Here is a 121896-nt window from a genome sequence, read left to right as displayed (position 1 = left end):
AACACCGCTGGAGCTGTAACATTGCCTCTTTGATAAAGCTATTTTCTTCTACCTCCAGCTTGCTCTTGAATTCTTTCGTGGGCAAAGCCAAGAATCCTCGCAGGCTAAGCTCCACTTTGGGGCTCGCCTGCCCTGCATCAGCAGCTCAGACAGCAGATACGTGGTTCCTGTGATTGCATTTCAGCCTTTCATTTGCAAGCTATAACCCAAACCCAACAAAGCCTAGGTCCAATTTATTCCCATCAAAACAAAATGATCAAAGCTTGTTGTGATGAGTGAATGACATGCTTGATTCAAGCAACCAGTTAGAGTTTTAAAAAATGAGTAGAGTTTAAAAAAATGAGTGGAGTTAAAAAAAATGAGTGACAGACACTTATTTTATTTTACCTAAGACTCTTGGCAAGAGTTGAAAATAAATCCTCGTACCGTCAGAGGATAAAAATAGAGATCCACTTAATAGCATCTGATGATTAAACAGTCAACTTAAAAAGACAATCTTTAAATTGACAATGCGGTATAGAGAGATAACCCTGCTCTTTGTAACATTTTGTACACTTTAAGACAAGAATTAGGAAATGTAGCATTTGTGGCAGCAAAGAGAATAATTGCCTTAGAAGTTTAGTAATCAGAGAAGATTTGTTTAGTAACAAACCTCAGAGAAGCAATCCCCTCTGGCTGTTTCTTTGACCTGTCTCTATGCAGATAGCGTCTGATTGGTCAAACATTACTGAAGAGAAATAGACTTTGCTTTCTACAGATTCACATGAAAATTGCAGAAATCACTCAAGAGTCCTCCTCTGAGCAGTGACTTTGTGGATCTCCAGTGGCCCCACCATTTGGAAATGCTCAGTCTGCTTTTCCTTGGCCTCCATGGGGCCTGCACCTCTCCTACTCTGTCCTGTACAGCCCCGGGAGCAGAGAGAGGCATAATCCCCCACCTTGCACACTGCAACCTTACACTGCAGATATATCACATCATAGCTGTCAAGAAAGCTGAAGACATTGAACTTGAACTGAGCCATGTTCTTCTGGCGGGGATGGAGGTTGATGTAGGTATTGTCTTTGATGCACCTGATGGGGAGAAAAACCCCAGGACAAAAAGATTAACTTAAAGCACGATATGAGTTTACTGCAACCCAGATAATCAGGCATGGACCCAGATCTCTGATTTGCAAATAGAGTTCTTCCCACTACCCACTCTTTCTTTCATAAAGAAACTTTTTAACACTGCTATGAGTGGAAAAACCACTATTCCTGGACATAAATAGAAAGGAACTAGAAAATAAACACAATAAAACAAAAAAAAAAGTAATTAAATTCTAGGTAGAACTCTTGTTTTCAAAAGGCCTACTCTGTTCTGTCCAAAGAGAGATGAAAAGTGTTGGTGGTTTTATTTGAAGGCAAACTTGGATTATTTAAAAATGTACATCAGTAAACCCTAGGGAAACCACCAAAAAAAAAAAAATTAAGAAGTGATGCATTCAGAGGAGATAAAATGAGTCACATAAAATGCTCAATTAAAACTGGAGAAGGCAGCAAAAAGAGTGTGAGGAGAGAAACAAGGAACAAATGCAACTAATAGAAAACAGTTACTGAGATGGTAGATTTTAATCCAATGATATCAAGAATCACTTTAAATATAAATGGTCTAAATATAGCAATTTAGAGGCAGAGTAGATTAAAAAACAAGTCCCAACTATTTATTGTCTACAAGGAACCCACTTTAAATAGAAAGACACAGGTAAGTTAAAAGTAAAGAGATGAAGAAAGATATACCGTGCAAATACTAATCAAAAGAAAGGTGGAGTAGCTATATCAATTTCAGAAGAAAATAAACTTCAGAGCCAGGGTAATTATCAGGAAGCAAGAGGGGTATTATATGAAAACAAAGTGATCAGTCCTCCAAGAAGACACAATAATTTTTCTTATGTAAGCATGTAACACAGTTTTAGATAGAACTGCAAAGAAAATCAACAAATCCACTACAATAGCCAGATACTTCAAAACTCCTTCAACAGTAGTTGACAGATCCAGCATGAAGAAAAGCAGTGAGGATATAGATGACCTAAACAGCACTCCCAATCCACTAGATCAAATTGACACTTATAGAGCCCTCCATCCAGCAACAGCAGAACACACATTCTTCTCCAGCCCACATGGAATATTCATCAGGACAGACCACATTCTGGGCCATAAAAGACACCTTAACAAATTTAAAAGAACAAAAATCACACAAAATACATTATCAGAATCGTGGAATTAAACTCAAAATTGAATAAGAACAATTCCTGGAAAATTCCCAAATGTTTGGAAATTAAACAAAACATTTCTAAATAACCCATGGGTCAAATAAATCTCAAAAGAGAAATTAAAAAATATTTTGAGCTAAGTGATAATGAATATACAAGTAATCAAAAATTTGTGGAATGCAGCTAAAGCAGTGCTTAGAGGGAAATTTATAAAATACATATTTTAGAAAAGAAGAAATATCTAAAATCTATAGTCTAAGCTTTGAAAACTAGAGGAAGAAGCACAAATTAAGCCTGAAGAAAGCAGAAGAAAAAAATGTCCGTTGTTAAATTCTGGCACCAAACAGAGCCTCTTGCCTGATATATTTATAAAGGGGGTTGAAAGGGAAGAGCTTTCTCACTCTGTGGCTCAACGCAGTTTAGTGCCACCTCTGTGCACCTCTCACACCATGGCTCACACTGCCTATGGAAGGTGCTGTGTCCTGTCCATCCCCTGGCTTTTGGAAACAGGTACCACAGTGCTCTCCATGGACTTTAGGGTGCCGTGGTCCTCACCACTCTAAAACTGCCATTGAGTAGTAAGTGATGGATTTTTGTTGTTTTCAAACTTGTTGCGAACTGCCCATCTATAAGTACTTTGCCTCTGTTAGGGGACAAGAGAGCTATAAACGCAAACAACTGGCCAAAGTTCTAACTTGGCAAATCTTTTGGTTAACCAAAGGAGCCAGAATAAGTCTCACAAGTATAACTAAGATCTTAGCTTGGGATAACCTATTAGTTCATCAGTGTAGGCCAATGCCCCGAGGGCCTGCACCATGAATGGGGAGTCCAGTGAAGTCATACGGCTGGAAGGGGCTGGAAGGGGCTGGAAGGAAAGGAGGCATGGACATGAAAGGGTGAAGTGAGGCAGCAGAGCCCAGGGCAGCAAGAGCCCTCCCTAGGACTGTGGGGAGTTAAGGGAAGGTGTCTATAACTGCCTGCCTATAACTATTTGTCCCCACTTGTGATCAGATGATGTTGAGGGCCCCCACTGTGCCTCTGAGACACAGTGAGGAGTCTACACAAAGTTCTGATGTAGGAATACCACTTGAGAAGCCACAGGTTCCCTAAAGGCACGCCAGGTGAATATACAGTCCACCCCAGAGGGCCTTCCATCTTCCTTACCCCTGCCGGATCAAATCATACTTGATGGTTGTAAAATCATGGGGATCAGGAGAAGCCACACAAGTATCCACGAAGAGCATCAGGTTGGGATTGGGGCTGTGGAGGGTGGCTTGGAGGAAGACCTCTTTCCTCTGGCTGTCATAGTAGGGCACCATGCCTCCCACATGCTGGGACTCAGGGGACTGGAGGAAGGATATAGACACGGTGTAGCCAGCACCCTCCGTTGGGGCGTCATCCCTATGAATGATTTCAACTGTGGATGGGCCGTTTGCCCTACAGGTGAACTTCAACTTGGGCACCTTGTGCCGCACAATGACTTGGCCAGGGTGGCCCCGTTTCCGGCCTCTGATGGAGTTGGAGTAGCTGAGGGAGCCGAGGTGCTCCTGTGAGGATGAGAGAAGGGTTGCGGGCAGCACTCTTGGCTCCCTGACAAGCACCTGCCTCCATGAGCTGAGACCCCTCCTTCCCACCCCACTTGGCACCAGCTTACTGACCTGCAGGAGGGATGACCTCCCGGGGCCAGACCTCTGTGATACTTAACACCACAAAGGGGTGACATGACATGTGGGGTGCATGCAGGGAGCCCCCAGTGGGCAAGTCTGGACTGTCCCTTCCATCCTGTGAGGATTAAGCTGTTGTGCTAGCTGTGAGCTGGGCTGGCAGGTCCAGCTGCTCTGAGCTCCCCTTCTGCTGAATTCCCCCACAAGCTCAATTCCTGCAGGCTCCCAAAGGCCAACCCCACCTTCGTCCCCAGAGCTCTTGTCCTCTCTTTAGTCTCTTCCTTGCCCTTGACTCCAGACCAGTACTGGCTCCATGTGAGCTGTAGGCCTGGCCCTGCTGAACTTCACTCCCAGCCTTCAAATCCAACAGGACTTGCAGGAGGTAAGGTTGTGCTGGGGCCAACAGGCAGGGGTCCCTGCCTCTCATGCCCTGTGTAGATGCCTAGAGGCTTAGCCTGCCCGGGAACATTTGCTCAAAGAAGCCTCAGCTTGTGGGATTCAGATCCTGTGACATTCTGCTTGGAACCTCCAAGAACTGCCCTGTCAGCTTAGACCAAAGTTTGTCAACTTTCTTCCACCATGGCCCCATTAAGGAGCCTTTGTAGACATCTTACTCATCCTGGCCTCTCTCAAACCCTGACTATGAGTTGTAATACAAGTATACTGTTTATATACCAGATGTGTATCTGTGCTTGAGCTAGAAAGAAAGATATTATAATTTTTGCCTCTAAGAACCAATATCTAACTTCCCTGCTGCCAATAAGGGTAACATTACCCTCCTTAAGAATCTCTGACTTAGAATAAAAGTCAAACTCCTCACCCACATGGTCCTGCCCTCCTTCCACTCTGATCTTGGGCTTCCTGGCCTCCAGTCTCTTCTTGAAAGCCCCAAGGCTGCGGCTGCCTCAGGACCTCAGCCCTGGCTGATCCCCATATCCTCTGCCTGGTTGCCCCACCCCAGGGAAGGCTCAGCTTCCCAGCCACCAGCCTATTCAACATGGCTTCCCTTCCACCCCAAATGACTCTTCTACCCCTCCCTTGTTTTACTGTCTTCGTAACCTCTTTTGGTATAAAAAGGACCCTGGTTTGGGTGTTTGGTCTGATCCTGTCCCCCCTTTCATGAATGTAAGGGCCATGGAGCAGGGGCTCTGTCAGTCTTGCGGCTGCTGTGTCCCCAGCACCTAGAAGGTGACCCATCCACTGACTCTGAAAGCCGACATGGACCTCTGTGCAGCAGTGTTTTCCTTATCAGCGCTCTCTGACCCTGCTGACTGCTACCCCAGCACCCTGGTCAGCTCATGGGGTTTTCAGGGGAAGCTGAGCCAGCCAGGCAAAAGAGAACATTTGCAGGGTCTTCCCTGATGGCCCAGAGGCTTCCCTGGGGGTGCCCACTTCCCAGACACAGGGGGCATGGATCCTGGGGCAGAAACTTCTGAGGTTAAAAAGTAGAATTGTCAAAGCAAAAAGGATAGGAATGACTATGATCTGTACAATGAAATAGATAAAATGTGAATGACTTCAACCTCTAACAATGCCAAGGGTTTCCTGGCCTCATGTTTGTGTCTAATCAGGGGATGTATAAGAATAGAGGAGCAGTATGGGGATCTTGCTTGGGAACAGGTTATCCTGTTTAAATACTGAGAAAAAAATATTCTGTGGTTATACACTCTCCCTATATCTCTCGTGTACTTGTTTCCTTAATTTCAATACCATTGTTTTGTGAAATAAACCAGTAGTCAAGGAAAACTAAATAAACATATATATGTCATGATTTATAAATGTCCTAAAGGTTTGCTTTCTTGATCATGGAATGCAGTTACCTGCTTAGAAACCTAGCAGTCAGATGGGCAAGTGGACAATCTGTCTTCCCTCATGCCTGTCACCATAGCTTGCACATGGTAGGTGTACACCAATGCTCAATCAAGAGGCATGTGTGGAAAATACATTGCCTCTGGAGTGAAAAGACTATACCATCCATCCATCCATCCATCCATCCATCCATCCATCCACACATCCATCAGCCCATCAGCACTCAATACTTGTTATTGTGTATCCCAAATTCCCCAAAGGAAGGAAAGTTTCAGACAAACTAATGAGCTGCTCTCTGTCTTACCAAACTCAGAAATGAATTTATGGTTTGCACTTTTCCTCTGTCCTTACACAGATTTTTAATAGGTGGTTGAATTTCCCAAACTTTTCACCTGGGCCTCATCCACAGAAGGGTAGCACCACCTGGGAAGGGTCCTACCTGCTGGATAGTGCCACAGTGGCCATAGGGAATGTTGAAGATCAGGTAGCGTCCCATGACTTTGGGGCGACATAGCTCATCATTTAAGTGGATGTCCCAGGAGGAGTAGCCCAGCCTCCGGAGATAGCCTCGGTCAATGACGGCTTGGAAGAGGTGAGGCAAGCAGGATAGCTGGGCTGCAGGAGGGGAAGATGAAGAAATCCTCACAAAGAGAAACTGGTTCACTGGTCATGTAGGTCCTGGGTGCGTGTATATCTTTACTTCATTAAACTACCATGAACAACGCCCTGAGATGGAGCTGGCTCAGCTCTCCTCATATCCCACCCTTGACTTGACTTTCATTAATTTTACTTATACCAACCCTTTTCCAAGAAGGCTTTGAGGTCACGCCACACCCATGGGGAATCCTACCCATAGCCCACATTCCATGCATGGCTCATTTCTCATGTTGAGAACTGTGCGCCTGAACATGATCTATCTGGGTCTTTGTATGGAGGTAAGTTGGAGAAAGGGAGCCTGGGTGCAAAGGGGCTTTTTTCCCAACCTCCTAAAACCCAGCGAGTGGGTGGAAATCCAGAGATCTCAGTGTAAACACAGAAGTGGGTCCCCCTCACAGCCTATTCTTTCTCCCCTGCTTGGCTGTTCTCTCAGCTACCCCCGCATCAGCATCCTTAGCCTCAGACCCTAGAGGGAAGACTTTACCATTGTCCTTAGGTACAAGAGAGTCAGCCAGACCTGGTGAGAGAAGGATGAAAACAAATGTCAACTGTGTTGGAACACTGCAAGAGGATAATGTAGCTGGTAGTAGACATGAAGTGTAGGGGAATGGGCTCATTTGATTTCACTACTAAAGCTGGGGTACAGTGGCATGAGAATTTTCCAGAGCATGCAAAGGAAAGGAGGGCCCAGGGCCTCCTGAGGGAGCTGGAGCCTGGCATGTGTGAACTAGAATTGAGAATACATATATCATCAATTCCAAGATTTATTGGAGCAAGAGAATAGTAGACACATGGCTTCTAAGGTTATAACGCTATCCTGTGTATGAACACTGATTGGTGTCCTTTCCCAAGCACATGACACGCTTGGAGCCTCAAGCTGGGAAAGATGTAATTTGCAGATATCAAAGTCTTCTCCAGCTCAGAAGCAAGGCAGGACAGTATCCCAGAGCCAACACCCAGCCCAGGAAGCATGGCCAGCTAAGTTCACTTAACCCCTCAGTGAATGTCCAAAGGATCCACTTGGTATATAATCCAAGAATGGAAAATGGATTGTCATTTAGAATCGGTCCCCTGACAGCATCAGGAATAGCTGGAACCAGGAACTGACATAATCAAAACAAGGATCTGGAAGGTGAGGGCCCCATGACCCTAGCACACATTCATACTCCTTGGCTGGGTGTGATTCATGTCTGTCTTCAGGGGCCTCTGACAGCTTTTCTAGTTGGGTCCCATGTCTATGCAAAACAAGGCAACATCTACAAAGGCAAAAGCAATGGCAACAATTCCTTTGATTTACCCGTAAAAAACTAAGAATGGAATAGACAAGTTGAGCTCAGACTTGTGTTTCAAATCTTAGAATTCCATAACTCCTTGACGTTTAGGGTAAGTTTAGGGCACATATAAAGAAGCACTGCTCCATACAGAAGGTAGTCAACCTCTTGAAGTCAGAATGCCCAGACAGATATTGGGTGACAAAATACATTCCAGGAAAGGTATAGGCCAAATCTTGGATGAAAGGGACATCAGAGGAGCCAGGGACACCCTGGGGTGTCTTTCTGACTTCTGAGGGTTAGGGCCAGGTGAGGAGGAGTGTCTACCCAGGACTATGCTCTTGAAGCCCTCCTCCGAGATGGAAAGAGGGACTGGACAAATTGTAGACAAACAGCAGCAAGTTCGACGGCCTTAGTCATTTTGTTACACCGCCACTCCTTCCTTTGACCCCATCATCGTTTAACTGTATTTCAGAACCAATACTGCGCTGAACTGGAGTTGGACAAAAGTGACGAGTGCGCCCCCAAGCCTGGATGATTAAAAGGTTTACCACCAAGTGTACCTAACCAACATGCTCTCGGTAGCATAGGATCTGGGACCCTGGCCGCACCTGATATCCCCAGGATGGTGAATTTGGACCCCAGGAATGTGAGGAGAGGAAAGGCAGGGTGGGCAGAGGACGCGGTACCTGCGCACACCACGCCCGCGTCCTCGCGGTGCTGGCAGTTGTGCCGGGCCCAGCCCGAGTGGGTGCAGCGCTCCAGCGCGTCCTCGTGGCCGGTGCAGCGCACGTCGTCCAACAGGATGGGCCCAGTGCCCTGGCCAAAGCGGCCGCGGCCCGGGGCGCCCAGAGCACGGCCGCAACCCAGGAGGCGGCACACCACGCGGGCGTTCCTGATGTTCCAGTGGTCGTCGCACACCGTGCCCCACACGCCCTGGTGCCGCAGCTCTACCCGGCCCTCACAGCGGCTCCGCCCGCCCGCCAGGCGTAGGGGCGGCTCTGCATGGTGAGAGAAGCGGTCAGGTGGGAAGAAACTCGAGGTCAGGTTTCCATCCTGGACAGGATCGCAGGGTGCCACTTGCTATTTGCAATACGAACTGTTTCTGGTTTTGTTGTTCTCTAACACACACACACACACACACACACACACACACTTTCTCTCATACAGTAAAGCCTTAATTATCTGAAGCCCTCAAGGAATGGTCCTTGTGGGCAAGCCTAGTTTTCCAGGTACCTAAGAACTTAGGTAAAATATAAAAACCCAAAGAAAACAAAGCAAACAGGCAAAACAAAAAACCAAAACACTTCCAAATATTTAGGAGACAGTTGTTCTAAAACGAGGCACTGCCTTGACTCATCAAACATGTATCCAGTGAAATTACTTTTACTCTTGATGGCGAAGAGCTCATACGTTCGCTCTAAAAACCATATTGTACAACCCAGCTCTTCCACTTGGTATTTACTCAAGATGAACAAATGTGCATGTCCACAGAAAGATTTGGACACAGCAGAAGCCTCCACAACAGCCCAAATCCAGAAACCATCCAGGTGCCCATCTGCAGGAGAAGGGGTAAATCATGGTATAGGCACACAGTGGAATAACACTGCACAGTAAAAAAAAGTCACAAATGACCAATACATTTGTTCCTTTATGGATCTCAAAAACATTTGAAGTGAAAGGAGTTAGAAACATGACAGCACATGTTATTTGATTCCATTTATATGACATTCTAGAAAAACAAACCTATTCTATAGTGACAGAAGGCAGATCAGTGTTTGCCTGGGGAAGGTGGGAGAGATTTACTGAGAAAGGGCATGAGGGAACTTCCTGGGATGATGGAAATGCTCTCTATCCTGATAGTGGTGGTCGCTACACAGCTGTGTATGTTAGACAAAACTCATGGATGCATGCAGTTTATTGTATAGAAATTATACTTCAAAAAGGTTGATTTGAAAAATAAAAAGAATAAAAAATAAAATCTATATTCTGTTGGTGGTATCATGCCCACAGACATGTGTAGAATGATTTGCCTTTATATCGGCCTGTGGTGACTGCATCTTTCAATTTTCTGCTCTGTTTGACACATAGAAGATGCTTAGTGAATGTTAAACACCACAGGCTTCCGTTTCTCTGTGACTGTAGTATGCTGGTCTAGGCTGGTCACTCTCCTCATCATATTTATTGCTGTAATATTGGAAGCAAGATAACCATGCTTGTTTGAACTATGAATAAGGGTAAATATTTTCTGGGTAAGGTTTTGGAAAGTGAATTTTGGGATTTCAACCCACAAAGTGCATGTGTATCCACACACACACCTGTGTCTGCACATACACACCTACAAGCTCATAAAATTTTCCTGTAAAGAGTAAGGAAGTTAAATGAAAAATAAATATGATCCTAACAGTATTAATAGAGTTATGATCATTTTAGTGTTTAGAGACAAAAATTACCAAGTACAGGGACCATCTTTTCATCAACTGAAATTTTAACTGTAAATAAGAAAAAAAAAACTTCAAAAATGTGTGTTCATATTTATATTCAAACCTGAAAAAGAACCAAACATTTTCTGTAATTTCAGATAGCAATACATTGTTTAAGTTCCTACTTTAGTTTGGGTGCAGAAATATTATCCATTAAGTTTTACTTTTTTTGCCATCAAAATGTATTAAATGGCCAGGTGCCTGCGCTCACACCTGTAATCCCAGCACTTTGGGAGGTTGAGGTGGGAGAATCACTTGCATCCGGGAGCTCAAGACCAGCCTGGGCGATATGGCGAGATCCAGTATGTATTAAAAAATTTTAAAAAAATAGCTGCAGGGTGGTGCACACCTGTGTTCCTAGCTACTCGGGAGGCTGAGGTGGGAGGATCACTTGAGCACAACAGGTCAAGGCTGCAGTGATTGCACCACCGCACTCCAGCCTTGGCAACAGAGCAAGACCCTATCCCAAAATAAATAAATAAATAAATAAATAAATAAATAAATAAATAAATAAATGTAATAAGCAGTGCTGTATCCTGTTTATTCTCCAGATATAAAATAATGTATTCAATGGTCAGAAAAAAGCTTTATAAATATATTGAATTTTGAAAGGAAGAATTAAAAAAACATATTTTGTAGAAAACATTTTTATAGGGGCTGAAAATGAAGCCAAGAAAATCAAGTTAGTTTCCTCTGAAATATTTTTAGATAAGAAAAAGGTCATATCTGAGGGATGTAATTCCATAGTAACATATACAGAGGAAAGCCTGGTAGAAAAATTAGCAATGGATTTTATGAAAGAATATAGTAGTGCAAATAATAAAATGAAGCATTAATCTAGCAACAGACATAAGATCGTTACAGAGTGATGGTGTCACTTTGGTCGAAATTAGATCTGTGGCTGCAAAAAAAAAATTCTCTTGAAAAGAAAGCATTAAAATTTGGCTTCATTGAAATTTTACACTGTAGACTATAAGTGTATGAAAACGAGCCTATTTCATCTGTGATATGCAGTAGAAATCCACCCCGTGCACTGATCTTGTGGATTTACATATTCAGGCATAAACTGGAATATGAGAGGCTGGCATTTTGTGAGGGAGATTGACAATTCTTATTTTGAACATCTACAATGTGTCAGATAATTTGCATCTCTGGTCCTCATGACAATTATTTTAGAGATGAGGAAATGGAGACTCAGGGGTTTTATAGCATGCTCAGGTTATCCACAATTCAAGCCCGTGAGGCTCCAAAGCATGTATTCTAAGCACTTTGCCTTTCAGGAGTATAACATGTGGGAGTCGCATTCACCCGGGCTCCATGCGGTTAATCAGGGATGAAGGGGAAGGAAGGTAAGGGTTTAATGGCCACCACACCTTTTCTCCCTCTCCAAGGTGGCCCTTCCCGAGCAAACAGGAAGTGACTTCGCTGTCATGCCTTCACAAAGGAAGTAAAACCCTCTGAGTGTCACCTAATCTGTGACCAAAGCAACCCAATTACCGTCAACCAGATCCACAGAGAAAAGGTTGCCTCATGTGATGTCAAGAGCCAGTGAGAATTACAAGCAAAGGAATCTTCTGGCAAAAGTGGAGTCATGGTGTGGGTGAGAAGGAAGGAAGTGAGGAAATGAGGGATGGAGGTAGGAGGAAAGCGAAGGAGGGAGGGAGAAAGAAAGGAAGTAAAAGGAAGGAAGGAAGGAGGGAAGGAAGGAAGGAAGGAGGGAGGGAGGGAGGGAGGGAGGGCAGGCAGGCAGGCAAGAAGGCAGGCAGGCCATACTTAAACATAGGTGAAAAGAAAGTGCTGAACTTTGGTTTCATTGAATTTTACCCCCATATGTCTTCAAAGTACCCAGGACTTGGGGGAAAAAAGAAAATAAATAAAAGAGAAGAAAGCAGCAGAGCCTTGTTACTGAAGACGTCAATGTCATAGGGATTTGGGAGAATCACACAGATGGATTCATCCGCAGAGCATGAAAGCAGAAAGGACTTTGGATAGGAGTCAGGACACCTGGCTCTGCCTTGCCCTAGCTCTGTGACTTTAGGCAAATCTTTTCCTTCTTTGGGCCTCATTTTCCTCCAAAATGAGGGTGGTGGTTCAACACCTTACTCCCCCAACCGGGTCCATGACCAGCAGCAGTGGCATAACCTGGGAGCCTGTTAGAAAAGCTGCACCCAGAGCCACTGAATTTGCATTTCACAAGTTCCACATGAGGCTCACACACATATAAGCATTTGGGAATCCCTACTCTAGACTTGAGATTTTAAGCTATTTTATCCTATTTATCCTGTCCCCAGCATCCACCTTCACTGCGTGCAGTTTCATGACTAGTGATAGTGGAGTGGCCTGGAATCCTCTGGGGAGTTGAGTGGCCTCCCCTGACTTCTCCTCTCTTCTCCCCTGACCTCACCTGGAGAAACAGAAGTGTTTATTCTGGGTGTGTAAACTCTTGCTGGGCTGAGCATTCTCAGAAAGCCACTCATGAGGGCTGTTGCAAGGAGCAGAGAGCATACCTGGTGAAGAAGGGGCTTCAGCTGCAGTGGGAGTCGTATCTGCAAATGCAGAGGAATGTTTTGGTTTGACCAACTACATGGTGGAAAACAGAAGGGCAGATGGATAGAACTAACACTATCACAACCCAGTTTTTTCATGTGTGTGTTCAGGTGTGCTTGCTGGGTCAAAGCATCACCTGAAACATGACACATATGGCCAAGCAGGAGAGGTGCAGACCCCCAGCCCTGGCCTCCATGAGCACATCTGATCAAGACCAGTGCATGACACACAGGCCAAGCAGGAGAGATGGGGACCCCCGGCCCTGGCCTCCCATGGGCACATCTGATCAAGACCAGTGCATGACACACACAGGCCAAGCAGGAGAAGTGTGAACCCCTAGCCCTGGCCTCCCATGGGCACATCTGATCAAAACCAGTACAGCAAGCAGAAGGTGTGCCCTGGTGCGGGGGCCACTTTTGTGTCTATGGATGAAGAAAACATGAACCTCAGTTTCTGTGAAAAGGATGCTGGGGTTTCTGTTTACACTGAGGCTCATACCATAGACAGAATAGCCAGTACCTATATATGTTGATTTGCCACAGAGAAAGGGAAAAAGTTGATCATATTGAACTTTAGAAATATGACAGGCAGAAAACATTACCAGAGGGCGTGTCCGCTTCTGCTGAGGTTGAAGATGCATCTGTGTATTAACAAAGAGAGCAGGACACAAACATGAGTGGAAGAAGGCCAGCTGTGTCTTTTCACTGAGTTTTACTCTGCAGTAAAAATGATCATAACTGAGGCTTATTTTCTGAATAGAACATGACACATACGAAGCCAGTCTCATTAACTTAAACAGTACCACAAAGGAGACTTTACCAGGTGGAAAGGTCACTTCTGCTGAGGTTGAAGAGATCTCTAGAGATAAAAGGAAGAAGAGACATACACCAGTGGAGGGGACTCCTGGGTTTCTCTTTTTACTGAGGCTATATTGGGGACAAAATTTTTGAGTTTCATTTTGATAAACAGATCTCCAAGAAGAGGCACTGATGGGATAGCAGACAGAGTGTTCTACCTGGTGTAGAGGTCACGGGAGTGGAGATGGAAGCTGCAGGTGAACACAAAGGACAAGGGAGCAATAAGACCGTCTCGTCAGGCACACATGCCTCTACAAGATGCAGGAGACAGGAAGGTGGTGTCCTGGATCAGTGACTGCCAGGCTTGTCCTCCTGCTCTGCAGCCAGGAGCCATGGCAAGGCATCTCCAGACCCCCCACTGCCTCCAAGCCAGCCCTCCATTCCTTCCTGTGGGTCTCCATTCCTCTTGCCAACATGTTACTTCTTCCCATGGAGGTAGAGGTGACTGTCTGGGGGGGCCATAGCCATGGGCCAGGTTTCTCAGTGGCATGGAGTTAATCTAACAAAGATTCTGTGAGCGGGTACTTGCTTTCCCGGCCTTTCTCCTCCTTTCAAATGATTGGTGGCAGTGACCCAGGAAAGGGTCAGCTCTGCAGACTGGAACTTTCCCTAGTGGGCTGTCCTAAGATCTAGCTGAGAGTGGGGAGGGGTGGCAGGTCCATTCGTCTTTTGTACTGTTTCCCGCCAATCCAGCTTTATCAGTAATAAAGGCTTCATTTTGCTGCTGAATCTGATGTTTTATACCTCATTTGCTTCAACACCTAGAGCAGGGAAGACCACCCTCTTATTATCCCCCTTCCCTTACCAAAAAAAAAAAAAAAAACCCACAAATCCCTCTACACTCTACTTGTGAAGTTCTCGAACCCAGAGTCACATTAGAAACTCCTCAGATAATTCCAACCAGCATCACTCCAAATCTGTTGTATAAGAGGCAAGTTACTTGCTGTCTTGGTCAACTCTGCATCTCTTACTGCCTTGGCCATCCTCACTGAATGCTGGCAAATGTCAAGGAGGATCAGGGAAAACCATGGCTTGACTTCTTTCCATTCTGGAAACACCACTTGGTGGCTGGTCTCCAGGAGAAGTTCTCTCCACAGACTCAAGTAGGTGATTACCTTAGACCAGTGGTCCCCAACCTTTTTGACACCAGGGATTGTTTTGTGGAAGACAAATTTTCCACGGATGGCGGGGAGGATGGTGGATGGTTTCAAGATCAAACTGTTCTACCTCAGATCATCAGGCATTAGTCAGATTCTCATAAGGTACACTCAACCTAGATCCCTCACACGTGCAGTTCACAACAGGGTTGTGCTCCCGTGAGAATCTAATGCTGCCACTGATCTGGCAGGAGGCAGAGCTCAGGTGGTAATGCTCACTTGCTCATCATTCACCTCTTGCTGTGTGGCCCAGTTCCTAACAGGCTATAGAGCCCTACTGGTCTGTGACCTGGGGGTTGAGGATCCCTGCCTTAGACTACCAGTCAGTGAATGTCTTCATGGATTCAACTTGGCCTAATAGGTTGAACAAATTTTTCCCTTGGCTTATGCATTGAGCTGAGTTGCCCAGAATTCACTGATCATCATCAGGGGATCAGAGATGGCCTTTAAGAGTAAGGTTAATATAAACATATTTAAAAACTCAAAAGATGACTAAAAATGAAAGAATTTAACCAGGACATAAAAAGTTGTTTAATCAATTCACTGGAAAACCAAACAAAAAAAATTATAGCAAGCCAGATGGAACCCAAAATAACACTTAAATTACCTTTTGAGGTGGTTAGAGCAGTATTCAAAGACACTGGAAATGAGAAAAGGTAATTGGTCAAAACCTACCAAATGGCAAACAAATTTTGTTTCATAGTTAATTTGTTTTCTTCTCTGTGTCCCTAGAACACGGAAATCATGGTTTTCATTTATTTAATTAACAAATATTGACTGCCCACTCCTCTGTGCCAGGGACTGTGCCAGGGCTGGAGTAAAACAGCCAACAAAACTACATAGGTTCTTTCTGTCCTCAAAGACAGGACTGTGTCATGGGAAATTCAGATGAGGTCAAGTGATTATACAAATAAATGTAAAATTGCAATTGTAGCAAGTGCTATGAAGGAGAGAGGCACGATGGTACCAGAGCCCATGGCAGGTGATCGGACCTAGCCAGGAAAGTCCTCTCTCTATCTTACCATCCTCCAACCACCACCTCATGCCAGGCAGAGGGTCTGGCCTGGATGAGGCACCCTGCTCAAAGACGATGATAACTTGATACCACACTGCCCCCAAGCCTGCCTAGTCTTGGCCCCAGTGGTGGACAGAGGTGATCCTGGTGTCCCATTTGCATACATTTGTAGTGCAGTGGGCAGAGGGCATTACCAGGTGAAGGAGTTACTTCTTCTGAAGTGGAAATTATGCCTGAATATGAAACATGAGCAGAAATGTTAGTCAATTGATCAGAAAATTTTTATTCATTTTCTGATTATACACAGTTCTGCCTTTACTTTGGTCTCATTTACTAGGAGGCTTTGTTGTCGGAAAAATTCACCTATGATGACTAGTTGTTTTCCACCCTCTCAAATTCCCATCTTCCTGAATTAAAAACATATGCACATTATAAATTAAATCCTTCCTGAACTGAAACATGCTTTCCTGTTCTTTTAAATAAAAGATACTTTAGTTCTGCTCTGATTTTAGTTATTTCTTGCCTTCTGCTAGCTTTTGAATGTGTTTGCTCTTGCTTTTCTAGTTCTTTTAATTGTCATGTTAGGGTGTCAATTTTGGATCTTTCCTGCTTTCTCTTGTGGGCATTAAGTGCTGTAAATTTCCCTCTACACACTGCTTTGAATGTGTCCCAGAGATTCTGGTATGTTGTGTCTTTGTTCTCGTTGGTTTCAAAGAACATCTTTATTTCTGCCTTCATTTCATTATGTACCCAGTAGTCATTCAGGAGCAGGTTGTTCAGTTTCCATGTAGTCAAGCGGTTTTGAGTGAGTTTCTTAATCCTGAGTTCTAGTTTGATTGCACTGTGGTCTGAGAGACAGTTTGTTATAATTTCTGTTCTTTTACATTTGCTGAGGAGAGCTTTACTTCCAACTATGTTGTCAATTTTGGAATAGGTGTGGTGTGGTGCTGAAAAAAATGTATATTCTGTTGATTTGGGGTGGAGAGTTCTGCAGATGTCTATTAGGTTCACTTGGTGCAGAGCTGAGTTCAATTCCTGGGTATCCTTGTTAACTTTCTGTCTCATTGATCTGTCTAATGTTGACAGTGGGGTGTTAAAGTCTCCCATTATTATTGTGTGGGAGTCTAAGTCTCTTTGTAGGTCACTAAGGACTTGCTTTATGAATCTGGATGCTCCTGTATTGGGTGCATATATATTTAGGATAGTTAGCTCTTCTTGTTGAATTGATCCCTTTACCATTATGCAATGGCCTTCTTTGTCTCTTTTGATCTTTGTTGGTTTAAAGTCTGTTTTATCCGAGACTAGGATTGCAATCCCTGCCTTTTTTTGTTTTCCATTTGCTTGGTAGATCTTCCTCCATCCTTTTATTTTGAGCTTATGTGTGTCTCTGCACGTGAGATGTGTTTCCTGAATACAACACACTGATGGGTCTTGACTCTTTATCCAATTTGCCAGTCTGTGTCTTTTGATTGGAGCATTTAGTCCATTTACATTTAAAGTTAATATTGTTATGTGTGAATTTGATCCTGGGATTAGAGACACAAAAAACCCTTCAAAAAATTAATGAATTCAGGAGCTGGTTTTTTGAAAGGATCAACAAAATTGATAGACTGCTAGCAAGACTAATAAAGAAGAAAAGAGAGAAGAATCAAATAGACGCAATAAAAAATGATAAAGGGGATATCACCACCGATCCCACAGAAATACAAACTACCATCAGAGAATACTACAAACACCTCTATGCAAATAAACTAAAAAATCTAGAAGAAATGGATAAATTCCTCGACACATACATCCTCCCAAGACTAAACCAGGAAGAAGTTGAATCTCTGAATAGACCAATAACAGGCTCTGAAATTGTGGCAATAATCAATAGCTTACCAACAAAAAGAGTCCAGGACCAGATAGATTCACAGCCGAATTCTACCAGAGGTACAAGGAGGAACTGGTACCATTCCTTCTGAAACTATTCCAATCAATAGAAAAAGAGGGAATCCTCCCTAACTCATTTTATTAGGCCAGCATCATCCTGATACCAAAGCCGGGCAGAGACACAACCAAAAAAGAGAATTTTAGACCAATATCCTTGATGAACATTGATGCAAAAATCCTCAATAAAATACTGGCAAACCAAATCCAGCAGCACATCAAAAAGCTTATCCACCATGATCAAGTGGGCTTCATCCCTGGGATTCAAGGCTGGTTCAATATAAGCAAATCAATAAATGTAATCCAGCATATAAATAGAACCAATGACAAAAACCACATGATTATCTCCATAGATGCAGAAAAGGCCTTTGATAAAATTCAACAACCCTTCATGCTAAAAACTCTCAATAAATTATGTATTGATGGGATGTATCTCAAAATAATAAGAGCTATTTATGACAAACCCACAGCCAATATCATACTGAATGGGCAAAAACTAGAAGCATTCCCTTTGAAAACTGGCACAAGACAGGGATGCTCTCTCTCACCACTCCTATTCAACATAGTGTTGGAAGTTCTGGCCAGGGCAATCAGGCAGGAGAAGGAAATAAAGGGCATTCAATTAGGAAAAGAGGAAGTCAAATTGTCCCTGTTTGCAGATGACATGATTATATATCTAGAAAACCCCATTGTCTCAGCCCAAAATCTCCTGAAGCTGATAAACAACTTCAGCAAAGTCTCAGGATACCAAATCAATGTACAAAAATCACAAGCATTCTTATACACCAATAACAGACAAACAGAGAGCCAAATCATGAGTGAACTCCCATTCACAATTACTTCAAAGAGAATAAAATACCTAGGAATCCACCTTACAAGGGACTTGAAGGACCTCTTCAAGGAGAACTACAAACCACTGCTCAAGGAAATAAAAGAGGATACAAACAAATGGAAGAACATTCCATGCTCATGGGTAGGAAGAATCAATATCGTGAAAATGGCCATACTGCCCAAGGTAATTTACAGATTCAATGCCATCCCCATCAAGCTACCAATGACTTTCTTCACAGAATTGGAAAAAACTACTTTAAAGTTCATATGGAACCAGAAAAGATCCCTCATTGCCAAGTCAATCCTAAGCCAAAAGAACAAAGCTGGAGGCATCACACTACCTGACTTCAAACTATACTACAAGGCTACAGTAACCAAAACAGCATGGTACTGGTACCAAAACAGAAATACAGATCAATGGAACAGAACAGAGCCCTCAGAAATAATGCCACATATCTACAACTGTCTGATCTTTGACAAACCTGAGAAAAACAAGCAATGGGGAAAGAATTCCCTATTTAATAAATGGTGCTGGGAAAACTGGCTAGCCATATGTAGAAAGCTGAAACTGGATCCCTTCCTTACACCTTATACAAAAATCAATTCGAGATGGATTAAAGATTTAAACGTTAGACCTAAAACCATAAAAACCCTAGAAGAAAACCTAGGCATTACCATTCAGGACATAGGCATGGGCAAGGACTTCATGTCCAAAACACCAAAAGCAATGGCAACAAAAGACAAAATTGACAAATGGGATCTAATTAAACTAAAGATCTTCTGCACAGCAAAAGAAACTACCATCAGAGTGAACAGGCAACCTACAAAATGGGAGAAAAATTTTGCAACCTACTCATCTGACAAAGGGCTAATATCCAGAATCTACAATGAACTCAAACAAATTTACAAGAAAAAAACAAAGAACCCCATCAAAAAGTGGGTGAAGGACATGAACAGACACTTCTCAAAAGAAGACATTTATGCAGCCAAAAAACACAGGAAAAAATGCTCATCATCACTGGCCATCAGAGAAATGCAAATCAAAACCACAATGAGATACCACCTCACACCAGTTAGAATGGCAATCATTAAAAAGTCAGGAAACAACAGGTGCTGGAGAGGATGTGGAGAAATAGGAACACTTTTACACTGTTGGTGGGACTGTAAACTAGTTCAACCATTGTGGAAGTCAGTGTGGCGATTCCTCAGGGATCTAGAACTAGAAATACCATTTGACCCAGCCATCCCATTACTGGGTATATACCCAAATGACCATAGATCATGCTGCTCTAAAGACACATGCACACTTATGTTTATTGCGGCATTATTCACAATAGCAAAGACTTGGAACCAACCCAAATGTCCAACAATGATAGACTGGATTAAGAAAATGTGGCACATATACACCATGGAATACTATGCAGCCATAAAAAATGATGAGTTCATGTCCTTTGTAGGGACATGGATGAAATTGGAAATCATCATTCTCAGTAAACTATCGCAAGAACAAAAAACCAAACACCACATATTCTCACTCATAGGTGGGAATTGAACAATGAGATCACATGGTCACAGGAAGGGGAATATCACACTCTGGGGACTGTGGTGGGGTGGGGGGAGGGGGGAGGGATAGCATTGGGAGATATATCTAATGCTAGATGACGAGTTAGTGGGTGCAGCGCACCAGCATTGCACATGTATACATATGTAACTAACCTGCACAATGTGCATATGTACCCTAAAACTTAAAGTATAATAAAATAAATAAATAAATAAATAAATAAATAAATAAAAAAGAAAATGTGGCACATATACCCCATGGAATACTATGCAGCCATAAAAAATGATGAGTTCATGTCCTTTGTAGGGACATGGATGAAATTGGAAATCATCATTCTCAGTAAACTATCGCAAGGACAAAAAACCAAACACCGCATGTTCTCACTCATAGGTGGGAATTGAACAATGAGAACACATGGACACAGGAAGGGGAACATCACACTCTGGGGACTGTTGTGGGGTGGGGGGAGTGGGGAGGGATAGCATTAGGAGATATACCTAATGCTAAATGACAAGTTAACGGGTGCAGCACACCAGCATGGCACATGTATACATATGTAACTAACCAGCACATTGTGCACATGTACCCTAAAACTTAAAGTATAATAATAATAAAATAAAAATTAGAAAAAGAAAAAAAAAGATACTGATCATACTTGAACTTGCATGAACTTGGACTCATTAGGAAGAGTATCATTGTTGTTCCAGGATTCAATACAGAGCTCTCTCAAAGGATGCTGAGGTAAGTGGGCATTTTTGCTCCATTTAGAAAGTGACACTGAATTTTTTTTTTTTTGAACCCTTCTATGGCTATCAGAGCATCTGCTAGCATTTCCTGCCATTGCCAATGTAGCTTCTCTATTAGGTCTATACCTCCTAGCAGCCTGCACTCCCTCCCCAGCCTGTTGTCTCTACTAATATATAGTCAGCAGGGAGACCAGATAGCCAGCTGTTATGAGTGTGTAGAAAGTAAGAACAAGCTCTCAGTAACAGGCTCTGTGGTATACCTCTGTGGGTATTCAAACACTTGAGCTTGAATTCTAGGATCTCAGTTTGGGTGCATGAGGCACTCTTTGTCTGTTTCTGGGTTCTAGTCTATTTTCCAGAGGATTAATTTAGCCAAGTGACTCCTGGACAAATAGTGGTATAATTGTACTAGCTAGGTAAATTTCAACATAGCAATATCCCTAATATAGGTAATAAAGGACATACTAGGAAAAAACTTGTTACCAGGTGTAAGGGCCAAATCTGTGGCTGAAATTGAAGCAGGAACTGTCAAGACAAGCAAAAGTTAAGAGAAAATTATAGTTAAATGCCATCCTTGTCAATCAAGTTTATTGGTAAAGATTTTTTTTAAATTACACTGTTTACAAATTATGCCCCAGCCATGTTCCTGTTTCATTCTCCTATTCTCTGTTCATTAAGCTAAGGGGATTAATAATGGGGCAGGTGGGTCATGGGGCTAGGACTCAAGAGACTTGGGTTCTAGTCCCTAGTCTTTGTGGAACAGAGTATGTGACCTTGGACAAGCTCCTTTGCATCTCTGAGCTTCAGCTACTACATCTGAAGGGCTAGTCCGTGGAGGAGTAGCATCTGTATCACCTTGTTAGAAATATGGGCTCTCAGGATCCACTAGAACCAGAATCTGTATTTTGACAAGATCTCCATGACAGCTATGTACACATTAAGGTTTGAGAAGCACCAAGCGTGCAAATGGAGATGTCTATAGGCTTAGACATGCATGGCGGCCAGGAAGAAATGGGAGAAAGAGCATGTGCCATATAAAGGAGGCAGTCATTTCCTGCTCAGCCCCAACCAATTGGTGCCCTGCTGAAATTCACGTTGACCATTCTCAGATTTTTCAATCAAAGCTGGAAATCTGGATTTTTGTAGGATATATTCCATTATTAAGAGGTGGGATTAAAAATAATGTAAACATGCATAGGTAAAACTGAGTTGTCTGCATCCAAACACATGGCAGGCCAAAACTGCCCACTTGTGACTTCCAGTCTGAGCAATCTCTAAGCTTTCTTCCAACTTTTAGAAAAATGTTACACTGTGATGGTGCCATATGACTTGTTCTTGCCTAAAAGAACTGGTGAACAATTTTCACAGATCCAATCACCAAAAGAGCAGCATGTTTCCTTGTTTGATTTTCCTTAGAGGTTAGTGTGTACCAATCCTGGCAGAAGGCTTTGAGATTTTTGGAAATATGGACAGTTCAGAGAAAACTTGAGTTGAGCTGACTTGAATTGATGTGGTATTTCACTCACTTATTTAGCCAAACAGTGGTTAACTTAAGCCTTAGGATGATCCCCAAAGTGTCCAGAGGAAGGAATTTTATAAAAGGACACATGGGTTAATTACATTAGGGAGCCAAGCCAGAACTCAGCAGGCGGCAGCACACACATCCCTAAGGAGGTGACTATGAAGCTCCCATCACCGTGTTCTTACACAAGTGTGACCTGACCACTCAGTCCCCAGGACAAGCTTCCGAGGTGGCTGTTTTCATCCTCTTGTTCCATACATGAAGAAACTGAGGCTCTGAAAGGTGAGGAGATTTGACTGCTGTGACCTAATTGGTTAAGGCTGGAGCCAGAACGTAATCCCAGGTTCTCTGGCTCCAAATCCTGCGAGGAGGCTCCATTGCCACTCAAAAGGCTTCAGTGGTCAAAGAAGTTTGAGAATCATTGCATTAAACCAAGTTTTTTTTTTTAAAGATCCCTTACTACAGGGCTTGTCAGAGACTTTAATGTGTTAATAGGCTGTGAATCTTCAAGAGAGGGATATGGCATTTCCCTAACTTACTTAGCTGTGTGAATCCTTCTTTAAAATTTGCATATCAATAGATTAATATACTGTAATGTGGAACACACTTGAGAGATGTGGTACTCCATTATTTTCTGAAAATGCAGATTAAAGTAGTTTTGCCTGAGATATCTGAAGTCCTGTGGTTTGGGGGTTAAAAAAAACCCAGACTCACTGGACACCCAAACGTATGGACACTGATGAGGATGTAAGTGAAGCCAGTCACTAAAACTTGATTTCAAAGACCAGCTGTTGCACCAAAGAGGAAGGAAACAAACTAGACATATTGTGTGCTATGTATGGAAGGCACACAATCTCTGTCAATGTACTCCTTCATTTAATGAATATATAAGCACCTTATACATTGATATGAGCTGATATTTAATTTTTATGAGATATAAACTCCAACCCTAACCATATGCAAAGCAATCTACACATATCTGATTTATAGAAAACAAGAAAGAAACTAAAATTACCAGGTGAAGTGGTTATTTCTGTAGCTGATGCTGAAATTGCAAAACAAACAGGAATTTAGGTTTGTTTAATTTTAAAAATTTATATCTCAGATACATTAAAATTAGATACAGAACAACTTTTGAGATGTAAAATTAAAAATGACAAAGGTTTCTTTGTTAAGACTGAAAGAGTGACAGGGATGCAAAAGGCAGAAAGTGAGAAACACCTATTGGTTGTGAGAACCCCCTGGGATGGATCAGAGAGGCTGTTTCACTGAAGCACTGAAGAGGACATCATTTCTAGAATGGCAAAGTACTAGGAGCCTTCCTAATTCTGACTTTAGGTTTCTAATGTTGATTTCCCATTTTCACCAAATTATAACACAACACTAAGTTGTCTGAGCACTAAAGGAAAGTGATTCCTTAACATAATAAAGCATATTATGACCCTTGATTCAGTATTCATTTACTTTTGTTAATTATCCATTACAGTTTAAATGCACAAATGACTCTAACCCTCCCACTGGAATGCAAGCTCCATGAGGGCAGGATTGTCTGTTGTGTTCATTGCTACATCCTCAGCACCTAGAATTGTGCCTGGCACATATGAAGTGCTCAATAAATATTTGTTAAATAAATGGATGAATTCAATCCTTTTAGTGTAGTCTTTGTCCTATAAAATTAAGATAAGCTAAGCAATGAATATTACATTTCATTTCCTTTTCTATTCTACTTTTTTGGCAAGAGAAAGAAACATAGATAATGCACAAACTGGGCTGATTTTTTTTTTTAAGGAAACTATCTCAAACCACAGAGGCCAAAAGAAGATAGCGTTGAAGCTTTCACACAGTATGTAGATGAGAGGATCTGGGTTTTGTTCATGGAATTTCCTGGAGCAGCACTGCAAAGTCAGCTTTAAAGCTCAAAACAGACAACTTTGGGACAAAGTCTAGGAAGTGCCATTACCCCAGTGAATAGTTCACAGAAAGGATCTGGTAATTCCTTGAAGACTGCAGAGACAGAGGGCCCTAAGGTGAACTCATTAGGCCTTGAATCAAACACTGAGTAGATCAACAAATTAAGGAAAGCTGAGAATAGCCAAGAGGCCTCCGGAACCAAGATCAGGGCAGGATGTGGGGCTGAGGGACTTGGGGCTGACCCAGGGTTGTATTATATGTCATTATGTATCCGTTGCCCCAGGGAGCTCAGTGTTGAGAGTGGACCTTGGGCACTTGTTTAGAGGATGCCAGTGAGACACAAACTTCCTCACATTGGTTTCCAGGTCCCCCACTGAGAGTCATGGCTCTGGCGGCCTTAGGAGAAAGCTGGAAGTCAGTATCTGTGCAGATGAGCCCAGCATCCTCATAGTGGCCACAGCTGTGGATGGACAGACCCAGATAGCCACGCTGGCCTAGTGTGGTCTCCATGCCTTGACACTGCCCATCGTCCAGGAGGATGTGTCCCACGCCGCCACCCCCCACCCCTGCAACCAAGTGGCCATTCCCTGGGGTGGCCAACACCCTCCCCACAACCCAGCTGCTGGCACACCATGTGGGCAGCGTTGACGCCCCAGAGGTTGTCGCACACAGTCCCCCATGTGCCATTGTGGTAGACTTCAATGTGCCCTTTGCATTGGCTCCTCTCATCTGCCAACTTGACAATGGGCAAGGCTGGGGGAGACCCAGAGGTTATCACTGGAATGTGATCAGCTCTTCTGGCAGACACTAGTGGGACTTTTCTTTAGTTCTTAAAATAATACACACTCTAAATTCCAAAACTCTAGACACTCTTGCTTCCTGCTTCTGGGTCCCGTAGGACTAAGTCAAACTAGTGCTTGCAAATTCCGTAACTGACTTTTTGAGGCTATTTGTGATTTCCAATATTTCGTTCCCTCATTCTCATCTTTGGATTAGAAACATGGCAATTACACGGATAAGGATAAATATCTGTTTTGAAGCTGAGCCATCAAACTGATAGGCAATAGCATGGGGATATGTCAAACTCAACCTTTCATTATTTCATTATTACTGGGGCCCAGGTTCACAGTTAAAAACATTTTTCAGGATCCAGAGATTAGACAAGTGGCAGTCACCTCTGTAACCTCTCCCTCTGTATCAGCTCTGTATTTTCTCAGTCCTGGAGAGACATGAATCTGGGTGGGCACTGACATTACAGGGAGTCCCCTAGACAGATTCAATAATTAGGAAGTTTGAGGGAAGCAATCAAGGGATTACCAATGCTGGGGCCCATTTCTGTCAATGCTGGGGCAACTTCAACAGCTGAAAGGGAAAACCAAGGCATCATCACAAGCACATCAGCACTTTAAAAGATTAACCCCACACTACACAATGTCTCTGCACCACTTTTCCCTCCCATGGGGGTGACCCTCACTGTCTGACAGTAATTGGAAGCATCTGTCTGAACTTTGTCAGGGTAGCATCATTGATGGTCACCTGGGGGATTTGAAGCTACAAGGATGGATGATGAACATTTGATGCCACTTTAACTCAGAGTTGTTATGCTGACACACCATGACTTGTTTGAAACACTGAACACTAAGTCTTCAGATTTAAAAAAAAAAAAAAAAGCGTCATTTTCCAGGTGGTTTTTCTAAAAATTCCAAGAAATAGAGTTGAATGCTTGGAGCTCAGATTTTGCATTCCTAACTCAGGTCTCTCCAAGAACATTATGAAATTCTTGGTACAAAATTAATTTTGCTTTACTTGAATTTAGAAAATTGTAAAGTATGGATTGAGAAATGATGAAGGTGGTTGGGATTGGAAAATCAAGCAGCAGAAGACAGAACATCACTGTGACAAGCAAGTAAAAAATTGACCAAGTGAAACGGACCCCTGCGCCCAAAGCAGATGAAGCTGACTCTAAGGATCTGCATCCCCAGGAACTGGGGCTGGTTCCCGAGGCCCCTGTAGAAGGACCTGCAGGAGCAGTATCCTGCTGCTGCTGTTGCTGCAGAGGGCGGTGGCTGAGTGAGCTCTCTTCTTGGAAAGACACCCACTCCACGAGAATCCTCCATGTCACCAGCTTGCCTCTCATGAGAACAGCTCTTATTGCACACAGCACCAGGGCCAGGGAAATCGCATTTGCTACATTTCCATTAGTCACAAATGGTCAGACCCTCAGCCTCAGAAAAACTGTTACAAAATATAAGAATGGGGAAAGTACCTCTTAGATGAAAATCGCTTGGGTGCTCCCCAGGAGTTGAGGAAGCTATGGCGTAAAAAAGAAAAATAGTTAGCATAATTACATTCCAAACACACACAATGATATTTAATACTCTTCTCAAATATCATCTAAATCACATGTATGAGTCTGCCTTTAAACAACCCTATCCAGGCTCTTATCTAATAGCTACCACTTAAAATTTGATAGCACCCTGTACATGGGTGTGTATTATTCTGATTAAGAATAAGAAAATAAAAGAAATAAAATTCATGTTGGGATTGTGAACATTTGGCCCCATAGACAGGGGCGCCTTGTCAGAATCACAGAGTTCAGCAGCTGCTGCTGGGACCCAGGTGGGGCTGCAGGTAGAGGAGCAGCTCCTGTCCCCAGCCCTTCCTGCCCCCAGGCTCTCCTGCCCCCAGGCCTTCCTGCCCCCAGGCCCTCCTGCCCCCAGGGTCTCCTGCCCCCAGCCCTTCCTGCCCCCAGGCCCTCCTGCCCCCAGCCCTTCCTGCCCCCAGCCCTTCCTGCCCCCAGGCTCTCCTGCCCCCAGGGTCTCCTGCCCCCAGGCCTTCCTGCCCCCAGGCCCTCCTGCCCCCAGCCCTTTTGCCCCCAGGGTCTCCTGCCCCCAGGCCTTCCTGCCCCCAGGCTCTCCTGCCCCAGGCTCTCCTGCCCCCAGGCCCTTCTGCCCCAGGTCTCCTTCCCCTATGGCCGCCTGCCTTCTCTGGATTGTCATGGCCTCTGTTGCATGAACCAACCCTTTGGTTCAAGTATCTTAGAGTCCTGTTGAAATGCTCTCATCTGTGGAAGGGATGACATATCAACCTGCTGACATCCAGCCAAGGGAATGGGAAACAGCCCTGGGTCTTCACCTTCTGGGAGGGTGAAAGGGTCTGGAGCTCAGAGCATTGTCAAGGAAAGTTAAAGCTCATAAGGGAGACCCAGCATAGGCTGGGGTTGGGAGACCAAGTAGAGGTGATGGCTAGCCACCAGTCAGCAAATAAAATGGACACAAACTCATAGATACCTGGATGTCCAGAAGCTGCAGAATCTGCAGAGATAAAGGAAATGAGGGTGGTTTAATAATAGAAATTGGAATGGCAGAGTGGTTTAAAGATCATTGTTTCAGTTTAAATGTGACTCAAGGAAGCTGGGTATAAACAATCAGTCTTAAGCATCCAGGGCTCTCCCCTCTGGGTTTATACAGCCAGGTGTAGGTTGTGGGATGTTTAACCTGGCTACAAACCTTGAGGCAGTGATGCTGATAGAATTTGCCTTAGTAAATAAAACACCAACAAAATGGTAATATTTTTGTGTGTTTATGGTTTGTCTGATGCTTGACTAAATGTTCTACATGGGTTGCCTCAATTAATTCTCCCAATAACTCCGTGGAATAAATGCCATGATTTTCTTTCTTTTACAATTAATTGAACTTTGCAGGTACTCAAGTTGAATGGGACCCTCCCATGTATTGAACAGCTGGGCATAGTTTCCAGAGTCTGAGCAGAAATCCACTGTTCTGCACGTGGGGAAAGGTTTAAGGCACAGAGGCATTTTCAGACTCTATCTGAGGATCTCGGGCTTGGTCCAGGCAGCTGCAAGACTGGCCCAGGGCGGACCTTCACTCACCTAAGCAGATGATGCCAGCATCTTCATGGTGCCCACAGTTGTGGGTGTACCAACCGCTGTGAGGGCACTGCCCCAGGGAGGACTCCCTTCCCGTGCAGTTGATGTCATCGAGGAGGATGCTGCCTGATCCAGGGCTGAAGCTGGCTCCTGGGAGGGCAGACATGGCCAGGCCACAGCCCAGCTGCCTGCAGACCACGTGGGCATCCTCTATAGACCAGCTGTCATCACACACGGTGCCCCAGGCATTGGCATGGTAGACCTCGACTCGGCCCTCACATCTGCTGGACCCGTTCACCAGCCGCAGTCCCAGACCTTGTAGACATTCCAAAGAACGACCTCATGAAGTCACATCCACAAAGGCCACCAGAGAAGCCACAATTTCCTGGGAATTGTGCACTGATAATTGAGGATAATGAATCCACTCCCTCCTTTATTTCATTTTGTTCATGTTTGCCTTGGTACTACTCTGTGTATTTTTTGTGATTGGTTAAGAAATGGTTGTTCCTCGCCATTGGCTGGACCTGGCCTGCCCTAAGGCATAACTGTTCTTTCCCTGTGTGTGGTGAAGTCTTGGTTTCTGACATTCACAGGGTGTGCTGGATTTTTCACAAGAAGCTGTCATGCATACACTGTGTGTGTGTGTGTGTATGTGTGTATATGTGTGTGGGTGTGAGTTTCTGTGTGCCCTTGCATACGTTGATCAAGAGACAGTAACAATAGCTCCCATCTCTGTTATTCCTGGGATCAGGCATAACCTATGTGTGAAGACATTCCAGGGATTGGAAAGAGCCATCATTGCAGGCTGCCTCCTATGTTCAAAGGACAATGTTATAAAAGGGAGCAGAAGCTGGTTGTGCTTGCAACACAGATGAGGTGAGCCCACAGGTGGGGATGTGTGGAGATTTGGGGTGAGCAGGCAACCTGGCCTTCCTGGGGGCCTCTTCCAAACCAGCCCCCAAAAGCCATTCTCACATCTCATAGCCTCTTCTTTCCTGTCACTTTCCAATCACAGATTTTCCAGGTGAACCTGGACATTGCCAGCACTTCCTCCGGCAGCCTGAGGCCATGGAGGAGGGTGGAAGTCAGGACGCTTCCTCCCTGGTGCTGGGATGTTTGTGAATTCAAACTGCATAGAGGGAGGGCCAGAGAAGTGAGAAGAAACAGTTACCTGTCCATGTGGGCACCTCTGTTGGCTTTGGAAAAGATGCTGCAAAAGGGGACTATTATACAACATCTTAGGTAAACGTCAAACATCGAACTTTCAGTCCATTGTGGGTCGGCTGTCCGCTCTGTGGATTATCTACAGACACCTTCTGGTTCTGAATGGGATTTCCTTCTCATGGCCTTTCTCTGTGGGCATCACCCAACTGGCATGTTAGAAAATATAAGCTCGGGAAAACCGTGGCTTGGTGGCTGATCTTTTTTTTTTAATACATATATATTATTTATTTATTTATTTATTATTTATTTTGAGATGAAATCTTGCTCTGCTGCTCAGGCTGGAGTGCAGTGGCATGATCTCAGCTCACTGCAACCTCCGTCTCCTGGGTTCAAGCAATTTTCCTGCCTCAGCCTCCTGAGTAGCTGGGATTACAGACATGCCCCACCAAGCCCAGCTAATTTTTGTATTTTTAGTAGAGACGGGGTTTCACCATGTTGGCCAGGCTGGTCTCAAACTCCTGACCTCAGGTGATCAGCCCACCTCAGCCTCCAAAAGTGCTGAGATTACAGGTGTGAGTCACTGCACCTGGCCAACAGATATATTTTAAATTCAAGAAAACATCCTTTGGGGACCTGTGTTGTTCGGTATAAGCTACCCTGGTGCTACTTCTAAGTGCTTAGGGTCATTTCTCTCTTTCCTAGCTCCTCTCTGCATATTGTACTTTACTCTTCTAAGGGCCTGTCGTGGAAGAGCTGCTGGCTGAATTGAATTGGAAGTGTAAAGACCACTGGCCAAATAGAGCTGGGAGCAAACTATAACTTGATGTTTTTAGCTTCTCCATTCTTAACAATTCTGTCAAGAAGAAGGCAGTACCCAGAGATAAACCCCTGCCAGGCTTTGACATTGGATGAGGTGAGGGTCAGAGATAGTGGCTGACTCTGCGAGTAGTATGCCCCGCCCACTACTGGGCAAGGGCTGGCCTGGATATTCACACAGTGAAACCCCCTGGATTTCCTCATCCTCATCCAGGGGAGAAAATGTAGGCAGGAAGCAGCTCAGAGATTTGCTAGAGGCCTCACAGACAGTAAATGAAGAGGCTGGGAAGATAAGCCCAGGGCATCTGGACACTAAATAACTACCCTACTGCCTAGGGGGCTTTGCTGGGGCAAGTTATAGCTCATCAATTCAAAACAACACAAATTACCTGAGGTTGGGTAACTCACAGCAGCAGATGCTCCTAGGTAAGGCAGAGAGGCAGTGGAAGACATAGACGGTGTGGGTAGCTCACCTCTCTTCAGTTCTCCTAAACCTGAGAGAGAGGTAGGCTTGCTTACTTCAGTCAGAAAGGTACCATGTCTTGTTTGGCGGAGAACCTGCACACAATCTGGCATCTAAAAATGGCCCTGAGTTACTTTGGTTACAACTACTAGATGTCCTAGATCACCATGCTTGTGTCTGTTCTGTTGCCAGACATGTGATGTCATCTCTTTTCTCTTCTTCCTTCTTATTCTTTCTTCTTCCTTCTCTCTCCTCCTTCTCTTTTCTTTCTCTCTCTCTTCCTCTCCCTCTCTCTCCTTCCTTCCTCTCCTTCTCTCTCCTTCCTTCCTCTCCCTCACTCTCCTTCCTTCTTTCCCTTCCTTCCTTCCTTCCCTTCCCTCCCTTTCCCTCCCCTTCCCTCCTTCCTATCTTTTTTGTTTTTGGCAAACTGTGGCTCCAGGGACGGCCCCTGGCATGGAGCAGTTGGTTTGGTTTTCTAATTCTTCCTGGGTGTATGTGTGAGTCTCGCCTCTGAGTAAGTGTCAGCTCATAAAGGGCAGAACCGCATTTATCTCAAGGACATACACCAGTCACCTCAGTGCAAGGAGGGAGCCAAAAGGCCCCTGAATGGGCCATGGAGCTGGGACAGGAGCTGAGGGCCAGGATGAAGAAAAGCTCAGAGCTTCTGCTTGGTGGTCCATCTGGGCACCTATGACCCACTCCCATGCTCTGCCCAGGGCCCTGGTTCCAAACCTCATGGCCCTTATAGCCCCCAGCCCTGTCCTCTGATGTCACTCGGCATGTAGCACACAGCTTCTAAGTGTTATAGGTGGTTTTTGTATTAAATTCAGCTTGAAGCAGGTGGCTAGTTGAGATAGTTTTGTCCCAGAATGATTTTTCTATTGCATTTTCCTTTACTTCTTTGGAGAAGAAGGGGGCTCTCTTTTGGATCCATCTACACACACAGTCAATGCAAACTATGAGATTTCAGGCCATCTGTTTCTTCAGCCAGGATGCTTTGGTGGAGAAAAGTGACAGGGAGTGGCAGAGCAGGGTTAGAGTGAGGTGGGGAGCTTTTAGTGTCTGCATGGATGTCACTCCAGATGTCATTAATGAGGGCCAGATTTAGAAAGCATCTTCTCTCTTAAAAGGAAAGATCATATATCAGATCTAACTTCCTCCCAAGGTATGTGTTAGGGTACCTACCGTTCTCCCTTTCATCTTGCTGAACGGTGTTGTACAGAGCATAAAACCCTGTGTTGGTGATCATGGCGTTGCTTCTGAACACTGCGGTCATGATGTTTGAAGAAGAAAGGAACGTGAGCTCTGTCCCAGCACAAAACCTGCCCATGGAGAGTGAGGCAGCCTGTTGTCCATCGAACACTTCGATAAAGTCGTAAGGACACCCATAGATGTCCTCTAATCTGAGGACATGAAGACAAAATTAATATCTCCAAGGAAATCTGCAAGATGTTTTAGAGTCATCTTTTGCATAGCATCCCGCCAAAAACTGCAGTCATCACTGCTACACCCCCTACTCATCATTTGACCTACTGAATCTGCCCTTCTGTCCTTTCCTACTGGGACTGCCCAGGTCTGTTGGGTTCTCATCTTCTACCCAGTCTATTTCAGTAACTTCTGGTATTCTGGCCTTCAGTCTCTCCTATCCTCTTCCTCTCTACCTCGAGTGTCTCCTCAAGTGTCCCCCAACTCTTTAATTCAACTCTTGCCACTCTCTGGGGTGGTGGCAAATATCTAACAGTGCCTCATTGAGTTAAACTCTCCAGGAGACCCAGAGCAGGCAGAAATGGTGACAGTTGTAAGAGCTCCAAGGGTCTGTTGACTCCTCCCACCAATGCTCCGACCTGCCCTGTTCAAACCAAGTGTTTCATGAATGTTTCATCCAACCTGAATGATCAGAGAAGCTGACCCTGGCTGTCCTACCTGTTGCTGTGTTCTCCTTCTTTATTTTCTATCCTATTATCATGTATGTATATTTTTTTCTTCATAGCATTTTTCAATTTATCACTAGTTGAAATTGTCCACTGAGTCATTGGTTTATCTGAGTACCATTTGTCTCATCATCTAGAATATAAACTCTGTGAGGGTAGAGATCTCGTCTTTCTTGGTTGGCACTATGAGTCTGATTCTAGTCCAGGGCCTGCTCAATAAATTGAGTGGAGGCTTAATAAATACATGTTGAAAGAACATCAACATTGATCTAACATGATACAAGTATGAGATATACATATTTGGATTTAAACAATAGTAAGCAGCCTTTGATGCCTGTATGATACATTCTCATTGCATAATATATACAAGATAGACATAATTACAGTTGTACACAAACTAAATACTGCATTTGAAAACCTGCTTATTGCAGAACACATCTGTTCCAGTGAAGTAAAAGCCAAGTACCTTAAAATAACCCATTTTTATTTTTGTTTTCTTAAAGTAAGTGATCACATTTATGTGTAAGGTGACAACAGTGTGGCAGTAACAGGTGACACTGCAACCTGAGAAATCATTTCATCAGAAAACAGGACATGCTTTAATTAGCAAGAATAAAACAGCATTAAGAGTAACATCAAAACCTGCAGTTACTTTTGCCCCTACCTAATAGTTTAAATATGGATATAATTTTTACAAATTGAGCGTGAAGCAAGGTCCTGTAGGTGCTGAACTATTTCAAAAAATGAAAGTAAGAGTCAGGGTAAATCGGGGTTTTTCAATCTCAGCAGTATTGATATTTGGTGCTGGATAATTCTTTTCTGGACAAGGAGTTGGGGGAGCTGTCTTGTTCACTGCAGGACACTTAGCTGCATCTCTGGCCTCCACCCACTAGCTGACAGTGGTGCCTTCTAATTGTAACAGTAAAAAATGTCTCCAGACCTAGCCAAATGTCTTGTAAGGGTATATAATCACTTCCAGTTGAGAACTGGAATAACAATAAATAGTAAATGATAACCAACTTTATCTTCTGAGTAACAAAAAAGCAAATTTCAATAAATCTAGGCTTTTAACATCAAAATTCAGAAATCAGCCACTATGGTCTGGTTTTGGGCAACACCTTAAAAAGCTCCTTAATTTGTGTACTCCAAAATTATAGTACGAAACTTATGTTAGAACAATAACTTTGACATTACAGGGGATGTGGGCCATTGCAACTGTTTGGAATCACCATTTCCCAGAAGTGATAAAATGAAGCTATGCCCTAAAACACTAGAACTGTGAATTTCATAGATTTGAAATACATGGTACCAACTCTTCTCACATTGCTTTCAACAGATAAATGTATGTTGAACGAAGGAATAAATGTATGTTGAATCAATGAATGATAAATGCATTTTGCTCCTACTGCATAATGCCCCCTGACATTAGCTTATGTCTTTTCTATCAAAAAATATGTAGCTACCAAGTAAAGCCAATGGAGTTCGCCCCTCCGCCACCGAGTACCATTTTACATTTTTAAAAGCAGCATTTAACCATTCAGATTCTCAACTGCTGTGGTCAATGACGACAGATGGAAAGCAGTGGCAGAGGTCTGGGGCATACTGTGGGACAAAGTAAGGAGGAGAGAATGACCCAGGTGCAGTAGAGCAAGACGAAACCGGGGTGAAACATTATCAGGAAAAGTAATATTTTTGTTTAAATGTTACTCATGTATATGTATGCATATATGAAAATGTGTGTGTGTGTATATACACCTACATGCATATAAATGTACATTAAAATAGGATACATTCCTTAAAAATGAGTGACAGTTAAAGAAAGAAGTAGGAAGAAAAAGGTGCATGATGGGGGAATGAATTAACTGTTTAATCTGTACAAGAAAATTCTTGGTAAGGACGTGATAGAAATTCTTGAAGAGAACAGGAAGCAGATTTGTGTAGCATCAGAGGGAAGAATGAAGATCAGACCATGAGGATGAAGAAGAACAGATCTGGGTTCAGATGGAGGAGGAAGCCTGTGTCTCAAATGGAACTGGTTAAAAGTGAAGGGGTGAGGTCTTCATGTGTGGGTTGCCCCAGCTACAGCTCAACAGGCTGGTGTCAGGGAGGCCCATGGGGTGTTCTCTTATTGCACAGGAAGTTGAGCTAACTGATTAAATAACTCTCCACAGCTCAGATGATCAGAGCAATTCTCGCCTAAAATGTGAAAGGATTTATCCCACAAAAGCCTACCTCATTGAGGAAAGTATGGATTCAAATCTAAACTGGCCTTAAAAGTAAAGAAAGAAAACATTGCTTACTTCAGGCTTGGGATCATCAGTTTTATGTGGAATTTCTCAGCCACCTGTATCACCCAGACGCACTCCAAGTCAGTGGGGTAGTTTGTAGGGTACCAAGGGCTGGAGAAGGAACCTGAGAGACTTGAAATCACTCCTCCACAAGAGTTACTTCCTCCTGTAAAAGCAGATGAGAGACCCACGGTTGGTTTCATTAGGTATGCACGTTGCATTTTTCCAGATGTAGAATCCAGAATTCCATCAAGGTCAGCAGTGGAGTCACTAAATGGGGAGTGGTCATGCTGGTGTAGACACAGTTGTGGCTTGGCTGGTGTGAGTGACTGTGCCACTGAGAGGGCATGAGGGAGGATGGAAGATGCATGATGGACAGGCAGGACCCTACAATTGATTGTGAGCGATATTGGAAATGGGATTGGACACATGCATGTAGCGTGTGTGTAGTGAGGGCAGCCTGTATTTCTTTGATGCTCTCCCCAAGTCTCCTGCCATGCAAACCAGCTCAGCTCAGATGTGGATAACCCACCCATTTGTGAGGGCTCCATCCCACCCATTGCCCCTGTGGTAGCCAGTGCGCACAGAAGTCCATTCTGCTTTTATGAATTACAAAAATAATTCTCTGCAACTTAATACTGTATAGGTTACACTTTCAATGAAAGAGAGTTACCTTGTGGTATAGGGGCTGGAGGAATGATATCTGCAAAAACCAAAACCAAAGAAAATCAGGAGAGAGCTTAGCATCATAAACCATCTTATACTTAAGCACAAATGAATGAGCCTATTATTACCCTTGAGTTTTAATAAATGGTGTAGATGCTCATTTGTCTTTTCTCCCTGATCTGGAATGGAGCCTCTGCCCTTCTTTCAGCTGATTCATGAGGAAATCACCAACCACACACAGTTACATGACTTGTTTTCTCTCATATGCTAGGTTCCACACTCCACAGGTTATACTTGGGTTGACCAGTTACTAGGAATTACAGTGACATCACTGGGCTTATGGCCATACCACTAAGCCTATAGAAATTTACTAAGCACTGAAATTCAGAAAACTAAAAACCAGAAATCTGAGAGCCAGGGTGGAGAAAGGCAGGTTGGATAAGTGTTCCATTGGAGAAATACGGACCTTAATGGGGAGGTCCAATGAGTGTTTAAGGTCCCTTCTTTTTCCTTTATTGTTTCCTCTTGGCTTTGATTTCTATGTGGCATACACAGTTGTCCCTCAATGTCTATGGGGGATTGGTTCCAAGACTCCCCAAGGATATCAAAATCTGCGGATCCTCAAGTCTCATATACAACATAGGAGTATTTGCATAGAACCTATGCTCATCCTCCATTATACTTTAAATAATCTCTGGATGACTTATAATACCTAATACAATGTATTATAACACTATGTAAATAGTAGTTACACTGTATTGTCCAGGGAATAAAGACAAGAAAAAAAGTCTGTACATGTTCAATATAGATGTAACTATTGATTCTTCTTCCTGAATATTTTTGATCCACAGTTGGTTGAATCCACAGATGTGGGATCATGGATACAGAAGGCCTGCTGCACGTCTATATTCTATGTGTGTCCTCAATACCCCCTGCATGGCAGGTGCTGAGGGGAGGGCAGCTATGAAAGCCTGATCATGAGAATGCTGTTAAATGTTTGGATTTTACACCAAGGGTTTATTGGGGGAGGAATTTGAAGCAAACATGTCAGATGTACTTGAGAATTCCTTTATCCCCATTGTTTTGCTCCTTGGCCAGCACTGCAGCAATGTGCAGAGCAGTGAAAGTGATGGACACGGTCAACTTAACCGGTCATCAGTCCTTTGCCTGAAGAAGTGCACTATATCACTGGAATACATTTTCACTAACTTAAAGTGGCTCAGAAGCAATTTTCTTTTGTTAAAATGCTTGATATGTGATATTTATCTCAGAGTATTAAATGGCAAAAGCCTTATATTTTTGTGTCTTGGTAGGTATATGATGTTCTATCAATAAGAATTTTTTTTGATTCATGCTTACAGTGGGATACTATTTAGACATAAGTGGTTGTATTTCCCTCCATAGTTTCCTTAATCCCGTGACCCCTTCTTTTTTCCAGCCAGCTATGCACCTCTGCCTCAGAAAATGGATATTACAGCAGAAAGAAGACAGAAAGGCTTTCTGAGGTTTGAAACCCCAGGCTCCAAGGGGACTTGGGCCTAGAGCTGTTGATGAACTGAAAACCATCCCCTCTTCTCCTGCTGTCTTTTCCTCCTTCCAGGGCCCAGGCCAGAACAGACTCCTCACTGGGGAAGAGGAAGAAAGCCAGAGGGAATCAAAGAGAGTGTAGCTGCTTGTTAAACCCGAGAAGGGGTTCTGTGCACTCTGCCTCCCCTCCAGAGCAGCTACATAATTTGTGAGTCTCAGTGCAAAATGAAAATGTGGGGCCCTGGCCAGGGGTGGGGAAACCATTTTCCCCTTCCTACAGGTTACTGCCCTGACCCATGGCAGCTGGGCAACCCACAAGGAATGGAGGTCTCCATCTTGGGACGTACTTGGGACCTGGACTGGAATGGGCAAGAGAACTCCACAGAGTGTCCTGGCAAATGTGCCATGGTTCTGCCAGCCCAGGGTACGGACAGCTGCCATCTACCTTGTTGGGCCCCGAAATGCCACAAAATGCACCCCTGATCCCAATAGCTTCCTAGTGTCCAGGCCCCTGCTGGGGACAGAGTGTGGCATCAGTCACTGGGCAGGGTTAGGGAAGAGGCTGGGCAGGGCCCAGGGGCCCAGGGATCAGAGAAGGGGGCAGCTGAGAACCCATCCCTGGGAAGCAGGAGGCTGCAGGAGGCAGGACCCCACATACTTCAGAATCTTGAGTTCGGGAGAAGGTCACTGCTGCACACTGACTTTGAGTAGTTTACCAGTAAGTCCACTCTGTTGTGTTGGCTAAGCCAGGAGGCCCACGGAAGAGCCCTAAATGGTTTACTTCTCATCAGCAGTCTGCTCTTGACTCACTGGGAGACAGTTTGACACTCGATGTATCTTTTCTTTCCTGCATACTTTCATTTTCTAACCCATGTACCTAAGAGACAAACTTTCCAGGGTCTCTCTTCTCCCTATCGACCTTCTTCTCAGCCATAGTGACTCAGTCTTTCTCCTCCTGCCCTCCCTTGCTCTGCCACCAGAAGAGAGTTTTGAATGTGATTCCATTTGGGAAATATGGCTCTTAGCTCCTTGCCTAAGCACTAGTTCTCAACCTTGGCTGCACATTGGAATGACACAGGGAGCTTCAAATATCACTGATGTCTGGGAGTGACCTCAGAGACTCTAAGGTGACAGGTCAGGGATGCAGCCTGGGCACCAGGAATTTCAAAAGCTTGCTGAGTGATTCTGGTGTGCAGCCAGAATTGGGAATCACCAGCCTAGTCATTGTCTACCAGTGTCTAGGTCAGGAGAGAGGTTACTTTTTTTTTAACTTTGCCAAGATAGTGCAAATTTAGTGTTGGACTTACCTGGGGGTGGAGGAATCACATCTGGAGCCCAGTCCCCAGCATCTGCATGCATACAAGAAAAATTTAGAAAAGTCTAAATTACATTCTATGAAGACAAAGAAATGGCTTTCTAGTGTGGGCAGTTCTCAAGCAGGCAGGTCGTATGTTACATAAACAAAAACGAGGGCATGGTTAGACCTGGAAAAGCAGTTCCAGAAATGGGAGAGGTGCAGAGAACAGAAGCAGCCAATTGTGTGGTTCTGCTGTGTTTGTCCTCAGAATGGAGCCAGGCTCACAGCATTCTCTGTCTACCTGGCCAAAGGGACATTCATCTGTTGGGCCACTGTCCCAAAATTCCCTGGCCCCACTCCGTGCATGGCCTTCATCCATCACTAGGATGTCTTTGGGTGAAAGATCAGAAGGAATCTATCATGGAAGGAGAGGCTACCTGAGCAGACAACATTGGCATCCTCATGGTGGCCACGGTTGTGGTCTGACCAGCCGGAGCTGGGCCACTGGCCAAGGTGGTTCTCACTTCCTGAACCCTGAATGTTGTCTAGAAGGATGTCTCCAGAACCTGGGCCAAAGTGGGCCTTTCCAGGAGCAGCAATGGCCTTACCACACCCGAGCTGCTGGCACACAACCTCAGCTTCATTCAGATCCCACAGGTCATCACACACAGTGCCCCAGGAGCCCTTGTGTAGGACCTCCCCATGTCCTGAGCACTGGCCAGAGCCACCCACCAGCCGCAACTCTGGTCCATCTTCTAAACAGAGCAAAATTTTATTTTTGAGTTTGATAAGTTTTAAGTAGCAAGTGATTTCTAGCTTCTGTGTTTGTGGCTAAGGCAAACACAAGAGCAAAACCTTAAAGCCAACTGATTTAATCAGGCTTAAGGGATTCAGAGTGAGATAGGAAGTGGGTTTGAATCCTTGTTCTATGGCTTCCTAGTTGTGTAAATTTTGATAAGTGACTGTCTCCCTGACCCTCAGTTTTATCACCTGTAAAATAAGGACTCTAGCAGCATCTAGAGGAGATGCTACCAATGAGAGTGTGCTCAGCACCCAGCACGTCAGGGTTACTGCAGATCTTGACATATGGTTTTTGTGTCACAATGCTGGGTTACAGGAGAGCAGGTTCCCAGCTGCTTTTTTGTATGTGTCTTGAATAAGGGTAGATTTAATCCCCTGAAATGCACCTGGACCACAAGGGTGACTGTGACTTCATAGAACACAGTGGCAATGCTCTATCTGGACTGAAGGGCTGTGGCCGATTAGAATTATCTGCTATCTCTGGAGGTACTGTAAGGACAGCCTCCCCTTACTGTGCCCACTGGCTCTGTCACTTTGGCCTTCTTTCTGTTGCTTCAACATGCCCAAGTCTTTCCTCCACCTGTAATGCTTTTCTTTGTCATTCATCACATGCCACGTCTTCAGAGATACCATCCGTTCTCATCCAGCCCATAGTAGCACCTACTCCACTCAGGCACCCTCTATTCTCCCACCTGACTCCTTATTCCCAGCCTTCACCTCTGTCCTTTATCATCCTTACCCCAAAACCAGTTTGTTTATTTCCTTGTTTCTTGTGTTTTGATCCTCTCTCACTTACCCACGTCCACACTAGAGTATAAACTCCATGAGGGCACGGAGCTGTACCGTGCTCCCACACTTACAACTGGACCTGGTATATAATAGGACCTCTGTAACTATTGTTAAATGGCTAAATGGTGGTCTTGAGTTAATGAGTGTCTGGATTTCAAATGTTGGAGCTTACCTTGCTTTGCCAGGGCAGAGTTTTGAACATTGCTTTAGGGGTGAAATATACAAGGAATTCCCTTACTCCGATACAAGCAAACCCCAAACCACATCCAGGGACTTACTATCTGGCTTTCTGGTGGCCTAAAAGAATTTCTGGGGTTTCTGTAGGGGCCTCTCAGCATCAGAAGTCTCACACTTGGCAGGCAGTGTGCTTGCAGGGTGCAAATTGGACCTGGCTTTGGAACGACTGCCTGCAGGGGCATGACTGCCTGCAGGGTCATGGCTAACAGGAATCCCCAAGGCTCTCATTTGGGTGAGACTAGGTTTCAATGTATGCAAGGTATAAAATGGGCCAGCTCGTGGAGGAAGTGGAGTCTTGTCATACGAGTGTTGATCTTCCACATTTCAGCACTCTGGACAGTTACCAAGAGGCTGTGGAGGGTGGATGCAGCCCCAGGACGGTTCATAGCACCCAGCTTTTCCCTGCAGGCAGTAGCAGCCTGGCCACTCACACACAGAATGCACATGACTGCCTCATTGTAGCTTCCCACGTGGGCTTCATGGTGGGAAAATCTAGCAGCTATGGAGCAGGGTTAATGAAGCTAGTGTGGGGGTCTTAAAAGACTGAATCCTAGGGCTCTACTGGCAAAGGAGACTCTGAAGTTAGAATCTGTTCTGTCTTTTAACCACCAAAAACTACTTGAAGGTTCCTACCTGACTCCCTTTCACCCTGAGGAATGGCATTGAAAAGAGCATAAAAGCCAGTGTTGGTTTTCATAGAATCACTTTGGAATACCACTGTCATGATGTGTGAGGAGGAGAAGAATATCACAGTTTCAGGGGCACAGAACTTCCCCATGGAGAGCGAGGCAATCCTGGGACCATTGAAGATTTCAACGGAGTCACAGGGACATCCAAGGATATCTTCCAACCTGGGGTGAATAGACATTGGAGGGGTAGTGGCAGATTAGAAACTTCCTAAAATTTAACGCTAAAAAAGTGTGACAATCATAGAGATTACATATTTGGATTATATTTAAATTGCACACTGAAATGTAAAATATTAATTAATTTTTTCAGATGACCTATCACAACTCTATTTTCTTTGGCTAAGGAATGTGTGGGGCTTTCAGCTACAATCTCATAACAGAAGTTTAAAAATTATAATGGTTTTGGCCAATCACAACCTACATAGGACATTAGGAAATACTAATTTACACTGCAACTAAATTCATAACAGTCAGATCACCCCAAAGATCAGCATGTAACAGACATCACGGCCAGATTTTTCCTACTTCTGTGTTTCACAATAATTGCCATACTCGAATTCTTGGGTAGGAAAAAACTTGATTTTAAAATAAAAGTGGTGGCAGGATATAGAAGAATAGTATGGCGATTATTCACGAGAAAGGTAAGGGGAAGCAATTTTGAAGAAACAGACAATGGATAACATAATAGAATTTGGAGGTGTGGGTTCAAGGTCCTTACCTCATTGTGGCTAATTGTGTCCCTAAAGTTTTAGTCAACAAATATATCCTGAGGCATTTTTGGCTTAGTGCATGTCTGAATCCATGGTTGTGGTACAGTCATGATGGAACACAATTCAGTGCATGCCTGGAGCTAATGATCATGGAATTCTACAGTCTTACTGTGTTTGTAACACGATGTGTGTCATGCACAAGAAGAAGGGCTTCATGCAGACTCTTTTACAGACCCACATATTGGTGAACAGATGGGTCATTGACATCAGACAGATCTAGATGGGTTGGCCTTGGGCAAATTAGTTATCCTCTCTGAGCCTCAGACTCCTCATCTCTAATGGAGATGACAAAGACATCTATCTTTGGACTGTATAACCCTGGAATATGACAAAGCGTACAAAGTCTGGGCTAGCATTAAAACATCAGCTGTTATTTTATGTCATAGAGATAAAAATGTCAGTGACTTTTGAACATTTATTCTCTTTATGTCAGAGATAAGACAATGACATTAATGTCTCCTCTTACTTTGCAGAACATTTAGAAGATGCAGGACCCAAAGCTGGAGTAGTTGGCTAATGTGTGTATGAAAATTCTCTTACCATTTAAAATTTGGATTCAAATAAGAAAGTCTAAGAGGACAAATATTGATACCCAGTGTACAATAAGGGCAAAACTGTTGAGGATTTTTGTGACATTTTTAGAAAAAAAAGAAACACTATCAAAATATGTTAATAAATCACTTACTGAATTTTTCAACTAAGAAGTAACTCATTGGATAGTGCTACAAAGCTAACCCAAAATTTGACTTGGAAAAACTATAGAATGTTGGGTGCTTCTGCTTTCACTCTTAAATGTTTCCCACTAAAAGAAATACCTTTAATATGATTTCACAAATCAATATTCTTATTTACATAGAACGTTCTCTTTAAAAGTTTTCTTACTTCAAACTTGGAATTATGAGTTCTATGTGAAATTTTGCACCCATGTGGATCTCCCAAACACACTGGATATCTGTTGGGTAGTTTTCTGGATACTGTGGACTAGAAAATGAGCCAGAGAGACTAGAAATGACCCCTCCACAAGAGTTACTTCCTCCTGAAACAACAGGAAAAATGGTGTCAGAATGTGTCCATTTGGCATCATTGTGTAATCCTAATAAAGACCAGTTTACATGCAGTGGTCTGGTAGAATTGGGCGCCAATCGGCCTGGGTGGGCATGCACAGGCTGTCTGAGCAGACCTTTAGCTTAAATGTTTCTTGGGAAAGAGAGTCTATTAAATCTAATTCTGATGAAGCAAAAAGTATTAATGTGTGAATGTTCCCTGCTTTTCCCTCTCTCTCAGCACCTTATAAAGAAAATGTGCAATTTGTCCTTTCTGCTTACAGTTTTCTCCCCCTCTCTAAAGTAGGGGTTCTGCTTGCTGGGGAGGGACAGAGTAATGAGAGACTGGAAGGAGAGATGAAGAAACAGAGGCCACATGTGCTTGGGAAAGGGGAGAGTTTGGGGAGGTTTGGGGAGCAAGAGGTTCTAGAACAACTTTGGGTTCTGATGAATTGTAGGTAAAGGGAAAAGGACACTGATCTGTCAGGGGATGTTATGACCAGCACCTTCTTTAAGTACTCTGCCTCACTTATGCTGGGTAGATTATGTTTCCTTTAACTCAGATATTTAGTCTGAGACTGGAACTTGCAGGATTTTGGATTTATAAGGGTTAAACAAGGTAACAGTGAAATCTAATAGTTTCATGTATGTTGTCATATTAGCATAGATAGATACACACACATACATGTATGTATTTAAAACAGGATTTCACACAAAGAAAGCAGATTTCACACAAAATTATTTTGGAGGAAATGTGAAAGTACAATATTCTTTATTGACCTTGTCCCTAAAATATGAAGTTGCTTAATTTTTCTACTTTCTGTTCCTCTTGGCCAACTTGTGATCCTCCCAGAATCCCACAGATTCCTCGTCTTTCCTGAGATGGACGGCAGGAAGCGATGATGCTCCTGGTCATCTGGTAGTTTTATCACTGACCACATTTATAAGCTACAATAATGAGGCCAGGTCAGGCTGACACTGAAACCTCTGGGAGTTGGACCTTCTGAAATCTCTACATGTGGCAAGGGATAATGGGCTGGTTCCTTCTATAGGACCGTACCCAAAGAGGGAAGGCTGAGTATGGGCCAGATGTCTGACCTGGGCAGATACACATCCCCCTTCCCAGTCTGATCCTTTTGTTGTAAAGTCAGTATTTTTTACAGACTGTATTACACAGAGTGGCAGCAGAGAAGCAGACCCCTTGCCCACACTGTGCCAGGCTCTGTTGTGCTATGTCCTGGGCATACTGCCCAGCATTTGCCACGATAGTTCTCTTGACATGGAATGAGCATTTCAATTTAAAATAAAAGGCTACCTTTTATGTGATCCTGAGAAGTTGTAGAAGAATCTGAAAGGGAAAAAAGGCAGAAAATGATGACATCCAGATGAAAATATTTAGTCTTATCTATAAGTCAGTAAAATGTAAAGGGTTTCCTTAGAAACATCAATGTACTTAGTGCAAACTGAGAAGAGTCTGCACTGAAGGTGCTGAGTCAATATTTTCTATGGTTCTGTGGCAGGTTAGAGAAGGCCACAAATTCTTAGACATGCCTCCTGTCACAAGGTGGGGTCTAGGTAACCTCCCTTGAACCTGGGTGGGTTCTGTGACTGCTTTGACCAACAGAATATGGTGGCAGTGGCTCTGCACCTTAAGAGACTGGTGGCTTCCACCTCCCATCTCTGGGAACACTGGCTCGCTCATGGAGCCCTAACCCACCTTACAAGAAGTCTGAGTGTGGCCAGGTGCAGTGGTTCACACCTGTATTCCTAGCACTTTGGGAGGCTGAGGCAGGTGGATCACCTGAGACCAGCCTGGCCAACATGGTGAAACCCTGTCTCTACTAAAAATACAAAAATTAGCAGGGCATGGTGCCTATAATCCCAGCTACTCTGGAGGCTGAGGCATGAGAATTGCTTGAACCTGGGGGACGGAGGTTGCAGTAAGCAGAGATAGCACCACTCCACTCCAGCCTTGGTGAAAGAATGAAACTCTGTCTCAAAAACAAACAAACAAACAAAAAGAAGTCTGAGTATGCATGGTCTCTCAGCATGGTAGTCAGACTTCTTGTAACCTGAGACCACCTAAAAAGGAAGAGGGCTGTGGCTGAGCCTTTCCTTCCAGCTGACCCCACCAAGGCACCAACTATATGAGTGAAGCTGTCTTGAATTCTCCAGACCAGTCATCAGATGAAATCCATTGAGCAACCCTGCTCAATGCTCTGTGGAGCAGAAGGGTCTCCCAGCTGAGCCCTGCCTGAATTCCTGACCCTCAAAGACATAACATACATCTAAATGGTGGTTACTTTATATTGCTAAGTTTCGGTGAGCAATAGATAACCAGAATGGCTCCTTTCACTCAATCTCATTTTTCTCATTTCCCTGCTGTCCATAAAATGAGAAAACTACAGATGATCTTCATTGGAATATCCACTGTCCTTGACCCTAACCATGGCCCTTTAACTTTAGGCAGTCCCTCCCTTCTCACTCATGGTACCAATGGGTAAAGCTGGCCTTCCTTCAAGAACATCAGGACACATCGAGGTCTTCTCCAGGCAAGTGCCCAAGAGAGATGCTTCTGCCAATGGATGATGGCTTATCTGTGTTCACTGAGGCTGTGTAGGGGACAGCCAGGTGCATTCAAAGGGTGAGAGATGGCTTTGTAAATTCCAGTCCTGCCACTTTCTAATCAAGTTATCTTCGGTAGGTTTTTTGATCTCCCTAATCCTCAGCTGTGAAATCACCTTTCAATCACCTTCAGCATCATTTCAGAATTCACAGTGCATGTAGTTGGTCTGGTTTTTCTAATATTTGGTTTTTATTACAGATGAATATTAGTCAATAATTCATTTGTAAGATCTTTGAAAAGAGGCAAAAGTCATAAGATCCCTAAGAGCATGACTTTGGGGCCAGACTGATCAGTGTCAAAATTTGGGTCATTAACTTACTGAGTGATCCTGAGAAAGTTACTTAACCTTTCTGTGTCTCAATTTTCTCTTCTGTAAAATATCATAGATAATGCCTTTTGGCAGGATTGTCCTGATGATTAGCAATGATCTGAGCAAAACGTCTCCCCACATTTACTCGAGTTTTCCCTGGTCTTTGTGTAGCTGAGCCAAGGAATGGGTAGATAAGACTAATGGCCAAGAGCATCGACAGCTTGGGTTCAGATACCCTGGCTAGCCCTGGGCACCTTGCTAACTTTCAATGTCTCAGGTTATCTGGAAAATATGAATAATCCAAGAACCTGCCTCAAGGGGCTATTGAGGGGATTGAAAGATTTATATATGTGAAGGGCTCAGAACAGTGCCTGGTTCTTACTTATTACTTATTACAGCAAATACTTATAAGTATTTGCTGCTTTTATTATTATTATTAGTAGTAGTAGTAGTAGTAGTAGTAGTAAGTTGCCTGAATTAGAAAAAAATATGGACATACCTGGAGGTGTGGGTGGAGGTAGGTCTTCCGCATCTGAATGCATAAATGTGACAGGTTACTCTATTTGGGGTGACAAGGTATAGGAAACCAGAATACTGGAATTACCCCTCGGGCTACTTCAACCCTCCTCTGGCAGGGTCCTTGGCCTAGGAGGCTGGGGGACAGCAGCTGGGTCAACTCTGTCCCATAGCAGCCAGGGCTGGATTGCCTTTGTCCCTTCTTATGCAGAATCCCTGAACCACTTGTTAAGATGCAGATTCCAGAGACTTTTTCCTACTTAGTCATAATCTCTGGAGGTGGGACCCTAGAATCTACATTGTAATGCCCAGGTGGTGCTCATGCCAAGTAATTAGTAATTTCCTGTGCAACCAGAGCTGCCCATGGCGTCTCAAGGAGATGCTTCAGAAACGGGCAGACACATGGATGGATGGATGAAAATGCCACCCAGGATGCAGAATTTCAAAATGTCACAATTGCAGCATCAGAAATCACTGGCTGAGAGGGGAGATGTTACCTGAGCAGATGACACTGGCATCCTCGTGGTGGCCACAGTTGTGCTCTGACCAGCCCAAGTGGGTACACTGGCCCAGGTAGTGCTCTACCCCAGTGCACTGGAGGTTGTCCAGGAAGATGTCTCCTGAGCCTGGGCCAAAGTGGGCCTCGCCAGGGCCAGAAACAGCCTGCCCACACCCCAACTGCCGGCACACAACCTTGGCTTCATTCAGGTCCCACAGGTCGTCGCACACGGTGCCCCAGGCACCCTGGTGGAGAATCTCCACGCGCCCCGAGCACCGGCCTGAGCCGCCCATCAGCCTCAGCTCCGGCCAGCCCTCTGCAGACAGAGACACAGCATGTGATTTCCCAAAAGACCCGGCCTGGGTCCACCAGTGCCAGCTCAGAGAGGGTTAGGGAGGGACATTCCCCAGTCTTGAGCCTTGGGGCTTTTTCCTCAGATTTCTCACGTGTTCCTGAGTTGCAGGTTGTGGGGTCTTCAGACAATTTAATTTCATTTTAAGTACTTATTGATTGTCTTTTATGTTAGGCACTGATGATACAGCTCTAAACCAGGGATGTGATTTCTGTCCTCAGGGAGCCCGGAGTCTATTTATTAGTCAAATGCAGGCACTGCCACAGTGCATCATTGCATACTGTGATAAATGGGCCAAAGAGGGGAAAAACAGGATGCTATGAAGGGGACAATAGAGAGGAAAGGGCTGGAGGACACCTCTTTAAAAACTGACAAGGAGCTAGTCAGGGGAAGAGCTGAAAAAGTGCCCTGAGCCAGAGGAATAGCGTATGCAAAAAGGCCATGAAACACCGTTTCACTCTGCATGCATCTCCAAAAAATATAGACTTCACACACACCCACACCCACACACACACACACATCATCATCATCATCATCACATGTAAAAAATCAAAAGTATTTTTAAATAAGACTTTCTAATAGAATCTCAGTGGTGTGAAAAATCCTGCAGTTTAGATAAAGAGTGAACTTAAAACTGAAAAAACAAATAGCTTAAGGACAAAATCAAGAACAGCTGATATTTAACTCCCATCAACAAAAGGTGTGACTGACCTGGACTGTTAGCAAGTGATTCTTCAGCATCTGTTTGTAGACAGAATAAGTATATCAGTATTTTTTGGAAATCCTGACTTTAATAACTGAAGATGAAGGTTTTAGTTCCATCGTTATACGCGTTTATTAATCTGATGTGGGAAAAATTAGTCCTTTTAAAAAACATAGTACTGGGAGAAGCAGATTCATCGGTAGATAATGAAAGTAAGTTTCTGTCTGGTTGTTGGTTTGCACCAAGTTATGTAAAAATGGCCAGATGCAAAGGTACATTTGGGATGATCTGACTTAAACCATCAATTTTGCAGCAGGTGTTTCACTTTTGGTGTCTCTGGGGGGACCTCAGATTTAGACAATCATCCTCTGGAAGATTGAGACGTGGGAATAACATATACCCAGGAGACTGTCACTAGGATACATGTCACCCATGATAAGATGTCACAAGGTAAATAGACAAATGAATGCACCAACACATAAGACAATGTTTTTAAGTATGCACTTCAAATTAAAGGTCACGGTTAGCAGGTACTGACATGCAATTGAGTTGCTTCTCACGTGGGCAACTCTGTGCAGCAAGCCCTCCTCCTTTGAGTTATGATTACTGATTTTTTCAAATCACATCAGATATTACAGCTGTTAGTTTACCAAAAGGCATCTCATTATCAGAAAGGATTATTGATAGACATTCCAGAGGTGGCTAACTTACTCGTAGCTGTTTATACACAAGAAAATTCAGAATATATTTTAAAAATTGTCACAAGCCAATTGAAATAAGTCAGATTAGTGCACAGATTTCCTTGGTGTGGTGATTGAGTGAGGACATGGCAATAAGAGTTACCAATATGTTTAAGAGAGAGTTTAAGTGTTGCTCACATACAGTCTGTGCGTCAGCACAGGCTCTGGAAGCCAGATTCAAGTCTTCCTAGCTCTAAAGTCTCCCCTAGCCTGGCTACTGCAGGCTGCCTCTTTCAATGAGCTCCTTATTCCCATCATTTAAAAATTCTCACCATTAAACATGTTATTTGCATATTTCAGTAAAGCACACACACCTTTGGTAATACTTGCTACCAAATTAGAAAATGAGGTTTTATACTGGAGGCTAGCAGATAAAACCTCATCTATTTAACCAAGTTAGAAAAGCTACAGCAAAAATCGAACGCTAAATGTTTGAGGATCCTGTTTTTGTTCCAGGCTGACTCTGAACACTGGCAGGGAGATTTTGAAGCACTCTAGGACTGGCAGTGCCCATATTAGAGGGGAGAAGATACCTGAGCAGATGACACTGGCATCCTCGTGGTGGCCACAGTTGTGCTCTGACCAGCCCGAGTGGGTGCACTGGCCCAGGTAGTGCTCCACACCAGCACACTGGAGGTTGTCCAGGAAGATGTCTCCTGAGCCGGGGCCAAAGTGGGCCTTTCCAAGGGCAGACATGGCTCGACCACACCCAAGCTGCCGGCACACAACCTCAGCTTCGTTCAGGTCCCACAGGTCATCACACACGGTGCCCCAGGCTCCCTGGTGGAGAATCTCCACGCGTCCTGAGCACCGGCCAGAGCCACCCACCAGCCGCAGCTCCGGCCAGTCCCCTGCAGAGAGAGATCTGGTGACTGTTGTCCTCTGGGGGCACTGCACCCTTCCCATGAGTGTTGAGCTCCCCACCCCATACTACTTCTACTAGTGGAAAACCTTGTACTTGGTCAACTATTCAACCTCTTAGTTGGAAGTTGCAAAGCCATTAAGATTGTCTGTAGCACTAAAAGTCCATTAATTGAGTATCTATTTTTCCAGAGGTATGTGCCCATTTGTTTTGGCTAAGTGCAGAAAAACAAATAATTTGCACAGTGATTTGTGATTTTACAAAGTGTGGTGTGTGTGTGTGTGTGTGTGTGTGTGTTCACCCCCACCTTTATCATAACTCAGGAAGGTAAATAGAAGAGTATTGGTGTACCAATTTTATCTATGAGGAAACTGAAAGTTGGAGAAGCAAAGTGATTCACTCCCAATCCCACATCTGGTAAGCAGCAGATCTAAAGTCCGGTCTCCTGGTTCCAAAGTTCACAATTTTTTCTCCGCTATTCTATCTCACTGCCTCTGAAATGGCTCTGACACTCCACTTACTTTGCTAAAGTCCATTGGTGATGAGGATGGGGAGCTAACTATGATCAGTACTGGTCATAAGGTGGAAAGATAGAACCCCACTAGAAAGTACTTGTAAGCTACTCAAGCTTTGATGACTCTGAAAGGTACCAAAAAATGAACTTTACTCATCCTGGGATGCTAGAGCCAAAAGATCCCAAAAGTTTTGAATGTCTCTAAAAGTTTGGGCAGAATCAAATGTCCCATTTGCAAATAGATGCACTATTTGCAGTTGGTCCAGTTTCTGTGCATGAAGCAGATACAGGTGCAGATACAAATGCAGGTGCTGAGAGGAAAGGACACAGTCAGTAAATGAATAAATGCATTTCAGGGCTTACCTGCTCTTGCTGTTACTGTCCTGGGTGTTGCTGTCGGGATAGCTGTGGATACAAGAAGACTCCCATAATTAAGAAGGGACGACTTGGGCAAGTCAAGAGGGCAGCATTCTGGGATCAGTCTTCAGTAAATGCCAAGATTCTGGCTGATTCTTTTTCCCTGTAATCTTTGTAACATGTGATCTCCCAAATCAAACTCTGTTTTCACGTGTGTCTTTATGTTTCTCAGGTATGTGGGGTCAAAAAAAATATTCTCTTTTTCTGCTCAGTTACCATAAATATAACAATATTTAGATTGTGCTATTCTATGCAAAAATGCAAATATTCACTATCAGTGTCTTGGGGAAAACAGCTGTTTCTTCTGCTTGCTTCTGCTTTGTTAACTTTCCCTAAAAGTGAGTATCTGATTAGGGGAGTCACTGGCTTTGATAAACACAAAAAAGGAGATCAAATAAAAAATAATCAATATGCAAAGACTCAATCGTTGATAGCCATAACTTGGTTCCAGTGTAAATGGGCATCATATTTGTGCAGAAACTGTGCAGACAGAATCTCTCATCTACAGAAGATTTATACAGGGAATTTGGAATCATCTATGAGAGACAGAGCAAATAATGAGAGTAAAAGCACTGGGAGAGGGGACACAAGAAGAAATTAGGGGTGAAATTTGAGTAACAGCATGAACGTGACTCACTGATTAGATGTGGGGTCTGCAACACTGCCTCTGCAAGTACAAGGAAATACATCATCAATAGCCATTTAACATCAATTACGGTGATTTTTCATGATCTACTTTGGTGCACAGAGCATCTCCTTTGTGTTTTATAGCATGTTTCCAAAGCTTGCTTCGTGAGTCAACCTGGCACTTGGTAAAATACAAGAGACTGTTTTGAACAGTGTCTTGGAAAAAGTGGATACTAGTTATTTGCAGTTTCATGAGCTCTGCCCGTTTTCTTTTAGTGGTGAATAACGTAGAACCTTGGATAATTACTGAACCTCATAAGTCTCAGTTTCCTCATCTGTAAAAGGGGAAGAACCATGGGTCTGTGTGAGGATAGCATATGTGAAGTGCTTAAAATGCTGCCTGGCATATAATAGGGACTCAGTAAATGTTAGCTGATATTTTGAGCATTTTGATCACTGTTGTTATTATTGCCTAACCCTGAGTACCCAGCACTTCAACAGGCACCTTTGGCTTAGTCCATCTGCCTTCTTGCCACACACTTTATATAACCTATCTCTAGGCCATGCTGTTACCTCACCTGATGTGCTATCTTGCTTTCTCTACCTATGGCCTAGCCAGCTTTAGAAGCTGTGTGTTCTAAACTGGGTGTGTTCAACACTCTTAACACCATATAATAAAAGATGTTTCTAAAAAGTCCTGGTTGAGTGTATCTTTCAGAACAGTGTTATTTCAGTAAATGGAGTGTTTACCCACAATTCAATGTTTCCTTAGTACTTGTAACCTATATAGCACTCTCTCTCTTTCCTAATGTCTTTTGCAGAGGTGCATGCATATGTCAATTCAGTATATTCTCGTATATTTATCTGTTCTATTGTTTGCCTTCTTCCAGTGTTTCTATTTGTCCTCTATGCATACCCCTTGTGTTTGCCTTAAACTTCCTCTTGGTTGTACATGAGCCTCTCTCAGGCTGAGACTATGATTTCTTCTGCAGGTCCTAAAACACCTACCTAGTACTAGATTCAGAATAACTTCAGAAATGACTTTCTAATGGGCTGACTGTGATGAGATGTTCATGTAAAAGGAAAAAGCTCATGATAAAGCAGCCCATTATCAAGCATTTATGACGTGCCATCACTTTGCAAAGTGTTTTACTTACCTCATTGCATGTAACCCTTACAATAAACCTAGAAAGTAAGGGTTCCTTGTTGTCCCCATTACGCAGGAAAGGAATTGAGGCTGGGAGAGGTCAAGTTGCTTGCCCAAGGTCACAGAGTAAGTGATAGGACTGTGACTCCCTCCCAGCCAGAGAGTCCAGCTCTGGAACTGTTGCTCTTTACCACTATTCTTACCTTTGGGTGCAGAGTAATAATAAGCAATGAAGTTTTTTCCTAGGTTGTTGAAGCTTCGGAAATACACGAGGGTCATTGAGCTGGAGGAGGAGATGTAGGTGGGTTGGAAGCCAGAGCAGGTCCTCCCCAATGACTTTACTGAGGATGGAGGACCGTCCAGGATTTCAAAATATTCATTGGTGCAGTCAAGGCTGGGGAAGCAAACACCATGGATGCCTCTCAGTTTCCTCATTAGAAGACATTTGAGGCATGCTGTGAGACAGATACTTCACTTTGTTACTACAAAGATGTTGGCAATAGAGTAAAAGCGTGGCAATCATTTAAACATAGCATGGGTTCCTTTGATCCTACTTTTTCTAAGAGACATTGCTTTAAGGGAATGGGATTTTAATTGGAAGAGGAAAGAGGAGGCTGGCACGAAATGTGCTCCTGGAAGCAGCCCAAGATGGCAGAGTACTTCACAGCCTAGGGCCAAGGGCAGGGCCTGGGAAATCAAGGCAGTTTCACCATGTGGTGATTGAGGGGCCAGGGAAAAGGGAGAGGCTGCTTGCTTCTCATGGGCTTGCCAGTAGGATGTGGTTCCAAGTTGTAAATAATGCATTTACAAGTGTTTGGCAGTAGACCCACCTAGAGGAAAGTGGGTACCAAATCTTCCCAGCTTGCTTTGTGGAAGTTATCTGATTTTGTCAGCTACTGTTTTTTACTCTGATGTTTTGTTCAGATGTTCCCAGTGCTAGAATCCGAAAACCACTTTCATGCTTCAATCTGATGAGCCATCTGTTCCAAGCCATATTTCAATTAAACAAAATTCAAGCATAATAAATAATTTAACTTGTTCATAGGGGTTGATTTCCACAAAAAATTCACCATGAATTTGTCATCGGTGAATTACCATTTAAAACATTAAAATCTAAAATTTCCTGATTTATTAGGTCTGGGGTACCCTAGAATTTATATCTGTAACCAGCAGTCCAGAATACACACACACACACACACTCTCTCTCTCTCTCTCTCTCTTTCTCTGCTCTTTTTCTCTCTCACTCATGCACACACACTTATCCAAAGAATAAAAGGTCAATTTCATTTTAATTAAAAATTCATGAAAACTCATAAAAATCTTTGTATTTCTCTATACTAGCAACAAACATGTGGACACTAAAATGGAAAACACAGTGTCATTTATAATCACCCCAAAAAATAAAAAATAAAGGAAATACCTAAGTATAAATTTATAAGACATACATAGGATTTGAATGATGCAAATTACAAATAGCTAAAATATAATACCCCATACTAGCTATCAAAGATGTGGAGAAACTGGATCTCTCATATGTTGTTGGTGAGAATTTGTAATAGTCGTCACTCGGGAAAATAGTTTGGTATGTTCTTAAAAAGCTAAATATGTACTTACCATACAACCTAGCAATTGTACTCTTGGGATTTATCCTAGAGAAACAAAAGCTTATATTCACACAAAAAACTGTGTATGAACATTCATAGAAGACTGATTTGTAAAATTAAAAGACTATAAACAACACAAGTGTCCTTCAGTGGGGGAATGATCAAACTAACCCTGGTACATCCACACAAATGGAATACTTCTCAATAACAAAAAGGAACAAGCTGTTGATACAACAGTTGTTGGAACAACAACAACAACAACAACAACAACAAACCAAATAACTCTATTACAAAATGGGCAAAGGACATTAATGGGCATTTCTCAAAAGGAGACATAGAAATGGCTAATGAGTATATGAAAAAAATGCCCAACATTACTAATCATGAGTGAAATGCAAATTAAAACCACAATGAGATATCACGACAGCTGTCAGAATGGCTATTATAAAAAGAGAAGAAAGATAAATGTTGTCAATGATGTGGAGAAAAGGGAATCTTTACACACTGCTGATGGAAACGTCAATTAGTATAGCCATTATGGAAAACGTTCCTCAAAAAACTAAAAATAGAACTACCACATCATTCAGCAATCCCAGTTCTGGGTGTAAATCCAAAGGAATTAAAATCGGTATGTCAAAAAGGTATCTGTATTCCCAAGCTTACTGCAGTATTACTCACAATAGCCAAGATATGGAAATAATCTATGTGTTCATCAATGGATGAATGGATAAGGGAAATGTGGTGTATATGCCTGTGGAATACTATTCAGCCTTAAAAAAGAAGGATGTTCTGTCATTTGCAACATGGATGAATCTAGAGGACATTATGTTAAGTGAAATATGCCAGGCATGGAAAGACAAACAGTGCATGATCTCACTTTTAGGCAGAATCTAGAAAAGCTAAACTCATAAAAATAGAGGGTAGAATGATGGTTAACAGAGCCTGGGGGTAAGAGTGGAGGTGCATGGAGAGACAGAATTTGGTCAAAGGGTACAAAGTTTCAGTTAGACAGGAGGAATAAGTTTAACAGATACATTGCATGTCATGGTGACTGTAGTTAGCAATGGTAATGTATTGTATGTTCCAAAATTGCTAGAAAAGTAGAATTTAACTGTTCTTTTCACAAAGAAATGGTAAGTATGTGAGACAATGGGTATGTTAATTAGACTGATTTAATCATTCTGCAATGTATACATGTGTCACAACACACATCCTACCCTATACATATATATAATTATTATCTGTCAAAAACAAAATAAGAAAGTTAAAAAGCTACGCAAAGTACATTAGTAACAGCTTAGGACTTACTCAAGATGTGGAAATGCCAGCAGTATATGATCAGATGCATTTGCCTTGATTTCCCACACACAAGTGATGTTGTCATGCATTTCATTCTGTGGGGGATTCCTAATCGCTCCAGATGAGTTAGTAATAATGCCACCACACCGAGATTTTTCTAAATGCAGAAATATATTTTAGAATTTCGATTGTTTGATTGTTCAGTTTACTAATTTTGTAATTCACATCTTTTTTTAAAAAAAACTCTTTTTCCAAAAAGGATTTTACTGGTCATGACTTTGTGATTATGTCTTAGGATATATCAGAAGTTATCAACTAGTCTAAAAAGTCTTGCAAACTTAGAAATTAAGGGATAAATGCATCTGAATTTTGAAACATCTCTCATCTCTTTTGAGAATTCTGCCATCTACATAGGCTTGCTGGAAAGAGCTCTTTTTTTTCCTTTTTTTTTTTAGACAGAGTCTCACTCTGTCACCAGGCTAAAGTGCAATCACATGATCTTGGCTCCGCCTCCTGGGTTCAAGTTATTCTCCTGCCTCAGCCTTCTGAGTAGCTGGAACTACAGGCACGCGCCACCATGCCCAGCCAATTTTTGTATTTTGAGTAGAGACGGGGTTTCACCATGTTGGCCATGATGGTCTTGCTCTCTTGACCTCATGATCCACCCACCGCGGCCTCCCAAGTGCTGGGATTACAGGCGTGAGCCACCGCGCCTGGCCTGGAAAGAGCTCTTAACGCAATATCAGCCAGAACGTTTTTCTCTGGCTAGTTGTGGGCTCTGTAGCTTTGACTTTTGTCCAGTCACTAGTAGTAATGAGTAAAGTACTGCTTCAGTTTTCCCAGTTAATCTGAGCCAATGTGGAGCTTCTGTGTATATGAAGATGACAGAGTCCATCCACTATCAGTTGTAATTTATTCAAATTGCATTCTTAAAAACTCACTGTTAAGTACAAAGAAGTTGCCCTTAGTCATCCACTCCTGGAATACCCCTAATACTGATAAGATTTTGTATCTACCTGTCTGCCCACCTGTCCATTTGTTTCTCAACCCGCTTGTCTGTCTGTTCTGCCTCTCTGTCTATCCATCATTGTCAAATGAATGAAGTTTTTCAGAAGGCATAATACAAAAAGACACAGCTCTACCTGGTGGTGCAGAAGATGGTGGGTGTTGAGCCACTGATATCACCAATGATGTGGGGAGCAGGTTCTCATGGGCTAGTGGTGGGCAAAAAGGAAGGACTGTCATCAGGGAACATCACAACATGGGGAGAGGATACAGTTGCTTCAAGGGGATGCCCATCCCCTCCCAGGATTCAGCAGGAATAATGGTGAGGGGGCATTCTGAGGCCCATGAGCTCAGATCCCTGAGGTCTCCTTTTAGGGCAGAACATGACATTGCTACTGTGGATGAACTAATGTGCACCCTGTGGCAATCAGCGAAAGTGAAGCTCATAGGCCATTGGCCCCAGGGGGCTGGCTGTCTAGAGGCCATCCATTGGCCAGCACCTCTCTCTCTGTTGCCTCCTCCCTACATATGCCACTGTCATGACTTGGAATCTGCTCTGAAATGGCATGAGGAAGCCTTGCACGGCATGGGAACTGTTTTTGACTGTGGTAGTAGTTACACAACTGGATACAATTACCACAATTCACCAAACTGGACCTTAAAATGGGTAAATTTTATGGTATATAATCAAACTTTAATAAAAAATGAGATGGATCGATGTATGAATACAGAAATGATAGATGAATTTATAGACTCATCATGGAATCTAGGTAGGAGTTCCTTGTTAAATTCTTCAAACTTTGCTGTATATTTAAAAATTTCCATAATAAAATGTTGTAGGGGAGGAAGTCTCCCTTAATTCCTATGACAAATCCTATGTCTCTGGTTTTTGGCAACAGTTTCTTGCTTTCCACAGTGGCACATGCATTATGTAGCTAGACCATGTAGCTGCTTACTCTCTCTTTATTAGTCACAGAAAGCCAAAGGCATAGAATTTTAGGGAACATAGAATCCAACAAGCCTGTTCTAATGATGAGAAGACTGAAGGCTAAGGTCATTCATCCAGTGAGAGGCCAGCCTGGATCAAATTCCTGCAGGCCAGACCCTTACCATCCCTCACACCTACTTCCTTAGGTCCACATGTGCCCAAAACAAGCAGCCATTGCTGCATGAGTGCTGCTGGGTAACAGGTACCCTTAGGCATTGCCCTATTCATGCCCTTATTCAAAGCTCTTTATTGTCCCTACTTTCATGAAGAGGAAAATAGGATGAGAGATAACATAACTTGGCTGAGGTTATGTAACTGAGGGTGATTATATATCACATGTATCTCTCCTGTTGGAGTATTAACCCCATTAAAAAAATAAACAGGGGGCCAGGCGTGGTGGCTCGTGCCTATAATCCCAGCATTTTGGGAGGCCAAGGTGGGCAGATCAGGAGGCCTGAGGTCAGGAGTTTGAGAGCAGCCTGGCCAACATGGTGAAACTCCATCTCTACTAAAAACACGAAAATTTGCCAGGTGTGGTAGTGGGCACCTGTAATCCCAGCTACTTGGGAGGCTGAGGCAGGGAGAATTGCTTGAACCCGGGAGAGAAAGGTTGCAGTAAGCTGAGATAGTACTGCTGTACTCCAGCCTGGGCAACAGAGCAAGACTCTATCTCAAAATAAAAAAAAAAAAAAGAAGAGAAGAAGAAGAAACAGGGGAGTTTTGACCACCACTGTATCCCCATCCCTAGTGCTTGGCACAGAAGTTGGCATAGGGTAGACACCCAGCCAATATCTGTTGCATGAATAAATGATGCTGGGAATCAAATAAAGATCTGATTCTAAACCTCACAATCTTTTTTACATCAGGGTAAGTCTAGTATTTGACACTAAATGTGACATGCAGTCCTACCTGTAGGCAGAGTAGCTGTGGAATCAGCACCTGTCAACATAAAGAAGAATTGTGCATGTTATCTTGTCTTCATTGGCAAAGGTTTATTGGGAACTTCCTACATTTAGGGAGCTTAGGGCAATGGAAAGGAGAAAGAGGCAGAGGCTTTGCTCTTGAGGATTTTGGCATTTCCTGAGGATTTGAGACAGGACATTGGGCAGCAAATGTTGACTGTCCCAGGATAGCCAGTGCTTCCCCAGGGGCCTCAGGTGCTGAGGAAGGCCCCATACCCCACAGAGGGGATGTGGCTCAGGATGAGCCAGATTCAACCTGCAGAGCTTGTCATTCATAGAGACATTATTCCAGCTGCAAGCAGGAGAGGACCAGAAAAGACTAGGGAGGACCAGGGGGACAGATCGGTGTGGGAACCTTGGTAGGCTAGGAACATGGAGGTCCTGCACACCAGCTGACGGATTTGGCTTGTTACCTGGATGCCACAAGCTCAAAAGTTTCTGAGGATCATGCAGGTAAGCTAAATAGAGTGGCGGGGAGGTGTGTGCTGTGAAAACTGCAAAGATATTCCATGTCCAAAGGAACAGCTCTTTCTCAGATCCAGCCAGTTAATGTAGTCAAAGGATGCATTGTTCTGTGCCTGAAATTCTGCTTTCACTTATTTATTGTTACAACATGTAAGAATTTGAATTTTTACGTCAAATGTTTTGATTTTTAAATTCATGTTCATCCTGATCTTCAAACTGAAGAGGTTTACCTCTGAGCCTGGGTGCAGCCTGTGAGTCATACTTAGAGATCATTGCAGTCAAGGAGATGGTCAGGCTTATGTAGAACTTGAAAGGCTGTAGGCAGTACCAGTTACCTGCCTGGCTCCACTATGTTCCTGGACTAAGCTGTGGGGTGTGGTTTGTGTGTGTAGAGGAGAGGGGAGTGAAGGAACTAGAAGCAGCCCTCCAAATGAAGATTGACAATCAGCCCCTCACCAGCACAGATGACACTGGCATCCTCCAGGTGCCCACAGTTGTGCCTGGCCCAGCCCCTGTGCACGCACCGCCCCAGGTGGCTCTTGCTGCCCACACACTGCATGTCATCCAGCAGGACTTTCCCAGAGCTTGCCCCGAAGTGGGCTGCCATGGCCTGGCCACATTGCAGCTGGCGGCACACAACGGCGGCCTCGGCCAGGTCCCAGAAGTCGTCACACACCGTCCCCCACGTGCCCTGGATGAGAACCTCCACGCGGCCTAAGCACCTCCCTGTGCCATTCAGCAGCCTCACCTCCATGCAGGTTCCTGCAGCTGGTAACTGATGGTGGAATTTTAGAAGATGTTGGTGCCTTTGATATAAAAAGGCTTTCTCCCTGAGGTTATCCAAGTAGCTGGGCTGCCTGTTTCCCTGAAATGGCAGCAGCTGCCCACCAGAGTGAAATGCTGGTGGGCAGAAATTCTCCTCTTTTCTCCTCCCATAGGGAATCAGTTCAGCTTAGACCTGACTCCCTGGACTCTGAAGTCAGACTGCCTGCATTTGCATTCCACACCCATTGCTTTCTAACTGTGTGGTGTGGTCCTGGGCAAGTTCCTCTACCTGCCTGATTTCTCCTCTGCAAACATGGTGATAGCAATAATGCTCATTTAGTAGAGTTGCTCTGAGGACTAAATGGGGTAATGCATATAAAATGCTAACATAGCATAGCATGTGCATAATCAGTGTTTAATGAATATTACCACTCTTGTTCTCTGGGACAAGTGAGAAAACATGGTAGGAATTGAGTTATAGTCAGACCAATGATACCTGTGGAACAAACTCAAGACTTAAGGCTCAGGGGCCCTCCTGGTGCTCACATGTCCTTTAAGAGCTGAGGAATATGGGTGAAATGAGAGTGTCCAACAGATAATCAACGCAGCAAAGTCAAATCCTAGATTACCTCTTTCCTGCCTATTCAGAGGAAGACACAGAATAACCAATGAGCTGTGGGGTCTCCTGTGAGTGTGATGGGATGGATGCACCTCAAGCACCCTCACAAGGTACTTACAGGACCCCTGGCTGTAAATCGTTCCTTCAGGCATTGTCCTTCTCTTTGCTCCTAGAAGCTGTTGCTATCCCCAGGACCACAGGCTAAAATTCTATCCATCCTACAGCTCTCCTCCCCTTGCCACCTCCATCGACCCTTCCTGGAATCCCCCAGTTGTAATCCTCTCCCTTCTATGTTCTGTATACCTTTCATGGCACTTCCCATCATCTACATTGATGGTGGTGGCCTAGTGTGTGTCTGACATCCTTACTGGATAATAGACACATTTGGGGCAGGGACCAACAGATGGAGTGGGTAAGAGCATCAGTTTTAGAGTTAGAACAGGGCAAGTTATGCAAGCTCCCTAAGCCTCAGGGGTCTAGCTTGTAAAACAGGAATAATAACCAAGAGGAACAAATAAGATAATGCATGATATAAGCTTGACATAGGGCCTGGTGCATAGTAAGTACTCAGTTAATGTTAGGTGCCATTGCTGCTGCTGCTGTCCCTGTGTCTGACTTCTTTCTGTGCTCTCTCACCATGCCTGGCACATGTGTAAGTGCTCACTAAATGGCCATGGTAAAAATCTGACTACCTCAGTGAATGGAATAATTAAGTTTGTCTCTGTGCGCACATGTGTGTGTGTATGTGTGTGTGAATATGCACACACGTGCCAGGATAGTCAGGGGACTGGTTGCTAAGAACTTTACATATAGTAACCTATGTAATCCCTAACTATTCTTTTAGGTATTTCACTTAGCTAAGTGATAACATTCAAGTGCAATATACAGATGTCTCACAGTCTATGACTTGGGCAGATATTGCAGAGAGGACTCAGACACTCAATGGGTTCAGGCCGATGTTGGGGACATGGGGGTGGGGTGAGGTCAGAAGAGGTAGGCCAGATGTTCATGAAAGTCCTCTCCAGCCCAATGCTCTAGCACTTTAAGTCCAGGTGTTTGTGTGCCTTGTGGTAGGGGCTTACCATAAATTGTGGGTTTTGTTGCCCCAGGAGCAGCAAATGACTCAGGAGCTGTAACGGAGACAAAACAAGACAGTAGCTAGGATCGCATTTATCATATGCTATCTCTTTGCCAGACACTAGGTCAAATGCTCTGCCTGGGTGACCTTGTTTTAACTTCATGACCACCAAGTAAGGGATGGACTATTTCCTCCTATTTTACAAATGCAGAAACCAAGACTCAGGGAGAGTGAGTTGCTTGCCCAGAAGCTCAGTGCTTTGAAGTGTCTGAACTGGGATATGAAGCCAGGTCTACTTGTTTTCAAAGATCCTAACCCTAATCAGCTCATTTCTTACTGAAACAAGATTCAGGTAAAATAAGGTAACTGTATGAAGTCTAACATTTTTATTGCTCATTTTGTCTTCTTTTCTGATGTAAAAATATGGATATAAGGAGGAAATTAAACTCAGAATTTTTGCTGTACATTCTTAAGTATCCATCCAAATTTAAACTTTATATGTCTTTGACTCTGTACAAAGACAGACATCAGGGACCACCATGATTGGTGTTTATTAGCCAAATTATCTCAGGAGTGAAGTACTATGGACAGAAAGTGTCCCCAGGTGAAAAATATGAAAGTACTGACTTTATTATCTGTGTGACATTTCTCAGAAGACTGATATCACACTTATTTGAACATGTGGTTTAGAATCTGGCGGCAATCAGCCTCATGATTTATTACCAAGCATAAATGTTGCATGGCTTGTATCGACTTCCCATTTTTCAATTCCATGTCAGGTAGTTGGATGTTTGAAATACCGGGATAAACATTGGCACCATTTACTGAGCAACTACTATGTGTCAATATGTTTTCTAAAGGAGTACAGCAGATAAGATGTAAGAAAAATAAATAAAGCTCTTTTGCTTCTTTGAGCCTTAGTTTTATCATCTGAGAAATGGAGATAGTCTCTGTGTTGGCAACTTCACTGGATATTATGAGGATCAAATTAAATCACGTGTATGGTGGCAATTTGTAAATATCAAGTGTCCTGAATCACAGAGTATTATTTTCTTAAATTGACTAACTAGGTTCAATCATGTGTTAATGGTGTGGTTTCATTGCCTGGAAGCTAGCAATTCAGGTGTTACAGATGCCAAAGAAAGGTGACGTTGATCATTCTTCTATACCTTTTAACTCACATATGCAGTAAAGGGCAAGAAAATGGAACTAGTCCTAACACAGACAGGGACTAATATATTCAAGGTAACTTTTATTTTCTTTCCTGATGTACAGAGGTTCCTGCAGGCTTGTACCACTTAGGAAGCTTGGATGTTGCTCTTTGTTCGTAAGAAGCTGTGCGTGCCAGTCCCTGCAGTTTGAGCCTGCAGGTTAAGAAGGCTCTGTGGAGGCAATCACAGAGTACATTGCTTTCCTCAGGGAGGTCAGTGGGATATCTTGCAAGATGAACTAGAAAGAAGACTTGTAAGATGAAGTAGGAGGTGATCTTTGGCTCTTGGTTAAGATCAGTAGAAAATATCCACAAGTGTTTCATCTAGTTAACAAAGGGAAGTTGGTCCTACCTGTTGGAGAAGTGATTGAAGACTTGGCACCTACCAGTAAAGAGAGAACTTCTATCATCTATATACTCTCATGTGTGAGCTATCTGCAACAATGCCAATTCTGTGGAAAGATCCTGGGGAATAATATTTTACATCTAAGTGAGGACTGAGAGCCAGTCCTTCACTTGTGCAGATGATGCTGGCATTCTCCAGGTGCCCACAATTGTGCCTCGTCCAGCTCCTGTGAACGCACTGCCCCAGGTGGCTCTCACTGCCCACATGCTGCAAGTCATCTAGCAGGATCTTCCTGGAGCCTGACCAAAAGTGGGCCCTTATGCGGGCTGCCATAGCCTGGCCACGTTGCAGCTGGTGGCACACAATGGTGGCCTCAGCCAGATCTCAGAGATCATCACACGCGGTCCCCTGTGTGCCCTAAATGAGAGCCTCCACAAGGCTTGAGCGTCTCCTCATGCCATTCAGCAGCCTCACCTCCCTCCAGGCTCTTTGTGGGGGCACAAGAGGAAGGGGACTGGGGACTGGGCTCCTTGTGTCAGGATATTGCCTTGATCCTGTTATATTGGGCTCTTATACTACTAGTTATATATATTAATATCTTTCATATACCACAAAATAGTCATGATAATGATAATGACAATACTAATATTTCATAGGGTTTACCACCTTATAGGCACCATAGGAGTGCTTTACAAGTTTAATCTTACTTGACCCTCACAATGAGTCTTTGATATTGCTTTAATTATTTTTTCCTTTTTGCTAATAAAGAAACTGCAACTCAGGGAGTTCAAGTAATCTGCTCAAGGTCATACATTTCTATGTGGCCTTCTCAAATTTGAACACAAGCATTCCAATATGGAACTTTAAATTTTAAATTAAGAACATGAGACTCGACTTGCTACTGAGGAATGAAACATGTTGGTAGAAGAGCTGAGGCAGGACTGGCTTGTCTGTCATAATATAAAAGAGTCTTGGAAGATGTCCGGGGTCCAGGGTCTAAAACTCCTTGTGGCCTTTGGAACACCAAGCTCTGTGCCAAAGGGTGGAAGGCGCCCTGCCGCACCATAAATCTAAGCCCAGGGCATAAAACCCCTCGTGGCTTGGATGGAATCCAGGGCTCAGGGCATAAAATCCCTCATGGCCTCTGGAATGTGCACAGACTTATTGGTTGCTCTCCCAGGCTCGTAAACATGTTCTCCATCATCTCAAGCAGCTATATGCCTCAAAGAAAATGCGAAACTGACACAGCTACACTTGATGCACCACTACCTTTCTACCCCCACATCCGCACATCCTCACCATCTGCTTCTTTGTTGATCACCAGTAAATAGTGTAGGCTCCCAGAGCGTGGGGGCCTTTGCAGCCTCCATACCAGCACTGGCCCCCTGGACCCACCTTATGTACTCTTAACCTGTCTTTTCTCATTCCTTTGACTCTGCTGGACTCTGTAGCCCCCACGGCCTGGTGTTGGGTCTGATCACCCCAACAGAAACAGGCACCATAATTTGCAGAATGAAGTAAACTAATTTGTAAAACAGATAAGTTGTATTATACAAAACTACAACATGCAAGACAAATGATCTAAACAGCTTTATAGTCCCATCTATTCCATGATAAAACTATAAACAAGCTGCTTTTAAATAGTATCTTTGCATGGATTTGTGTTTTAAGGACACGACCACTGACTCTTCTAATAACTCACCTGGTTTACAATACTGGTCAATCACTACCATGCTAAAAAGGGTTGTTGGTTGAAAATCTGTAGAAGGGTTTTTTATTTTTTTCCCCACTCACAGCCAGGGAATTTATTCTCTGGAGAAATTAAATCCCGAAGGTCCATTCTTGCAGACATCAGGTGAACTGAGGGTAGAGCTGAGATCTGGACGTGTTAGCTGTCTTTCCCCATTCTGCTGCTGGAAAACCAGCAGAGAGACATCACCTAACTTGCATCAGCTCCTTAGTGCCTCATTCTTAAATGCAAACAGATAGCCAGGAATGCCTGGATCTTTAAGAAAAGTATCCAGCCTAAGAGGCATAAATTAGAACAACTAGAAAAACAGAGAAAAGAAACAGGGACAACAAAAGGAGAAAAAAGTTTTGAGTAGAGTTATAATACGTATACTGAGACAGTTAGAAAAGGTACTGCATCTGTGAAACAAGAACAGAAAGTTATGAAAAAGGAAAAGCCAGGCAATAAGAAAATGCACTTGGAAATTAAAAAATACAATGGCTGAATTTTTTTAAAAAACAAACACTTAAAGGATAATGTTGAATAAAACTTTAATACACAGCAAAAGATCTTAAAATGCAAAATTAAAAACAAATAAATTACAAAATTTAGCTGATCAATATAGGAAATCCAACATCTGTCTAAGGGATTTCAAGGGGGAAAACAGACAAGAGGAAATTATCAAACAAATAATTCAAGAAAATTTGCAAGAACTGAGGAATATGCATCTGTAGACTAAAAGCTTAAATGGAGTATGTAGAATAATGTGTGAAAAAAGACTCAGACCAAGGTAAAACATCATGGAAGCTCAAGACACAAGAACAGAGAAAGGTCCTAAAAGGTTTCAGAGAAAACAAAAGACAACACACAGACGATCTGAAAGACATCAGACTTTACAATTTCTGAATTAAGGTCTTGATGTATCTGGGTCTTAGCAATTAGGTCTGCCAGAAGTTTCTGTCCCTCTAGCATTGTCTCCCTCAGAAGCTTTGGCCAAGTAGAGGTATATGGGATTGGGACCTGAGAGTATGTGCTCAAATCCTTACTCTACCATTTTCTAGTCAATTAATCCTAGGTAAATTAATTTTCCTCTGTCTTTCTATGTAAAAAAATGAGGGTGGGTCAGGAGTAACTTTACTTGTAGGTTTGTGTGAGCATAAAATGAGATGTTAGTTAAGTGAAAGCATCTACTTCTCTGCTTATCACATCATGGTTGTTTCATAAATGTTAGCTCCTTCACCCATTTTCCAAAAGACTTACCTGCTGGGGGCATGGGTGTGGATGGCAGGGTCATGGCTGTCGTGGCTATGGTTGCAGATAATCCATCACCTGTCATAAGGACAAACAGAAGCATCCCTAATAGTTAGAACATCCTCTAAACCCAACTTTAGAAAGATGAAGATTTGAAAATAGACACAGCCTGAAAGTCACCGTCAAATAGGCAGCAACAACTCCTGAGTTAGCTTCTCAGAGGCAAGGAGAATTTGCAGGAGTATGATCACACCCAGTGTGGCTTTAGATCTGGGAAGGGACAAGCCTAGGGCTTGGAACACGGTTCCCTTTCCCCATTCCCCACAGAACAAATGCCAACTGACCTGTTGGAAAGGGGGTTGAGGGAAGCACAGCAGGCTTTGTGGTGGGCACAGCTAATAACAGTGCTTGACCTGTGAGTATAAAACAAAGAGAGGCCTTGTTCACTGCTAGATACCTCCTAGCTACACACAGAAGGGAAAACTTCTGACAACAAGCCCAAAGAGAATGACTGGGCTCAAATGTGTCCAGTCAGTGTTTTGGTTGGCTCCCCAAGAGGCAGATTCAGGTAGGGAGGATCATCCACTCTCCCTTCTCTACCACATTCATCTATCGCTAGTTAGAGCATAATGGGATGGAAAATCCAGTACGTTTAGAACTCTCACCTAGTTAGCACATTCTAACCCTTTAAACACCCATAAAATAAATTCTGAAAGGAAAAATTCCTTTTAGGAACAAACCAGATATATTTAGTTAAATGGTTAAAGCTTTTGGTTTATTTCTAGATGTTTGCTGAATTTATTTGAACTCTTAGTAGCTTAAACCATGGGAGGCTCACATAACAAAATAAGCCTCCATTTGTATCCTATTAACTCATAAAATATCATTCAATTACTGTATTGTTTTATTAAAAATCTAAAATAATTATAATAAATATTAATATTTGATAGAATCTACTAGTGAGTATTCAATTGTTCATTACACTATTCTTGACATATTCATTGTTTTTAATACATTTTATAATAAAATAAACTGACTTCGATTTCCATCTCAGATGTAGTAACTGGTGTGGGAGGTTAAATATTGACTTCCTTAAGCTGTCTATGTTTTACTCCCTGGAATCTGCAAATAGGTTACATGATATGGCAGAAGAGACTTTGCAGATGTGATTAAGGTTACAGGTCACAAAATGGGAGATTATCTTGGATTTTCTGGGTGCATCCAATCTAATTCTCTCTTACAAGCAGAGAATCTTTTCTGGCTGAAATAGAGAGGTATGGCAGAAGAAGAGGCAGGAGATATTTAAAAAGCATGAAAATGACTTGACTCACTGATGCAAGCTTTAAGATGAAGGGGTCATGAGCTAGGGAATGTGAGTGGCTTCTAAAATCTGAGAACAACCCCCACCCAGCAGTCAACAGGGAAATAGGGACCTCAGTTGTACAACTGTATGTAACTGAATTCTGCCAACAACCCCAATAAGCCTGGAAATAGATTCTCCTTCAGATTTCTACTGGCATCTTGATTTTTCCTTTCAAGACTTGAAACAGAACAGCTAAGCCCGCTGGACTTATGACTTACAGAATTATAAAAATGATGCATTGATAGTGTTTAGAGCTGCTAAGTTTGTAGCAGTTTGTTATGGCAGCAACAGAAAACTACCATAATTGGGTACAGATTTACCATTCTACAACTAAGAAATCAGAAAAAATACATTAAATTATGGCTTTCTGATCTTGGACAACAGGCAGCACAGGAGAGCAATCACTAAGAGAGAGTGAATGAACATGGGGAGTCCTATAATTACCCTAGGTTATTAATTAGAGTTCCAGAGCACAACAGAGTGAAGAGGAACCCAGGTGGATCCTGGCAGACTCCTTCAAAAGATAGATCTGAAAATTCAGGGAAAACAAAGTGGCTAGAGTTCACTGGGAAGTACTGGAGGTTGCTCACCTCTCTGCCTACAGAGAGAGCTCCAGAGATTTTCAGAGAGTCTCTCTCAAGTTTTCATCTAAGTACTAATCAGCAGACGTGTGTGGAGCAAATATCTAAGACCAAGGTAAGAACTGCCTAAAAGGAGTAGAGGGAACAATCTTTGGTGATTGCACAGGGATGGGAATAGTTCCTTTTCCTACCAGCCAGAGTGAAACCAGGCAATCCATGAGGCATTCGGTATGGTAATCAGAAGGGTATTTCCCAGTAGTGGGGAAAATTAGCTCCATACTAAAGTTCTCTCTACTCTTGCCTGACAAAACTTAATCACAAGGCTTAAATGGACCAAACTGTTTCCAAGTAACTTGAATGATTTAAAGTAAGATTGAAAATAAACAATAACTCATACTCAAAATGGTAAATGGCAACATCTGGCATCCAATAGAAAATTGCCAAGGCTGTAAAGAAACAGAAAACTATGACCCATGATGGGAAGAATAAATCAGTGGAAACAGACCAATAAATGGTAAAAATAATATAATTTTTACACTAGAGAATGAAAACAATAATTATATCATACAATCAAGAAGGTAGAGGAAAGATGGAACATGAAAAGTATAGATATGGAAGATATAAAGAAGACCCAAATTAAACTTCTCAAGAAGAAAACAATAATGCCTGAGATGAAAAATACACTGGATATGATTAACAGCAGATTAGATACTGCAGAGAAAAAAGTAAGTGAACTTGAAGACATATCCAAAGCTAAATGCCATGGGAAAAAAAAAACTAAAAAAAAGTGAGCAGAGCACCAGGGAATTGTGAGATAACTTCAAGTAACCTAATGTATGTTTAATTGGAGTTCATAAAGGACAGAAGAAAAGATGGGAACAAAATATTTGAAGAGATAAACTTCTAAATTTGATTCAAAAAAACCCTGTGAACCACAGATTCATGAAAGTCAATGACCTCTAACCAGAAGAAACATGAAGAAAACTATCCCAAGGTACGTTATAACCAAATAGATTAGAATTCATGATAAATAGAATATCTTAAAAGCAGCCAGAAATGAAACATTGTATACAGAGAAAAAAGGTGATAATGACAATAGACTTCTTGACAGAAAGAATGAAATTCTGACAACGGTGAAATAACATATTTAAAGCATTGAAACAAAAAGGTCAACCTAGATTTCTATACCCAGGAAAATTATCTTTAAAAAAATGAAGATGACATAAAGATGCTTTCAGGCACAGAAAAGGTGAAATAATTTGTCACCAGTAGACCTGCACTACAGGATGTATTAAAGGTAGTCTTTCAGGCAGAAGAAACAGGATGCCACATAGAAAAGATGTTTATTATAAATCCTAAAGTAACCACTTAAAATGCAATTATACCTAGCAGACAAAAAAGTAGACAAAATGGAACAATAAATTCCAAAAAAAGAAGACAAAAACATGGTAAAAAAGAACAGGTAGAATGAATAGAAAACAATTGGCAAAATGGTAAATTTAAACAAATATCACAATGGTAGATTTAAACTTAACAGTGGTGATTTTTAAAATATACTCATAAATTATTTGATATTCCTTCCTTCAAGAGCTAGGGTTTGATTTCCCTCCCTGTGTTTTGGATTGGACTTAATAACTTACTTTTGATCAATAGTATAGAGCAAAAGTTATGACATGTCACTTCTGAGATTGAATTATAAGACTGTGGGTTCTGTCTTGAGCTCTCTCTCTGTCTCTCTCTCATCACTTGCTATGGTGGAAGTCAGCCTCTATTTTGTTCATGGCCCTATGGACAGGGCCATGGGGCAAGGAATTCAGAGAAGCCTACAGTTAGAAGCCATCAAGAAACTCAAGTCCTAAGTAAAAGAGCACATGAGGAATAGAAGACACCAATAAACCATGTGAGTGAGCTCGGAAAAAAGCCTATTCTTAACTGTACCGCTGGCTGACTGCTTGACTATAACCTCATGAAAGACCCTGAGCCAGGACCACCCAGCTAAGCTAATAAGATATGTGACCCACAGGAACTGAGCTAATAAATATCTGTCATTCTAAAATAAAAATTTTGTGTAATTTGTTATACAACAATGGATAATTAGTAAGCTGTATCTGCCAGTCATCATATTAAATATAAATGGTCTAAACACCTCAAATAAAAGGCAGAGATTTCAAATAGGGTTTTTAGTAAGCAAAACCCAAGTATATCCTACCTAAAAGAACTCTACTTTAAATTTAAAGATATGGCTGGGTGCAGTGGCTCATGCCTGTAATCCCAGCAATTTGGGAGGCTGAAATGAGTGGATCACTTGAGGCCAGGACTTCGAGACCAGCTAGCTAACATGGCAAAACCCCATCTCTACTAACAATAGAAAAAATTAGCCAGGCGTTGTGGTGTGCACCTGTAGTCCCAGCTGCTCGGGAGGCTGAAGCAGGAGAACTGCTTGAACCCAGGAGGCAGAGGTTGCAGTGAGCTGAGTTCACGCTGCTGCACTCCAGTCTGGACAACAGAGCAAGACTCCATCTCAATAAATAAATAAATTTAAAGACACAGATAGGTTAAAAGTAACACCATGCTCTATCAGGCCGTGCTATCCTGGCTTATGCAAGAGACAGAAATCTTTGCTTGGTTCTTTTGCTTTGGCAAAGATTGAACCAACCTGATGGTGTGTATGATGAAGTGACAGCTTCAGGCTCTGTGGTTGGAGTGAGACCTGGTGAATTGCCAGCACCTGATGATCAAAAGAAAAATCAACATGCTAACATTTACAGTGCCATTTATAATATAATGCTTAGTAAAATCAATCATTAAGTATTATTCGAAGGAAAAACAAAGAAGTGACTTCTTGTTAAGAAAACAGCCCCTTACCTGTGCAGATGACACTGGCATCCTCCAGGTGCCCACAGTTGTGCCTGGCCTGGTCCCCACGCATGCATTGACCCAGATGGCTCTCACTGCCCACACACTGCATGTCATCCAGTAAGATCTTCCCAGAGCCTGCCCCAAAGTGGGCCCCTGTGGGGGCTGCCACAGCCTGGCCACACTGCAGCTGGCGGCACACGACAGTGGCCTCAGCCAGGTCCCAGAGATCATCACACACGGTTCCCCACGTGCCCTGGACGAGAACTTCCACACGGCCTGAGCACCTTCCTGTGCCGTTCAGCAGCCTCACCTCCATCCAGGCTCCTGGGGAGGCACAAGAAGTAGGGACACTGGGGAGTGGCCTTTGGTGTCAGGACATTGCCTTAGTCTTATTATGTTGTGCTGATATATTGCTGATGTCATAATACTTATATCTTCCATATGATATTATTTCATAGGAAGAATAATAGTAAGAATAATAATCATAAATTCTACCACTCACATTTCATGGGTGATTACCAATAGCAGGTGCCATCCTAGGTTCTTTATAAGCTTGATCTTATTTGACCATTACATCTCTCTTTTGGGTCTATTATTACCTCTGTTTTTCACATGAAGAAAGTGAGACTCAGAAAGTCCAAGTTAGCTTTCTCAGGGTCAAAGTAGCAATGTGAATTGGAACTGGGTAGTTTGATTAGTATTTTGTACAGCTTTCTAAGGCCAGTGAACTTTGTTATATGTATTTCCCTCCCTGAAGTTACCCTTCTCCTTCCTTCTCTCAAGCTGAGCCCTGTGCCTCAGGTTACATACAGAGTAGAGAGCTGATATAGCCTGTAGGATGTTCTGGCTTTGGTTTCAAAGACCTGAGATCAAGGAAGAGAATAAGGTTTGAGGGAGAGAAGTGCTTATTCTACCTTTATGTGTAACTAAAAGGGTATTTCCTCTGGGTTAGGCAGACAGAAATTTCTATGGGTCTTGGAAAATCTGGGCTGGAACTCCTACTCCCTGGAAGTGCCTCAAGGAGGCCAGAAGACTCTGGTGAGCAGTTGCATTAGACATCTAGAGAGGTAATGCCAGATCCCTGGGCTCCCAACTTACACATGTCGCCTAAGCCTACACATGGCACAAGAACTCCAGAGGACCCTTGACCTGGGCGGGGAGTCCTCTCAGCCATGCCCCAGTGGACGCTTGCTAGTCTTTCTATGGAAGTCGCCTTGCTATGGGGGAATGTCCCAGACTGGAGATTACAGAGCATTCTTTCTAGCACTGAAGACATTTCTTTTCTTTGCTGCCAACACAGTTATACTTTAAACCACAGAATATTCACTTAATGCCTATTATGTGCAAGGCTCTATAAGGAAGAGTTTACACCTTAAGGGCTTTAATCAGTGATAGGATGGAGAAAACAAAGGAGAAATCATCTCAGATTATTTCTATGTCTAGTGAAAGTAATTGTTAAACCTCTCAAAAATCTGGAATTCTGATGGTTGTTTTATTTAGTAATTCAGTGCCCTGATCATGATATTTATATTGACATTCTGTGTTCTAGAATTTTCTAGAAACACTGGTGAGGCTTTTTTCTTAAGCCAACAGGAGAAGTAAAAAATAGAACCTACTACTCCATTAGATTTCTTAAACAAAAAGTTTGAGAGTCTGTGTCTCATTATATTAACAGTGCTCTAGCGTACAAAATAGGAGTGGTAGTACAATACAATACAATATTACATAACGTCAATAATCCAATGCAGAAATATTTTTCATATCTAACATATGGGTTGTTTTGAGAACACGTTAGAAAATATATGTGAGGAAAAATGTAGTGGAAATGTGAGTCGTTATGATAATCATAAGTAGATTATGCTCAGAAGGGAAGGTAAGGTTTTCCGAGAGATTCTAGGTCAATCCCCCCTTTACAGGCTCCAGTTCTTCTGAGCCAGCAGCCTCCATTTCATAAACAACCCACTCCTACTTGCATTATTCAGTGTGACCATTAACTACTGTTCTCAACTCAACCCTGCCAGGAACTATGCATAAAAAATGAATCTCTTTTCTCAACAAAGCTCCTGCGAGCAACCTGTGTCTGAAAATGGGGCCAGCTCTCTGTGCAGCACTATCGACAGGGCAGACTGCCTATGGCTTAGCTCTAAGGAGGGCATAAGGTTAGGACAGCTCTTACCACAGTCCATCGGTTCTGCCCCGAGGAGGTTATGAAATAAATCAGAATCCTCCCCCACACCCTGATTTGAAGCAGTCTCAAATCAGGGGAAATGCATCGTGTTCTTCCTCCCGAAATGTCCTTGTGGTGCTGGAGTCTAGTGGGTCTGCACGTGTTCATTACTTGGAAGAATGCAGAAGAGCAGGACAGATGCCTCAATCAGATGTGGCAGGCACAGTGACTGGGGTCCACGTGACTTTTAAGGGCTCCCAAACCTGCCTTCATTTGTTTTAAAATCAGAAGAAATGACTACAATATAGTCTTTATACCAACACAACCATAAAATAGAAGATATACATACATATCTGTGTGTATATAAATATACTTTTTTTTTAATGGAGGTAGGGGTCCCTGAAGGCAAAAGTTCCTAGGGGCCCAGAATGTCAAAAAGTGGCCCAAGTGAAGGCCTGAAACAGATGAGAGACCTCTGCCTGCTGTGTAGTGTTTTTTTGAGGAAGTAGCAGAATGACTGTAAGGCTAGCTTAGTACATCTACACAGCCTTAAACTTCCACCATAGTATTTATTCAAAACACAGACATGCACACACACCATTAGGCTTGGCCTAGACAAATTGAGTTACTACTGATGTGAGTTACTGCAGAACCAGGCTTAAAGTGTCAGAATGCTACAACAAACTTTCTTTCTTTGTAAAGCAGATGTATAGATGTTTCCTGCCCACATGAGAAGGAAAGAACTGGGATTTGGGTTTACACCTGATATACAGTATCAGGTAAACTAAAAGGATAAGTCTTGCCTAATTATTACAGTGGAAAATATAAATTAGGAATTTTATATTAAAAGCTATAGAGTAGGTGACAACTCGCAGCCGACTCCCTGATTTCCTAGTTATAGTCTTGATGTACCTGGGACATAGCAATTAGGCTTGCAAGCATGTTCTCTTCCCATTAGCCCAAAGATAGCTTTGGAGAATACTGTCCCACCACCAAAGGCAACTGGCTAAGCAGAGTCATATGGGTTTGGAGTCAGACATATTTGTGCCCAAATCTTGGCTGTACCACATTCTAGTTGGGTGACACTAGGAAAATTTTCTGTGTCTCATTTTATGAAACAGTGAGGTGAGGTGGGGGGAAGGGTAACACTTGTAGGTGGTTTGAGCATAGACTAGTGACAGCGTCTGATTCTTTGCTTATCATATTATGGTTGTTTCATAAGTGTGAGCTCCTTCCCCCATTTTCCCAAGCACTTACCTGCCAGGGGCATGGGTGTGGATGGCAGGGACACAGGCTCTGTTGTGGCTATGGTTGCAGATAACCCAGCACCTGTCACAGGGACAAACAGAAGCAGCCCTAATCGTTAGGACATCCCCTAAACCCAACTTTAGAAAGACAAAAGTTTGAAGATACACACGGCCTGGGCCAGCTGTGGTGGCTCACGCCTGTAAGGGAGGCCTAGGTGGGTGGATCATGAGGTCAGGAGAACGACACCAACCTGGCTAACATGGTGAAACCCCGTCTCTACTAAAAATACAAAAAAAAAAAAAAATTAGCTGGGTGTGGTGGCAGGTGCCTGTAGTCCCAGCTACTCAGGAGGCTGAGGCAGGAGAATGGTGTGAACCTGGGAGGCGGAGCTTGCAGTGAGCCGAGATCACACCGCTGCACTCTAGCCTGGGTGACAGAGCGAGACTCTGTCTCAAAAAAAAAATTTAAAAAAGAAAAGACACGTGGCCTGAAGGTCACAGTCAAATATGCAGCATCAATTCCTGACTCAGCTCCTCCAGAGGCAAGGAGAATTTGCAGGAGTATGGTTAGCACTTAGCGTGGCTTCAGGTCTGGGAAGGCACCAGGCCAGTGCTGGGCACATGGTTCCCTTTCTCCATAAAACAAATGCCAACTGACCTGTTGGAGGAGGAGTTGGGGGAAGCACAGTGGGCTCTGTGGTAGTTAATGACAGTGCTTGACCTGTGAATGCAAAACAAAGAGAGCCCTTGTTCACTGCTAGACACCTCCTGGCTACACATGGGAGTGTGAACTTCTGACTATAAGCCCAAAGAGAACTTCTGGTTCCAAAGGTGTCCCGTCAGGGTTTTGGTGGCTCCTGTACCTCCTCTTCCTGCCACCTCATTCAACACTAGATATCAGATGCCACAGTGAAATGAAAAGTGCTGATACTTTGAGGACACATCATTGGTTTGTACACTGCAGCTTGTGAAGTGCCCACAAAACCATTTGTGGATGGTTTCCTCTTTTTCTTTTTGGAGCAATCCATGGACATGGCGGTCAATGAAATGGCTGAATGTTTTGGTTTCCATCTAGATCTTTGGTGGCTGGATCTGGACTCTGAGTAGCTAAGCCACGTGAGGCTTTCACAGAGCATTAAGACAGCTCTTTTCATCTTATTAACTCCTAAATAGCAGGCAGGTATTGTGTTGTTTCTTTTTTAAAAGGATCTCAAACAATTAGGGCAAATATTAGGATTTCATAAAACTCAGTAGTTGGTACACTGGTGCTCATTGTACTATTTTCAGCATCTGTCAGTGAGTTTGATACTTTTCATAATAGTCTTTATATATGTATGTAAATCAAAACGATTGAATACCCTCTCTATTATTGTGATCATTTAAAATAGTTTGGGAGTAGACTGTCCAGAAGTGGTTCAATCATCAAACTGGTTGTTTAAAGTGGGTTGGAGTAGAAAAAGAAATAATCATGTAATTTATTTTTTTCAGTTGGTCATATAATACAATGTAAAATCAATCTTAATATGTCAGAAATGTACAGAGTTGACGGGGCGCGGTGGATCACGCCTGTAATCTCAGCACTATGGGAGGCCGAGGTGGGTGGATCACCTGAGGTCAGGAGTTTGAGACCAGCCTGGCCAACATGGGGAAGCCCTGTCTCTACTAAAAATACAAAAATTAGCCAGGCATGGTGGCAGGTGCCTATAATCCCAGCCACTTGAGAAACTGAGGCAGGAGAATCATTTGAACCAAGGAGGTGGATGTTGCAGTGAGCCGAGATCACACCGCTGCACTCCAACCTGGGTGACAGAGTGAGACTCTGTCTCAAAAAAAAAAAAAAAAAAGAAATGTACAGAGTTTTTTCCTGAAAGTGAAGCAGCTGGCAGTCAGCTCTGGTCTGGGCCAAGAAGGTACTACTGTGAGTGTGAGGGCCCACCGTGGGAATTTCACTAACCATCGTTCTGTTCTGTTGTCCATGTTATCGTGTACTGGAGGGAATGGGCTTCATTGCTCTCCTATCAAATACCTACAGAGGGAGGAATGATGTGTTTTTGTTTCCTGCATCCTCTTCTAACCACTTATTTCTGCTTTTTTCAGATTCTCAAAATTAAGAGGATGCTACATAATAATGATGCAAATATTTACCAATTTGGGAATCTATAAGCAGTTTTAAATACCTGTTCTGAACACTATACGTATCTCTTGGGGGATATTAATCCAATCCTAACTTATTTTGTTTCAATTGACTGAGCTCCTAAACCATTTGGAGACAACTAAAATTTCCAATGCACAGGCATAGTTTGGGCAAGTTCAGGAATTATTTAAGAAATCTAGGTGATGGAATGAATGAGAAACTTGTTTCCCTTCTGCTCTGTGCCCCTCTGTATGGTGTGCTGTGATGTGGAATGATTGTTAACTATCTTAATCCTAGAGTGACTCAACCATGTAGGACCACCTAGCTCCATGACCCCAGGGACCACCATTCCCTCATGGCATGTGACCATGTGCATGAGGATGCAATGCGCAATGCGTTCTAGCAAGGTGGAGCCCTGGAAGTTGTGCAGTACAAAGGCCCTGCCATCTTGGCTTAAGAAAGAGACATTCTATGGAGGAAAAGCTACAATGCGAAAGAACCAGCAAAGATTGGACCAACCTGATGGTGTGTATGATGGCGTGGCAGCTTCAGAATCTGTGGTTGGAGTGGGACCTGATGAATTGCCAGCACCTGATGATCAAAGAAATCAACATGCTATGGTTTACAGTGCTATTACAATATTATGCTAAATGACTTCCGAGAATATGAGTTGAATATTTCTGAAAAGACACAGAAGCGGTGACATCCAGGAGAGGTAACAGCCTCACACCAGTGCAGACAATCCTAGGGTTTCATGAATTAGATTAGAGCTCATGAATTATTTGGGAACAATTGATATTTTCTAACAATAACTCTTGGCAAAAAATCATTGAGAAATTCTAATGGGATTTATTTGATGCAACAAATATTCCACTGCCTAAATATCTCCATTTTTTGTTTATTCTTATCTCCAGACTTGTCATGAACAGGTCCCTCCGACTGTGAAGTGGAAGAGGATTAGAGGACTCTAGCCCTGGAGGAGCTCTACCATGACTTAATAAAACGACTTTTAGAAAGAAAAGTATACTCAAAGCAAACTACCCAAAGATTAGACCTATCTGGGAGCATGTCCAATATAGAAGCTGCTTCAGCCCCTGTGGTGGGGGTGGGGGCTGGAGAACCATCAGCATCTAATCAAGAGATCAAAGTCTATGAGGTTATTTATAATGTATTGTCCAGTAGTTTCTATTAGTGTTGGCTGCCTGTGACAATAGTGAAGTCCTGGGAGGTGACAGCCCTCACCTGAACAGATGACACTGGCATCCTCCAGGTGTCCACAGTTGTGCCTGGCCCGGCCCCCGTGCATGCACTGCCCCAGGTGGCTCTCGCTGCCCACACACTGCACGTCATCCAGCAGGATTTTCCCAGAGCCTGCCCCGAAGTGAGCCCCTGTTGGGGCTGCCACAGCCTGTCCATACTGTAGCTGGCGGCACACAACGGTGGCCTTGGCCAGATTCCAGAGGTCGTCACACAACACACAGTCTTCCATGTGCCCTGGACAAGAACCTCCACGCGGCCTGAGCACCTCCCTGTGCCATTCAGCAGCCTCACCTCCATCCAGGCTACTGGGAAGGCACAAAGAGGAGAAGTACTGGGACTGGCCTCTGGTGACAGAGATATTTCTCTCATCCTTTTTGGATCTAAGTCTGTTTATCACATAAGCTTGTGTTGCACATGTGGCAAGCACAGCAAGACATAATCACCTTCAGTTTCAAATGACCAATCTTTGTTATAAGCATCCCCTCAGAAAAAGGTGGTTTTATCTTGAATTCTATATTAGAAGTTTCTGGAAGGATCCATGGGTTTATAAGGATCCATTCTATATTAGAAGTTTCTGGAAGGATCCCATACAAGGCCATATTATTCATAAAGTAATTTTATTCTACGAAACTCATGGACAGAGATATGTAAAATATGAAGAGATTTATGGCAACGCATACAAGACTTAACTGCACATTTACAGGTAATAGTTACGTCCTGATATCCAGAATGTTCATAACCATATTGGCCTTAAGATTTTCTAATACATCGACTCTCAGAACTATAATTTGTGAATTTATGATATCGGAGAGAGCTAAACATAAACATGTGCCTAGAATTCAACCATTCACTTCTTGTATATTAGTTCTCTCATTTTTTAAGGTATTCAACCACCATGCTGAAAAGGGGTACTGCACCTGATTTAGAAAAGGAAACTGACTCAGGTAGAACACCTAAATTGCTCAAGATCACACACCTTGAAAGTGAAAGAATTTACAGCTCTTTCTATTATACAGAGCTACCTCCCAAAGTGACCCTATGCCTTTTCACCTAGCTTGGACTGATGCTGGGGACCTCAGCATCCATATCTCCTGGTTTCCCAGGCAAGTCTTTACCTGTTGATGGAAGTGTGGAGGACACAGGGGTTATGGCCAGTGAAGTCTCCGAGGTGACCCCAACTATATGGAACAACAAAAAAGTCATTATAAATAACAATGTAACATTAAAAAATATAAATAAAAAATAGTGAAAATTTCTTCAAGAATTCAACCCACAGCTTAATAGCCATCTTATTTGGAAAATTATGTTTTCATCTAAGTCTCCATCATCTCTGTTACCTTGAGGATTCCGTATTCAGGGCATTTCTTACCATAAAAGAAACTGGTCCTACAGAGCTGTCCTGATTTCATGCCAGGGCCAACTGCAGAAGAACAAGTCCTTAATGGCCTTGGCCAGCCCAGGTCAGCACCCCTTCTGCTATAGTTCTCAGAATAACTGCAGAATGTGCTGAGACTGCAATATCCTGGGACAAGAAGGAACTGTCTGGGACAGCTTGGGCTTTGTCCTCATCCTAGAGCAGGATGTTCCTCCTAGAACAGTAGGCTCTGCAACATGAGCCAAGTGGCCCCCAGCAATATCAAACCCTGAGTGGAATGCTTTCAGGGTCCCTCGCTGTGTTGCGAAGTGGAGCACATGCAGATGAGACTCCATCCACCCTGGGCAGCTTTCCTTATCCTTGGGGGACCACCTCCCCATGGTCCTAGGCTTCTGAGGATCCCTGCTGCCTGTCTGTGAGTAATCGAGTTATTTAGTTGACTTGTGCCAGTGCTCGTCTCACTGCACTAGACCTAGGAATTCAAGTGTAGAGGCAGGACTGCTGTGGCGACTGAGTCTTCTTTCAGCTACTGCCACAGTCGAGAACCCTTGCACCAACCAGCTAATGTTAAGTTGAATTGTTTATCAAACTAAGACGTTAAAAAACCACAAAGTTAAGTTTCTCAAACCCACTGCTGTGTAGTAAGCTATCTACCCAACATTAATAATGTTTTGCATCACTTCTGTTAGTAAGGATGTTTAGTCAATCAAATAGGACCTGTAGAATATGCAATTTGTTACTGAAATAAGAGTCCCTGCAAACAATAGGTTTGTAATTAAGTTGGGGACTAGTAGAAACATCCAGATAGCTCTGCTATTAATAACAGAAGAGGTAAAATGCTAGAAAAGTATGCAAATGATACTCTGAGGCAGAGAAAAGACTCCGCTGATGGTGGAGCTCAGGAAAGTCCTTCTACAGCCGGGCCCAGAAGCAAGTGTAGGATTTCACAGGGAGACGCAATCTGGACATGATGGAAATGGGGGCATTTCAGGCAGAGGGAGGGAGAAAGAAAAGTTCTTACCCTTACGATGTATTGTTTAACAGAATCATCAGGATGAGAGTCGGGGCCCAAAGGTCATAAGGAAACTTAATTACTCAAGGGGATAAGGTCACTTAAAACAGTTTGATTAGGTATTTAACAACTATTAATGGCATGTTCTAAGCACTTGGAGTTCAGCATTATTTAAACTCATTTTTGTAGACACTAGTCCCAATCTCAGTGAGCAGTAGGAGCTTTGCAGTCAGGTAAAGCTAGGAAAACCTGGTATAACATAGTCCCCTCTTACAGAATGCTCGTGTCCACTAGTAGAGAAAGGGCTCTGATAAGTCCTGCAGTGTTTGAGTGTGTGTAAAATACCTGTGAACATCATAAAGCATGCACAAGGGGAGCATTACTAATACTTAGCCCTTTCCTGGAATAAAGGTTGTCAAATATAGTCATTTAATTAACTCATAAAGCAGATTATTATACTTTTAACTCTTATTTTTAGTATATTTAAACATAAAAATATGTAAGATATAAAGACAAGTCTTACGAATATTTACTTTTAGAATTATTATCATTATATGGATATGGATGATGAAAATACTAACTCAATAGCTGGTGTCAAAGGAAACACACTCAACATTGATAAAGAGCTACCTTTAACAGGTTAAAAATAGGTTACAACAAAAAGATATCTAATTCGTAAGGTGGACGCTTAGTCTTGCTTGGTGGCACAAGCACATAGGTTAGGATATACACAAAATTTAAGAGTGTTTGTGAGGAAGGACAGAGAAAAGACTGAGATTGAGGACTATTGGGAGCTTCAAATTTAACCATGTTTTATTTCTTGATTGATAGGACAGGAAAACCAATATAACCAAATGCAAGCATTGGTCATATTTAGATAAGACAGACATGGTTATTCGTTTTCTTATTCTCTGTATTTTCTGAACTTTAAAATGTTTCCCTGGCACAGCAGCAAGTGAGGATGCTGTCTGGGAGGCCCAGTGAATCGGCCCCAGTCCTGGAGGTCGAGGTCCTCTCAGGATGGTGCTTCCCCTTTACGCCAAAGAGGCTGCAAACGGTGCTGCTCCCCCAGGCTCCTCCCTCATTGGGATGACCCCACCTTCACCCTGTGGTTTGGAGAGCAAAAGGGTATCCTCAGGAAGGTTGCTCACCTGAAGGGCTGGGCCCAGGCACGTTGGCCCTACGGCTGGCAGATGCTGAGTCGGCCACAGGTAGCACCGGAACAACATGGAAATGGCGATTAGGACTGGCTGAACACAGAATAGATCAGACAAGAACTCAACTAGCAGCTGGTGAAGCACCCCCAGCCATGCCACACCTTAACCAAAGCATTTGGACTAGCCACAAGCTGCCAATGAGCTGCCAGATTTCTTCTGATGAGGTTGGAGTCAAGTTCAGGTTAAGCTCCTCAGTGTGACCCTGCTGTCCCCAAATGCCCATATGACTCCCCCATTTAACTCTGCATCAGCCCCAGGTTCTGCAGGAGGCACTCAGCAGTAGTAAAATAAGTCATTGATGAATTGGGAAAAGTTTGTAAAAATCATTGCATTCATAAGGATGCTGATTATCTTAGATGACCCCATGGAAGACATCATACAACCTAGTGATCCACCTGCCTGGATGTCCCCTCTGGATGGTAAGGCCTCCCATCCACAGGATGAATGATAGAATCATTGCTTACCTGCTAGGGTAGTTGGTAACTTTTCACTATCTGCTGACACTGAAAAATATAAATATTTGTTAGATCTGACTTCATTAGTTTGCTATGATACTAACTTCTCTTTGAGGCAGGATATTTGTACAAATAGGAGCTGCTGGTGTTTTTCAGAGTGATACCTGTGTCTCTTAAGTGGAGAGATTCACCTCCACTATACACTGTCTACCAGGAATCTTCTTGGCTGAGGCCAAAGCTGCCTCAAGAGGGGTCCAACAGCCTGCCCACCATGCAACACCTGCACATTTGTTTATTCTTTCAATAAACATTTATTGTGTGTCTATAATATGTTAAGCGTTGGGATAGGGGCTAGGGATACAGTAACGAGCAAGACAGATAAAAGCCTTGCCTCATGGAGCTTCAAATGTGGTGCTGCAAGTGACATTGGGCATCACACACATGGTCCTTAGATTCCTCGGTAGTATATCTCCCCTGGCCCTAAACAACAATTCAACCTTTCATCAATGCATCACACCCATTTTTGTTGTTTTAACTAGCAGCTCATTGACCTACCTGATGATATGTTTGGGTGGTTAACATCTTCCGGGATGGTGGAAGCTGACAGAACTGCTGGAAAAAACAATACAAAGAAAATGACCAGGCCGGGCGCGGTGGCTCACGCCTGCAATCCCAGCACTTTGGGAGGCCAAGGCAGGCGGATCACTTGAGGTCAGGAGTTCTAGACCAGCCTGGACAACATGGTGAAACCCCATCTCTACTAAAAGAAAAAAATATATAAAAATTACCTGGGCATGGTGGCATGCACCTGTAATCCCAGCTACTTGGGAGGCTGAGGCAGGAGAATCACTTGAAACCAAGAGGTGGATGTTGCAGTGAGCTGAGATTGTGACACTGTACTTCAGCCTGGGCAACAGAGTGAGACTCTTTCTCAAAAAAGATAATAAAAATTAAAAATAAACAAGAAAATGATCCCTGATATTTAACGTTGAATAGAAAGAGGGACCCTTTATTTCAACTACCTTTATACAAGCTCATTCAAAATGGATAATTTTTAAAGGAACCAGCAGCCTCAAAAACATTATGCTGGCCAGGCGCGGTGGCTCACGCCTGTAATCCCAGCACTTTGGGAGGTCAAGGCGGGCGCATCACGAGATCAGAAGATCGAGACCATCCTGGCTAATACGGTGAAACCCTGTCTCTACTAAAAAATACAAAAAATTAGCCGGGTGTGGTAGCAGGCGCCTGTAGTCCCAGCTACTCGGGAGGCTGAGGCAGGAGAATGGCATGAACCTGGGAGGCGGAGCTTTCAGTGAGTCGAGATCGCGCCACTGCACTCCAGCTTGGGCAACAGAGCGAGACTCTGTCTCAAAAAAAAAAGAAAAAAAAAAAAAAGAAACATTATGCTAGGCAGGAAAGGCCACATGTGGTATGATGCCATTTATATGAAATATCCAGGATAGGTAAATCCGTAGCGACAGACAGCAGACTGGTGGTTGCCAGGGGCTGGAGGAGGAACTGTGATTAAATGACCTGGCTGTAGCAGAGAGCAGAAATGCCATGCCCTTTTCACCTGGCCTAGCCGCTATGGGGCAGAAGCCCCTCCTTGTGAAAAACAGCATCCCCACAGGACATTCCTCCAGGCACGGAAGGAGGGCACACTCCCTGTGTACCTACCATGCTCCAGGCTGCCTGCTAAGTGCTTTACACCGATTCAGTGACTTAATCCTCAGAACTCTTTGAAATCAGTGGCTATTGTTTCCACTTCTCAGATGAGGTAACAGAAGCACAAAGGGGTAAAGAAACATCATGAGGGTCTCATAAATGGCAGGTAGAAGAGAGTAGATCCTAATCCAGTAGGTGGCTGTGAGCACTGCATTGCCAAGTAAGTGGAATATGCCACTTAACGTGCAAAAATGTCCATATTTAGTCATGTAGACACTAGAGCTAGGAATTTAACGTGTTTTTTCTCTTTGTTGTTCATGTTTAGAAGTGGACATAAATATGCAAACTGGCAAAAGCCAAATGACATTCATTTATCCAAGCATTTACTCATTTATTTATTTATTTAACCACCACTGAATGCCTGCCCATCAGAGAGCAGACATGCTGACATTGTCCTCAAGATACCTGTGTGTATGTGTGCACATGCACGTGCTGCGGGCAATGTTGAAAATGAGAAAGATGGATTCTGCCCTCATGTCGCTGGGGAAGCAAGTGGATACATATGCAACTGGATGAGAGAGGAATAAGAGCTAAAGTGAGGACAGATAAAAAGCTGTGAGAATCTAGAAGAGGGAGCCACTCCCGCCAGGGCAGCTTGGAGAGGGATGGGGAGGATTGGACCAGGCAGGGCAGGGGACTGGCACTGGTGTTGCAGTGGCCACCCAATGCGCAATGGATATGTGAGTTTGGGAGAGGCAAGGGTAAAAGTACAAAAATTAAACGCAGACCCAGCTCAGAGATGAACTCTTCAGTCTCAGCTTTTGTCATCTCAAATAGACTCCTAGTTTCTGAATAGGCAATGTGCCTTGTCAATATTTTTTAGAATAGGATTTTAATGTGGTTTAGAGAGTTTAGAATAGTTCAGAGATTAAGCTTTAGGGCTCTGAAGTCAGATTGTGTTATCTTTCCACCAACCTTGAGGACAATATTTAACCTATCTGAGCATAAGTTTCTTCATTTTGAAAATTGAGGTGTTAGAAGTCCCCTCATCCAGCTGTTGGAAGGATTAGACAAGAAAATCCATATAAGACGTTCAACATATGTGATTGTCTCAGTGGAAGGCAATGCTGTTTATTATAAATTAAGTGCAAACTACATATGTAATTTTAGATTTTCTGGTTGCCACATTTTAAAAGTAAAAAAAAAACAGATGGAATTAGTTTTAATAATATATCTTATTTAATCTGATGTATCCAAAATATTATCATTTCAATGTAATAGTATAAAATATAAATACAAAATGTAATCCATATAAAAAAGTCAATGAGCAATTTTGCTTTTTTTTTTTTTTGGTGGGGGGGATAGAGTCTTGCTCTGTCACCAGCAATCTTGGCTCACTGCAACCTCCGCCTCCTGGGTTCAAGTGATTCCCCTGCCTCAGCCTCCTGAGTAGCTGGGATTACAGGCATGCACCATGGCGCCCAGCTAATTTTTACAGTTTTTAGTAGAGATGAGGTTTCACCATATTGGCCAGGCTGGTCTCAATCTCCTGACCTTGTGATCCACTCCCCTCGGCCTCCCAAAGTGCTGGGATTACAGGCGTGAGCCACCGTGCCTGGCCTGCATTCTTTTAATAGTATTGTCTTTCTTAAAACAATTTTTGAGGTATAATTGATAGACCAAAACACTGTGCATGTTTAATGTGTATAGCTTGATGTGTTTGGATACAAGCACACACCTGTGATACTATCACTACAACCAAGGTAATAAACAAATCCATCACCTCCAAAAGTTTCCTTATGTCTCTTTTGGGTATGTGGTAAGAACGCTTGACATGAAATCTACCCACAACAAATTTTGAAGTGCACAGTACGGTGTGTTAACTATAGGCATGATGTTGCACAGCAGATCTCTAGAACCTATTCATGTTGCATAACTGAAAGCTTATACCCATTGAACAACAACTACCCATTTTCCTGATTCTTTGAAAGATCCAGTGTGTATTTAACAGACACAGCACATCTCAGTAAGCACATGGATAGTACAGGCTTAAGGACTTACTAAAGATGATTATTAGCATTGTCAGAATGTGAATTATATGATGGTGTAATTGAAATATCAGCAGTTACAGGTGATGCAGAAGTGGAGACAGAATCAACTAGCATGGTCAAGTGAAAATGGATTATAATGGTGATCACTGAGATGTAATTTGGACGTCTCTAAGTTGGATAATTCCCAGACATAAGGCCAAGTGCTGTAGTTTATTTCTTAAAATCAAAAGATATGAGGAGACTCTTTAATAATCTTTTTCTCTAACACACACTTCCTGCATCTCTTTTCTTCTTACTCTGCATTTGTGAAAGCATGTGAAATGAGAAGACTTGCGTTATCATGTTTTTTGATGGTAAAATTATAGGTGATCAAACACAAAGTGAAATTCAGACCATCTCAGGGTCCTCTTGTTCCTTTCCTCTCAAATCATTTGATCTCAAGTGATCTTTTAGCAATACCTAGTGAGGGTGCAGAACCACCGACTATCATTCATGCAACTTAGAAGCTATGATGAATTTACCATGGCAGAGGAGCTGGTAGTGTCCTACCTGACAATGCCGAATGTGCAGCAGTTGTAGGAGAGAGTTGAGTTGAGATGGCAGCAGGTAGAACTGTAATAAAGAAGCACCTGTGAACAATAAGTAACTTGAGGGAGGGGTGTTTGGCCAGGGGCTCCCTGTGATTTCACAAGGTGTGGTTCTGCCTCAACTCTGAAGTGACCTCTGAGTAAGTGACAGAAATGCTAAATCACCTCTTAGCAGTCTGATCTTCAATCCCATTAGGCTCAATCATCCCCGGCCTGTCTCTCTCCCAGATTCGATGTCCAAGTGCAGTTATTTGGTGTTTTGTGATGATAGTTTTGTGTTCTGGGTCTTAATATTCCTCCTAAGAGTTGGCCTGTGGTCTAGATCATGAGGACGCTCTGGTAATTTTATGTGCGTGTTCTGCATGTTTTATTCCTAAGCCTGTTTTGTTCCCAACATTTCTGTTGCTGTTGTGCTAGCAAAAAACCTCTCTATGGCTCCACGGTCCCACATTCTCTCCTGCTCTACAGACCTAACTTCATTCATGTCTGGCCATGGGAATTACTTACAATGTCCATAAGGAACATTGACAGAGGCAACTGCAGGAGATGGAGAACAATTGCTTCTCTTTTTGGATCGACTTGGATAGATGCTCCCCCTCTTCTGTCATACCTTTCTTCTCTCTACTTGCTGTTTGGTCACCATATTTTAATGTATGTTCTGAATAACATGTCCATTTCTGCGCCACTGAGCAGCAGTCACTACAAAATCTATTTCATAAACAAGTACAGAAGGCTGAGTATTGGCCTCCCCAAAGATATCCACATTCTAATTGCTGGAACCTGAGCATATGTTAGGTAACACAGCAAAGGGGTGAATTAAGATTGCTGGTGAAACTACGGTTGTTAATCAGTTGCCTTAACATTAGGAGATTATCCTGCATTATCAGGTGGGCCCAATGGCATCACAAGGGTCCTTAAAAGTGGAAGCAGAAGGCAGAAGAGAGTCAGAGAGAGATTGGAAAATGCTAATCTCTCTGCTAGCTTTAAAGATGGAGGCCTGGCCACCAGCCGAGGAATGCAGGTCACCACTAAAAACTGGAAAAGGCAGGAAATGGATCCTCTTTTTCCAGAGCTTCTAGAATGAACACAGCCTACCTGATACTACTCTTAGCTGAGACCCATTTTGGATTTCTGACCCCTAGAACTACAAGATCATAAATTTGTGTTGTTTAAGCCACTAAGTTATGGCACTTTGTTAGAGCAGCGATGGGGAAATTATACAATAAGTAAACATTACATGCAATCAGATGATTATTCCTCCAAAAAATGAAACATTTCCTTTATAAAAATTAAGAGAGTTTGGATACTCCCAGAGAAGCTGGCCAAACTGAAAAATTAAATACTTACAAAACCTATGTTCCAAATGTTTCCAGTATTTTTTAAATAGTATTGTTAGCTCTCTTTTTTTAAGAGGTTAGTGAATCTTTTGGAGTGATGTCCTGAAAATCATCTCCATCCAAGCTCAGTTATAAGGGGCAGGTTATAATAAGTCACTGAGTAAAATAACTCAATAGCCACGCTTCCACATACTTCCCTCCTGTATTGGGTGGGAAAACAGAAAAGTCCCAGGGGAAAACAGCACAAACAAGTTATCTTACCTGATAATATGATTGCTGAATTTCTGTCACCTATTGGTAAGAATAAATTGACATAGTTCTTATTCTATTAAATTGGATAACTTTTACTTGACCTACTTACTGGTTTTCAACAAATCTTTAATGTGACAGGTCTAAAATACAAAATGTAAAATATCATGACTTCCTGGTGAAATCAGCCCCTGGGACTCAACAGGCTTTCAGAGGTCCTGTATTTGCTGATTTGATTGCTTTTAACACAGCCTAGAAAGAAAAGCCTTAACATATAATACTGGCTCTTCAGAATGCCCACACACTGACAGCAAGCCAGTCACCAGTGGCACTCTGGGCCACCTGCCTGTCCTGGGCAGTGGTTACCCACTAGCAGCAAAGTAAGATGGCCATGGCATGTCCACATATGAGCTGTCTTCTCAGCTTGTGCCTCCGTCAGAGCCCAGGGGCCATCATGTGGTTCCTCCTGGGCCCTTTGCGGACATTTCTATTAATCCTATATATGTCATTAATTATTATACATACTATTATTATATATTACACATTATAATATGCAATATACAACACAATATTATAATAATATCATTATATACTATAATATATCACAATTATATATTACATTAGATTATTTTATTTTATTGAATATTGTGTTATAATTTATTGATATAATTTAATATGTAATAATTATAATATATATGTATATGTTCTGCTACAAATTTCAAGTGACAGTAAAATACATATATCTGCATAGCAAGACCAGAAAAATAGAAATATAAGGTTAACAAGCATATGAATGAAAGGAAAATACAGGGAAAAATTACCAACCAACCAAAAAAAATCCTTGGTTATTGCTAGTATTGATCATTCAATTAAGCTCTGAATTTCCTGGAGTTTGAAGGCAGATGAAAATCATGGTGCATAATGGAATTCTCACTGCCTGATAAGTGGTATCCTCCTAAAAAAGTCATTGTCTTTGTTCATTGAGTATTTTAATACCTAGTATAATGTTTTCAACAGCAATTTATGGAAGTGGCAGAATGTTATATATGTCTATCTTTTTCACTCAAATATTTATTTAGAACCTATTATGTAACAGGAACTCTCCTTGGCTCTAAGATAAACAAGATTGCCAAATTCCTACTCTCACAAAACCCACACTCTGGGGAGTGGTGCGGGAGGACACAGATGAGCAGGACAACGACAAAAGAGTACAAAGACTATCTTGGGCTGGCCGTGGTGGCTCATGCCTATAATCCCAGCACTTTGGGAGGCTGAGGTGGGCAGATCACTTGAGCTCAGGAGTTCAAAGACCAGCCTGGCCAACATGGTGAAACCCATCTCTACTAAAAATACAAAAAATTAGCCAGGTGTGGTGGCACACACCTGTAATTCCAGCTACTCGGGAGGCTGAGGCAGGAGAATTGCTGGAACCTGAGAAGTGGAGGTTGCAGTGAGCAGAGATGGAGCCACTGCACTCCAGCCTGGGTGACAGAGCAAGACTCCATTTCAGAAAAAAAAAAGAAAAAAAAGAGGCTATCTTGAATGGTGTGAGTACTATGAAGAGAAAAACAACAGGCTGATCAAATAGAATGTGATTGAGAGGAAGTCTTTCTGGATTGTGTATTCAGGTGAAACCTCTCTGAGGGACTGACATTTTACCTGAGGCCTGATTACAAGGAATGAGCTGAAGAAAAGTCTGGGAGAAGAGCATTTCAGGCAGAGGGAAGTACCCCCTACAAAGGCCCTAAGGTGGAAGCTACCTTGTCAGTTTTAAGGGATGGAAAAAAGACTCGGGGAACACAGTGCAAGAGGTGTGTTCTCAAGGATCAGAGACACGAGCAAGGCATAGGTCATGCAGGGTCTGAAAGACCATGGTACCAGATTTGGATGTTATTTTAAATACAACGGAAAGATTTTGGAGAATTTTGAGTGAAAAGGAATGATCTAATTTACAATTACCAGCCTGCTCTAGTTTCTGTGATGAGAATAGATTGTGTATATGTTGGGGGAGGAAAGGGAGGAGGTAGAGAACTATTTGGAAAATTGTTGCTATAGTGATGATGAACAATGATGGGGCTTTGGATGACTGCAGTATTAGTGGAGTTGGGAGATGCTAATGGGTTTAGCATATATTTTAGAAGTAGACACAGAATTTTCTGATGCATTGGTTGGGTGAAGTGAGTAGAGAGAGGAGGAATAAGATTTGGCTCTATTTTTTTCATGATTTGAGAAACTAAACAGGAGAAATATATCTATTTTTAACATCAACTCTCCATAAAAGTCAAGCAAGGTATCATAATAAAAGTTGATTAACTTTTCTATGCTTCAGTTTCATCCTCAGTAAAATAGGGATTACAATCGTACCTACCTCATCAGGTCATTGTAAAAACTAAATGTCATTCATGCAGTGTTTAGAATTAATTAATTTATTAGAGCAAGGTTCAGGAAACTAGGGCCTGTGGTTCAACCCTAGCTGAGTGCCTGTTTTTGCAAATGAAATGTTACTAAAACACAGACATGTTCATGAGTTTATGAATTGTCTGTGGCCGCTTTCATGCCACCGAAGCAGAGTCTAATAAATGCAACGAGACCACCTGGCCTCTGAAGCCTAAAATATTTGCTATGTGGCCCTTTACAGAAAAAGTTTGCCAATCCTTAAGGGACTTACCTGTGTAATTACCCATTATTTAACTATTTAACTTATTAATTAAATAACTTATTAAATAATGGGTAATTATGCAGGAAAAGTCCTTAGAAAAGTACCTGGGACATGGTAAACACTCTATAAAAGTTGGCTCTAGTTACCATTCCATCTATATGATCTCATTTAACTTAGATGGAGCACTGCAAAGTTGGTGTTTTTATCCCCCCTTTATAAAGGTGTTAGTGAGTTGCCCAAGGTTACACTAAATAAGTGGCTGAGATGGAACTTACACTCAGAACTTCTGCTGCCAAACCCATGCCTTTCCCTCATCTCCAAGCTCAGCCTTGGCTAGTGCACAAGCCTGTCTTGAACATGCTCCCATTGCATTTTCTAGTTGTAGGACACATCAGTTTCCTTACATACTAGGAAATTGATCCAAATATGGTATGTACAGAATATGTAGTGTATTCTCCTCTCCAAATTCAGCTGAGCAGCTGCAATGAAAATTTTTTGGTTTTTAAACCAAAAGAAAACTGTACCAAGTAAGGACTAACTGCAAATGCAGCATGAAAATACCTACTACCCCTAATGCTAAATGACTAGTTAATGGGTGCAGCACACCAACATGGCACATGTATACATATGTAACAAACCTGCACGTTGTGCACATGTACCCTAAAACTTAAAGTATAATAATAATAAAATAAATAAAAAGAAAAAGAAAAAAAAGAAAAAAGAAAATACCTCCTACCTTGGGGCATTTGCAGTGAGTCTTCAGCATTCTCTGCAGGGAGACAGGTTGGGAATTTGGTGGCATTAGAACATAAGAGTGAAGTACAGACAGGGACTTCCCTTCCCCAGCCACACTGAGCCCCACATGACAGGAAAGAACATATGCTAAACGGTAATGAAAGAAACACAATTTACCAAGCTTTTTCCTTAAAAATCTTGGTGATAGGAATCATGCTTTTAACTGCTATTCCACTGGAAAAATGAAAATAGCAATGCTAGAGAATAACCAAAACCCTCATGACTGAAGTGAAAATAAAGCTCATTCTTGCGGAACAAAGAGAGCAGTCCAACGACATTTTCAACTTAATGAAAGGATTATCTTAATGGCCCAGGAATGCAGAAATAAAAAATAATGACTGTCAAAATATGGCAAGCTGATCCCTTCCACCATTTATTCCATTTGTCTCTTTATTATCTGTCTATTACCTGCCCAGGTAGCTTCTAGAATAAAAAATGTCAAGTTGGTAAAACAAAAGCATGAACTTACCTGATGTAGGCTTTAAGTACTCAGCCTCTGTTAACATACAGGAAAAGATCTACCTTAGAAAAGGGTTGCTGCCTCTAGAGATGCTTTAAATAAAAATTAATTTTAAAATGAAGAAGAAATAAAAGCATTGACCCTCCCTGCCTTAGTTCAGGTGACTTTAATTAACCATGAAATGTATTAATTTTTTAGCATTGTGTGTCTAATAACACATATTCAATTCAACTGTGGCTCTACTGTGTCCACTGTGCAAACCCTATAATTCCTCCAAAGAGGAGAAAACACTAATTATACACACGAAACTGTTAGGTGGAACGCAGTAGCTTTATAGACTAGATTGCTTTGATGGAATTCTATGCCAAAACTCCAAATAATTTTTAAAAATAAAAAAGATGGAAAAAAAAAACTAAAGCTAAATGAAAAAACAAACCAAAACTTACACACACACACACACACACACATACACACACACTATTTGAGCTGTTTGAATGGACTTAAGAGGCTAGTTAATGACATTAGTATCAATTAGATAAAGTCTTTCTGGTTTAATACAATTAGAAATGTTGGCAAGTGACAAGTTTACTGCTTGGTCAGACCTGCTAAATTATTTGCTTTTTGGCTGGGTGCAGTGGCTCACGCCTGTAATCCCAGCACTTTGGGAGGCCGGGGCGGGCGGATCACGAGGTCAGGAGATCAAGACCATCCTGGCTAACATGGTGAAACCCCGTCTCTACTAAAAATAGAAAAAATTAGCCTGGCGTGGTGGCGGGCGCCTGTAGTCCGAGCTACTCAGGAGGCTGAGGCAGGAGAATGGTGTGAACCCAGCACGCAGACCTTGCAGTGAGCCGAGATCACGCCACTGCACTCCAGCCTGGGTGACAGAGGGAGACTCCATCTCAAAAAATATATATATATTTGCTTTTTTCCCCACTGGCACATAAATTTATGCCATTAGCACTGGTGGCATGCTAAATTAGCCACATGTTTGGTGGAAATTTGTTTGTATATCCAGACCAGTGGTTCTCAGGGACAATTTACTCCCCCAAAGGACACTCAGCAATAGTGTCAGGAGTAGGAGTGCTACTGTTATTAGTGGGTAGAAGTCAGGGATGCTGCAAAATAGCCTACAATGCACAGGACAGTCCACCCACAACAGAGAGTGATCTAAACCCTGTCCTAGACTGATCATGATGATGACTATTTGGTTAAAGACTTGTGATTGGCAGTCATGGCCTGAGCTCCCAATCAAGACAAGCTATTGCTATTCTAATTTACAAACTCCTTGTTTTGTCACCCTCAGTTGACTGCAAATTTTTAGTGGGAAAAACCTTTGTCTCTTAGTTCACCACAGTGACCTGAAGAAAGAAAGAACACACCCAGAAAGTGAGTCACATCACTGTTGACTCCTGTTGTCTTTCACCATTCATTTTGACATCTAGGCTTTGACATGGAACCACCAATATCTTCCACTATTTTTCTCTGTGAAAAATCCATTTCAACATCTTGTGGCTAATAAATTCCTGAGCTCAAGTTGAAGTTCTCAAATTACCACTGTGCCTTTACTTTTGGCTCACCCAAGTGGCAGAGATGGTCAATTACGTAGGTGGAAGCACTGCCAGTGGGGTGAGTGGAGACGTAGTGAGCGGCATTGTGGAGGGAGAGGTGGCCATTACCTGCGCAGATGATGCTGGCATCTTCTCCGGGGCCACAGTTATGCAGGCCCCAGCCAGCATGAGGACATTGTCCCAAAAAACTCTCTTTCCCAGTACAGTCCACATCATCCAGTAGAAATTCGCCTCTGCCTTCGCCAAATTGGGCCTCAGCAGGGGCTGCGAGGGCACGCCCACAGTGCAGCTGCCGGCACACCACGTCGGCTTCATTCATGTCCCACTGGTCGTCGCAAACCCTGCCCCACTGGCCATGGTGGAAAACTTCCACATGCCCTGAACACCTACCTGGGCCATTCACTAATTGCAATTGTGGCCAGTCTTTTGGGGAAATACAAAAATACTGCATGTTAGCAGAAGGCACATATTCTTCATTAACCCATTTGTTTCACCTTGCAACAAGCATTTATTGAGCACACACCAGGGCCGAATAGATAGCACTGTGGATACTGTGGTTAAACTAACAGATCCAACTCTGGCTGTCACAGAGTTTGGAGTCTAGTTTGCAAGTCTGGAGGTGGCAGTCATGTTAATCTAAAATTACACGGAGATTTGCAACTATGCCAAGTGCTAGGAAGCAGTATAATCTCTTGATGTTTAGAGAGTATATAATGGAGTGGGGTGGGATTTGGGGATGTCTTCCCTAAGAGATGACAATGGATCTGAGGCTTGAAAGAGGAGTAGGAAGAAGTTACATAGACAAAGAAGGATGGGGAGAAGGACAGAGCCTTATTCTGTGCATTAACACAAAACAAAAAACAAAAAAACCTGTAGAGATTTATGAGTGAAGCGAAAGCACTGGGATCCTGAGATGAAACCATTCTGTTTGGTAGTGTTTGTAGGGTTGGAGATACAACCATCACCTTAGCAGCAAATGACCCACCAAGATGTATCAGCCAGGAAGTTAGAAAATCTTGACTTACCACCAGGAAATGGTGTTAGGATCTCAGCATCTAAGAGCAGAGAGAAATAAATGAGGTATCATTGTCATGCAAAATAGTCTACCCAAGTTTACCGGGCAAGCATCAGCATGTATGTGATTCCTGGAGCAGATGTTGAGCTAATGGCATGCTTTGAGAAATAAATCCAGTAGGTTCTGATCAGTGACAAGTGAGAAATTTCTTGTGCATCTGAGTCATGTACAGATTGATCTTTTAAATTGGATTATTTGTGCAAATGCATCTTCTGCCAGAAAGACAAAATACTTATAGAACTATATTCCTGAGGCACTCCTAAAGGAGAATGCTGAAGGACTCAGGTTAACAATAAAGGCTGTGCTTTTCTCATTAATCTCTGAATTTGCCAAACAGAGATGGAAAGGGACTCTGTTCTGAGGCCATAGTCACTGCCTTTCCAACCTTAGAGGCATTATTTGGGTGTCCAAAGTTAGGATTTTCTTTAGTCTGAGTTTAATAACATTTTTGCATGATAATTTACTAAACCATATTCATGTCCTCACTCCAGGATTTTCTAAAATACATTTAGACAACAGTTTGGGGAGCAAAGATTTCTGCATGGTTAAAGGCAAGGAAGCTACCTGTTTTTTCTCTTTCCTTGTTGAGTCTTTTTGATTAAATTCAGTTTTGTTTTGTTTTTTTTCTGCCACTCCCCAACCTCTTGCAAGGCATTATGCTGGTAAATACAATCAAAGGATTAGGGGCATTAGTGGACGTTCTGTTAAAGACATAGTAAAGTGTGATTCTTACCAAAAGATTGCAAGCGCTCATTTTCATACTCTATGAGAAAAAAAGAAAGTTAAATGTAAACTGAGTCTATTAGAGATGATAAAAATTCTGGAATGCCCTGTACTTGCTAGAAGGATCTGCTGTTGCCCCATTACTAAGACTCCAGTCAAAAACTTCAGCCTGGAATTTTCCTTATATGTGATTACTTCAAAAAGGCTTAGGGCATATCTGGGAAGGAAAGACCTTTTGACTCTTTTCAGTATTCATTGAAATGCACACATTTTAGTGTAAACTCCACTCAGGAAGAGCCCACTATGTGCAACTAGGGTTGGGTTTCTTAGTTTCTCACCATGAGATGGGGTAGAAGACCCCACAGGATAAATAGGTGCATCTTCCTAAGGGACTGAGGGTACCTGATGTTGTTGAGTGTTTACAACTTTGTTTTTGTATTAAAATAAATATGGCTTAATTGTAACTTGTAAGTAAAACTGGGTGACTTTTTAAAGTAAGTAAAGGATTTCAAAGAGAGTCGCTTAGGGCATGGAAACCTGGGCCATGCTGTTTGGGGGTATTTGAAAAACAGCAGAACTGACTAATGCATTCACATCCAGTCCTCTCACTCACGTAGTTAATTACTTATTTCCCCAATTAACATTCATTGACTTTCTCTCAACATCACTGGAGGTGGAGGGGAAGAGCACTTAAGGAAATGGAACTGGGGGAAGTGTGATCCTCAAGGATGGAAGAAGGTGGGTCCCAGCTCCTGTTTAAGTAAATTAGGGCAGTTCAGCACAGAGGTTCCCTGCACCTGGGGAGCTTGACAGGATTTAGGGGGTGTGAGTGTGTTGCGGAGGCCTGACGTAGGTGAGGAGGGTGAGGCTACTGGCAGAGCATCAAAGACAACTCCGAACATTTGAACATTTTTGCCTAGGTGCAGGGCAATTTTTCCAGAGTGTCGACATTTGGCGCGGGAGACTGAGGACTGGATTTGGAATCCAGAGACCTAAATATTTGCTGTGGGACTTTGGTCAAGGCATTTAACTTTGACCTTGCTTAACCTTGTCTCTGAACCCCAGTTTCCCTATTTGCAATGCAAGGCTCATAAAACAAGCCCCCCGAATTGCTGTAAGGGTGGAATGGGATAATGAACAGGAGGTGCTCAGGAAACATGACAGTGCTCATAACCCTGGCTGACATCAGGGTTATGCTTTGAGACAGTCTCTTAGGCGACACCACTCGGAGACCTGTCATGCTTGGAGCACATGACCTGTGAAGGCTACAATAATGATTCAGTGAATCTGCTCAAGATTCACTTGGGATGAGATTATCCCCCTCAAAAATGACAGGATACATTTAATTAACTGTAATCAGTAGAGGGGACAATCAGAGGAAATGACTGGAAAAGAAACTAGACTAAGGCTAACGCTTGGGGAAGAAACAATAGATAACTTTGCTTTCATTATTGATGCAACTGTTAATTAATCAATGATCAGTTAATTAATAAATAGTTATTACAATCAGTAAATTCAACTGCACATGCTTGATTCTGAAGCGGGGTTTCTTAACCTCACACTATTGACATTTGGGCTGGAAAGTTCTGCGGTGGGAACTGTCCTGTGCATTGCAGGATATTTAGTAGCATCTCTGGCTTTTGCCCACACAGGCTAGTAGCACCTTAGTTGTAACAATCAAGAATGTCTCCAGACATTGCCAAATGTCCCCTGGAGGGCAAAATCATGGAAAGTGTTTTTAAATTGCCTGAAGCAAGATTTATACTTACAATACTTTGCTAACTAGATTGTTCTCAGCCCCTGTCTCCCACCTTCCCTCCCAAGGGGCCTGGTGCAGGACTTGCTGCCTAAGAGAGTGGCAGAGTCCTCTTTCTGCCCACCCAGGCGGCCTGGAGCACCCCCATGAGGCAAAGGTAAATTCCACACAGGCCTGCTGAGGACTCACCGGAAGGGCTTTGGACAGTGTCCCACTTGGTTCAATCATAAGGCAGGACCTAGTGGTCTAGGAGGTAGGAGGGCCTGGGGCCACCTTTGCCCTGCAGGCTGGTGAGAGGCCTTGGGAATGATGGTTTAATGGACTGGAGTTCTCCTCTGACCCCTTAACTGCTGTCGAGATGAAGCTGCCTGCAGTGGGAAAGGTCCCAGCCACAACAGGCCCTTGTCTTTGCAGTCGGCAGGAGAGGCGAGGTACCTGCTAGCTGGCAGTCACCTATAAGTCCATCCCACGGAATGGGGACGTTGTATTCACTACTGCATCTCTACAGCTTTTGGCAGTAAATATTGTTGAATGCTTAGCTCCTGGCCACTTGGTGATGGAGCTAATCCTGCTTCCTAGCATGTCGGGTTTGGGAGGAATTAGCAGGGGAGTAGGGGAGAGAAAGACACCGCCTCTGACTCCACGATTGTCTGCAGCTGAGCAGCAAGGAGGAGCCTTCCTGTTCCCCCTCCTCCTGATTCTACACCTTGCCCCATCACCCATAGTCGGTTTATCAGAGACACAGCTGCTCACTCTCTAGAGGGTTGATTTCCTCAAAAAGCAGAAGTATCAACACAGCCTTGTGGGCAGCCTGCTTTTCAGGCTGTGGAATGACAAGACAGTGGATCAGAACTGACAGACGCCTCGTCCTCACAGCAGTACAGTAAAAGGCATTGTCATGATTGTCGTGATGATCATTCTCACCTTGTTAGGTAAGGGGAAAATGATGTGCAAAATGCCACGTTAAACTCAAGGGGGCAGGAGGTTTGGGGAGAGGGAATCATAGAGGAATATTCATTGGGGTAAGCCTCAACCAGGTCCCATGGGCCCTGCCCTTCCATTGACGCTCTGCTGTCTCTGTCTTGAAATTCTTAACACTTTTTGAAAAGGGGGCCCATATTTTTGTTTTGTATCAGGATCCACAAACCATGTACCTTTCCTGCAGCTGGACTAAGCCTTTTCATTTCAAATCTAGCTTTCTTCCCGATATGATTATCTTTGACTTCTCAAATAAACACAGACGATTGGGGTTAGAGTTAGAGTGTTCAGCTGTTTTATAAATATCATAGAGGAGTCGGCTTCAGAGTGAGTGTCTTTCTTGGGAAGAGTGATTGAGGACCTGGGTGGACAGGGAGTTTCATACTAATGAAATGATATGTTACAAAGGCATTCTCTCATGTCGGGGAGAAACGAGGAGCCTCAGGGATTGATCAGAAAAAAATGAAAAATCAACTTTCAGAAAAGATAGAAATTTACCTGAGCAGATGACACCAGCGTCTTCCCCGTGCCCACAGTTGTGGGTGGACCAGCCAGCATGGGAGCACTCCCCCAGGTAGTCCTCAATCCCGGAACACTGCACATCGTCCAGAAGAATGGGGCCGGAGCCCTGGCCAAAGTGGGCCTCTCCGGGGGCAGAGATGGCTGCCCCACAGCCCAGCTGCCGGCACACCACCTGCGCTTCCTTCTCATCCCACAGGTCATCGCACACCGTGCCCCACACGCCTTCAAAATACACCTCGACTCGTCCCGAACACCTTCCAGAACCTTCCACGAGTTGCACAGCAATCCAGTCTTTGGAAGAAAGGCAGCCCCCCAACCCCCACTTAAGTGTTGGTGAAGGGAATCATCTTCCCCACCATCTCCTCAGGGTCGCAGTAACAACTGCTATTTACTGAGCACCATCTGTGCTCCTGGCACTGGGCTCAGCCCTGTAGAGCTGACATCTTTTTAAGGCTCACGACTCCCTTGTAGGGTGTTATTGTCCCCATGTTACCAGGGAGGAGATAGGATACTGACAATGGCAGCAGCTTGCCGAAGGTCATGCTGTTAGTTAGGGGGCAGAAGGGGAACACTGTCGGATCTCCTAGGGCCCTCCTGTTCTGGGTGGGGTCACCCATGGGACCATGTTAGGTTTGCCCTGTGATGAGATGTCAGGCTTGGCTTTGCTCTTTTTAGAAGTGCCCACCCTGGCAAGAATATCTGCACCTAAGAAGATAGAAGCCCTCGGGCTCTGGGCTTCTTGATATTTCAGCTTAGAAAGTCTCTCTTGGATTCTTGGATAATTTCTACCATGTCATTGTCAGTGTTGAGTGTTGAGTGTGGGTGAAGTGCAAGTGCACAGCAGATACTAGCATTGTATTTTTTTTTCCAAAGATGCTGCTGCCCTCTCCTGTCACCTGGCACCTGCAGTTCCCCTCTCTTAGTACTTTGATGGGCATGATCCAACTGGCTACCCACAGGAGTCTCCGGGAATAGCGAGGCACCTAGGATGGTCAGGCTTCAGAGTGTGAGTGCCACAGCCGGCCTCTGGGTTTGCGTCTCAGCTCTGCCACATGCTAGCTATGCAATTCGCATGGGCCACTTGAGCCCTCGCTTTCCTCATCTGTCAGAGATCATTGTACCTGCCTCAAAGGGGATTCATGAAACAAATACAGGTAAAATGCCTGGCACAAAGGGAACACTTTGGAGCTGGCAATTTTTATTACCTTCATGTTAAGAGCCAGTAATAAGGGAGACAGAAGCAAATGCCCAAGGCTTACTGCTGAGGGACAGCAGGGGACTGGTGGATCTCCTGCTGTCTCTCCCTTCCCAGTGGCCACAGGGCAGTGCTTCTCAAAGTGTGACCCTCACACAAGCTGCAGAGTCATTTGAATCTCTAGGAGGGCTTGCTAATTATGCAGATTCCTGGAGTGCATCCCATGTCTGGGAATGGGGGCCAGGATTTTGCATGTTCAGTAAGCTCTTGGGATGGTTATCATACATCCATCATTTAAGAACTCCTGAAATAGAGACCCTTAAGTCAGGTATTTTTGTTTGTTTGTTTGTTTGTTTTTGAGACAGAGTCTCACTCTGTCACCCAGGCTGGAGTGTAGTGGCGCAATCTCGGCTCATTGCAACCTCTCCTTCCCGGGTTCAAGTGATTTTCCTGCCTGAGACTCTCAAGTAGCTGGGATTATAAGCACGCACCACCACACCAGGTGAATTTTTTTTTCTTGTATTTTTAGTAGAGATGGGGTTTCACCATGTTGGCCAGGCTGGTCTTGAACTCCTGACCTCAAGTGATTCGCCAGCCTTGGCCTACCAAAGTGTTGGGATTACAGATGTGAGCCATGATGCCCGGCCAAAGTCAGTCTTTAATGTATAAGAACCATGAAGTTAAACAAAGATCTGAGGGCATCCTTGTCTTGTTAAGCAGAAATAAAACTGGGATGTCATTCTTTGTGGAGATGTGTGACTTGCCTGGCTGGGTGGGGACTGTCTATTCCTGGGGACAGTCACACCCTCTGCCCTTCAGGTCCCACCTGCCCGCGGCCCCTCCTCCTCAAGGCCAAGGGGAATGTCTGGCTGTGACTCACCTTCTTGCTGGGTCGCAGGTGTACCTTGGACAGTGCTTCTCTCAGAGCGTGGGTTCCACAGCCTTCCTCTGGATCCTCCCACATTTTTCCTGTAGCAAACTGAGATGCATCAGACACGTTACAACCCAGCAGGGATCCTGAGTGTGGCCTAAGACAGTGGCCTCACGGGCCCTACCCCAAACCCACTGGCTCACAGCTGCAGCAGAGGGGGCCTGGGAATCTGAATGGTCGACAGTCCACGGGATTCTGTTGTGCAGCTGAGCTTGGAAACCCATGTCCTGCAATCACTTCTTCTTAAGCTCTTGCCTTGGTGTGTAGTTGGTTTTATGACTCTTCCTTTTAATCAAGTATATGTTTGTACCAGTTTTTCCAATTTTATGTCAGCCTGTATACTTTATTACACATCTTTAGCTATCTGTACTTAATCATGGCATTTGCTTTAAGTAAGCTACAATTTACACATAAATTCAACCATGCTTTTTAGTTCATTTGATGTGTTCTAATATCGCATGGGTTTGTCCTTTTTCAGGCATTTTTCCCTTTTTGTGTTTTTTCCTGTTTTTATTTTTATTATGTATTTTTTTCTTTTGGGGGGTTATTTAAGTAAAATTAATTAATTTTACATTTTTGGATTTGTGCTTTAGAGGTAACTTTGGTGAGAGAGGAGGTATTTGGCTAGTGCACATAAACACAGCATAAACATAACCACTTTTAAAAACTGGTTTCCAACTCTTTCTGGTTAGATACAAGAGCTTTCATCTGACCATTGTCACTGCCACAGGGCCAAGGGAGAGTGAGGGTCTGGGCACAGGGACAGCTGTCAGTGTGGCCTGCTGTGGGGGAGCTGACAAGACAGAGGCTGCTGATGCCACTGGATTGGCAATCAAAGGCCAGTACCATTGTGTCTTAAAAAAAGCAGCTTCAGGCCGGGCGCGGTGGCTCACACCTGTAATCCCAGCACTTTGGGAGGCCGAGACAGGCGGATCACGAGGTCAGGAAATCGAGACCATCCTGGCTAACATGGTGAAACCCCATCTCCACTAAAAATACAAAAAAATTAGCCAGGCGTGGTGGTGGGCGCATGTAGTCCCAGCTACTCGGGAGGCTGAGGCAGGAGAATGACGTGAACCTGGGAGGCAGAACTTACAGTGAGCCGAGATTGCACCACTGCACTCCAGCCTGGGTGACAGAGCAAGACTCAGTCTCAAAAAAAAAAAAAAAGAAAAGAAAAAAAAAAGAACAGCTTCAGAAAGGAGTTGAAGTGAAACCAGGGTAACTGGGTTAGGAAGTAAGGGGTGAGAATAAGAAGTCAGGACCAACTCAGCTAGAAGTCTTGGATGTGAAGCAAGCAGAATTTCCATGAGGGGCTTGGCAGGGTGACTGAAACCCAACTCCTGGTCTTTGATGTAGACAGTCAACCTCTTCTCAATCTGGAGTAAGTTGAGATGCAGACACACTGCCCATGTATCCCCCAGGGCTGAAGTCACTCTCCCTCCCAGGCTGCTGCAGTGCACCCTGCGGAATGTCCAGGGTGGCCTCAGGTAGGGAGGCGGTGCCCGGTGCTGGGCAGGTGGTCTGAGGGAGCGTTTGGTCTGTTTTGTAGTGTTCAGGGGAATATTTACAATAAGAGATAAGGAGGCAGGAATTAGGGAAGATTTAAGACTAGGCAAGGAGATAACTGGTAGCTCAGTCAGGAGAGGGCAGCACTGAGGGCAGGGGCTGAGGAGGGCAGGGCTTTGGGATAGGATCAAGGAGGCAGAGTGAATGAAACAGGTTGGTCGTATGTGGTGAGTGTGTGTGTGTGAGAGACATTGTGAATAAATGTGTGAGAGTGTATGTGAATGAATGTGAGTGGTGAGTGTGAGTGTGTGAGTGGTAAGTGTGTGTATATGAGAGAATTTGGGTGGTGTGAGAGTGTGTGTGAGTGGTGAGTGTAAGTGTGTGTATGTGAATGAATGTGAGTGGTGAGTGTGATGGGTGTGTGTGTATGTGAATGAATATGAGTGGTATGAAAGAGTGTGTGTGTGTGCACGTGAATAAATGTGAGTGATGTGTGTGAGTGTGTGTGAATGGTGTATGTGTATGTGAATGAATGTGAGTGGTGGGTGTGAGTGTGAGTGGTGTGTGTGTGAATGAATGTGAGTGGTGAGTGCGAGTGTGAGTGGTGTGTGTGTATGTGAATGAATATGAGTGGTGGGTGTGTGAGTGGTGTGTGTGTATGTGAATGAATGTGAGTGGTGAGTGTGAGTGGTGGGTGTGTGAATGAATGTGAGTGGTAGGTGTGTGAGTGAGTGGTGTGTGCGTGTGAATGAATGTGAGTGGTAAGTGTGAGTGTGTGTGAATGGTGTGTATGTGAATGTGAGTGATGGGTGTGAGTGTGAATGAGTGGTGTGTGTGTATGTGAATGAATATGAGTGGTGAGTGTGAGTGGTGTGTGTGTATGTGAATGAATGTGAGTGGTGAGTGTGAGTGGTGTGTGTATGTGAATGAATGTGAGTGGTGAGTGTGAGCGTGAGTGGTGTGTGTATGTGAATGAATGGTGAGTGTGAGTGGTGTGTATGTGAATGAATGTGAATGGTGAGTGTGAGTGTGAGTGGTGCATGTGTGAATAAATGTGAGTGGTAGGTGTGAGTGTGAGTGAGTGGTGTGTGTGTGAATGAATGTGAGTGGTAGGTGTGTGTGTGAATGGTGTGTATGTGAATGAATGTGAGTGGTGGGTGTGAGTGTGAGTGGTATGTATGTGAATGAATATGAGTGGTGAGTGTGAGTGTGAGTGGTGTGTGTGTATGTGAATGAACGTGAGTGGCGAGTGTGAGTGTGAGTGGTGGGTGTGTGAATGAATGTGAGTGGTGGGTGTGTGAGTGAGTGGTGTGTGTGTATGTGAATGAATGTGAGTGGTGGGTGTGAGTGTGAGTGAATGGTGTGTGTGTATGTGAATGAATGTGAGTGGTGGGTGTGAGTGAGAGGTGTATTTGTGTGAGTGTGTGTATGTGAACGAATGTGAGTGGTGGGTGTGAGTGTGCATGTGTACAGAGTGGCTCTCAGGGCTGCAGGCCTTGCAACAGGGCTAGGCGGTGTGCTTTCTGCTGAGCATTTGGCCAGAGGTGCTTGGGACCACAGGGCAGTTCTGCAGATCCAGCTGTGATCTGACACCTGGAATTTCCAGCTGACCTTGGTGCCAGGGCTGGGAGTCCCTGTCTGAGGAGGCAGCGGCAGGGCTGAGAGCCTGGGTGTGGTCTGTGGGGGTGAGAGAAGGAGGGGTTGTGGTCAGTGTGGGGTCCAGGCAGAGCAGTGCACACAGCTGAATGGATTGTAAATTGATCATAATGGGGTTTATAGAGACTTTTTAATGATTTCACTAGGATTGTGTTGATTAGATAAATTCTGTGCCAGGGAACAATTGCATTATCAGAAATAGTCTTTCTCTCTCTGGTGGTCAACAAGTTCCCCCTTTGTCCTCACTTTTCATGTGAATCACCCTAATATCAACTGCACTCCAATAGTCTGCCAGTTCCACAAATCTCTTCTAGTATCAAAGTGACCTGCATGGAACTGCAGTGGTGTCCCTGGATGGTTGTTTCCAGATGATCTCACTGGCCGCATTGTCTGTAAGACTCTTGTGCAATCAGCACCAGGAGCCTAGAAAAGCCTATTGGGTCATATCGTATCACTAATCCATGAGTTCCTGGAAGCTCAAGAGCACCCCCTCCATAAACTCTGGGGCAATGTCCACATCTTGGGGGAGAGGTGCAGTGACAGTACAGGTGGGCACAAAAGGGTTGGAAAAGGGGCAAAGATGAAGGAGGCACCAGGAAGCTGGCAAGAAAATGGCCCCATTGATAACTGAGACTTGCCAATAGTGTCTGTAAGATTACCTGAGCCTCTCAAATATCCCTAGATTTGCAGCCTCTCGGGGGAAAAAGCCTCATAATCCTGTTGTTGTTATTTTGAAAAGGATCTCACAAGTGGAGATCAGCTAAGGGTGTGATGTTCTCGCTCATTGTGTTTTGTTCATTTTTTCAAACTAGTGATGGAGCGTTCTCTACTCTGCCAACCACTGTGCTAAGTAATGGGCCCAGAGCAGAGCAGCATGTGCCCTCAGCCTGGGAAATGCTCTGGTATTTGGTGGTAAGCTTGCAAATTTCAAAGAAAGCAGAATAAGGCAGGGAAGAGGAGAGCTGAATATAGTTGTAACTGGATTATCAAAGTGCCCAGTGTAATAGCAGTCCTCATCTGGACCCTTTTTCCATTGGGAATTGGATTTTCACAGTGATGTGAGGGAGAAGGGATTCGGGACAGCTGGGACCAGAATGAGGCTGATGTTTGCTTCAAGGGACCCTTTCTCTGCTGTTCCCAATAGATTAGTAGTTATCAGGGTGTAGCCTTAAGAGAAACACTGAATTTGGGGGTGGTTTTCTTTCCGGCTCCCAGAAATCATTAAACTCATTGCAGATTGAGAATTGTCTATTTTGGGTCCTTCCGTCTGTCTAAAATCCTCTGGGAACTTGATTCCAAAGAAATTAAATCATAGACTGATTCCACTTCCCAAGAGCAGCAATACATTTCAAGTAAGAGAAGGAGCCTGGGAGAGCGGGGCAGAGATGACCGAGGTTCATTCTGAATTGGTCCAGGGTCACTTTCTCCCATGGCCTACAATTACATCCCCAAAGCTGACACTTTGTCACTCTGAGCACCATCAAACCAGAATCATCTTTGCCACAAGTGGCACAAATATGATGAATGTGAATTTTGAATTCTCTCAGAAATTTCCAAATTTTTGCTATGCTTCAGAAAACGATCAATTTCCATACATGTTTGGTATAGCCCACACATCCCCAAGTACTAACCTGCATAGTGTTGATCTACTGGAAGACAAGAACTTCTTTCCTGCTATATGTTTTTAAAATATTGAATCCATTACTCAAAACCTGTTACTGAAACGTCAAAAGGGGAAAATATCTTGGTTTCCCGAGGAATTGATGTATCATGGTAAAATGTCATATTCTGAATCTGATCATCTGTATTTTCATCTCTTCTCAGTTTAAAATATCTATAGTTCATAATTTACAGTGTCTATAATAACAGTTACCATTGACTGAACATTTTCTATGCCTGAAGCAGTCTTCCAAGTATTTTACAAACATTTCATTAAATCCCCCAAACAATCCTGTGAATTATATTCTTTTTACTTGAGAGAGATTTAAAAACTTGTCCAAGTTCACTGGGCCAAAAAGTGCCCAGTTAGCACTTGAATGATCCAGATTTTCTGCCCTAAACCCCATATTCCCAAGCCGAAACTTCATTGGACAAATGGATAAGAAACAAGGCTTAGAAACTCAAAAGATTAAAAAAATTATTGAAATCCTTCCTAACAATCTAGTATGTTTTAATAAATGTTTAAATATTTGATATAAACATACTCATACAATTACGTGCAGAACAAAAAAAAAGAGTTTGAGCATATTACAAACTTTAAAGTCAATTGTTATTGTGTGGTGGGTGAGTTATGTTTTTCCTTTATAATTAATAAGAATTATATTCAAACTACTTGCTGGTCAAGGGTATTTCCAAATTTTCATTTGTTAGTACAAGTAAGACAGTAATGTTTTCCCCCAAAGCCACAAAATAATGATAAAAATAATTGAAGTTATGTAGATATTTTAAATTAGTTTAGTTCCAAGTTAAATTTAAAATTTCCTTAAGAGGACTAGATGTAGAATACACATTAAAAGCAATAATATCAAATCAATCTATCTATTTTTATAGAAAGGTACAGTTTTTCAGATTAGAAGGCATCATGAATCAAGTCCAGATAATTTTGTCATGTCAAGTATTTCAAGCTAAGATTTTTTAATAGTAGGTTTTATACCTCCATTCAGCAACAATAAAAAAAATCATGACTGTCATTCAATACTCCTAGTGCTAAATATCAATACATAAGCCAAAAAACATTTTAAGAACCCTTATTGGATTATACCATAGCCAAGTATTCTTTCTTTGTCTATTTCTATCCAGAATCTCACAATAGAGGTATGATTTTAAAGAGCAATAAATTGGCTAATGCTTTGCTCACAGAAAACAAATCTTACAGAAAATATTCAATCAAACTTTCCTAAAATTAGTTATGATTATGCATTCAGCTATCATCACAGCAATATCTCATCAGTGGCTGGATTACATTAAGCGGAGTAAAAGCTTTATCTGTATTTAATTTTAAGCTGTTGTGCTGGTGGCCTATGTGCAAATAACCATACTTTGCCTTTCAAGCTTGTGACAAGGCATGAGAAAAATGAACCTGTGCATCAGCTGTAGTACCTGCTTCAGGTAGAATAACGGCATGGAAGAACAGCAGCCAAAGCGGGAGGGCTTGGCAGCCCATGTTGGGAGAGCTTCTAGCTACAGCAAAACCTGGAGTTTCAGCTTTATATACTCTCCAAGTTCCCCTGCTGGAGGTGGGTCAGTGCAGCTTACGCTCTTCTCAGGCTTGGATTGGCAGGCACTCAGACCAGCAGACTCATTTGCTTTGGCATATTGTGTGTATTTGATATGGGAGAAAGGGTGATTCTACCTGTGAGAGGCATTCCATGGAATAGTTGGAAGTTAAAATCATAGAGAAGAAAAGTCAAACCATGTTCTAGTACCTGGCTAAGCAGCTGGGGCCCTCCTGACCCTTCTCTCCTGGGGAAAGAGGTCACCAGGAGCCCTGGATCTCATGGAGGGCATCACTTCTTTGTGCATGTGGCTGTTCCCAGTAGACGCTGCTGAAATTCTACTCGTCTTTCAATGCCCACACACTGCCCCTCCTCCTTTCTTGAAGTCTTCCTCTTATTTCCCAACTGCATGTGTTTGCACCCTTCTCTAATTCTACGACGTCCACTTGGCACGGCTTTTATATTCTGCCTTGATTGTAATTAATACCTTAATACATTCTTAATCACTCTTAATAAATTCTGCCTTGATCGTCATTACTAGTGTTTTAGTCTGATTCCTTCCATTATCTTGTAAACTTTGAGGGCAAAACTTCTCTTTATATTGTTTATAGCCTCACTTATAATATTGCTTACTTAACGGCAGGCTTAGCGTGATGCCTTTCTACTTAAATCTTTGTTGAATTGAACTTTGCAGTACACAGGGATATCTGACGTTCTACAAATTATTACTTCCCTAACACATATTTTTCTCTTGACTTAGATTATTGTTTTATATAACAAACTATCCCATAATCTCAAATAATTCTTAGTCTTCTAATAGAGGAACCCACCTTCTCTAGCATATGTCTAACTCCATATTCCTGTGAATGAAACGAAAATACAAGGTTTTTTAGACCCAGTGGGTTCTGGGTTGTGAGGAGGAGTTGCAAAAAAATATTTTTCCAATTTGAATACTCTAATTTTATTTAACAGGATCACTTGGCAATTTGGGTAAATCCAATGTGTTGGTCACTAAATCCAGCAGGAATGGCTTCCAGCTTCTCCTATGTGTGGAATATCAAAGATTGGAAAGGTCCACACTTGGTCACGATGGCAAAAACAGGGTCATGGGTGAAGTAGAAGAGGGGTGAGAGTTGGGGCTTGGGTTTGAAGGGCCTGCATCTTGTTCCCTCCATTGCGATTTGGGGCAATCCACTAAGCTTCACTGAGCCTTAGTTTCCTCATCTAAAAAGTGAGATAATACTATCTGCTCTGCTTACTTTAGCGGGTTGCTGGGAAAATAAAATTAGGCATATATAGGAGATTTATACATTATATGACCAAGAGGACTTCTCAATAGATATCTTTATAACAGAGATTTTGAGCTTTTCTGACAGTCCCAATATTAAGTTGTAAAGTAAATTCAGCCAAATTTAGCCAAGGTAGGGAAAAAAAGGCATAGAAGGAGAGAGGGTATGACACAGACAAAAATAACTGTAGCTGATACATCTCACAGACCAAAAGTGAATATTTTCCCATAACTTAACCTTTCCTTGGAAATCCCATTCAGCTAGAGGCACATTATAGAATGACAAGTCAAAATGAGTCCCAACCATTTCAGGTTTATTCTTGGTAAATCCACATGTTCCCTTTCCTCCTTGTGCCTAAAAGCATAAAGTATGTTGTGGCCCTTGGCAGAGGAGAATGCTGGTTGCTGCATGTTGGCTTCCTTCACATTGCTGTCCTCTGAGATAGATGCTAGTTTTGTCGCATCCTCAGACATGGTCATCCCTCCACCCTGGTACTTGCTGAGGTGTCAGTGGCTCTCTCTGGTCTCAGGTTGCAGGGTCCTCACTGCTTTGTTCAGCATTATCTCCAGCTCCCTCGCTTACACATCTTCCTTCTCTCTCCTCTAACTTCTGCAACCCTTTTGGGGAGATGAGCCACTCCAGGGGCTACCTTTAGCCTTTTGTCTTTGACAAGCCACCCAGCCCTCTCTCCTCTCACCTCCCAGAGGATGGGAGGGATGTAAATCTCTTTCTTCAGATCCCACAGTCCCCCAAATTATCTGAGCATTCTGTTGTCCTCTGGGCATCCGAGACCCACCAGTAACCTCCTGCTTCACTTCTGTCCCCTTGAGACTTCAGAGGACTTCTAATGGGGTGCAGCTTCTTCCAGATATTCCCTAGTTTACATCTTTTGACTAAAATGTCAATAACATGACCTTTTTTTACCTTCTAGTGCCATTGTTCCTGGAAGTGATGGGGGACAGAGGGAGGTGGGAGAAAGACCATAGACAAATACTCCACAATATTGTCTCATCATACAATGGAGCAGCTGAATCCCCCACTCGGAAAACCCCCTGCTGTGAAATGGACTGCGCTTTGAAGCCAGAGCAGAGGCTGATTGCAGTTTCTCCTAGCTGTACTGTTTTAGCTCTCGGCAACTTTGCTCTCTTATGTAGGAATAGACATGTAGCTCACAGGGTTGCTGTAAATAATCAAGAATAAATCCCAGCACTTTGGGAGGCCAAGGCAGGCAGATCATGAGGTCAGGAGATCAAGACCATCCTGGCTAACACAGTGAAACCCCATCTCTACTAAAAATACAAAAAAAAAATTAGCCGGGCGTGGTGGCAGGCGCCTGTAGTCCCAGCTACTCGGGAGGCTGAGGCAGGAGAATGGCGTGAACCCGGGAGGTGGAGCTTGCAGTGAGCTGAGATTGTGCCACTGCACTCGAGCCTGGGGAACTGAGCAAGACTCCATCTCCAAAACAAAACAAAACAAAACAAAACAAAAAAAGATGTCTGAAGACCGCCCAGGAGAAAGCCTGGAACATTAATGATAGGTGCTGTTCCTAATTGTTATTGTTAAGAACTATTGTCTCTAACTTCCCGTGGAGTTGATATAAAACTACTGGAGATATGTGTGCAAGGGATTTGGGGTATTTTTATTATAGTAAGTATTGAGAAGTTGAATTGTATAAATAATAAAGCGACCTGAGTCTTGGACGTTTCAACCACTAATATTAGCATTTTGGATAACTTGGATCAGAACAAAAGCTTATTAGAGGTGGCACTCTACCACACTGAATATTCACATACTGTGGTGAGTAGTCAATTGTTTTATTAAGACCCAGTTTCAAATGGGCTTCTGTGAAAGGCAGGCAGCTTTCCCTTCAGAAACTCTAAAGGCACTCAGCTGACATCGGCCTGCAAATACGGTATCTAGGTGCCTGCATGTTCACATGCCACTGCTATTGTGTGCTAGATTGGCCTGGTTTCTCAGAACTTAACCTAGGAAAGCACAGACTTAGAGAAGGGCAGGAAGGATGCACCTTCCAAGCCTTCTGGGAAGGCTCAGCAGTTTCCTGGAAGTGGCTCTAGAATGGCAACGGTGAGCAGTGAGCAGTGATGATGACATGCTGCTATTTATTGCTGGGGTAATGGATGTAAGGCGGGGGAGTCCTACCCACACCTTCCTCCTTCCTTCACTTCAATAAATACCTACTGAGCAACTGCTATATGCCAGACCCCATTCTAGGCACGAGGATGTATCAGTGAACAAGACAGAACACATCCCCTGTCCCTGGAAGCAATGTGTTCTAGTTGGCCAAGACGGAGAATACAAACCAGGCAAATATACAGCATCTTTATGCTTGGAGAACGATCGAACAGGAAAGTGGGGAGAGAATATGGGGAGGGGAGAGAGCTCCTGGAAGCTGGATAATCCAGGCAGCCTCCTTGAGAAGGTAACATTTCAGCAGAGATATTTGGACAAGGTGGCTGAGGGAACCTTCTCAACATGAGAGATGAGCAGTGGAGCAGTTGCAGCCTAGACCACCCTGGTGCCTGTGTTCTAAATACCCTCCTGGGGCCAGGTCAGGCCGGGGGCTAAGATGCAGCTGAACCAGCTTGGGATCGCAAACCAAAGAATGGCATAGAGCAAGGAGACATGAAATCACAGTGGGTGTCCAGGGGCCTGGAAATTCAGGATCTAGTATTCTTTGTAATACTGACAATCAACTGTCCATTTTAATGAAATGTCAAAAGACTTGCAATTTTCTCCTTTTCAATATTGCATTAGCCCAGGGAGAATATAAATTTTAGCTTTAGTAAGTTGTCGAAAATACTAACATAACATAACATAACATAACATAACATAACATAACATAGCATAGAACACTATCATCATAATAAGAAAATCTGAGTCCTAGTCTACTAGTCTGCTATTTGTTGCTTGTATGACCTTGGGCAAGTGCCTTACTCTCCCCTCAGGTGCAACTTTTGTAGAATAGTGATGATAATAGTGTAGCTGCCTGAGGCAGAAGGAGGTCCACATAAATAACTCTTGGGATCCTCTCCAGGACTAACTGGGCCTTACCTTTTTTATCAACACAATATAACATTGCAAAGGAACACAGTTTAAAAAAATCAGGATTGAATTCCATCAAAAGCTGATCATCTATTTTGTAACTTTTATTCATTAACATGATGAAAGTAATATTCACTAAAGAAAATTATAAAGTATGTGAAAATCTGAAGGAAATAAAACCAGTACCCCTATGTTACACACTGTTAGTATATTTCCTTTAAAGCTTTCAAACAAAATGTATATATGCCTTTTGTTGTCGCTGCTGTTAGTTCATCACTAATTTTGGACTTGCATCTTATGGTGGTATGCTTCTGTGCACTGTGTTTTTCAAACTTCTCATTATGTAATGAGACATTTCCAGTTTAAATGTTTTTTAAAACATAACTATGATTCTGGACAGATGCATAATATTTCACAATAGAATGCTGCATAATTCATTCCACTCTGCTTCTGTTGTCGGCTACTGGCATTGTTTCCAGCATTTGAATGAATTAGATGCATTTTAAAGCAACAGATTGTTGAAGATCAGCAAATTGTTTCCAAGTAGCCTCTGCTGCATTCTTAGGCTTGCACTGGTCCCTGCACAGCTGACTCCACATCCATTTCACTTCGGCTTCTCCCTGGAGCCTCTCGATTCTTCTCCTGTCTTTGCTGGAGCCTGTGTCTCTAAGGAGCAGGTTGCTTTTAGTACTGATGGGGTGCAGGAGATACATCAGTGGAGAAGCTGCTTCTGAAAAGTGATAAGAATTAACAGGAAACTCCTACTTTCTGGCTGTTTACCATGCATAGAAACAATAGATTCTTTCACTGGAATAAAATGCAGTCCGGTTGTATTATGTGGACATTTAAAGAAATTGAGACTCCTTGCTTTTCATGAGTGTTCAAAAGAAAACATACATTTCATCGGTTCCCATTTCAGCCCAAAGCCCCATTTATTCCGCTAGGTTTGTGCCCAACTTGCAAAACTTCGCTGGTCATTCAGGAAGTTAGATCCAGGTAGAAGGAAGAGGTTATGGATGAAATCCTGCAGGGATTGGTCGGCCTCTTGGTTCCCGGGTCTCAGGTTGTCTGACGAGGACTGTCTGCTCAGGGGCTAACCTGGAACTGCTGACAGTTACTGAGTGCTCCCTGCGGCTCCCGACTGTGCTTGGTGTTTTACACACACATCACTCAGCCCTCCCCAACCTCTAGGAGGAGGACATGGTGCGTTGCCCAGGTGTTGCTGATGTGGGGATTGTAAAGCTGACTTGGTAGGGTGCTGGTTTGTCATTGCCTCCCTGATGTCTAGATTGGTGGGACTCAAATTAAGATTTATTTTTAAAAATGAACTTGTAGAAGTTCACACAGCTTGCTAGAGGTGCAGGCCAGATTTTAACCCAGGGATCCTGACTCCTGCCGGTAGAAGGCAAACAAATTGTTTGGCTGCATCAGCACTAGCTGCAGCCTACGGTTGGAAAAAATACCCACCCTGCAAGATGGTGGTCAGGGGTAAGATGATGGTGCACGGAGAATACATCTTTTACCTGAGATAACTGGGACTGAGTTTATTATACCATTATTTATATTTATGTCACCTTCCAGAAAAAGAATCAAAAGCTTTGATAAAAGTGCAAACAATCTAAAAAGATATATTTTTTAAAGCCACTAGGTGAGGAAATGGGGAAAACAAAAATAAATAAAAGCAGGAGAAATAAATGGAAGCCAAGTAAATAAAAGCAGGAGAAATAAATGGAAGTCAAATGTAGAAGCGAGAAGCAGGAAAACTGATTAAAAGAATAAACTACATTTGAAAGGGGGCATTTGCTACAGGAATAAAGTAAATAAGGGTTCTATAACTCCTTAAATTTGCCTAGTATTTATTTACTGCTCTGAGTGTTTCACATTCATTATTTCAATTTTCTAAATAGTTCTGTAGGTAAGCAGAACATATAGTCTTACCTTCATTTTATAGATATGAAAATGGAGACAGGGAGAAGCTGACTAAGCCCAAGGTCAGCTGGTGAGAGAGTGAAGCTGTGGAATAAGAACTCAGGTTGGCTGGTTCTCATGCTCTCCATCTCTGTATAATTTTTTTTTTTTTTTTTTTTTTTAGTTTGTGTTTTTTCAGAAAGCCACAGGAGACACAGTATCTCTTGAGGATAAAAAGCCAGTGAGTATTCTTTCTCTCTAAGGTAGATTGTAACTTTATTATAATTTCTGGTTTTAACTTTAGGTGTGTAACACTAGGTAAGAGATTATTGTTGTATCTATGATGGTCATTGTTACATAGCTCCACCAAGCCAGCCACTTACCTTTTCCCCTTGTACAAAATGTGGCCCGCCTGGCCTGTGAAGCAGATGCCAGCTCTCTTTCCTAGACCAACTGTATAAAGGGATGGCACTGGATCTGTTTTTTTTTTTAATAATGTGATAAATATTTTAATCCTCAAGTGACAAAAAGATAATCTTGATATAAGTATACTTCTGTCATATAAACCAGCCAACAGCTAATATTATAAAATGTGGTCCTGCTAGAAATTTTAAACTTTTATTACTGATAAGTCATCAAAATCAAATAGATTTATCTCCTTGCTAGAATAGAGGTTGCATTTCTATGACAAAGGCACAGCAAAGGCAAGCTAGCCTAGAAACTACTTTAACTGGTTCTTGTGAACAATTTTTTCTAAGTAAATAGTGATCTCAGATGACAATTCTGATAAAACTCACAACTCTAGTCCTATTCCTACATGACAAAGCCATTCACAAGATGTAAATTATAGTGCCAATAAATATACAGAATTGGCGGCATCCTATAGACTGAGTTCAAAGTACATGATTGTAATTCAAAGTGGAATAAATTTGTTTGCTTTTTTAAAACTTATTTTTTTAAGAAAATCTTTTTTAAACAAGAAAAATTGAATGCACAAGATTTTAAGCCATGGAAAATTATATTTTAGTCTATAATATTCAAGATTTTCCCCAAAGATTCACACAAACTGATTCATTATGACTTGCAGTCTGCTGGGTATGAATAGATGTTTGTTCTTTTTCTTATTCCTCCTGTTTTTCTGAGCTGCACTTTCTGCTTTGCCATCACCAGCATCTTGAGCTTCTGTATCACAGTTATCTTTGTAATCTTCTCTTATGAAGTAGCTATTGATTATGGCACTATACAGTCATCAAGAAAGTGCCCCTATGTGTAATCTGCAGCAAAGACAGCTTTGAAGGCATTGAAGTCTCCACTCCCAAGAATAACTTTAAAAAGAATCAACAGAAGCTGGTTTGTTCACTCTTCAAATATTTCCCTGCCCCGTGCATTTTTACAGCTTCCTTTCGTAGTAGCATTCTTTTCTTTTCTCCTGGGTAGGCTCACATACCACTCAGCCTGGCACGTCTGCTCCACTGGAGAAAAGGAGACCAGAATTGTCTGAGGATTATCTTATTGCGTATCTCAACATCTCATTTGTGAAATATTCAGTTCAAACAGAAAGTCCACTGTAAAACTCGCAGGCTCACCAACATCTGAAACTTCACTCTGGAATATTTCAGGAGCTCTAGAACATAGTTCAGAACTGTATTTAGGAGCCAGATAACATTTTTCAACACAGTTCACCAAAAATGAGGAACTCTCTAGGCAGTGGTTCTCTACCTTGGCTGCACAGTGGAATCCCCTGGGGACCATTGCAAAATACTGATATCTGGGTCCCATACCCAGAGCTTCTGATGTAATTAATGTAGGATATTGCATGAGTATCAGGAGTTATAAAAAGCCTTCTCCATAACCACCTCCCCAGGTGAATCCAACATCAACCAAGGTTGAATCTCAGTCAAGGTTGAGAACCATTGCTTCTGGATCATCTTTTCTTTCACACTTTTCCCCTCTCCAAGTTTTGCCTTCTTTTCATTCCTTCAGGCAAGTCTCTCTGCAAATACCTGGTTTCTTTTCACTTCATCTTCTTTAGGGTCTTCTGCTACAATGAAGACTTTCTATCTCTTATCTAACAGAGGTTGATAGAGACCAGCATACATTTTTTTCAAGATTAATAATTTCCTTATAGAATGTTAATTTTCTTTGGGCAGATTCTGCTGGAAAGATTGTGATGATGTATTAGTTTGCTAGGGCTGCTGTAACAAAGTACTATAAAGTGTGAGGCTTAAACAACAGAAATTTATTGTTTCACAGTTCTGCAGGCTAGAAGTCTGAAAAAGTTGTGGCAAGGTTGATTTCTTCTGAGGACGGTGAGAAAGAATCTGTTCCGTGCCTCTCCCCTAGATTCTGGGGTTTTCTGGTGTTCCTTGACATGTAGAAGCATCACCCCAATCTCTGCCTTCATCCTTACTTGGCATTCTCCCTCTGTGCATGCCTGCCTCCAAATTTCTCCATTTTTATAAGCACACTAGTCACATTGAATTAATACCCACCCCAAAGACCTTTTAACTTGATTACCTCTGTAAGGATACTATTTCTAAATAAGATCACACCCTGAGGGTTAGGATTTCAACATATGAATTTTGGGGGAGACAATTCAATTCATAACATATAGCATTAACTGAATGCTCAGTCACCACAGGCAGGCTGAAATCTTTATCTTTATTGACAAAGTCAGCAGGTGTAGTTGCAAAAGTCCTCAGTTACAAAGTGAAAACCATCAAATGGAGAGCTCCAAGTCACACTCTGCTCCCTCATTGCCATGTCCTGTCTCTTCATCCCTAATCCCACCGTGGCCTCCCCATGTCCCTCTCCTGAGGTGTGTTTGGCCTCTGCAGGATCATCAGAGCACTAAGCTACTTCAATATCGACACACAGTACTTTGATGTCTCTATTCTCAACACTTCCCCCCTCCATTCTCCTTATCCTTTATGCCCCACAGCTAGTTGGATTCCTTGGTCAAATGTTTCCACTTCCTTGTTGCAAGAATGCCTAACACCTCAATTGCCCAACCACAGTGACTACAGTTGGGATGTAGTGACAGCAAGGACAGAAAAGATGAGAGTGGCTGCTGCTGAGGTGATACAACTGACAGAGGTGGCAGGGCTAAGGTGAGAGTGCTGGTGGAGGCTGCCTTAGGGGGACCACGGTGGGTGATACTGGCTAACGTGGCTGTAGCTACAAGAACCAGCAACCTTGCCTGGGACTGAAAGGGTGAGAAGCCCAAGCACAGAACAGATGGTCAACTCAGTAGCTGCTGTCAGGCTCCAGAGATCGCTTTTTGTTTTGAACACTACTATTAAAAATGTTAACAATGGATTGCCCGTTTAAAGAATCAATGGACTCCTGAACAAAAAAGAGGCAAAGCACTGCCTGAAGTAAGCAAGAGCCCAGCCAGCCATTTGGAGATTCTTAACACTGAACATTAGGGCTCTTCCCAGGACTCTGTTTCAAGGCACACAGTTGGAAGATCATGACAGTGTACTCTTCTTGATGTTAGATTGCAAATAAGGTATACGGTGACTCCTTCCTGTTACCCACCAAAGTTCCAGTACCTGTAGGAGATTCTTTGCCAACAAGGTGTTAAGATAAGATGGTTTCATGTTTGCACGTGGTAATTCATACGATCTTTTTATGCATGCTCAGTTAGGTTCAGCTTTCTTGAAAAAACACAAATCCTCCCCAGGGTGAGCCCAGAGAGGAGTGAGGGGTGTACAGGGAAAGTTCAAAGTTATTTGCATCATCCTCTCATGATACAGAGAAAACTTTATGTCCTTAATAACAACTCTTAAACTCCACCTCAATTGGTAGAAAAGGCCAGGGTCCCACACAGGAATTGGCAAATTCTGGGAAAGCAAGCAGGGTTACTTCCAGACAGAGGACACACCACACATTTCCAGGCAGGGAGAGATAATCAGGGGGGAACACTTTGTACTTTGTTAAACATATAGGAGGCTTTGCTGCAAGATTATGGTGACACTTGGCAAAGTTTCCTGAAAAAGGAAGGGTGAGTCAGGATTGACACCTGTCAGTAGGGCTGCTATTTGACCAGTACAGATTGCTATGGATGTACCACTATAGAAAGATTGTAAATCTTTCTAACTGGTGGGTAATGACTCCCTGAGTGTCCCCTATAACCACTTGGAGCCCCAGCCCCTTCCCTGATCCAGAACCTAACATCAAGCATGAACACAGCATTAAATCCAGTCAGTGGCCCACGCTGTGCCCTGTGCCAGGCTCCAGTATTTCTAACCTCACCCTGCTTATCAAAGCAGATTATTGAAGCTGTTAATCAGGTTTGTTTTGGAAGCAGTTGCCTTCCAAGAACCTTTATTACTATTGTTTAAATATGTGTATATTTAAATGGGTTATGGCAGGTACAGCTGATAGACTGACTGGTGCCTGCTTACGGTAAATGTTCAAAGAATATTAGTTGGTGTTATTATTAATTTTGATGGCATTCCTTGTTTCAGACCAAACATGTCATTTAAAGGTGGTGACAGTGGGAACTGCTACACCCTTGATGCTCAATATTTTTCTTTGTGAATTTCACCAGCCTCATATTCCATCTCAATCTTCTTATCAAACTGATTGGCATCATTCAGTCACCACACCATTTCCTGGGGAATCTGACCTCAGATTACACTGGGATTGGTGTTTTTTTTGTTTTGTTTTGTTTTTTTCTAATTTTAAGTAGTATGACCTTGGGAAAATCACTGAAACTTTCCTTCAGTACATTGGCTTCTTTGTCTGCAAAAGTCTGCAAACCAGACCTCCCGAGAGAGAATGAGTAGGAGGGGTGCGTAGGAACCCCTGCCTTGGCAGGGCTATTCTATGGGGAGGAACAGTCCTGGCTCCAGTGCAGGCTCAGCTGTGATCAGGAAGTGACCTGTCCTTCACACAGGTTACCCAGGTAGTGGGAGCTTCTATGGATTCTCCTCTCCAATTTTCTCCAACATCTGACATCTTCTTTTACAGATTCATAAACAGGACCTCCTGGAGGGCACAAATGCTATAAATGCAAAATCACCCTTTTTATTCGTAATCCTTCCTTGCAGGATGGGGAGAGAAGGAATTTTTTTTCTCTTGAGCAGTCTCTGTCCTTGTAGTTTGATTCTAATACAGTTTCCGCAATCAATTCTTCCCTGCTGTGTCTTAGCCACCTCTCTCTTTGTCTTGTGTAAATTCCCATAGATGGGGAACAACAGAGCTGGGACTTGAACCCATACCACTCCCTTTACTGGGAGGCTATCATTTTCTTCTCAAAATGAAAAAGCCTAGACTCTTTCTCTTCCTTCTTCCACCACTGTGTCTCATTTCTGGGAATTGCTCTCGGTACAACCCAGGCCTGTCAGCTGACTTGCTGAGGGTCTAGGTCACATGATCATATTAGCAACATGGGGTTACTACTGCTGGAGTGCACATCACCTAGTTAAGAGAACTAAAATGATTTGCTTTTCTTATTTGTGCTTTAAGTTAATCACCTCCCCTTCTCCTCACTTTTCTTTAAGCTAGCTTGTGCCTATGGGTTTGGTCTGTAAAACACCTCGTCTTTTATTTTCACTTTCTGGAATACTATATCTTAATTAAACATTAGACAGAAATAGGTATAGGTCTTAAGAATTAGAAGAAAGCTTTATTCTGAAGCACTGTGTGTCAAGTCTTGGCAGAATAGAGAACAAGGTCTCTATCCCAAGGGCAAGTTACCTGGGTCGCCCTCTCACTGGCTTCTAGCTTCCCGTGCTCCATCTGGATTTGGTAAACAGGTTCCATATCACTTTCCAATATTATGTTTTAAGTTTTATTGAAAAATCAAGCATTTGAAAGTCTACTTGGAGTTGTAGAAACTCTTTCTAAAGTATTTGCGGAATCAGAGCAACTGAAATTGTAGAATGACCAGCCTTCTCAATCTTTGTCAATGGCAAAATGTCTGTAATTTAAGGTGCAGTAACTGCACATGAGAACCTAAACAAAAACTTGTACCAAAATACTTTAAGCCTAGCTAAAATCTGACAGAATCAGGTAAAATCACTGTTTATTTTTCCCATGCACTTAAAAGAAAAAAAAAACATGTATTTCTTTAATTGGCCTAAAACTAAGATTCTTAAAACTGTAAATGACCTTTTCAATATCTGAGAAGAAATTTGCTAAATTTTACAAACCAAAAACATTTGTATAAATTATGAAAGTTTATAGAACACCTCCTATGTATATTTCTTGGCATAAGATGAGCAAACATCCTTTACTGCTTCCTTATTTAAAAAAAAATAGTTGAAGAATATTTTCCCCTAATAATTGCCACTCATGTTTTAGTATGGATAAGTATATATTCTTCAATAATCCTGTAAAAAATAAATGATAACTACAAACTTCCTTAAGAAGAGGAATGTCTTGGTAACTTTTTGATGGCTTTTACATCGAAAGAAGGTTTTTTTTTTTTTTTTCATGCTTAATCATCATACTAGTTGCTTATGCTTAGGCTATCCTAAAGCCATAATCTATATTTACAGGTGTAGTTGTTTTTCAATCCATATTCCAAGAACCTTTATGACTACTGTTTTAAATATATGTATATTTAAATGAGTTACCACGATGGTACACTGCTGCCTGCTTGCAGGCAGAAAGGAACATTCCAAATATGGAGAGGCTCCCATCCCCCTTGTCCCCTGCCCTGTCTTGTTTGGTGGGACCAGCAGAATCACAGTCTGGTTTGCCTGGTGCCATCTTCATGCCAGGCTAATACAGGAAGTTGTTATGTAAAGATAAGAGAAACCACAGTTAACACCCTTCCTCCATAATCTAATGGCATCTTGGAACGGCTAAATCATTTGTGCATTCGCCTACGGAGACTTAAGAGGATCTCCGGCCTGATTGTTCAGGGAAGTTGTGAAGACATGAGGAGCAGTGCTGTTTAAAATCACAGTCTCCTCTATGACACCATCGGCTCAGGGCACACCATATCCCGGAAAGTGTCTTCTAGGTCAGTGCTTCTCAAACACTAAAGTGCATATAAATCTCCTGTGGAAATGCAGAGTCTGATTGTGCAGGTCTGGGCTAGGACCTGCACCTCAAACAAATTCCCAGATGAGCCCAACGCTGCTGGCCCAAGAGAAACAAAGTTGCGACTCTCTGTGTGGGTCACTCAATAAGAGGTGCTCCTCAAATCATGTCCTTGGACCAGTGGCGGCAGCAGCAGCATCACCCAAGATATGCAGACTCTCAGGCCCCACCCAGAACTACTGAATCACAATCTGCATCTCAACAAGTTCCCGAGTGAATAGCAGGCGTGGTACAGAGTGAAAGGAAGCTGGCCTGGGCAACGCCCTCAGGTGCTGCCTGTGAAGGATCAGACGATACACAGCCTACATCAGAGGGATGAGACGATGCACAGCCTCCACATAGATAGCGTGGGGTACTTTGTCCATTAATCTAAAAATATTTCAAATCAAAAAGTTTATTTTTTAGAAGGAGTACACACTGTGTGATTCAATTTATTAAAAATTATAGAAAATGGAAAGTAATCTATAGTGACAGAAAGCAGATCAGTGATTGTGGGACAGAGGTGAGGGGAGAGAGTGATTACAAAGGGCATGAAAAAGCTTTGGAGGATGATGGATATATTCATTATCTTATTGTGAGGATGGTTGTTTATATACATAAAGCCCATCAGATTCTATATCTAAATATGTGTAATTTATTTTGTATCAATTATACCTCAATGAAACTATAAAAAGAAATTTAAAATGTTAGAAATATTTATTCTTAGATATAAATAATCTGTCCCTAAAATAAAAATAACCTATTAGACTCATCACTGGCTCCAGAAACCTACTACAAGTCCAGCCCACCAGCTCCCCAGGGAGGACGAATGCCCCCTTGGGGTTAGAATGTTTTAGATAGATGAAAGTTGTGGAAGAGACTAAGCAGATAGTGTCTGCCTTGCCAGAAACAAGGCTACGCTAAGACAAACCTCGTCCAGTTTGTCAGAAGACACAACAGGATTGTCAAGAATAAATTCCACTTGAGAGCAGGAACTCAACAAGAGTTCCTTGGAGAGGGTAGAGACCATGGTGGACTCCACCCTTTCTTGCACCAAAATGTTTGTTTGTGACGATTGGAGTGATGCAATGAATATTCAGAAACTAGGATTTGCCACAATCCAGGACCCTCAAGTTCTTTATTGAGCATTTCCATGAATGTAACTTCTCACTTCATCTTCCCAACTACCCTCTAAGACAGGTCATATTACTATCCTAGTTGTACATATGAAACAGAGGCTTCCCAGTTTACATGACTCCCTAGAGACAGTAAGCTGTATACACTGCTGGTGGGAATGTAAGCTAGTTCAGCCTTTGTGGAAAGCAGTCTGGAGATTCCTCAAAGAACTGAAAACAAAATTACCATTTGACCTGACAATCCCGTGATTCAGTATATAGCTATGTCATTCTATGATAAAAACACTTGCTTACATATGTCCATCACAGCATTATTCACAATAGCAAAGACATGGAGTCAACCTAAAAGAATAAAACCATTCTCCTATGTGAATTAATGCAGGAACAGAAAACCAAATATCACATGTTTTCACCTGTAAGTGGGAGCTAAGCATTGGGTACAAACAGACGCAAAGAAAGGAACAATAGACACCAGGGCCTACTGGGAGGAGAGTGAGGATTAAAAAACTACTGATTGGATACTATGCTTATTACCTGGGCAATAAAATAATCTGTACACCAACCCCCTGTGACACATAATTTATCCGTATAACAAACCCACACATACCCCCTGAATCTGAAATAAAAGTTGGAAGGAAAAGAATGACATAGGCATTAATGTTAAAAAGAAAAAGAGATAGTAAGCTGGCAAGTAGCGAGAGGCACCCCTCTGCTCACATCCCACCCAGAAATAGGGTTGCCTGATCATAACAGGATACCCAATTAAATTTGAATTTTCAATAAAAATGAAAAATTCTTTGTATAAGTAAATGAGACATATCTGAAATTCAAATTTAACAGATGCCCTGTATTTTTATTTGCTACATTTGTCAACTTCATTCAGAGAGCCGGTTGTTAACATTTACTAGCACGCCAGTGACTTCATACCCATGCTGTTGACCATCATACTCTAGTATCTCTTTATTAGGATCATGGCATCAAAACCCATTAGAAAAGTCAACTAATACCTCAGGGTTTTATTCTGTGCCCTCAACTGACCACATTTCTAAAGAGAAAATTCAGGCATCTAGAGACATATTTTTTGGAGCTTTTTTTTTTTCTTTGAGACAGAGTCTTGCTCTGTTGCCAGGCTGGAGTGTAGTGGCATGATCTCGGCTCACTGCAACCTCCACCTCCGGGGTTCAAGCGACTCCCTTACCTCAACCTCCCAAGTAGCTGGGACTACAGGTGCCTGCCACCACGCCTGACTAATTTTTTGTATTTTAGTAGAGACGGGGTTTCAACATGTTGGTCAAGATGGTCTCGATCTCCTGTTCTCGTGATCCACCTGCCTCGGCCTACCAAAATGCTGGGATTACAGGCATGAGCCACCGTGCCTGGCCGAGCCTATTGGCTCTTAAAATGTGCATCTATTGGCCTTACCGTGAAGATGAACGCCTACCATATTACCTCTCCAAATTCAAGAACCCAAGCCCTCCTGTACTTCAAAAAAGAATTCCTCATGCCCTTCGGTGGATTTTAATAGCAGCAGAGGCAACCACAGGGGGATTCCCAAGGTCTCCTTTCAGAAAGATAATATGGTGTTGGACAATGGTCTCCATTTAATTGGCCAAGGGAGGCTAGAGAAGATCTCTCCTCATGAGCC

General features: G+C 42.8%; 1 protein-coding gene across 3 annotated transcripts; it reads right to left on the bottom strand.

Moving 5' to 3' along the window:
- Positions 1 to 365: 365 nt before the first annotated feature.
- Positions 366 to 70384, bottom strand: LOC100975321 (putative DMBT1-like protein). Of its 3 annotated transcripts, XM_055093429.1 has the most exons (38): positions 70023 to 70384; positions 69814 to 69885; positions 65558 to 65626; positions 65223 to 65291; positions 62240 to 62269; positions 60682 to 60729; positions 57698 to 57727; positions 55938 to 56009; positions 54805 to 54952; positions 52096 to 52286; positions 50756 to 50785; positions 50065 to 50106; positions 48859 to 49176; positions 47594 to 47623; positions 46529 to 46846; positions 46015 to 46047; positions 43895 to 43927; positions 42419 to 42572; positions 40711 to 40928; positions 38261 to 38302; positions 35434 to 35463; positions 34773 to 34926; positions 31727 to 31944; positions 30468 to 30572; positions 28102 to 28413; positions 27500 to 27523; positions 26476 to 26520; positions 25527 to 25571; positions 23314 to 23343; positions 15904 to 15942; positions 15302 to 15334; positions 13282 to 13320; positions 12641 to 12679; positions 8340 to 8651; positions 6864 to 6896; positions 6162 to 6337; positions 3414 to 3796; positions 366 to 1071 (listed from the first exon to the last, which is right to left on the bottom strand). In XM_055093429.1, the coding sequence occupies exons 1-38, from the start codon at positions 70330 to 70332 to the stop codon at positions 780 to 782; spliced, it is 4566 nt and encodes a 1521-aa protein (XP_054949404.1). In that variant the 5' UTR covers positions 70333 to 70384; the 3' UTR covers positions 366 to 779. The 3 variants fall into 3 exon arrangements, with proteins under 3 accessions (XP_054949404.1, XP_054949405.1, XP_054949406.1); XM_055093430.1 differs by lacking the exons at positions 366 to 1071; positions 3414 to 3796; positions 15904 to 15942; positions 23314 to 23343; positions 25527 to 25571 and having other exon boundaries at positions 6025 to 6337; XM_055093431.1 differs by lacking the exons at positions 366 to 1071; positions 3414 to 3796; positions 15904 to 15942; ... (2 more) ...; positions 46015 to 46047; positions 62240 to 62269 and having other exon boundaries at positions 6025 to 6337.
- Positions 70385 to 121896: the final 51512 nt, after the last annotated feature.

Source organism: Pan paniscus, chromosome 8 (assembly GCF_029289425.2).
Source record: "Pan paniscus chromosome 8, NHGRI_mPanPan1-v2.0_pri, whole genome shotgun sequence".
Taxonomy (NCBI): Eukaryota; Metazoa; Chordata; class Mammalia; order Primates; family Hominidae; genus Pan; species Pan paniscus.
This window is presented reverse-complemented; position numbering and strand designations above follow the sequence as displayed.

What these genes read in the sequence shown, in the direction of transcription:
- LOC100975321 (XM_055093429.1), bottom strand. Translation starts at nt 70,332, where the DNA reads ATGGAGGTGAGGCTGCTGAACGGCACAGGAAGGTGCTCAGGCCGTGTG. An exon ending in TTCATCATACACACCATCAG is followed by an intron (nt 65,627 to 69,813) that starts GTTGGTTCAATC and finishes TTATACTCACAG; the next exon opens with GTCAAGCACTGTTATTAGCT. An exon ending in TCCAGCCCCTATACCACAAG is followed by an intron (nt 34,927 to 35,433) that starts GTAACTCTCTTT and finishes CTGCTTTTACAG; the next exon opens with GAGGAAGTAACTCTTGTGGA.